The sequence below is a fragment of the Triturus cristatus genome, chromosome 4_2, assembly GCF_964204655.1.
Source record: "Triturus cristatus chromosome 4_2, aTriCri1.1, whole genome shotgun sequence".
Classification (NCBI taxonomy): Eukaryota; Metazoa; Chordata; class Amphibia; order Caudata; family Salamandridae; genus Triturus; species Triturus cristatus.
Genome location: NC_140586.1, coordinates 90,962,552 through 91,106,730, shown reverse-complemented (window position 1 = coordinate 91,106,730; position 144,179 = coordinate 90,962,552). Strand labels below are relative to the sequence as shown.

The following is a 144,179-nucleotide window of genomic DNA, read 5'->3' as shown; positions in this document are numbered from 1 at the left end:
CTCAGGACAATGTCATTATGGTCACATTGACCTCATTGTAGATGCAGATTGGTTTAGGTTATCTCTCTTATATTCAGTGTGGATAGAGTAATAGTATGAATTTAGTGTGATGGGCCCTAGTGTATGATGAGTGTATGTGCGTGTGACTGTGGATTTACTCTGTCCGTGAAAGTAGGGAGAATTTATATGCGCCGATCTGCAGCACCCACACTACCATAAAAGAGAGTGTTAGTATTCTCTACTTTTGTGTCTGTAAACCTATTGGGGTCACACTGGACTCTGTGCCCAGTGTACATCTTTTTAATACACTTTATAGAGAGCCAGCTTCCTACACCCACCTTCTGGTGGAACTCTTGTTACACTGAAAATTAGGTTTGCTCCACTGTCTAATGCCCCACTGAAAGAGAAAGACTTGTCTAAGGTGGGAAAGGCGGGTGCTAGTGCAGCTTTTGAGGCAGATAGAGTGGTCGTACTGATAATAAGATAGAGTGGTCGCACCGATAATAATTGCTCAGTCTGTAGTTCAGTTATGGCGGACTCTATGGGGGTTTAGTGACACATCAGAGAAAATTGTTTCTTTTGAGCATTTGAACTGCGTCTGGAGAAATAAAACAGCTTCATTAAGTTAAAATATGTCCAGCCTTACAAAGTAACCCTCTCTACATTTCATCTCCATCTTTGAAATTCGCAAAGATATTTGAATATTCTGGGTACAGAATTTTGTGATTTCTTATTCCCAAGAGTGTTCAAAGGTAATAGTGTTAAAGAGGCTGCTGCAGATAACAGAAGAATGTGATAGGTAGATTCATAGATTCTGTTTTGTAAGTCAATGGCTAGCTGCCAGGAGCATCTTTGCTTGCTGATAAGTCGATCTAAGACTTCATTGTTGTAAGTCTCTTTTCTCGCTTAACTGCAGGAGGTTTCATCGACACAGTAGAAGAGGTGGCACCATGGTTAACTAAAGTCATAAGAGTAATCTGTCAAACGAAGAGGGGTGCTCCTTCTGAGTTTATGGTCAAAGACAGGATAAAAATGCTGTGATGTCGATGGATGAACAAGTCAGACTCTTTGGTTTTCTGACTAATACCTCAAACTCCCATGAAATGCTAAATATCTTCTGTTGTGCAACCACACCAAAAGTGATTATCAGATCAAAAATGAATATGGCATCACTTTGTTGGCAGGAAATTGGAAGGCTTATGCCAATAGCCTACATACCCAGTTAAACTCTGTCATACAAGCAGTTTTTGATGTCCCAACACCACACATATCTCTGAGTGTAGATGTTATTTACACTGGCTGTCCTTGGCTTCTAAGATTACATTTAAAATGCTTGAATGGATGCACCCTTCTTTATCTGGGCATGCTGTAGTCTATTTGAAACAGTCTCTCACTCACTTCTGTCTCAAGAGAGCCCGGGATCTACTGGGAAACAACTTTTATTATCAAACAGGAACATTAGGAAGAATGCAGGAGAAAAATTGTTTCCACCCGTTGCAAGTACAATGTGGAGCCAGATGGCCTTAGACATATCCAACAGCTCCTGAAGACGCGCCTGTTTAAATAATTCATATAGCATAAACTTATGTTAGTGTCCAGGTGCCCTTTTAGGGTTTTTGTGCTTTATAAAGCATGATTTGATTTGGGTTTTGATGCTTTACAAACCATGAATTTATTTTATTTCACAAACTAATCAGAGCGATTATATCATGTATTATATCATGATTTGATTTGATTTGATTTATCTATTTGTATAGCGCGCGATTGCCCAAGGGCGTCTTGGCGCTGAGATATACCACTGGGTCTGATGATGATGACTAAGGCTGTGTGGAGAAAAGCCATGTTTTGACTTCCTTTCTGAAGGATATCAGGGATGGGCTGGTTTTTATGTCTAGTGGTAGTTTGTTCCATATTCTTGCTGCGTGTAACAAGAAGCTTCTTCCACCCCAGTTGGTTTTCCGAACTCTAGGGACCCTGATGCATTTCATTTGGCTGGATCGAAGTAATCTGTTTGGCTCATATAGTTGCAGATGTGATTTTAGAAATTGTGATCCAGTTCCGTTTAGTGCCTTATATGCCAAGCATAATGATTTAAAATGTATCCTACTTGCAATTGGTAGCCAGTGCAGGCTTTTTAGTTTATGGCTTACTTGTTCGAACTTTGGTATTCCTAATATCAGCCTGGCTGCTGCGTTCTGCAGGCGTTGCAGCTTAAGTAGAATTTTCTTCCTTGCTCCGGCATATAAGCCGTTCCCGTAATCCAATCTGGACAAGGCTAGTGCTGTTATCACTGTCTTGCGTGAATCATACGGTAAGTATGGTAGAATTTTTTTAATCATTTTTAGAATGTACCATAGTGACGAAGCTAGTTTGCTGGCTTGAGCGTCGAAAGAAAGGTTATTGTCTAACAAGACCCCTAGGTTTTTTACCTTTTCTGACGACTCTGGGCATCTTCCCATATCTTTAGGCCACCATAAGGGGGACCAAATGTTTGTGTCTCTTCCCAGTATCATGACCTCACTCTTGTCCCCGTTTAGCTTCAAGCAGTTCATTCTCATCCATTGACTGATTTTTGTCATGCAGATTTGAAATTTTTCTGCTGTGTCCTGTACCTCCTTGCTTATTGACACCACAATTTGGGTGTCATCGGCGTAAGATATAGGAGTGAAGCCGTTGTTCCTTATTATTTGTGCCAGTGGGGCTACATATAAATTAAAGAGGGTAGGGCTCATCGATGAGCCCTGCGGGACTCCGCATGGTAGCTTGAACAGCTTGGATTTCGCTTCTCCTAATTCTACTGAGAAAGTTCTGTTCTCTAGGTAGGAGGCTGTGAGAGCGCATGCTGTGTCATGTATGTGTGCTGTTTTTAACCGTGTAATGAGGATTTCGTGGCTGACCGCGTCGAAGGCCGCCGATAGGTCGAGTAATATCAAGGCGGCCTTCGATCCATTGTCCATTATTTGCCTAAGCTCTTCCACTGCTGTAATCAGGGCTGTCTCCGTCCCGTGTTCTGCCCGGAAACCGAACTGGGAGTGATCCAGCCAATCTCCGTCCGTCAGATGTTGCGATAGCTGTTTATTTAACAGTTTCTCCAAGATTTTTGCGGCAAAAGGGATCCTGGCTATGGGTCTATAATTGCTGGGATCTTCGTAATCTAGGTTGGGTTTTTTCAGCAGTGGCCTGATAGATATCATCTTCCAGTCATCTGGGAAGATATTGGTATTAATAATTTTGGCGAATAATTTTTCCAATACTAGGCTTAGTTGTATGGAACATACCTGCATTATTTTGGGTGGACAGGGGTCCATTGGGCTGCCCGAGTTGGTAGTGTGGATCTCTTTCTCAATCTGTTCAGCTGTAGGTGGTGTAAATCTAAAAACTGATTGATTTTGTTGAGTTAGTGGCTGTGATGTGTCCCCTTCTATTGTCTCAGTGTTCTGATTTTTGAAGGATTCGTATACTGATGAGACTTTATTCACGAAGAAATCTCCTAGTATATTACAGAAGTCTGATGACAGTGCTTCTGGGTTGTTGTTTTCGAACTTTGATAGTTTTTTGACGGTGTCAAAAAGGGTTTTGCTGGAGTTTTTTGACTCGTTGATCTTTTTAACGAAGTATTTACTTTTTTCTACTATTATTAGTTTTTTGTAGCTGTTTAGGGTATCTTTGTATTCTTGTCTGAGTTGCGTATCATAATTATTTCTCCATTTTTTCTCGGCTCTTCTACATGTTTGTTTTTGTGTTTTTAGGGCTTCTGAGAACCATGGTTGTGAGGGGGTTTTTCTTTTAAGAGTAGCCTTTTTTTGTGGGACTGTCAGATTGACTGCCTTGTCTATCCATTCATTAAATTGTTTGCAGGCTAAATTACTGTTATCGTCAAATGTGGGTTGGGATATTTGAAGTTTTTCTATGAATGCTTGGTTGTCAATTTTAGACCAGTCACGGTAGGTTACTTGTTTAATATGTTCCACCGGTCTTCCAGTGTCTTCTTTAACTTCCAGAGTAAATCTTACTTCATGTACATTGTTAGTCGATATTTAGCCTTACACTGCTAAGCTTTGAAGACAATTACAGTCTGCTTGGATCAGACGTGAAACATCATTATAAACCCAATGTTCGCGATAAAGCTTAAATATTTGGGGGCATATTATCAAGACAGGCGCTAAAACGGCGATAATGGGCTTGATAATATGCTCTATGGAATTCCAATTGAAGCTCAGATTAGATGTCCTTCACATCTAACATGGGCTTCAATTGGAATTCCATAGAGCATATTATCAAGCCCATTATCGCCGTTTTAGCGGCAGTTTTCTGCCACTAAAGCGGCGATAATTTTATCGCCTGTCTTGATAATATGCCCCTTAATAAGAAAGACTTACCCTGCATCGGTGCAATGGTGTTCTGCAAGAGTCGAAGCCACCATGTCACATCTTTGTAGCTTTATGGTCCACTAAACTTAATCAAGGGTAAGACTGCATATCATGGGGCTAAACCTCCTGTAAGAGAAACATGGACCTGTATGGCGTCCTTCATTCTCCTGAAGTCTTGCACCAGAGTATAATAAAGGTCACTCTCACACACACACACACACAAACACATGCACACAATACCTAACTATGAAGAGAAGAAGCGCCACCTTTATCAATTTGTGTACCAATCAATTATTGAAGTCCTTCAAAATAATAAGTCCTCAGGTGTCTGAAGTCTAATGCTTACTATGACCATGAATGGCCTAGTCGGAATCTTCATATTTATGCACTAATTGATTAGTCTGGCAAAACATGGAACTCGTAATAGGTCAGGCGCGCAACACCCATTGGACTCAAAGGGCTTCAGCCACTCCCCCCCCCCTCCCCCGTCATGTGTGGCAGCCCGGGATGAGACAGCTTCCCGGGCACACACACGGGCACACACACAGCCGCACCCGAGCACTTCACAGGTCTTTAAAGGACCATTTGCATGTTAATGAGGCCTCGCTGTTGTTTCACCCCTTCTAAGAGCCCCTACAGCTCAACTCTGCCTATTGCTTAAAGATTCAGCCCCCCCCCAAATTTTTTCTTTGCCCCTCCCCGAAATTTGGCTCTAGTTGCGCCTCTGTAATAGGTCAATGTGTCATGGCTAAAATATACGTTCTTTGTAAGGAAAAAGGAACGTCGGCGATAATTGAAGTTCGACGATGGGAGGGGTTTTATATTAAGTCGGAGGCCGAGGCCAACCGTGTATTGACGGAATAAAAAGTGGCCAGTAGTGACTGACAGTTTAAGGTATCGGACCAGAGAGGAGACTTGGATGAGGAATTAATTGAAAGGTATTCGGGGTTGCTGATTGGCTGAGAACAGTTCAGAGTTAAAGCTTAGTGTTTTATTTTTATTGGCCGAGACAGAATGGTACTGCTCAAAGTTAAAGTACAGTATCTCAATTTCCAGTGAGACAGTTGATGGACCACAGAGGGAACGCTTAATGCAAATGAGCAGACTTGTAATTGTAGTTGGTGATTGGTTCAAGAAGGAATGGGACGAGGTCAGTGATTGGTTGAAGACTCGTTCGTAAAGAATGGACAATGAAGCGTTGAATATCAGCGTGATCTATCGGACCGCACTGAGGAAGTACACATCGAGAAGTTGTGACTCGTGATGGTGAGTGTCAGTGCTTTAAGTGGGAAAAAAAAAAACTGGGGGTGCTCTAAAAGGGGCGTGGTTAATGTATTGAAGGGGCGTGGCCTATCCGAGTAGGGGCGTGGTCTAAATCAAAATAACTAGCACTGTGTGCTTAAGAAAATCATGAAGTCGCATCCAGCAAAGGATAATAAAATAGGCAAAAAGGTATATTTATTAAGTATAACCCATAAAAATACCAAACACTTAAAAAAACACGTGTTGGGGTGTTGCTTTCACCAGCCCCACATAAAAACCATAAACAAAAACACCCAAGAGTAGCTTTGACCTCGCTGGCCTTTTAATGTTTGCACACATGGTGCCCAACTCTAAGAATCTAGGATTTTCCAACAAGGCAGAGCTGGCGAGAATCACCGCGGCCTGCGCATATTTTGTGTTTTATCGCCCACTGTATATTATGCGCGATGCAACGTTTTGAAAAAAAAACCAGAAAAATACATTAAAATAATAATAATGATAGTAAGAAATATATATATATTTTATTAGCACGGGGTATTATAGTTACAGTCATTGTAATGACGTCACGCCCATTCCCTTTTCCAAAACGCATCCCGGGCACAGCAGGGCCCAACTGAAACTGTAAAAGCCGCCGCGTCGCTGTTCCAAACCCCCCGAGACCGGAAGTCTGTCCATTCGCTACTTCGACTGCATTTGACTAAATGTGTATATTTTTCAAAAGTCGGAGAAATAAACTCCACCGTTACGGTCGCGTTTCTCTCGACCAAGTTGTACTGCTAATGTTTTTTTATTCTTACCCAAAGCCTCTTTCGCAGCCGGTATACGTCTTGCGCAAATACGAGGTTCCTCGGACCCCGGCAGGCTATTTGTACTTTACTCTGCAGATACATGTTATATACACTGTATACTGTAAATTAACACGCATATATTAATTAATGAATAGCCAAAAGACACTCTCCCTTAAATGGTAGCAGGTAAGTAAGAGTAAACCATCTCGAGGGGGCTACTTCTGGCTGTTATTCTTCGAAAACGTTGCTAACAACGCTTGTCACTTTAACGTCCTGTATCCCATTAAACGTACAAGTTACCAACCGACCTACAAAAAATGTGCTCGTTCAAGCCTCCTTTTGACTTCAGAAGTTTAAGGAGGATGCGCCAATGGGGGAGGGTGGCCACCCTCGAGGCTGCCCCTGGGGCGAGTGGGGTGTACGGAAGGCTACAGACGGGTTTTAGCCCAGGGCGGAACATTACAGGTAGGGCGAAGAAAAGCAATCTAGAAGCGTGTTGTTTTCATGGAACTATGAGCTGAAAGCTGCAAGCCACGAGGGGCCGTGTGCGAGACTCGTACAGTAACGTGGGCATGGAATGACAACCATGACAGTGCCAGGCTCCTACTTGCCTGGTGGCGCTGTGCCTACTTTTAAAAGAGTTTAAGAACCGGGCTGAAGAATGTACCTTGGCAGCAGCATGCACGAGAGAGGTTCACACTGTGCAACCTTCGCTCCAGTGCAAGACCCTTCGGGACAGAGACGCACCACAGCACATTGAAATTAGGTTCAGAAACACGTTCCTCATACCAACCTTCTTGCACCACGGCATTTAAGTGCGGGGGAAGGCACTCGTGCAAGGCACCTCGGAGAGTCGGAGCCTCGTGTGTTTATCTGTGTTGCAGGAGGGGAGACTCATTCAAGGCAGCTAGGTGCACGTCGAGGGGCCTTCTGTAGTGACGTCAGGCCGTGACCACTGAGCTGATAGGTTCCCAACAAGTTCAGCAAAGTGGAGGATGGCGAAGGGAGACGGGGTCAGGTTACCTAACAGTGCAGCAACAGTGGGCAGAGTTTGAGCACCGGCAGGTTTTTTTTGGGCCCTCAAAATGGGGCCGAAAAAAAAAAAATAAAGAACGGACTACCTTTAGTAGCCACGAAAATAGAGCCCGATAGAGACCCGTTTCGAGGGCCCCAAAAAAAACTGCCGGTGCTCAGACCCGGACAGACCCGGCCCACTTAAAGCCCTGGTGAGTGTCATTAACAAACCAGCTTTACATAGCAGAGTAACATTTGGAGCGGGATTTAGGGAGTAATTGTGTGTTTTATTCTTATTTGTAGCATAGAAATTAATGGGGGATAATTGTGAAATTTACAAATAGAAGAGGAATCGGAAAAACGGTGTTGGCAGGTTATTTACCCGAAATTGGGAATAAAGCCTTGAATGGGACATAGGGAATAACACTTTGTCTTAAATCTTGTTTTCAGTTTAGAAGCGACTTGAAGGATAACTAACCAGTGGACTTAAATAGGATAAATTAAGATGAATTTGAATATCGGTGAGTGGCACATTATATCTTGCTCCATAATGGTGATGTGGCTTGGAAGGGGACATAGGAAGTAATACTTTGTTTAAATTCTGCTTTTAGTATAGAATTAACTGGAAGGATAATAAATGAGTGGACTGAAATCGGATGCATTACAGATTTGCCATGAAATCTTAGTAGGTAAGGTATATTTTTGTCACCAAGATGTTTTCAAATGTAGCCAAAAAAAGTGGAGGAGAACTTGGGTGCCATGATGCAATAAATGTACACATGCTCTTTAACTTGCAGATTATTTATTCAAAATGTTAGTGAAGACAAGTAGGAACAGTGCTTGCCAGAACTTTAAGGGTGCATTTGAAAATTATCACGACAGGATGTCTTTATAATACTGGAGGTTTGTAGTTAGGGAAGTTTATTTATAATAATAATAAAAAAAACTTTCCACCCCTGGGGTCAGAATTAAGAAGGACACTTAACTGCTTTACCAATGAATAATTGGGCATGGGTTAAGGTGCGATGCATTTACAGAATATTTTCTCCTTTAATATTGCTGTATAGCCAAGAATCATGGTACATTATTCTATGATATGAAGACGAAGATACTTACTAAATGAATAGTGTGAAAACAAGTTTCACTCATTTTTTTTTTTTTGTGTGTGTGAATTAGGATATATGTAGAAAATGATTTTCTTTTCCATCTTGATATAGGAATACATCAGAATGGATATAGGCAAGTTATGTTTTTTCCAAGATGTGTGTGTATAATGAAAAGGACATTTTGGATTTCTTGTGATGATGAAGATGCACTGGAATCACCGGTTGATATGTTTTCTTTTTTTATTTTATAATTTCAGCCCTGATGTCCTTTTAGGACGAAGCGCGTTGGCTTATTTAAATTGTGGACCTCAGCTGCAAGTTCAACTGTCAGAAATGAAATTAACTTTTGTTCTGTAATGAAGAACTTTATACTGAATCATCTGCCTGAGGACTTATTATTTTAAAGGACTTCAATAATTGATTGGCACACGAATTGATAAATGTGGCGCTCCTTCTCTTCATAGTTTCATTTTCTGTAAGTGTGGTTGACGTGCGGTGGACCACGAGGAGCGAGCACCAAAATTTATTGAATATATCTTTTTCTAAAGCAATCAACTAGTGCGCTTATGTGCGAAGCCCTCACTGCTGGTGCTGTTTGAATTGTGACATGCACACAATACACTAAGTTGAAGGATCAAGGCCTAACCTATGGGACACAGTGATAAGATTGAGTCCGATTCAGTAGAGCAAAGGTGATTCTCTTTCTCTTTCTAGCCCCCACACACACACTCACTCTCTATAAATATTCATTTATTTATTTTTTATTTATTTTGTGTTTTATAAAACGCTAACTTGACCCGTTAGGGTATCAGAGCGCTTTACAGGAAAACAAAGCATTGCATAGACAGGCTTAGCATCACCAGATAAAGAATCGTGTGGGGTGGGGGGCAGGATACATCTGAGAGAGAGGGCACGTATTTACAGATTACATTCACGGTTATCAAAAGCGAGACAATAAATTTACAGGTTACATTTACAATTACTTGAGATAAGTTCCCAGAGTTCTTGTGGGGGGGGGGTGATTAGGTAATCCGAAGGGAGGCAGTAGGCAGACAAAGATCAGGGCCATAGTGGTGGATGAGGCTGAGGTTAAGCGAGAAATTTACCCATCAGGAAGGTTTTGGCATCCTCTTTGAAGCGACCCAGAGAGGGGATTCTTCTGATGGCAGGTGGGCGAGAGTTCCATATTCTTGAAGCAGCCCCAGAGAAGGCCCAATTGTAAGTTTTCTTTTTTTTTTTTCCCCCCCAAAAGCGTGCAGGTTGGAGCAAGAGGTCTCTGGCCGACCAGGAGTTTCTGATTCCTCCAGAGATCACAAGATTCTGTGCAAGGTATGCAGGGGAGTGAGAGTATAAAGCCTTGTGCGTGATGCATGCTAGTTTGAGCTGTATTCTTGCTTCAAGGGGAAGCCAGTTCAGAGCTTTTAGGTGTGGAGAAATATGGTCGAATTTCCTTGTGCCGGTAAGTAGTCTGGCAAATGCATTGTGGCAGGCTTTTAAAAGTGCAAGGGAGATCTTGGGTAGACTCAAGAGGGTAGAACAGCCGTATTCCAGTGTAGAGATGACAAGTGCTTGGACTACCATTTTTAGGTTGGGAGCATCGAGGAAGGGTTTCAATTTCCTAAGGTAGCTCAGGTGGAATCTGGCTTATTTGGCCATCGAATTGATGTTGTTTGGCATGTTCAGGTTGTTCTTGAGGATAATTCCCAGGGATTTGGCCAAATCTACAATTGTCGGTGGGCAATTTAAGGCTGTGATAGCTTCAATCCATGATTGAAACTCAGGGTTGGTGTTGGGAGGAGAGATAAGGAGAAATTCTGTTTCTTTGCGTTGAGTTTGAGTTGATTGGATGTGAGCCATTGGACAGTGAGTTTCAGAGCTTCATTCAGAGAGAGAATCTCTTCAAGAGATGAGGTTTTGATGTATATCTGAGTGTCGTCAACGTACATATGGTAGGAGATGTTAGCCTGCGGAATACTTCGGTGTGCGGTCCTAGGTAAAGGTTGAACAGGGTGGGGGAAAGGGTTGATCCTTGAGGGACTCTGACCGGGGATGGTGCCGATAGGTTGCCGTTGATTAGGAATCTCTGTGATCGGTTTTGGAGGAAGGATCTGAACCATTCAAGAACTGTGCCCTCCAATTCCATCCTGAGTTTGAGGCGTTAGAGTCGTTTTTCATGGTTGACCTTGTCGAAGGCAGAGGAAAGGTCCAGGAGGTTTAGGAGACAGGTTTTGCCTTGGTCAAGGGCTTGGATGGCATCATCAACGATGTGGAACATGGTGGTTTCAGTGCTGTGCCCAGGTCGAAATCTGGATTGGAAGTCATCGAGTAGGTGGACCAGGTACCAGGGAACTCACTGGGGGACCCTCCAGTGAAGAGGACAGCTTTCTAGCAAAGCTGGCCAAAAGATTAAACCTAGAGTTCAGACTCCTGGCTCTAGAGAAAGAAAGGAGATGGGTTGAGCACCCATCAATGGTGGCAGCAGTAATAAAAATAAGGATAGGGAGGAAACCTGATCCTAAAATCACCAAAGGGATTGTCCCTAAATTTGAGAAGGGTGATGACATCACCAAATGGTTCACAGCCTTTGAGAGGGCTTGTGAAATAAGAAGAGTAAAGAAACCTCTCTGGGGGGCACTCCTGTGGGAACTGTTCTCTGGTAACTGCAGAGACAGGCTTCTGACCCTCTCTGGGCCAGATGCAGGGTCCTATAACCTCATGAGGAAGACTCTCATTGAGGGATTTGGATTCACCCCTGAGGAGTATAGAATTAGATTCAGGGGGGCACACAAAACCCAGACCCAGTCATGGATTGACTTCATAGACTTCTCAGTAAAAACACTGGATGGTTGGTTAGCTGGACATAATGTGCTTATTTTTCTGGACTTTACAATTTGTTAATGAAGGAACATATACGAAGTAATTGCACAAATGAAGTTGCATCAGTATCTGGTAGACCTGGGTCCACTTTCTCCCCAAGAACGGGAAAGAAAGCAGACCACTGGTTCAGAACAAGGGTAACTAGAACATCCACTATGGGTGACCAAAAGAAAGGGGTCCCAAAGCCTCCCCTGAAGAAAGAGTGAACCCCTTAAGGATAAAAGTAAGGAGTCCCAGGTAGCCCCCCGAAAACCTGTCCAGGAGGGTGGGCCCAAAGACACCTCACAAACTAAACCAGGGTACCAAGGTAAGAATTGGGATCCCAACAGAATATGGTGTTACAACTGTCAGAAGTCTGGACACCACACCAAGGACTCTAGCTGTCCTAAAAACAAGAACCATAGTACAGCTCCAGGGGTGACTAGTATAGCCCCAGGGGTTGCCAGTGTAGCTTGGGAGGAAGGGTCCTCAGATGAGGAAGTCCTCCTAGCTTTCAACTGGGTACTGGGCCCAAGAGGCAAGCTGGAGATCCCAGAGGGGAGTAGACACTTCCACCACCTACTGGTGAATGGAATCCCAGCCACTGCCCTGAGAGATACCTGTGCCAGTCACACTGTGGTACATGACAGGTTGGTATTCCCACACCAGTATGTCCCAGGGGAAACAAGAAGAGTAAGGACTGTCCCAGGGGGAGTCACTGTTAGGCCTGTGGCTATAGTGCCCCTAGCCACAGCTGGGTCCCTTAGATGGAGAAAAGTGGTAGTCAGTAAAGACCTCCCCCTTGATTGTCTCTTGTGGAATGATCACTCAGAGGTGGATCTGAGCCAAAGAGAGGTGCTGGCCCAGTGCCAGGCCTCGCCCAAGAAACCTGTGGGTGCTCAACCTGCAGTCAGTGCAGCTGAGCCCCAAACGTGTAAGCAGAAACAGGGTAGGACAGGTGGGCAACTGTTAGCCACAGTTCCAGAGGACCAGGGAGATTCTATCCCAGTCAGCGAGAACTCCAAAAATGGCACTGGTGAAGCCCTCCTCTAACCAACAACCAGACCTGACTAGTCAGGCAACTGTCCAGCCTGAGTTGGTGGCTCCTCAGCTGGCAGAACAAAGGGTGGAGGAAGGGTGTTCCCTACAAAAAGTAGTGACCCCCCCCCCCCCCATCCTAAAACAACAGACCAACAGCCAGGACCCAAAGAGACCTATAAGATAGCCCCTTCAGTTGCCAGTCAGGAGCTAAAGGTGTGGCTCTGGGCACTGACAGCTGTCAGCAGCCTCTGCTGGGTGTTAGCCTTCATGGCAGCCCTATCCTTGGCATGGTGGCCTAAACCCCTGCCAAATAGCAAGCTAGGCCCCCTGACCTTACTGGTCATGGTGGGGTTGCTCAAGCTGTGGGTAACCTCTGTGGGTAAGCTGGGCCTAGCCCTGGCAAGTTAGAATTTGCAGAGGTATGCACCTCTGAACCCAAAATAAAAAGATGGGGCAAGGACACTACAGGACAAGGAGAGGAGCTTTGGGGGTTAGGTCCTGAAACTGATACGGTAGGTTAGCTCCCCAAAGGGACTGACCTGGACAGAAGGATATAAGGCAGAGTAGGCCCTGCAACTTTCAAACCACTTCCTCCAACTCTTCCTCGCCTGAAAGACTAGGAAGACTCTCCCAGCATTGGCAGAAGTCTCCTGGCCTTTGGGCTGGGGGGGGGGCTTGTGTAAGAAAGTGGATTTCTGTTGTCTTAGAGATGCCCCCTGAACCTAACCTACAATCCACATCTTGTCTGAGGGGCTGCCTAGGCTGCCACACAGCAGACAGGTTGCTGGACCCCTGGGTAGAGAGCCATCTGCTCTCCTGGGCCTGCAACAATGCACATCCTGGGTGAGGTGCAAAGTCACCTCCCACAGGATGGGCAGGGTTAGCTTCAAAGGCATTCCGCCTTTGCGAGCTTCTCCAGCCCACTTTCTGTACCCAGCAACTGGCCCCTACCGGTTCTCAACCCCCTCTCTGGTGGGAAGACTGCCCGGAAACCCCAAGGAAGGACAGGGTGTGTGCCAGGCTCTGCCAACCCCACCCCTCAGGTGGGGGAGGCGAGGTGAAGCACGACCCCGGGCTCTCGCCAGCTTGAAGATGGGGAGCCCTGCCCAATCAGGACTAGGCCACTGCCCCACCTCCCACAGGAGAGTGGCAGGATAGGGGGTGTACCCACCCATGGGCAGGGACCCAGTGGTCCCTGCCCCTTACCTACCTGTAACGCCCCTAAATTTAGTATTTAGGGGCACCCTGAACCTTCCTTCTGGGGATCCCGATTCAACAACAAGCAAGAAGATCAAGAAACCAGAAGACCCGCCGCACAGCTGCTAACAAAAGGACGACATCAACTGCCTTGGCCCCAGCCCTACCGGCCTGTTGATCCTTGAACCTGCTCCTGTGGAACTCCGGCGCCTTCAGTGGTCAGCAACCTCAAAAACCCCGGAGGACCTGACCACCTTGAGACTCTACAATGACTGGGACTCCCAGGAGCAGTGGCTCTGCCTAAAGCAAATTGCTAACCCCTGCACACTCTGCACCCCCAAGCCTGGCCTGTGCCGGAGTGAAAAAAGACCCCCAAGGACGTTCCCCTGGCGACTGTGACCCCGAATCCGGCACCCAAGGACTCACCTCGACGCTCCTGACGCCTGCAGCCTCAGAACCAGGTGCCCCCCCCCCCCGCGATCAACAGAGGGTAAGATTTCCCGACATCAAAAGGCACCCCTGCACCCGGTGCCCTGCGGCACCCTGTGCCCAACTCCTGGGTACCTACCTATCCTCCAACTACCCAACTTGCCTCTCGAAGAGGCGGTGGCACCTGAAGAATCTTCGTCCCGAGCTTGCAGCCTTTGTTCGACCAGGAGCTTTCCCATTGAGCGCCCGAAGGCTCAAAAGCACCCTGCACCCAGCCGCCAGAGTGCCCCTGGGAGTGCAACCTCTGTCCTGATCTACTTCCCCATTTGCCCTGAGCAAGTGATCAGGAGCCCAGCTCCCACAGCCGCGTGGCTTGCCAGTCAGCAGCCACCAACCAAGGCCCCCCTATCCCTCATAGGAAAACATTGGGCCTAACTCTCTCTGCACCTGGCTGCCCCTGTGCCGCTGAGGTTGTAACAACTGTACCTACCTGACCCTGGGAGACCCCTGAGTCTGTGCCCAGAACCTTAACTCTGCCAGTCGAGTACTTACCCAGAAGCCGATAACCCAATTTTTCTCCATCGGGTAACATGGACTGGTTTCTTCTGAAATTTCTTCTAAGTGTGGAGTTTCTAAAACTTAAAATATTCACCAAAAATCAACCGGGTAACGAAAACGAAAATACTCACCTGCTATTAGGAGAGATCCCAGTGCTGGATCTTGGTGCCCAGCACTGACCCTGAAAAATATTCACAACCGTACTTACCAGTTGTGAGAAGTTGGCCTGGCATATACTGTCTCCTAGTCATAGGGGACACCTTGCACCAGTCCAATTCGACTCTTATTGATGATAGGTTTAAGACAACCTTTAAAGAAAGCTATCCTAGTGGTAGCTGTGGAGAGCAGCCTTCAGGCTAAATCTTGAAGGAGTGTTAAGCTTATTGTTTTACCATAATAACCAAATGAAAGAGTAGCCCACACAGGTATATATATAAAATATATGTATTTATTCTAGACAGAATCCCACAGTCTCTTTATGAGGCTGTGGCAAAGTTACAATTCAAACAAGCATTTATAAACACAATAAATAGCACTGGAATCACAGGGCCCCAGGGGGGGACCAAACCATATATTAAAAAAGAGGTATAAGAACCACGACAATTCTACAGACAATGCCTAGGGCATTTAGGATCGCTGGCCCCTTAAGAATCCACCCCAGGTTATGAGGAAGGGGACCCACGGGAGGTGCGTGCAGTGGAAATAGCTGCTATCGGGATCTCTATTAAAGCCTATGGAGAATGTCGCGGTTAGATTTACACAGATTAAAGACACTTCTAGCAGGAGTTCAAAGTTAAAACTTTGGAGGTAAGCTTTTGAGGAGCCCACTACCACGAGAGTACCGAGGTACCACTGTTACCTGCCCCAGGGAAGCCGGGTGCATAGGTTGTTTTTGATGTCGGGTCGCGGGCTGATTTTCAATGGGAAAATGTTCAAAAGTGCTGCTAGCCAAAAGCGTCGATGATGCCGTGAAGATAGAAGTTGTAGAGAAGAACCTGAAGGCAGAGGGGACAGAGTCTGGGTCATGGCACAGTGACCAGGGAGCTCAAAGCAAAGAGCCCTTCAATGTCGGGTGCTTCAAGTGGAAAGAGGTGTAGCTTGGATCTGCAGCCACGGGCTCCGGGAGGCTTCAAGGAAGGCCAGCTTCTGGAGGGCGACTGTCCCACGTTGGATGAGGGTTGCTGCCGTGTTAGTGTCCGGATTGGATCCACTAAGTCTTGGCAACCGCAACCCACACAAGATGAACAAATCAGCTACTGGTGCAGACCCACGAGGTCTGTGAGAGGTCTCCTTTGGAGAGACTGTAGAGCAGGCCTGGAGCAACCAGGGGAACTCTTAGATGTCGAGATTGTCCGCCGCTCGGGCCCACAAGTCGAGAGAGAAGAGACCACGGAAGGCAGCAAAATGGAGTGCGTAAAAGGGAGCCCACGGGCCACTGGAGGGGGCTGGAGTGCTGATCTTTGGCACAAATGCTGCTTGGTGGTTGGCTCAATAATGGGCCAAAGCACAACTTCCCCACTGGTCAGGGTCATGTGCTACGCAAGAGGTGGCCGGTGTCCTGGGGTATTGGGAATCTCGGCACCCACGCGGTCCACGGTACTCAGGATTGCTGAGCACACTCACTGGCCTCTGCGATGCTTAGGAAACCCACCTCAAGGGTGCTGGAAGCCGTCAAAGTCCGTGGGAGCAGCGAGGTTCCAAACCGGGTCACTTGCAGTGTTTCAGGTGCCTGCCAAGCAGGGGGATATCTCCTTTATCCCAAGGGAGATTTCTTCCATCAGCTGGGCAGCAGCAAGTCGAAGGTCAAGACTGTAAAGTTCAAGATTAATCTGAGGCTCTGGGGCCACGTTATTCACCTTTATCCCCAAGATTAGGGGAGTGTCCAGAGTAGTGTCCACCAATGAGTGGTGAGGCGGGAAAGGGTGGCTACACCCTCTCCCCTTTGTGTGTTTCCCGCCTGGGCGAGGGGCAGGATGCCCCTGAACTGGTTCCAAGCGGTGTATGCAAAATGCAGGCGCTGTAGCTGCCTACGTGCAACTCTGAAAGGACATTTGGTGCACCCACCCTGTTCCAATCCACATATCCTGTCTGGGGAGATGCTAGCACCTCCCTGCCACAGGAGCCCTATTGTCCAGCTGGCGAGGCTGGGGTTTTCCCCAGCAACAGCCAGCCAGAGTTGTGTGGGTGGCGGGTAGTAGCCATTTTGTACTACATGTGCACTTTTAAATTGGTGTCTAAATTCTGCCGCTTTTCCCATATCGCCCCTCTAGCAGGGGGGGAATCGTACCCTCATGCCCATGGCTGGACTGGGGGTATGATTCCTACATGTTTGACACCAAACACGATATGGTTCTGTGTAGCCATTCTCAAGTTATCGCGATAGACTTATAATGCGGTTAAGAGTATATGGTATGGCTACACTACAAACAAATTGCCATTTTCCAGTTGCTACAACGGTTGATGCTTTGCGACTTGAGCATTGATACAGCATCTGCACATACTTAATACAGTTTTTCTCTTTTATTTTCTCCCCACCTCCCCTTTTTTTTCATTAATATAGGTTCAAATTGAACATATCTGTGGAATAGATTTTCCATTTTTTCACTGGAGACCTGTTAAGATTAGGGTCTACCTTCACTTTGCTAGGTCCTGATGAAAGCCCACTTGACCCTTCGGGCACTATGGAGGGCTGAAACATGTCGACCTTTTTATGGACATTTTTATAGTGCACTAGACCGTAACTAGTCTAATTTGTGCACACAGAGTAATTTTTTAACCATCTCGAACCCAGTCTAATAAAAGTTATATACTGGATTTACGAGTTTTTAAAATATTTTTCACTACACAGCACTTCACTATACACTGACACTCTCTTTTTTCCACGCTCACTACTGAAATAACCAGTGGGATGAAAACCTCCGGGTGGAGGAAGCATTTATTAACCCAATGATGATGCTGTCACGTTGTCAACCACAGAGCGGAGAATCAAAACATACCGCTTCAATCCAACTGCAAAAACGTGAATGAGGGTTTCTTAACAGTATTCTGTACTGATATTACATACCCTGGTTTTTTCAGGACTAGTGATCCACTCTCTACCTGATATTTTTGACATTTGAGAAAAAGAAGCTGAGTGGGTCACGAGCTCTTCTTTCTCCCTCTATTTGATTATTATATATACACTACAAACAACCCAGCAATAATTTTACGAAGGTTGCAGAGAGGCCCTACTCATGTAGGGGTCCCCCCTCACACATACCTCAGCACCCTGCCTTGTAGGATTAGCAAGGCCTGCTATAGGGGTGAACTATGAGAGTATATGTGTTGTAATGGGGTGGGATATAGGGTACCTATATCCCTGTAAGGGGTGCTAGCACCACCTTACCCAGACTACAGTAGTGGTCTGGTGGTGTCAGTTTGTATGGCTGTCCCAGGGTGGCACAATAAGTGCTGCAGCCCTGGTAGGCCTACTGAGGGACCCATGCCCTGGGTACCTAGGGTACCATCTACAAGGGACTGTCAGGGCACCCTCAGCATCCAATTGGTTTGTACCTAGGGTACTTCACATTAGTTTTAGGGAGAAAGCAGATAGGCTGGGGTCCTGGATAGCAGGATCCCAGCCAGACTAGTCAAAAACCACTCAAATACCAGGCAAAAAGTTGGGCGCAACCATTAGTCAGATTCCACCTTCCTACACCAGTAACCCAATTTTCTTCCGTAGGAAATCATTGACTGTTTTTCTGTGAAATTTCTTCTAAGTGTCGATTTTTGCAAACTTCAAATATTCTTAAAAAATCGTACCAACTGTGAAAACGTAATTACTTACCTGTTTCAGATTTTTCAGTACTGAGCCTAGGAGCCCAGAACTGGATTACAGAAGTAACGAGAACATACTTTACCTGTAACTCAAATTTTCTTCCATAGGGAACCATTGACTGTTCTATGAAATTTCTTTTAAGTGTCGATTTTGCAAACTTATAAATATTCCTTAAAAATCGCCTGTATAACTTAAATGCAGTTTCTCAACTGCTTACAGGTGGTACACTAGTGCTGGATCTAGGATCCAACACTGACCTAGAAAAGTAACCATAACCCCACTTACCTGCTAAGTGAATTTCCTTCCATAGGATAACATTGGTAATTTGCTCAGAAAAAGCTTCTAAGTGTCAAGTTTTAAAATAGCAAAATATTGCTTAAAAATCACAACAGTAACTAAAACTAATTTACTCACTTGTTTCCAAGAACTGTCCCAGGACTGAATCTAGGATCCAGTCCTGGAGTTAGAAAAGTAATCAATTGCATATAACTTAAAATTCCCATTGAGCTCAATGTATTATTGTGTTTAAAATGATATTGCCTATTGCAACAAACTGTAACCATTACCTGCACAAGTCAATGGCATATTGCAAAGTATTTAACTAAAGCATCTCATTCTGAGAAAGTATATGTTAATACCTATTGTTGGTTCTAAAATAAAACAAACATATATATGTTTTATATAAACCATTGGCCTAGAGTTCAGTTATTGACCATTTGCGGACTGAGTGTGTACAACAAATGCTTTACACTGTCCTCTGATACTGCCTTACTGCTCGACCAAGCTACTTCTTTAGAGAGCAAGGTTATATCTAACTTTAGCCTCTGGGGACTCTGGACTCTGTACACACTGTACCTATTGGGGAACAGTATATACAGAGCCACTTTCTCACAGGAACTTGTTGATATGTTGACTTAGCTGCTGTTGCACACACTTCTCCAAGCCTTTGGCTAGGAGGGGGATGTTGGATATGGGTCGGAAGTTGTCAGGGGAGGCTGGATCCAGCGATGGCTTTTTCAGAATGGGGAGGACTTGGCTTTTAGCGAGTCAGGTATCATTCCCTGCCGGAGGGAGGGATTGATTATTGTAGTCCAGCTTGGACTAATGGATTGGACGACGGCAGCAAGGCAGTTGGATGGGTGCGGGTCATTAAAATGGTTATTCAGGTTTAGGATAGAAAGGATTTTGGAGACTTTGAAGTCAGTCCAGTCAGCATGATTTTTGGGTGGAGCCTGTGAGGGCGTTGCGGTAGAAGGAGGCGGGTCAGGAAGGGGTTGCAGGTGTGTGATGGAGCTGAGTTCGTTTCCAAGGGCTGAGATTTTGTCAGCGAAGAAAGAGGAGAATTCCTCTGAGGATATAAGAGGGTTGGGGGTTTCTTTTGATGATTTGGCCAGTTTATTGGATTGGTGTTTGACCAGTTCGAAGAGCTTGTGGGGTCTGTTCTTGGCATTCTCTAGTTCAGTTCTGAAGAATTCTTTTTTTAGAATTGAGTATGTTCCTGTTGTAGACATTTCTGGCCTGGCGTAGGAGTTTTAGATGAGCGGCAGAGGGGTGCTGCCTCCAGGTTCTTTCAGCTTGCCGAAGGGCTCTCCTCTCATTGTTGAGGGATCCCGTGAACCAGGGGTTTCTGTCTCTGATTTGGGTTCTTTTCAGTTTTAGTGCGGCTAGATCATCTAGGATGTTCAGTATAGTCGCAGAGTAGTGATCGTTTAGGCCGTTGACTGTTGTGATATGCAGGGTGGGGGGGAGGTCGGATTTGCAATGAGTCTCGAGCTCCCTGCAGTCCAGGTTCTAGATGTCTCTGATCCAGCGTTTGGGACTCACCGGTTGCGGTGCCCTTGTCTTGTGGGTGCCAGGTAGAAGGAAGGTGATGGCGTGGTGGTCAGACCAGTCACATGGGTCTATGGAGGTAAGTTTGACTGATTCTTTGGAGATGATCCAGTCAAGAGTGGCCCCTTTTGAATGGGTCGGGAGAGAGCAGGCTTGGGTCAAGGCTTGATCAGCCAAGAGGTCTTTGATGGTGTTGACATGTGGATCTTTGGGATCGTTCCAGTGCAGATTAAAATCGCCAAGGAAAACATTAGCGTTGGTGGAAGTCTTACCTGTGATGATTTCCTTGAGGTGGTCGGTGAAGGAGTCGATCATGCCTGGGGGGTCGATAAAAGATGTGCTGGTTGCACAGTTGGGTGGAGTTGCTGCAGATAGCGAGGGCAAGGTAATCGCAGGAATCTGAGGTATCCGCCAGGAGTTCCGTGACAAGAAGGTTAGAGCGGTAGAGGCAGGCGATGCCTCCTCCTTTCTTGTTGGATTGCCTGTCCAGCCTTGCAATGTTGTAGTTGGAAGGGACTAGGAGGTCCAGACATGGAGATGCGGATTCATTGAGCCAAGATTCTGTTAGGATTACTAGGTCAAGATTTTTGTAATGGATGAGCTCAGCAATGTCAGCGGCATGCTTAGCTGCCGATCGGCAGTTGATTAAGAGGCCAGACAGAGTAGAGCTGGAGGGTGTTTCGGGAGTCTGGGCGGACATGTTAACAGGCGCTAGTTTTTTTTTTTACCACAATTCTGTTGCAGAAGGTGGCTGGTCTGTTGGGGTTGATAGTGACCATGCAGATGGCCTGTTCGGCGTTCAAGTCAGGAGGACAAGGGGTAGCTGGGGCAGAGTGGTAGTCCCGGAGGATGGCCAGTATTTCCGTTTCAGTGAGGTCTAGTGGACTTGGAGTGGTAAGGGTAGAGTTGTAGGAGAGGACAAGAGCAAGGGGTTCTTCCTCTGAGAAGAGATGTGGTTGCTTGCAGGGGCGAAGATGTCTTCAGGATAGTGGAAGAGGCTGTTTAGGGAACTTTGTGAAAATTGGGGGTGTGGAGTTTGGCAGGGGCATGAGGTTGGCGAAAGAGTTAAGCGAGGTGAAGGAGGTTCATAAGATCCAGGATAGAAATATGAAGGCTCTGGGTTAGTTTGGCAGCTCTGGAGTGCAGAGATATGATTTCCATGTCAGATGGAGGCTCTAGAGGGCAGTGGTTCAGGAGCAATTCTATTGGCATGTATAGGTGAGATGGTGGGGATGGCTAGATCGACCTGTGTAGTGGGTCATTGGAGACGTATCAGTCTCACAGTAGAGGTGGGGAGCTAGTGGGGGGGGGTGTGTGCTAAGGGTCTCGAGGCGTTGCAAGGCTGGGGGAAGTGGTAGAGGGGTTAGGGTGAACTATGAGGGAACCCTTTTGCGGGTTGGCAAGAGGGCAGGACGGGCAAGCACTACCTGTATCATAGGTCTTTGGGGCGTACCAGTGCCAAGGTCGAGTTGGGGGGGGGGGGTGCTAGTAGGGAGGCGAACAAAGGTCAAGGGTGATCCTGGTGGCGAGGTCAGGAGATATGCTGGAGTGGTTGGGATGGTCTGTATTGGAGGATCTTAGAGGGGTTAGTAAGTGTGAGAGTGGTTAGACACGCTGGATGGGCTAGGCGAAGGCTCATCGGGGCGGGAGTTAGTTATGCTGCCATTGTTGTGCACCTGGTTTCTGAGGTTCTTCTAGAGTAGAAAATGAAGTCGTTACGGACTGTGCCATTGTCTGCACTGTAACGCAGGTCAGAGATCAGTGTCTCAGGGTGACGTTTCAGGGTGAGGTGCTTGAAAGTTTTTGCGGCAGTTTTGGGGAGGTTGTGGGGATAAACCAGAGTGTAAGAGTTTTCCCCAGTGGCGGACAGGCCAGGACTTGCCATGCTGGCTCGGGTGGGGTCACAATGAGCGATGAGGGACAGTTACGCAGCAGCATGGCCTGCCCACCTTGCGAGAACCAGAATTGTAGAGTGGCAGTACCCTCAGGGAGCACACTATTTGAGTAAGAGACTGGTTGGCAACTCGCAGGAGGATAGCTGGTGGGGATAGCTGGTGGGGATTAAGATAATTGGTTGGCAGCTCTCGAGCAATAGCTAGTGAGGATGAGGAACATCAGGTTGTCTTAGGAGCTTTGCCATTTTAAGGTCAGGCTATGTAAGGCGATCGTGATGTCTTCATATCGCCGCCATTTTAGAATCGGGTAATGATCAGTCTGCTGGTTAAATGGCTGCTGTGAGAAACCAATAGTGAAGCACAATTGGTGGCAGATAGTAGCAGTGTGGCTTTCCAAAGCACTAGCTAAGCATCTGTAGGAAGATGCTCCCATAAGCGATCAGGAAGGAGAAAGAAAAAGTTTCCCAGCATTACCGAGGCTCTGCCATTTTAGGTCCAGGCAGCCGTCGGCCCCTGCACTTGTTAATATTTAAGAGTCAACGTGGCGCGCGATAATCAAGCGCCGGTGTGTTTCCCACTCACTGAGGCGGCAGGGCACCCCGATCAGCTCCAAGGAGGATCCTGAGGTCGGATGGCAGTGGCATCGGCGAGACGAGATTCACGCCCCTCTACGGGAGCAAGGCGGGCACGGCAGCAGAAGCCCAACTCAAGGCCTCGGTACAGGTCAGCAGTTAACACAGGACAAGGGTCTCCGGCAGCAGGGGATCACTGCTCAGCTCTTTGAGCCCACAGGAGAGCTCCACCCAATGGCGTCCGCACACCGGGCAAGACTCCCAGTCCTGGGGAATCTCGACTCACCGGAGGCAGGCACGGGGGTCCACAACGCCGACACCGTCCGTTCAAGGACTCAACGCATTGGCATCCGTCCTCCTGCAGCGATCGAATCGCGAACTGGGCACCAGGTGAGCAGCGTGCAGATGAGTCCAGGAGCTGGACACCAGTTGAGCAGCGCTGGGGTCCGGGCAGCGTGGGCGCCGACCTGAGCTGCAGAGGTCGCCAATCGGGGCGAGTTGGTGAATCCTTTTTCGTGGGATGGTCGGGACCAGGGTGCAGGCAGGTGGAAGGCTGGTGAGGTGGTTTATACGGGGATAATTACCAGTTGGTAATCCCCAAACCAGGAGCTCTTAGGGAGGCTCCTACTCAGGTGGCCATTTTAGAATCATCTGCCCCTCACACTGAGTTCTTGTCCAGGTGTGCCTTCAACTGGTTCTTTCCCTCTGCTGTCCATGATGTCTTTCTTTCCACTACTGGGCCAGGTGACCACGTATGTGCCCTTTCTCTACCTGCACACACACTGAACTGTGGACGACATATGATCTCAAGTGGGAGTCAGTTCCAATTAAGGCACCTGTAAAAAGTGAACTATTCAATATGAAATAAGTCTTCAATCACACTTTTTTTTTACATTAAAATTTAAGAGTTGTGTTAGACCTGGCACCTTGGCGTGAGTTTCCCTTCCACTTTTTGATGGTGTGCCTCGACTGTTTTGCTGGTGTTGTCCGCTCAGGGCACTGCGCCACGGCTAATCCGTGCCGCAGTGCAAGTGCTCCCTAGGTAAAGTGTACCTGTAATTGATGTCCATGATTGGTTTATTGGATTCACTGTCAGTCCCCAGTAAAGTGCACCAGGGGTGCCAGGGCTTGTGAATGCCAATGCTGCTGGTGGGCTTGCAGCGCTGGTTGCGCCACCCACGGAAGCGGCCTTGTAAAGTGTGTCTAGGGTCTGCCACCGCAGACCCTGTGCGCGGTCCGGGACCGTCGCGCTGACTGCGCAAGTGCCCCCACTTGCCAGTCCCTGAACCTTCCCTTACCTACATATTAGCCACCCCTCTGGTAGGCCCACGGGCAGGGTGCATTGTAGGCATAAGGTAGGACCTGCCCTGATGTGTGTGGCATGTCTTAGTAGTGAATTACAGCCATTTCCGTTCTTCACTATTGAAGGCTACCTGCTCTCCATAGGCCAGAATGGGCTGCCGGGATCACGCCAACGCTGTGACCCCAGTGGACTCAGAGAGCATGGTAGAGTGTCAAGTTTAGTATGCCTGAACTCAGAATAATAAAATACTTCTTGTAGTCAAGTTTATTTTAATATCCTGGGTTTGTAAATACTACTTTTAGAAAGTTAGTATTTACTGACCTGACCATCTCAGTCCGCCTCTGCTGTGTGTATGTGTTCTGCCTGGCAACAGTAAGGAGCAGGGTTGGGGAATCCCCAGAGACAGGTTGGCTGCCAGGTGGTGGGTAGAGAGGTGACACCTGGATGGGTGGGAGGAGTACACCTTGACTCTTGAATAGACCTGTGCTCTGCCACCACAAAGCCGGCGCCACCCCCCGTGGGGGGGCTGATGTCTCTGCCCTGCTGCTGAAAGGAAAGAGCAGAGTCACCATAACAAAGTGCTCCAGAACTGGACTGAGCCAGGCCTAGGCCCCCTGGCGCTAAAGAACAAAAGAATCATGGTATAAAAGTAGGAGCCTGGCTCCTAAGAAATCAGAATCCTGTTTACCACAAAGAACCTCTGCCCGACTAGAAGGAGAAGAAGACGCCGGAGGAGCTGGCCTGCTGCTTGCCTTGCTGAGAAAGGAGAGGAAGAGACTTACTGAAAAGACTTTGCTACTTTGTGCTTGAACATTCTCCAAGGGCTTGATCTGAGCTTGCCCCCTGAACTGAACCCCAGGAACAGTGGGTTCTCTGTGCTTCTTGCTCATCCTCCAATTCGAGCCGTGTGGGCATCCCGCTGGAAAAGAGACTGCGCCCCTCATCGCCCCTCCTAGGGCCGTGACACTCAGAAGCTCGCCCGCCTCAAACCCATGAGAGCCCCGCTCCGTCCCGAGCCGCTCTCTGTCCCCGGGCCAGGCCGCCTGCATCCCTGTCACCGCCTGCTACTGGAGCGCGCTGACCGCGCTATCACCCCTCCCGCCGGAAGCCGTCCGACGACTGTGATCTACGCCGGGTCAGCCAGCTGCACTAACCGTGCCCTGTGACCCCGCTTCGCTATCCCCGGACATCTCAGGCCGCGCCGCCCCCGCTGTGGAGACCCTCCTGCACCGCCGTGCTAAAGGGTCGCTGGCCGCGCCTGCCTACGTGCCCACACCTGCTGATTGAGGACCCAAGAACACTTCCCAAGCTGAGAGTCGCACCGACCTGTGCCGGCTCTCCACATCACGAAAGAAGTTCCAGTATCGGGCTCGGGGCCCGCAACGCCTTATTTCCCCGTTCGCAGGAGCCGATCTCTGTGAGTACTGGAACCACAAGTAACATTTGCAAGAGAACTACAAAGTATCCATTTGAAGCTACGAACAACGAACATTTGCCCGTTTTACAACCTGGTGGCATAGCGAAAACGTTATTGGTCTTGTGATAAGTCTGCTGAGATATATATACCTTATTTTTACATAAAGAATCGTATTTTTATATATATCCAAGTCTGGTGTCCGTTTCTGGGGGGATTGATGTATTTACTGTGTGTACGATTGTAAGTGCTTAACCACCAACGCCTGAGGAATCGCCTTGGCTGCTCACGCCACGCACCTAGAGGGTGAGCAAGGGTCATTCGCGAGGGGTTATCCTGCGCCCTGACGTGGAGGAGAGGGTTCCTGCTTGACACAAGGGCAACCTTGCGCCAACCAGAGATCCCCGACTCTAACAAGTTGTATTAATCACACATCTATACTTTAAACAGTACATATAATAAGAAAATCATCTTGAGAGTGGAACCCTGTTTTGTGATTTACAGTTCAGCTCCGTTGGTGGACAGATTGACCTGGACAGTCTCGTTATGAGGGTGTGGGGTGCTCTGAGTGCTTAATTTGAGCCGGTGCTCAGCACCGGCACTTAATCACCAACACCGGTGCTTGAGCACCAGTTAAGGACACTTTATTTTTCTGTAGGCACAGGGAGATAAAGTGATTCGCCGAGAATCACAAAATGTTGTCGACGACAAGACATGGTCCCCGAAATGGAAAAGATTGTACAAAAAATGATATCCTATGGTGCCACACACAGCTTCCTTGGAGAAATTCGAAATCCCACAGAACATTCGCCTGTGCGCTGAGAAATGAACACCTGAAACGGGTTTGGTAACAGACGCCTTCAAATTGAAACCCAAGGAACTTACAACCCATTATCAGGCCAACATTGAGCGAAGGTACGGAGGAAAATAAGGGAATGCTTCCGATGTCTGAACAATATTTTGCTGCCCCAACCGGGAAATACTTGAATTTAATCTCTCAATATTTGAGACAGTAAAATATACCCATTCGAAGACCATTCCTCTCCTCTTCAAAGCAAAAGGTCCACAGCATCGTTCACTGACCCCCGTCAGTAAAACGTTAAAACGGGTAATCTCGAGTCTCTGTTCTTAGCATTCGCTGTGCATTTAATCCCCTCCTGAGGCGGAAGCCGGGAGGTTGCTGCTTTACTTGTTTGATTATAATTTCGTTTTGCACCTTTTTAAAACCTCGCCGTATTTTTAGCTTTTAACTCCACTGCACTTGGCTTGAAAAACGAAGCTTAGCTGCACTGTTTAGTAATTGTGACTGATTTACTCTGTTTGATGTAAAAGTGGCAGAAATTATCCCCCTGCCCCCCGCTTGTTTAATTTAGCACTCACCCTGATACTCGGATCACCCTCAGCCGATTTGGATGCTGAGATAGCCGAGCCTCGGCCAGGTAGAATCGACTTTGGCGGCCATCTTGGTTTGGGGCAGCGTTTCCACGCTCTCTATTGGCCACTATAAAAGGACATCCCCTATCAAGCACTCCTATTCGCTGTGCATTTAATCCCCTCCTGAGGCGGAAGCCGGGAGGTTGCTGCTTTACTTGTTTGATTATAATTTCGTTTTGCACCTTTTTAAAACCTCGCCGTATTTTTAGCTTTTAACTCCACTGCACTTGGCTTGAAAAACGAAGCTTAGCTGCACTGTTTAGTAATTGTGACTGATTTACTCTGTTTGATGTAAAAGTGGCAGAAATTATCCCCCTGCCCCCCGCTTGTTTAATTTAGCACTCACCCTGATACTCGGATCACCCTCAGCCGATTTGGATGCTGAGATAGCCGAGCCTCGGCCAGGTAGAATCGACTTTGGCGGCCATCTTGGTTTGGGGCAGCGTTTCCACGCTCTCTATTGGCCACTATAAAAACGGAAGGCAATGCCTCCGCGCAGCGGACGCGTTCAGCGGACGCGCCGAACCTGCGCCGGAGTCGTGCCTGAGTCCTGCCCGTCTGCGCTCGTCCGCGCTGAGGACGGGCTGGACGGCTGGACCACTGGCCATTACAAGGCAGGTGCCCCTGTCCTGAAATACTCTTTAAGGGAAATGCTGCGGCTTAAGCCCGCCCCTGCCCCTTGCTCACATCGCTACAGACCTGAGCATTATTTGACATGTCCTAGCTGTGCGTGCTTTCCGATTGATGCAGATGAGCCTCTGCTTTCTCTTTCCTCTGCTCCTCCGGAGCCTCGCTCTTTATCAACACCTAAAAATCCCAGCGAGTCCTGTCTTCTTCTCAATGCTCGCTCGCTTATTAAAAATAACATTGTATTCAAGGAACTGGTCTTAGATAAAACACCTTCTTGGGTTTTTATTACGGAGACCTGGGCCAAAGACTCCTCGGGTCCTGATCTGGTTGAAGCGGTCCCTGAGGGTTACTGCCTAACTCGATTTGACAGATTAGGCCGTGTTGGCGGTGGTCTGGCTATTCTATATCAGGACAAATTTCACTGCCACACTATACCCCTTTCTGACCCCAAGGACACATTCCAGGTCCTATATTTTTCCCTCTCCGATTCTGCTAATCCAGCATTTAATGGAATCTTGGTCTACCGCCCCCCTGGCCCAAGAGCAGGATTTGGGCTGAAATTGATGCAGGTTCTGGAACCCTATTTTGGCCGACAAAATCTGACCATTCTAGGTGATTTCAATTTCCACCTTGAGCTATTGGAGGCTCACGACACTATTTCCCTGGTAGAAATAATGTCAGCCTGCGGACTCACCCAGCTGGTGACCGGTCCCACCCACCGAGCGGGGCACACGCTCGATGGCATCTTCTCTAACGACCCTAGGCTGACAGCTGCCAGCCCCTTCCATCTCTCCTGGTCGGACCATCTGGCCGTTCCCTTTAATATGATGTATCCCTCACGGGGCTATATTAGAAGGGCCTCGAGCACCATGGAAGTGCGAAGGAACCTCAAAAAGATCAGGGAAGATTCCCTCCATCCATGGACAACCAGTCTGTCCATTCCTCAGGAGGCAGATACCTCCACTGCGGTCTCTATATTTGAAAATACCATTGCTGAGGCCTTAGAGGAACTTGCTCCTGCAAGGTCTTGCTATTCTGCTAGGAAAAGACCTTCAGCTCCCTGGTTCTCCGAACAGCTCCGGCTCCGGAGACAGGAAGTAAGAAGGCAGGAACGCTTATGGCACTCTAGTTGGGCCCCTAAGGATAGAGAAGCCCATAGGGTCCTGCTTAAAAATTACAAACTGGAAGTTATTAAGATCAAGCAGGAATACTTCACGGCACTCACCTCCTCATTGTCATCTCCTAGAGAACTCTTTAGGATTGTCGATTCCCTTACGACCCTTCAGACACCGGATCCTGTGGTTGCCTCTCAGGACCTGTGCAACAAGATAGCCGCCTTTTTCCAGTCAAAAATCGCCGACATCTATGCTGCTCTGGAGGTCCAAAAATCCCTGACCGCCGTTCCTTTGCTGCCTGCTCTCCCTGAGTCCAGTGTTGCTGAATCCTCTCAACATCAGGATTTGATTTCCTTTCCTCCCCTTTCCTGTCAGGATCTTGAAATCCTGCTTGATAAAACCAAATCTGGTTCCCCGTTGGATGTCTGCCCGCTAAAGATCCTCAAGCAGTGCAGAGAATCTCTCCTTCCTCCTCTGGTTGACATCATGAACAGAGCGATGAAGGAAGGCATTTTTCCCCAGCAGTGGAAGAATGCTGTTGTAAAACCTTTGCTTAAAAAGCCTTCTCTGGACCCTGGGGTGTTAAAGAACTTTCGCCCCATTTCACTGCTCCCGGCTCCCGCAAAGATGCTCGAAGCCCATCTAAATAAACATCTGGCTGCATTTGTGGAGAGCTCGGGCTGTTTGGATCTCTCCCAGCATGGTTTCAGGAGGGAACACAGCACTGAGTCTGCCCTCACCATAGTGCTGGATACCATCCGCACTAGAGTTGATGAGGGTCAGACCTCCCTCCTGATCCTTCTAGACCTCACAGCGGCCTTCGATACCCTGTCTCCTGTGGTGTTAACATCTCGCCTGAGGGAGATTGGGGTCCGCGGGCCTGCTCTGGGACTCCTTTCCTCTTTTCTCGACCATAGAGAACAAAGGATAATGCTGGGATCGTTTCTATCTCCATCCCTGTCTGTGCAATGTGGGGTCCCTCAAGGGTCAGCGCTCAGTCCTACCCTTTTTAATATCTATGTGACCCCCCTTGCCAGACTCATTAGATCTTTTGGGATGGAGGTAGTTTCTTACGCGGACGACACCCAGATTTTAGTCTCTCTCTCCCAGCCAGCTACATCAACTGCCGCCAATTTTAGATCTTGCATGGAGGCAGTTGGCCAGTGGATGATCCACAATTCACTAAAACTGAATGGGGAGAAGACGGAGGTGATGGTCTTTGGAGGAAAGGAACCGATCTGGTCGGCGGAGTGGTGGCCGAACTCGCTGGGCGTATGTCCTGAGCCCACCTTGTCAGCAAAAAACCTGGGAGTTATGATCGACCCCAACCTTAGTATGTGCCAACAGGTCAACAGGACTGTTTCGACCTGCTGGGGGATTATCCACATTCTGAGGAAAATCAGGCACTTTTTGTCTCCCCAGGCAAGAAAGCAACTTGCTGTCGCCCTTTTGGGTTCGCGACTGGATTACTGCAATGCGCTGTATGCAGGGCTGAACAAGAGTCTTCTACAGCGCTTGCAGGTGGTCCAGAACGCGGCAGCGAGATTTGCTCTTGACCTACCAAAACGTGCCTCTGCCACCGAAGCCCGAAAACAACTGCATTGGCTCCCCGTTGAATACCGGATCCTTTTCAAATCCATGTGCCTGGTGTATAAAGCCTTAGCTAAACCCAGCCCTACAAGCATGGGATCCATTCTTTCTCGGCATAACCCCAGTAGAAATCTTCGCTCCAGTCACAAACTTCTCCTCTCTGTACCCCGTGTCAGAAAAGCAAGATGGGGAGGTAAGGCCTTTTCCTTCCTGGCACCTAAGTGGTGGAATGCCCTCCCTTTGGAAGTAAGATCCAGTTCCTCTCTGCAAACTTTTAGATCCGCGCTTAAGACTCACCTTTTTACACGTGCATTCCCGTAGTGGTGCTTTGTATATTCTGTTTATTGTTTATTGATTTTGATAGGCGCCTTGATACCTTCGGGTTTAGTCTGCGCGTTATAAGTTGCATAATAAATAGCAGACGTTGTGGCGTCTCTAACCCTACTGAATGCCCCAGTCTCAGCACTGGTGGCCAGATGCTGATTTGGAAACGCATTTTTTAAACCCGATGTATACATCTTGTGGTGTTTCTCTGTTTGTAAGTTTATAACAATACTGTACATATGAAACGGTGACTTTTAGGGGAGACTTTTAAACTTCTGATATTTAAAACAAGTGTTGATGTTGTGAATTTGTGTACATTGGAACCGGTTTACAAATGAAACCTTTCTTAGGGTGTGATCAAAGTTTTTTAATGCTGAATAGTCGTGTTGTGTTGGTCGAGAATTAACCTGAACACTGCCACTGCCTTCTGTGACGCATCCACGAAAAAAAAAAGCCTGGTGCCCCAGTTCTGGCCATTACACCACACACTCTCCCCACTAGTAGGGTTTCATGGCGTCTGTTTTAGGCGGCGCAACAGGAGAAATGGTCTGGTAGAAGCGGTCTCCTGACGAGAGCCCCAGCACTTATTATTTTACAAATTAACCCTTGAGGGATCATTCTCTGATCGCCATGGCTGACAGTGTGGACTGTCTCCACAGAGGAATGAAAGAGTAGAGCAGTAGTACTTTGGGCACAGTTCAGGCTAGGATTGAAGGATGCGGGAACGGGCAGCGTGCAGCTTTCAAGGCCCAGGAATCACCTACAGCCCATTGAGAACAGTTCAATGTACACCTTCCAAGTGCTGGAGTCCAGCTCTTACTTGAATGCATAGTTGTGGCAGTTTGGGGCAGAAGCCTATTGCCAATCAAAAGGAATGCACCCTTAAATGCTACAGAATCACCCGTTGTGGGTGTCTTTCTCTCTGCAGGCATCATTGCAAAGTAAACGTTCACTTGGGAGAATTTGTTTTCCTTGTCATGAGAAGAACACGTTCAGGTTTTTTTTCCTACACTTTCTTGGGGACGATGAGTTGAAAGCTTTATGGAGGAGTGGTTTGTATAAAAGAGCAACCTAAAACAGCTTATATCCGAGCAAAGGGCTACATGGGCCACAACTAAAACCCATATGGAGAGAGACCATGCAAAGGGGAAAGCTGCCTTCTCTCACATCCACGTCCACTATGTTTCATGTCTACCGTGATGGCTTTGTGTACACTGTTCATTGAAACAAATGGCTAAACCTGTCACACACTCAAAGTGAAGAGGAAACATTACCCAATCAATTAGGCTGTTGGACGTGGGGGGGGGGGGGAAGGGAGGGGGGGTCACGTCTCACCTCTGGGTACAGCCACAATGTACTCCAAATAAGAATCAGTTAGGATGATGTGTCCTTCCGGGTCACTGGTGGGAGTCTTCATGTTCTCTGTAGCAGCAAACAGCTCTGTAGTGGATTAGAATGGATGTAGGGATAGTTCCTTAGATTAGTGTCCACTTGGGTTTGCCATAGCAAATATTTAGGGGCACTCCAGGAGGAAGAATGTACTCGTGCAAACAGCTGTGGACCTGTGCCCCTACAGCCCCTATTAAGCATAAGGGGAGCCTTGTACTTATGGCATCCTGATGATGCGCAAAAGCACTGCACAAAGACTTCAGGTCCAGGGCTTTCAAAAGGGGGCAGCGCAGACCCCCCATTATTCCTTTTGTCTTGACCATCATGCCAACCTGTTGTATGCACAAACGCTGTGGGAATGAATACACACCATTAATGTATACAATTTAACCGAATGCTGTGTTCTGTTATTTTGCAACCCAACATCAATAAAATTCAACAAGAGGTTGAAAACCACCTGAATTATTTTCTTGCTGAAATATCTACAATTTTCCTCTATCTCTGCAAAAATATCCAGGCATCTGTTAATCCTTTATTGGACAGAACAGAGCTGTCAGTTTCTATACTTAGTACAGATTGAACCCAATAGTCATGTTTTCCAAAGTGTGTGCAGGTGCAGATCCCCAGAATCGTGACACAACACGATGCAACGCGGGGCATGATGGCACAATTACCCAACATCTGTAGGGAACACAGAGATCCCTCTTTCGGTTCCCGGTCCTGTGACCTGGGTGGAGCAAACGTTGTTGTTTAGAGATTCTGTACCAAAATAGACTCCGATTCAAATTTTCCCGAGAGTCTATGGCGCTCGAGGGCGCAGATTTCGCCACATTTGCATAATTTGAAACTATCAAAAGAGCTGTGTTTCAGTGACAGCAGAATGTACTCAGGATGATAACATTTTGGCGGAAATGTTTAACTCAGTTCCCTTACATTTTGTTACGTTACATCATAGTATCTCCCATCTCCTCTTGTTTTCTTGTGCATGTTTTCTTTCCATTCTTCTATGTCTATATCTCCTACTTCTCTTTCTCTTATTTCCTTCTCCTTTCGTTTCACAATTTCTCTTTTTATTCTATTTTGTAATTTTCTTCTTTGTATACATACACACCCTAATCTTAAGATCAGTATCAGTATTACCACACAAGTTACTGGTATTAATATGTTACCTACAAATGAACTAACCCTCCAGCTGTGCTTGTCGATAAGCGATCCACAACTGTAGACAATTTTCTAATTTTATGTGCATTCAGAGATGTTCCAACGGCTGGTATCAGTGCTCCAAAAATATCCCCTACAATTTCTGACCAACTCTCCCTCCTTCCACGTGTTAGTTGTCTACCTATTTCGTGCAAACCGTCCTCTCGCCTTCCCATATGAAATATTTTTGGGAAGACCAGGCCTAGGTAGCATGTACCATACCAGTGGTCCGGTACCCTGTAATAATCCCTGTTCCCACAGATGTAATATATTCCAGGGAATACCGGATCATTTCCTCCTTTAAATCCTCATCCTCCCATGATTTTATATAAATCGTGACATTCAATTGCACCTACAAAGTAATGATCATATACAGTGTTCTCTACTGATGCACAATTTCCCTTTCTGAGGCCAATCCAAAGCCATTGCAGGATTTGTTTCTCCCTTTAAATGGTTTTCCTTTTCAGCATCCCAAAATGTTTCTATCTTTTCCCCAGACACTTTTCTTTGCATCTTAATTATACTCTCTTCTACCATGTTCAAGAAAGTTTTCTCTTCTTTTCTCAGACTACAAGTAAGATTGTTCTAAAACACTTCTTCTAAAGTTAATTCTCTAGTTTCTAAGAAAAATTCACCTAAAATTCTACCAGGAATCACCTTATTTAGTTCAGGGACTACAGGTATCTGTGAACACATTATCTACATCGGTATAATAATATTCTAATTTCCCTGTTCTATAAAACAAGCTTGCTAATACACTACAAGTTATCCCATATGTCAAAGGAAGGTGATGATAGGCGACACCTTCTGAACACCGATGCAGGTAACTGCATACAAACATAGCAATCTCTAACTTCCATAGTCTTTACATATTTGTACAGCAACTTAGAAAAAACATTATTAGAAAAATCATTTATAGACCTATCCTTGTGGAAATCTGTTCTATCTACCAGTTTAGTAACATGAGTATCATAAACTTCTTTGTTAGTCCTGTTCTCAGTGTGGTTTTCTACCCTTTCAAATGTCACCTTAAATGAAATAGTTATTGCTAATATGATCCATAGAAGCATTAGTAATCCTGTACAACAAAAACACATTTTACACCATCTTCGGAGAAACCCACATGTAGGTTTTCTACCTTCTGTGTTTGTCATTGCGGAAATGATCAGTGTCTTTTGACTAAGCCTCTTTTCATTAACAACGTAATTTTGTCTAAACCTATGGCTTTGGGTGCCTACTTGGTTCTTTCAGTTACGTGTCTTGTCCACTGTTTTAAATTCTCTCGTCACTTCAATCCGTGCATGGATCGTCTTTGTCTCCATTTTCACAATCTTGGTTCAGAACTTCCTGATCATCCGTCTCTTCTCTGATATCAGATAAGATAACTCTCAGGATTTCCGAATCTTCATCTTCTTCAACCACTTCCGGTACAGTCACTCCTAGACTTCCTTGGCTGTCTGCTTCCTCGTGTATATCAGGAAGTGCCACATATGTCCACTCTGGTGACTTGTACTTCTGGTTGTTTTTCTTTATTCTCTTTACTCTTTTCAAGTGTGCCTGATCAGTGTCTTCTGATTTCTCTTGACTAGACACTTCATTCACTTGTGCAGCGTTAGAAGATTTTACTCTTGTTAGTCGGTATCTCAATCTTTTAAGTTTATTAGGCCAATTTTCCTCTTTCGACGGTCTATTCAACCTGTTCCCCTGCTCACCTCGCTCCGTTTTCCAAGCTCTTTTCCTCAAGATTCGTCCTCCTTGGTCTTCTCCTTCACTTTCTTCAGATTCCGTTATCGGTTTGATCTTCACTTTATTTGGATTTTATTCTCAGGACTTCAGGTTCACTATCTACGTTTTTCCCTCCTCGTGTTTCTTTCACGCAATATTCCTGCTGACTAACTGTCCCTTCTACCTGAATGTGTGTTGTCCCTACACCTCCTCGGAGATCTTCTGCAATAATCTTACCCTCAATCTCTGTATCTAATTCCTCACCTTCTATTTCTATGATTTCAGCGGAATTTCTCTTGTGCTTGCACTTGGTGTTTCTTTATCAAGAATTTCTTGTACAGTTTCTTCAATATTCTCTTTTATCCTTAATCCCACCTGTTCAGTCTCTGATTCGAAGCTAGTGTCAGAAATTTCCAGTCGTCTCCTTAGTGGTATGTTCTCCGGCTCCGCAATTTGGCTCAACTCCGCTTCTCCCGTTCTTGTTGTTTGTTTTGTTCTTAGTTCTTCGGATTCTGACTCGGAACTGGTATCAGACTCTTCCAAATACTCTTCCTCAGGTCGATGTATAGGACTAGGGATTCGAAGAGCAGGACTAGCATGAATCCAATTCTTTACCTTGGCACACTTCACAGCAGTCGTCGTGGTCAGAATCACTTGACGTGGTTTCCCCCAGTGTGGGACCAGGCAATTTCTCCTTCTATGCACTTTGATTCGTACCCAGTCTCCAGGACTCAAATCATGAGCTGGCTTCTTTTCAAGGGTGGTTGCATCCGGTCCAACCTGATGAAACACAGAATGAACGGAATCAGCCAATCCCTTGCAATAATCCAAAACGAAGTCATCAGATATAGGCAGTAGTTTGTTGACAGGAATGAAAACATGTCTCATTGCTCTACCCATAATAATTTTGTGGGGGCTCAGGCCAGTGTTCCTATCAGGAATCGACCTAATCGTCATGAGCACCAGAGGCAAGACATCTGGCCATTTTAGACCTGTGGCCAAACACATTTTTCCCAATCTGTTTTTAATGGTGCCATTCATTTGTTCCACCACTCCAGAAGCCTCTGGGCGATAGGCACAATGTAGTTTCTGTTGTACATTCAATGCTTCACAAATCAATTGTATAATTTCGTTCTGAAAATGCTTTCCTCTATCTGAGTCAATCATTACTGGGAAACCAAATCTAGGAATGAACTCTCTCAATAGAAGTTTCGCTACAGTAACTCCATCGCGCCTAGTCGAGTAAGCTTCCACCCAACGTGAGAACAGGCAGACAGCTACTAGGACATATCTTAGCCGATTACATGGGGGCATTTCAATGAAATCAATCTGCATTCTGGTGAAAGGACCTCCCTCCCGTCCTATAGTTCCCAAACTCACCACTGTTTTCCTTGATTATATTTCTGACATATAAGGCATCTTTGACAAAGGCTCTCAGCTACAAGCCAGAACTTGGCGTTATACCTGGTCTGTTTGAAAAGTCTGATCATGGCATCCCTACCTATGTGTGCCTGTCCATGGTACATCCGTGCCATGGTAGAGATCATGCTATCAGGCATTACTGGTCTTCCATCACGATAAACCCAGACCTTGTCTATCTCACGTGGTGCACATCCTGACTTTATCCACTGTTTCTTTTCTTCCTCTCCTGCCTCTTCCTGTAACTGCCTCACCTCATCCCAGGTACTCACAGTGTTAGTAAAAAGCAATGGACATGAGTTAATTTACTTTTCCCAATTCCGATTCAAGGAGTTTTGGTTTTGCGCACAATACTGCGCATGTCATTTGCAAATTTGTTGCCCGCTGACACATAGTCTGTACCCTTTGAATGGGCTGCACATTTTACAACTGCAATTTGCTTAGGCAGCTGTATCGCCTCAAGCAATTTTCCAACCACTTTAGCATTCCTGATCAGAGTTCCACTCGACGTCAAGAACCCTCTTTGTGACCAAATCTTTCCAAAATCATGGACCACTCCAAACCCGTACTGACTATCGGTAACCACAGTGACTCGCAGGTTCTTTCCCCAACTTGCATGCTCGGGTCAGTGCAAACAATTCAGCAACCTGAGCTGGTTTTACTCCTTTCAGGCAAGACGCTTCCAACACAGCCGCTACAGTACATACTGATATGCAGCACTCAGAATTCCCTCTTCAGTTCTCAGACATGACCCATCCACAAACATCACATAGTCACTTTCTTTCAGAGGCACATCTTTTATGTCTGGGCGCGGCTTGGTGCAAAAATCAAGCACTTCCAAACAGTCACGATCCACATCATCCTTCACTTCCACATTCACAGCATCAGGTAGCAATGTTGATGGATTTACATTAAGGCACCTCACAAGGCTCACATTTGTAGCACCCAGAATGACCTTCTCATATTTAGTTAGACGACTATGCGTCATAAATTGTGTGCGGCATCTTGTCAAAAGGATTGCAACATCATGGGGGACAAACACTCTCTCAGGATATCCCATCACAATTCCTTCACTCTGCTCCAAACTCTTACAGATAGCAGCCACTGCTTTCAAGCAACCAGGCAAAGCTACGGCTACAGGATCTAGTACAGCTGAAAAGTATGCAACCGGTCGTCTTAATTTTCCATACCTCTGTACTAACACAGAGAGTGCACATCCATCTCTCCCACTGCAATAAATCTTGAATTCCTTTTCGTAATCAGGCATTCCAAGAGCCGGTGCTTCACACAAGCTGTCTCTCAGTTGTCTAAAAGCCTTCATCTCCTCTTTATTAAGTTGCTGATCCACTGGTGACAATATCCCACCATTCCAAGAAACATTCTCACTTCTCTCTGAGTCATTGGTGCTCTCATTCCTTTTATTATTCTGATCCTGTCTGCAGTCACTTTCCTCAGACCTTTCTCAATCTTATGACCTAAGTATTGTACTTCTTTCTTACAAAATTGTAATTTTGATAGGGATACCTTAAGTCCTCCATCTGCCAAATGATTCAGCAATGCAACTGTGTCCACCACACATGCCTCTCGCGTCTTCGATGCCACAAATGGGTCATCGATGTATTGCACGAGTACTGAACTTTCGGGCATTTTCAAATCTTCTAAGGACTTCTTTAGAATCTTATTAAATATCGATGGACTTTCTGTATACCCCTGTGGGATACGGCACCATGCCAAAGTACGTTCGCCGAACCGGAACGCAAAAATTTGTTCATTATCGGGGTGCAATGGGATAGAAAAGAAAGCATGACGCAAGTCGATGACTGTGTACCATTCCGCACCATGGGGAATCTGATATAGGATTACCGAAGGGTTCGGTACAATGGGACAGCAGAGCACAACAATTTTATTCACTTTTCTCAAATCTTGTACTATCGTGAAAGTTCTGTTAGGCTTCTTTAAACCCATGATCGGAGAATTACATGGACTACTCATTATTTCTCTCAAAATTCCCTGTTCAATCATCTTGTCTATTACAGGCGTCACTCCTGCAATTATTTCTGGTGTCAATTTATACTGGGGAATATTCGGGTAGCTTACTCCTTCTGTTAGTTATTTTCACAGGATCTACTCTATTCATCAATCCCATATCTTCTCCTGTGAAATCCCATACCTCGGGTTTCACTGTTTTCTTCAATTCCTGAGGCAATTCCTCCGGATCAAATACAACAAATGCCTCCGTAGTTTCAGCTTCCAAATTTGCCATTGTCATTCTATACAGTACATCCTCATCAGGAGTTTCAAAAGCTATGCCATCGGGGGTACAGAAGATCGTGCAATTCATTTTGCACAACAAATCTCTCCCTAACCAATTCACGGGGCTAGTGTCACACACGACAAATCGATGCATGTCGTTGAATTTCCCTATTTTAACTTTACCAGGATCAGTAAGATAAGTTTTTATCTGTCTATTTGAGACTCCAACTACTTGGATTGTCTCACCAGAGAGAGGAAGAGTTTTAACGTCAGCTGATCTGACAGTTGAACGAGTAGCACCAGTATCTACTAGGAAAGTAATATTTTCATCATTTACCTTTCCATCCACAAAGGGTCCTGTCTGGTCTACCTCTAGAGTTGTGCCAAGTACGCACTCCTCTTCCTTTCCTAGGCACCGTCAATAACTCTCTTCTGACTCACTCTCATTGTGCTGCAGCCAATACTGCAAAACAGCACTAGCGCGCGGTAGCTTCGTTACCTGTTCCTTGTTGTGGAATCCTGTCTCATTACTGTATCTCTGAGGATTTACACTCTGTGGAAAAGGTGGCTTTGGCACCTGACACTGTTGGGTGACAACCTGCTGCTGTCGCGGCGGTTGACAACTCATCTCATTCTGCACCTGTGGATTCAATGATGCATTTTCACCATTAGCACTCTGGGGCAATTTACACTTGGATTTCCAATGCCCTAATTTTACGCAAATTTGACATGGCCATTTCTTTTTTGCCTCCTCTAAGCTCCTCCTCTAAGCTGATTTGCCCCTTTCCTTTTCCAATATTAGGTTTTTGTCTAACTTGGCCCATGCCATTAGCTTGCTCAATCAGCTGGGCTTCTTGTCTCTCCGCTACCTTAACTTGTGCCCACATCGCCTTCTCTGTCAGTTTGCGTTGTTTGGCCTCAATTTTGTCACTAAAATATTTAGCATGTCGTAACACTTCTTCTATCTTTTTATTCTGCCAATCGACTGTATGCTGTTTGATCATTTTGCTTACCTCAGGTCTCAAACCATAAACAAATCGATATACAAAATGACTTAAATCCTTCTCGCTTAATTTCTCATCACCACTGTATTGCTTAAAAGCTAACGGCAACCTTTCATAATAAGTATGGACAGATTCTTTAACCTCTTGGTGAGTTCTATCAATTTTTACCCAATCAGTTTCCTTTGGTGTCACCTTGTTTTTCAAAAAGGTAATTACCTGTTCATATTTCCTCATTACCTCCGGATCAGGGGCTCCTGTCTTAGGATCCCTAGGGTACTCTTGAGTTGGCCAACCTATTGTAATTTTACATTCTGCCCATAAATCTGCCGGTACAATTATATCAAAAAGACCATTTAGATCTATCCACAACACTTTCAATAATTTAAAAAACCTTTCCACCTGTCGGTACCACTCAACTGGTTTTTCTCTTAACCTCAAGAAATCATTGGTAAATGACAAAATATCCTGCCTAGTCCATGGAACATGTACATAACCCCCCTCCTGGGATCTCCCTCATGGGACATTCAGTGACTACTGGCTCCTTTTCCCTTACCGGAAATGCCGAAAAAGTCTTATCTGTCGTATCCTCTCTCTTTCGAAACCATCTACTTTTCCTTCTATCTACTTCACCCCATTTCCTTAACAAGGCAATTAGTTGAGTCAATCTCCCTGCAGTATTCAGATTTTCAATATCCTTCTCAGAAAAAACAAATCTATATGGTTTCTGCAATGATCTTATTTTCTCAAAGTCAATGCCCATTTTACTCGCTGTGTCTTCCAATTTCTCATGCAAACTCCTCGCTCTCCAAATTATACTTTTGCAGAGAAACATTAGCTCCTCGTCCTGATGTGCTTTTAATTTTTCAGTTGGGATAGTCCCTACTATTAATTCTTCCAAGGTTACTTTTAATTTTTCCACATCTAAAGGTTGAGTTTCTGTATCTTTCCGCTGTAAACTCCTTAACCAATCACTTAATTCCTCAGAAGTAGGACCTACAGGGATTGTTTCACTTCTTATTCTCTCCATATTTCTCTCTGGGGTTTCTGTTGCTTATTCTGTTGTCATCCATGTCTTACTTGCTGGACTTTGATTTACAGTCAGATTTTTAGGAGCACTTAAACCTGATATTTCTGCCATATTTTTCCATGCATTTCCTCTAGATCCACTTCTTTCTGTCTCAATTCGTTTACTACTATTGTAGGAAACTGTTAAACAATGCTCACTATCTTTCTATCAAAGACGGGCATCACCGGCCCTATTGTTACAGGTACGGTTACTGCTTCCATATTTTTGGTTCATGCTCTAATTTTCTCAGTTAATTCCAGAGTAGTCCTAGCTAGTACAACCGAATTTTCATTTCCAGTCCTAACAGGTTGTGAAATTTCAGAGCCTCTAAATGGATTATTTTTCCCTAAATCAGGTGGCGTTTGCTCAAGATTTTTATTTAGCGTGGTTTCTTTTACCGGCGAACTCGGAGTCAGCAACGTAGAATTTGGTGATACGGGGGAGGATTTTTATTAAACATGTCTTCTAGCACTTCATCCTCCGATTCATTCACACCATACTTATAACCTTCTGACCCTGTATTGTTTCTCTTTTCTGTACACTTTCTGCCACTTGTCTCTTCAACATTTCTCAAAGGAAACATACCATCAGTCATGCTTGCATTCCGCCATGTTCTCATTCGATCCTCATGACTTTCCTGACCACAATGTATACCAAATATGTAATTATTCCTTCTTCCACTCCGATGCCGTTCTCTTTCATACATCTCCTCTTCCCACTCCGTCAAACCCTCGAACTGAGTAGGTCTAGGTCTCGGTTCTAACCTCTTCATTCTTTCTCTTGTTTCTTAATACAGCTAAACTGAATGAACCACTGTCTGGAAACCCTAGGACTCCATCCTCTTTTGTATACTTTGCTCAATTCTCTAGCCAAATACATGTTTGGTACCCATATTTTGCTCCCATAAAAGATGCCGGCGATTTCGGTGGAGGAAGTATCTGTCCTTCCCTAGTCACAATCGGCTTATCCTTTTAAAATAGGCTTTTAATTTTCCCAAACCATGATTTTTTCTCTTTCTCAGGTGGATCGTAATACATCATTTTTATTTTCCCTAGTTCTGAATCACTGGACCTTTCAAATCGCTTCTCTTGCGACTATTCCGTATTTCTCTCCAATCCCAGCTCGACTCACACTAACGCACCAATCCTGTGCGTCTAAGTCACTCCTGAAGTTCTCCAATTCCAGCGTGACTCACACTAACGCACCAATCCGGGGCGTCTACGTCACACTGGCAAATTCTCCACTCCTAGCGCGGCTCACACAAACGCACCAATCCGCGAAAGCTTCGTCCCTCTATGGCTGGCCAATCCCAGTGCGGTCTTTCTGAAGTCAGCCAGTCTCGCTACTCCTACTTCTGCAGACCCCTCCTTTACAAATTTTATCAGCAAACTTTTCTTACGTTTTCTTTAATCAAATCTGTTAGTAACAACATAAAAACACCACCATTGCCTGTTTCGCTAAACCAAAGAGATAGTTTTATTAATTTACCCAAGAATTCTGTATTTCCAGTAGGCAGCGCTTACCTCTACCCTACCACAGAATTATTCTGTTTCGCCGATAAAGTAGCACTTCCCTCTACCTTACCCTTCTAACAAGCAAAAAGCTAACCGTTTCTCTGCGGATAAAACACATGTGGAGACTACACTGCTCCGGAGAATTAAGGCCACCTGTTGCTATTTCACTCACACACGTTCACACAGAAATGTCCCTACCGATAACACACGACGATGCTATCAACTCGAAACCAGTCAATGCGTTGTGCGACTTCACTTGCCACACATTTCCCCGTCTACATACAGGGCAACCAACTTCCTACGTCCCGGAAGTCTTCAAACCAATTAACAACATAAAACGCGATACAACTCAACATATAGTGTTAGAACATAAATCAATAATCACCAAACCAATGCAATAAAACCCATTACTAGTCACCAAACTAGCCAAAAATAACCATAACTCTGCTACCAGAAAACTGCTCCAGCGGAAAAGGACAAATTTACATATTCTCCCTATGTCACAGACTCGTCACCACCCTAACTCATTCATACATTCATTCATTGGTGGGGCCTATAACACCAACACTCATACGTCTCACCCGAATCTGCGCACAGGAGAAAATGAAGAGCTGGACATGTGAGGGTACCTTGTTACCTATCGGGGGGAAATTTCTTTACATTATATACATCAGTACCTACAGAATCCTAACTTTGACATCAAGGCACTCCACCACTTGGTCGATGGACCAATTAGTTGGACTGGTTGATGGTGATTTAGAACCAGCTAAAACACATTTAAAGCTTCGGAACCTTTCGGTTAAGTTTCTTTACCTTATTAAAGAATCACAAACTTGTTTCTTATTAATCAAAGTCTATTTTATCTAATTTTAGTTCACTCTGTGTTGGCATATTCAGGCTTACAGATCAAATAAATTCTCTATTGAGCGATTTCCAATCTTTGATCTTTAACATAAATTGACATGACGTTCATATTTACCTAAATTTGAACATTGGCGACCACTTCCAGAAGAACCCGTCAACCCACAGCAATAATCAAATCCCTTCAGATGGACTCGTCCTTTTATAATCAAAGAAACTCAGGTAAGTCCAGGAAATCTCCTTCAGCTCGACACAGTCTCCACACTTCAGTCAAAGGACCGGGCGAACGAACCAACGAACCAACAACCCAGCAAATCACCCTTTGCACCAACAGCGAAAAGGATAATACCACACCCTCTTCCAAATCCCCTTCTTTTATACTCTTTTTCTCCTTACTTTTAGGACAATGCGCAACAATTTAGGGGTAGAAAGTGTTCCGATTAGCTAAATCCTCTGAAATTTGTAATTCTCCTAAATGTTCCCAGGTTTGCCTGTTTCCCATGAGACCGGGCATGACATTTCTCAATTGTATTCTTTTTGGTAGTTTCACAGGCAAACGTTCCGAAGTAACAACATGTAAGTTTCCTTGTACAGGTCTTTCATTGTCCCCTCGGCCATTCACACTAGTCTTTGTCTTGGCAGTCCTCCATGTTCCTATCCTTGACAAGGAACATCTTGATTCTCCTCGGAGGTCGCTTGGAGATCTTCAGAGCCATCCGAGTCTGCCCAGTAGACATCGCGCTCACATGACGGTGGCCACTTCCGAACTCCATTTTAAGTACTGCGGCCTAGTAGGCCCGAATGCCAACTTAAGCAAAAACAAACATAACAGTAATTAATATGTAGAAATGAAGATTCTAATGTTAAACCCGCACTAATCCCTATATATATTTATATTTTCATAGCTTGTAGCAACATTTAAAGCAATAACACTCACCATTCTGCAGCACTGGAAGCACAAACCATCACAAGAGCAACAAGAATCATGCAATTCTCTATTTCAACACATCCTAAAGGTAGTTTGCGTACCACAGTTAATCATTTAATTAGTTGCCATGCAATTAGCATTTTAGTCCCACGTGTATCTCGTGTTTATTAAGGTGCATTTGTTGATTAATTATACCACTTCACACAATTAGTACAAGTTAATATTTAGAATGATTACGTAGTTAATATTTCATGCAAAAATAGAGGAGGTATACAAATGTTTGCTTTACCTGCTCCATCACTAACTTTCCAATTTCCGCATCATGAGATGTGTGATATTTGTTGTACACAGGCTGTTTAGGTCGAGCCTAGCGCAGTGCGCATAAGCTGCTTTATGGGAGGCTTCTTGTGAGTGCTCAAAACTTCTTCATGTGGGTCTAACTCCTCCCACACATTCTTTTGGCCTTTGCGTCTGTCTTTCAATAATGAAAGCACGCAAATGGCCAAAGGCGGGTGCATGTCCTACCTCTCTTCCAAAAGTTAACTCCCACAGTGTTTTGCTCTCGGGAGCGAGCAGTGGCGCGCAGGCTGGTAGCTGCATTCCTCCCTCGTCGTGGATCATGTTACTAATTGAACACAGCGCGGTCGCTTTCACTTTAGCAGCTGCGCTTGTTTTGTTTGTGATATCTTGTTCATTGGTGGCCACTGGCGCCAAGCACATGCCATTGTTAATTCGATCCCTGTGTGGGTTTCCCCACACCTCACTACGTGACATGTGCCCGTTGGGACTGCGGTCTTCATTTAGACACCTTGTGTGTACGTATTCTCTCCTGAAGCAAATTCTCGGCTTGTGGACAGCGCTTCATGGAGTTTTAATTTGCTTCCTTTGTGGACTTCCACATGCAACACCCCCTGTCTTCTTTTCAGGTACCCCGTAGGTCTCCCCTTGAAGCCGCTGCTACATGCATCGGTCGATGGCTTACATTAGCTTGCCTACGTCACTTGGTCGGACACAGGACACAGTGCTCCATTCAGCAGTCTAGTTCTTGCCCCCTGCTGCTTTAGAGTACGTGACCCGCACAGGCACAGCTGCCTTTAACTTCCTGCTACACTCATCAGCATGCAAAGATTTATGCCGGCGCTTCCGATTGTGGATCTCTTCCGCCACCGTTTCACTCTGTGCCTCAGCCCGCTGGTATTAATCCCCAGGTGAGCAAGCGACTCTCCTATTTCGCGCTTGTTCAGATATTCCCTTTTCTTGCTGCTTGTATGTAAATATGCAGCAGTTGTGTCCAAACAATGCACTGCAACTCTTGTTCTTATTTGTTAAGCATGAGTAGTTGAAGTAATTTGCCATGAATCACAAGCTGTATATGAATCCAGGCCCGATGTCAGAAGGGCATGGTTCAAACATTGGGCAAGTGAGTGGCAAACTTGATCTCATCCCCCAGATCATCCATCTACCTCTGTACCCGGATTGCCCGTCTCCTGTTCATCGCTCCCCATGACATCCAGCCACATTGCCAAGCACTTCGATGCCTTGTCTGGGTAGTAAGCACTATATAAATGCAATTGCAATACAATAGCCCTGTGCATGCCCCCCATATCATCCCTTGGTCAACCCTTTCATTTGACTGCTCTCTGTGTCCTGTGCCTCTTACCTGATTCTCCCCCAGGCAATGCTGTGGATTGTATCTTAATGCCCGGCAGGGCACGTGAGGTGCCTCTTCTCACAGCCTGGCAGCTGAAAGGGTCCAAGGAATGCCAAATATTCAGAGCACCCAAAGTCTGACCCTTGGCGGTATTAGCGCTGCCATCATGTTAGTGGAGTTAACTCAGCCAGTTGGCATTCTGGTGGGAGATTTAACACTGGTATCAGGTGATTTGTTTTTATCGATAACGATCTATAAACCAGTTGCTAGCCATTTGCAATCGTTGAATATGAAAGCAGAGCCTGGCTTCTTGTAGCACCATTACCAACTACGACCTTGACACGTAGATTTATTGTATAAAACAGCACCACATGGAAACACGTCCGCTAACAGCTCTCACCAGGTTCGCAACTGTCTCCCAAGAACTCTCCCCGGCACGGACCCAGACTCTACAACATCTATAGAGTCTAACCAGGGTCCGTGCCCAAACAAGTTTATATTTAAAAACACTCCGCACTTGCGCTGCGCGCTACGATAAACACAACAGACCTTTATCTGCTCTAACAGATACACAGGGTGAGAGAGAACAGGGACGTGAAGGTTAGTAGGGAGATTTCTGATGGAATCTTAAAGCACAAGGGCACCTTCTGAAGTTTAACCAAAACCTGGCAACTGTGCTAGAAAGCGCACACTACGGCCACCAGAAGTGCAGTCTGGGGAAAACCTGTGTGGAGCACAGCTCTGCCGGTCTCAGCCTGGTCTCCAAGAAAAGAAAGAAACCAAAGAAAGTCGGAAAACGTGGCCCAGAACAGTCCCAGATAGAGGAATATCATGCAGCTAATTTCATAGAAACAAACTGCATTGACAACATTTACAACTAAATATAGTTACAGCTTTACCCATCACAAATATTTTTGTAAACAGCATTGCTATATAAGGTCTGATGTGCTGTCAAACAGTACACCGATAATCTGACAGCCGTAGCCCATGCAGGTAAAAGCTGTGGGGCGGTGGGATCGGGTGAGGGGGCATTTCGATGGACGATGACAAGGGGAAATTAATTATTTAATTTTCTCTCATCATCGTCTGTCGAAATACCACACCCCCGCCAGCCTTACTGCTGTTACCTGCACGGGCCGCGGCTGGAATCCGATGACAAATTACATGTTTGCTGATGGTTACCATTTCACTTCTTACCTAACCCTTTAGTTAGAAAACCACCTGCCATGCTTCATTTTGCAATTTGTTTGAAAGGCCTGTTACTAAATCGCTAGGCAACATAATTTGTTCCATTAGTACACCTTCATATGTTTTTGCATGGAACTTTAACCACCAATAGTAAGGTAGATCTAGATGCTTTTGACGCCCATCAATTTGATATTGTAAAAAAAAGTGCTACGAATTTAGTTTACTCAAACTATCTTATAAATCGATGGCGAATGAACTCCCGTTTATTCCAAAGATCACACATACCTCAGTGAGCACATTTGTGCATCAATTCACATAAGGCCAGCTGCATGGTTCAAGTCGCCACCTCTCGCTCGATGGACTAGCTTCCCGCCTTGGCTGGCACCCCTTGCCTTGCTGCCTTCCATGTCCCCTCCGCACCCACCACGGCTCGGTTGTTAATGCTCTTGCTTAATCCTGCGCAGAGGGTATGCAGGGCAGAACTATTCGGTTGCTGCCGTTGTTACATGAAATGTGCTCAGCTGCTCTATCTACTTTCTGATGTTTGTAAACTCGCAGCTTGTGTGCTGCTTGGCTAAACACTTATAAGGTCCCAAGGGCGAGACCTATTGGCTATGCCAATGCTTGTTTTGAACAAATCTCTGACCCAGTGAGGATGCTGGTTTCTCGTTGGATGGAGGACAGTGCGGTTGCTTTAAGATAAAACAACTAATTTGCCCGTAGCACAGCGGCCGGCCGGCCAGTAAAGTGGGGAGAGAATGTCTTTAAAAGAGAAAGCTCAGCATCTATTATTGGCGCTGGGCTTTAGTCTCGAAAATAGGGTGGGTGGGTAAGCGGGAGGGTTGTTATGGCTGCGAATAAAACAAAAGAAAAGCGTGTGGTAGGACGGATTTGGTAAAAGGGAGGGTTGTAGAAGCTGCAAATGGAAAAAAAAAAGTAAAGCGCTCATCGCCATGTTTTGTCAAAGGCGCCGATCGTTTAAAGCAAGTAATGTAAAAGAATGAAGGGAGAGTGTTGGATAGCAGGCAGGAGCAATGCATTTAACAAAATAGTGCTCAGAGACAGTAATTAAAAGGGCCCGAGTAACAACACATGTAACAGGGTGTGTCCTCATGGGAGGGTACAAGAAGAGACAGGGCGGTACTAAGGAGGGACTACTAAGCCTATTGATCTATGAAAAGCCACAATTTACATAGGACAGTGACAGGACCCAATTGAAAAGATGGGCGGAAAGTGGGTGGAGCTTCATGCACCTATACTGAATACAGCATGACTCGAAGAGACGGCGCAAGCGCTGCCTATGCAGGACCTAAAGACAAATACCATTCTATCCCTTTTCATATTTCTGAAATATTTACCGAATAGTTAACAGTCGCTTACTCCGATTCCATTCCTCAACAATCTTACATGTACTATAATCAGAAATGTTATTTTTCCAGTGGCGGCTGGTCCATTAGGGGCGTTGGGGCAGCACCCCACAAAAGAATCGGGCAACAGGGGAACAGGAATGTAAACAGACGACTTGACAGCTTACAATTCGTCTGTTTACATTTCCGGACCCGCCTGTGCGCTCTATTGGTGAAAGTGCGCTGTGCGCATGTCACGCACAGTGCACGCAGGCAGAGACGAGCAGGAGTTCAAAAGATGGTCTGCGCATGTGAGAGAGGAGCAAAGCCACTCACTCACATTCACAAACCATTAGGTTTGCTGCGCATGCCCTGTGTAGAGCAGGAGTTTGAAGATAGGCTCCTGCTCGGGCGGTGATGTGTTTTGCGCAAAGTCGCCCCATGCCCTATCAAATACCAGGACAGAGTAAACCAGGTTCAGCCGCCCGGCCCCCCAGTCTCCTAATTGGCAAAAGAAAAGAGCGGGGAGAAGTTACTTCCACCACGTTGCAGAGCAGACGTGATGCGACGCGGGACCGGAGAAGATGCCTGGTAAGTTCTTTTATTAATTAAATTAACCCCCGTACCCTCTTCAGTCATGCCGGCCGCGCCTGTATGAGATGCTTAAGCCTTATGAAAATGACGAATGCCTACAATGTGCCACTAAATTGCTGGTTAGATTGCTCTAACAGCACAGAATCATTACCACCTGTAATGTGAAAATGGCGACCATTTAACACGCTGGAATGTTTACCATGTAATTTACTGCATTATAGCACTAGAATCCATTATAGAGCGTGCAGCGGGTCTGTTGCCCTGTATTTATAGAGACACTGCTTGTGTGAATGGCTGTCTATGCCATGTAATGGCTGACCTGTACAGCATGAGCTGCATTCTGCTATTATTATAGCTGCTGGCTCTTATCAGTCTTGGCAATGAACAGTGAGTAATGCCGGTCACCTTTCAATTTGCTGTCAGAGCAGCTGGAGGGAGTGCGAACTATGAAAAGAAAGCACTTCCACTCACGCGCTGGTTAGTGTTTTGTTCCTGGAGGCCAATACCACACACGTCGAGAACTTCGCATGAGTTACAGTTGGCTTCTTGGTTTCCCATAAATGATATAGAAACCTCAAATTAGTTTATTATTATCGTTTGGTGCTTGCCTGAGGGAATAATAGTGACGTAAATCCTACATCCTCCTTGTACTTTGGTCTGGGATGTTGACACAGCATACTGTAGGAGTTGGCTGCTGAACTGCAGATGAATGAATAGCATTGTTGCCATCTGGCTTCCTATTACAGGGGTCACATTCAGTCTGTACTGCGTTTTATTCAGTCGCACTTTGCATACAGTGACTTGTAGGCGTATAAATAAAATGGAAAACAATCTCCGGCTTTTTGCATCATATATCAGCAAATAACCCGTAAACGTGTGTCACAATTGAGGGTATTTGCAAATTCTCAGTAACCTGTTTTTCATAATGTAATGTCTACCATCAACCAAATATAGGTGCCTCAAAACTTTAAATATGTTATTGGATTTTCTTTCTGTTCCCTAATCTTCTACAAATAGATGGTCATGGAAATTCTTTATTTTCAAAGTAAGGTTTCAAAGACCTCATGTCATGTGGATAAAGTAGGCTGTGTATTGTGTAACCATCGAAGTACTTGGTTGTGTGTGTGTCCGTCAATAAAGACACACCGTTGAGCAGCAGAAATGTAAACTGGAGGATTTTTTATGACCGAGGATGTGGTAAATAAATGAGGGACTGTGTATTACAAGAGGCTGATTCTTGATGCATGCTCGATAATTAGTAAGTCATTTACCCAGGCCTTTAAGTGACAATGTATTTCTCCTCTCTAGTGTATTTTTGATAGGAATTATAAAAATATTTATAGAATGAAAGCATGTTACAGCATTTGATGATTTAAATGTTCATTAGTCATTCGCAGTAATGTTTTATGCATCCCAGTTATATTCTGTGCATTCAAACCACGTACAAAACTTTCTTTGCCCTTAAAGTATTCTGCAACCCTGTCGTATGCTATGCATTCAAGATACTTACAGCGCTTTGATTCTGCACCCTTGTCATAACATTTGTATCCAAGTCATTTACAGCGCTTGCTAGTAAAGTATTGTGCATTTCTGTCACATGCGATGCATCCAAGTCATTTATACTCTGAAGCTACAGACCCTGCCACGCGTGATGCACCTCTGAGAAGCATACACACTGAGTGCCAGCACTGGGCCTAGCTTAAAAAACATAAAAACAGAAGTTTGACGCTAGGCCCTGCTGGTACACAGCATGTATATTGCTCAGAGGTGCGTGGCACTGGCAGGGTCTAGCTTCAGAAACATTTCTATCTACATGTTGTTATGACGTCCCTTTATTAATGTAATAACTGCACTTTCACAATTGCTTTATTAACCTTCTTGCTTCTCAAATTTCCTTGAAAATGCACCATTTACCCACTCTTTTTTCAAAATTTTCCCGAACCCCCCTTAAGATGTTCAGGCTCGCTCGCTCGCCATGATGCACTCTGACAGAGTTTACGCCCTACCATTTTCAAAAGTCACCAGATGCCACTGTATTTTTCTTATGCGAGTATATCTCCAGCTACAAAATATGTAATGCCTTGATAAATACATTTAATTCCAGAGGCTCCTGTGTCCTCATTTCAGTGTCTCCTGATTTTCTGCCGTCCTCTAATGTTGTATGTCCCAGTGCGTTTATTACAAGAGGGGCCATCTATCCAGCGCACAACAGGCAGGCGAGCACAGAAGTTACAGCATGGAAGAGATGGAGTGATGCTTCACCTCCTCAAGAGGGTTTTTCATCAGGGGACAGATAGTGCACCCCTTTTAAAAACTATGGGCTGGAGTATACCACTGTACATTATCAATCAATCAGGGGGTTTATAAAGCGCGCTACTCACCCGTGAGGGTCTCCAGGCGATGCGTACAAGAAGAAACATTTGCATGATGTGCGCACCACGTATAGCTCTACTTATCCCCATGTATTTTGAATATAAGCATTACTATTAATTATTCTTAAGCCTTTTAATGTGGAAAAGAATTAAAGACACATTGGTACCGTTGATGTAAAACTGAGGAAAGAAAGAGATACCTATCTAGTAGCTAAATTACACAACATGAAAGTAGGATAACGGGGATTAATCTTACCTCCCCCACTTGAGCCAATAATTTATTTCTCTGTCTCATATTCCCTTATCATCACATTGAGAGCACCTTGAAATAGAAAAGTTCAGAGTAAACTGTAAAAAAAAAAACCTTTCTCGTAATAAACTTTTTAATATTGCTCCATCCACACCAACAACTTAGGCTGCATATTAGGCCGCATACGAGGGTCTCGGTTCACTAGTGGCATCCTCAACATGGCTGCAGGGAAAGAAACATGATGTTTTCTAATTTCAAATTGCACGTTTGTTGATCATTCTGTGCCCATTGATCTTCCCATTATATCACACATATATCAAAGTGCAGTTGTGCTGAGCATTCCCATGCCCATTGACCTTCCCCTTATACAACACATTTATTTGATATTGGGTGATTTGGCTAATTTTCTATTGTACACTATTTAAAAGCTTCTTACCTGATGCTCCATTATTCCAGCCCACTATTTTAAGAAATTGTTCTGTACTGACACTGTATGGGAGAGCATTTCCAATAGGATTTGAAAAAAGTATGTTCATGTACAGATTATTTTTTTAGTTTCTGCTAGAGTTTCCTAATGGTTTGTGTGACATAACTAACCAAAGTTCAGCTATGTCACTGCCAGTGATGGCATCAGAGTAAAGGTCATGTGATGCCTCTTCCTGGGATGTCATTGGGGGTAGTGTCAAAGGGCGCATGATGGCATTTCCTTTGATGTCAATCAATCAATCACTGCATTTGTAAAGCGCGCTACATACCCGAGAGGGTCTCAAGGCGCTGGGGGGGGGGGGGGGGGTTCTACTGGTCGAAGAGCCAGGTCTTGAGGAGTCTTCTGAAGGCCAGCAGGTCCTGGGTCTGTCGTAGGATGGTGGGGAGAGTGTTCCAGGTCTTGGCGGCGAGGTAGGAGAAGGATCTGCCGCCGGCGGTGGTTTTTCGGATGCGGGGGACTGTGGCGAGGGCGAGGTTGACTGAGCGGAGGCTTCGGGTGGGGGGTGTGGAAGCTGAGTCGGTTGTTGAGGTAGGTGGGTCCGGTGTTGTGCAGTGCTTTGTGTGCGTGGATCAGGAGCTTGAAGGTGATCCTTTTGTTGACGGGGAGCCAGTGCAGGCCTCTCAGGTGGAATGTGATGTGGCTGCGGCGGGGGACGTCGAGGATGAGTCGGGCCGAGGCGTTCTGGATGCGTTGGAGTTGTCTCAGGAGCTTGTTTGTAGCTCCTGAGTAGAGGGCGTTCCCGTAGTCGTGTCTGTTGGTGATGAGGCCCTGGGTAACGGTTTTTCTCGTGTTGGGGGGGATCCATTTGAAGATCCTGCGGAGCATACAGAGGGTGTTGAAACAGGACGCGGAGACGGCGTTGACTTGCCTCGTCATGGAGAGAGTGGAGTCGAGGATGACCCCCAGGTTGCGTGCGTGGTCCGTGGGTTCCGGGGCTGTGCCAAGTGACTTGGGCCACCAAGAGTCGTCCCAGGCTGATGGGGTGGGTCCGAGAATGAGGACCTCCGTCTTGTCTGAGTTCAGCTTCAGTCTGCTGTCCTTCATCCAGTCGGCTACGGCCTTCATTCCTCTGTGGAGGTTAGCTTTGGCGGTGTGGGGATCTTCGGTGAGGGATATGATCAGCTGGGTGTCGTCTGCGTAGGAGATGATGTTGAGGTTGTGTTGTCGTGCGACGTGGGTGAGGGGGTCCATGTAGATATTGAACAGCGTCAGGCTGAGGGTGGATCCCTGTGGGACGCCGCAGATGATCTTGGTGGTTTTGGAGCGGTAGGGTGGGAGGCAGACGCTCTGGGTTCTGCAGAAGAGGAAGGATGTGGTCCAGGCCAGGGCCTTCTCTTGGATACCGGCGTCATGGAGGCGTGCTGATAGGGTGCGGTGGCAGACCGTGTCAAAGGCTGCTGATAGGTCCAGGAGGATGAGGGCGGCTGTTTCTCCTTTGTCCATCAGGGTCCGGATGTCGTCAGTGGCGGCAATGAGGGCGGTCTCGGTGCTGTGGTTGCTGCGAAAACCGGATTGGGAAGGGTCCAGGATGTTGTTAACTTCGAGGTAGCGGGTAAGCTGTTTGTTGACAATCTTCTCAGTCACTTTTGCCGGGAAAGGGAGCAGAGAGATGGGCCGGAAGTTCTGGAGGTCCTTGGGGTCCGCCTTGGGCTTCTTCAGAAGGGCGTTGATCTCGGCGTGCTTCCAGCTTTCTGGGAAGGTTGCTGTCTCGAAGGAACAGTTGATTGTTTTCCGGAGGTGGGGCGCGATGGTTGCGCTGGCTTTGTTGAAGACGTGGTGAGGGCAGGGGTCCGATGGGGATCCGGAGTGGATGGAGTTCATGGTTTTGATGGTGACTTTGTCGCTGACGCTGGACCAGACGGTCAGGCGACTGGTGCGAGTGGTAGTTGCAGGGGTGGTGGACTCGGTGGTGGGTGCGGGGGGTCGGAGTTGAAGCTGTCGTGGATGTCGGTGATCTTGCGGTGGAAGAAGGTGGCCAGGGAGTCGCACAGGTCTTGAGATGGCGGGATGTCGTTGGTGTTGGAGCTGGAGAGTTCTTTCACGATGCTGAAGAGCTCTTTGGTGTTGTGTGCGTTGTTGTCTAGGCGGTCCTTGAAGGCGGTCTTCTTGGCGGTCCTGATGAGCTGGTGGTGTCTGCGGGTGGCGCTCGAGGGCTGTGTGGTTGTCTGGTGTTCTGTCATGGAGCCATTTCTTCTCCAGCTTCCAACAGGTGTGCTTGGAGATCCAGAGGTCCTCGGTGAACCAGGCGGCTTTCTTGTTGGTGTGGTTGGTTGTAGAGGTCTTGAGAGGGGCGAGGGTGTTGGCGCAGTCGTTGATCCACTGTGTGAGGTTGGTTGCGGCGGTGTCTGGGTCGGTGGGTGGTCTCAGGGCGAGGGCGGTAGTCAGTTGGTCCTTGGTGACCTTGCCCCAGCAGTGGCGTGGTAGCTGTTGGGTGCGGTGGTGTGTGGTGGGTTTTCTGTAGGTGAAGTGGACGCATCTGTGGTCGGTCCAGTGTGGTTCGGTGGTGTGGTTGAAGGAGATGTGGGGGCTTGCGGAGAAGATGGGGTCGAGCGTGTGTCCCGCGGCGGGAGTAGGTGTCGTTACGAGCTGTTTGAGTCCGAGGTTGGCGAGGTTGTCGATCAGGGCGGTGGAGTTGGCGTCGTTGTTGTTATCGAGGTGGAAGTTCAGGTCCCCGAGGAGGATGTAGTCCGTGGAGGCGAGGGCGTGGGTGCTGACGAGGTCGGCGATTGAGTCACTGAACTGTGGGTGGGGTCCGGGAGGTCTGTAGATGAGAGTTCCTGTGAGGGTGGTGTTGGGGTCGGTGTGGATCTGGAAGTGCATGTGCTCGGCGGTGGTGAGGGTGTCATCGGTGTTCGTTGAGATTTTGATGGAGTCTTTGTGGATGATGGCGATTCCGCCTCCCACTCCGTTGGTGCGGTCTCTGCAGGAGATCTTGTAGCCCTGTGGAATGACTATGGCGATGTCTGGTGCGGAGGTGGCGTTCAGCCTGGTCTCCGTCAGTAAGGCGACGTCGGGGGAGGTGGAGTCTAGGAGGTCCCAGAGTTCGATGGCGTGCTTGCGAGCGGAGCGGGTGTTGAGGAGGATGCAGCGGAGGTGGTTGGGTTCTCTGGCTGGTGGTGTGGAGGGTTGGATGCTGGTGAATCTGCAGTTCCGGCAGGTGAAAGGCCCCTGGGTGCGTTTCGGGGTGGCCCGGTAGCAGGGGTGGTCTCGTCTGGTGTTGAGTGCGTGGAGGGTGCTTGCGTCGTAGTGCAGTCTGGCGTTGTGGGGGGTGCAGGGTCCAGGGGTTCTGGCGCTGGGTGCGGTCCAGGCGCAGACGGGCGCAGACTGGCTTGCCTTAGGCGCGCCCTCTGCGCGCCCGCTTCGTGGCCTCCATATGAGGGCAGAGGGAGGGAGGAGCAGGTGGGAGTGGGCGGCCAATGGGAGTGAAGGGGGCGGGGCCGCAGGAGCTCAGCGGCCGGAGATAACCCAGGGAAAAAACAGCGGGAAAAGACGGCGGGAGAGGGACAACAGAGCACAGGGGTACAGAAAGCAAAACACAGGGGTACAGAATAAAAAAGGGAGCGAGCAGTCAGGCGGCAAAAGCAGCAACGGAGGTTCAACCCACAGGGGGCTGCGTGGCGGATGGGGGAGCGACCTGCCTGGTGACACAAGGTTATAGGTCCAGCTATGCCACCTCCTTTGACATCAACTGCGAGTCAAAGGGCATGTGACATCACTTCCGCTGCCCCTGTCATTCTGGTGGTGAATCGACGTCCATGGCTTTCTCCAGTATTGGCTTCTCAGTCCTATAATATTCCAGCAGTGTGAGCTTGCTCCAGTAGGTGTCCTGACAGCACTTTAGTACAACAGCAGTGAGGACTTTTTCTAGCAGTTCCAGTGGAAGTAAATAGCCTTACTCAAGAAACCAACTGAGATGAATGTTGGCACCTACACAGTCAGGCTCTGTAAAGAGCATATAACTCACCAGCCCATAGATTTGATGGTCCCTCTTTAGGTCTGGCTAAAAAGTGCAGTTGTTCTAGACTCTGTCATCACCATAAAAAAGAGCTTTAAGAAGCAGTACTCAGAGAAGGGCTTATGTTCCGTTTTTTCTCCCTCTCTACAAGTTTTGGTTAAACAAGAGGTATTGGCTTCCACTGAAAAAGAGTCCTTGTACTGCACCTTTTGGGAACACTTATTTTTCAAAACAGTTCGCCTAAATTAGTTACAATGACAAGCCAAATATTGTTGCCGATTTGTGTATCATGAAATGTTAAGACAAAATGAAGTAGACCTCTTTTAATGCGACAGAATTGTTGTTACATGGTGCTAAAGCCCACAGATACAACACATTATACACAATGGTAATGTGGAGGAATGGATATCTAACTACAAGCCATAGGGTACATCCAATTGCCCTATGAATGGTACAATGTCCCGTCTCCAATTGTTAGTGCATCAAAAACCACATACCACTATAACTTCCTTGTTGGAATAATTCTTCATTGCATTCCCTACACCTCCTCAAACATTTTATACATGTGCATCTCCACTTAAATACAATTATTAATCTTGATTTTTGGTGGATTCCTCTAAGCGTAAACTGTTGGACAGTTTACACTTGGAGGAATCCACCAAAATCAGGATTAATGATAGTATTTAAGTGGAGATGCACATGAATAAAATGTTTGAGGAGGTGTAGGGAGACCTCATGTGTATACAGGATTACCTTGCAGTGTATTGCCATTAATGAGGGTGCAAACACTGGTACTAAAAAACTGGGGTTTAGGTAATAATATATATATTATCTACTGGCGGTCGCCAGTAGATAATTATAGTTAGGACCGTGTTTCCATAGGAAATCTGAAAATTCTATTTTGAATAACTTTGGCGCCCGTTGACGAATCCTCGCAAAATTTTCAAAACTAATAGGGCGCTCTGCTCAGCTCCTACCCTGAAAGTCTTGGGGTGATTCGTCATGCGGGGGCCGAGAAAAAATGGGGGTCCCAAAACACGTTTTCCCCATGCATTTTCCCATTGGACCTTTAGTCGAAGGTACAGCCCGAACGGCTGAACAGAATTACTTGAAATTTGGCAAAGAGGTAGTCCTCAGGTTAGGGAAGTGCCTTTTGCATATATGGAGTCAATCTGTTCAGTATTTCCTGAGAAAATTGCATTTAAAAGTACATAAATATCTATAGGCGCGCACGGTGCCGTGCGCGAGCGTAATTCTGATTGGTTGTTAGATGTCAGTCAACATTCGAATCGGTCGAAATCAGGAAGTGTTAGACGCCATTTTGTCTGTTGCACTGAAAAGGGAAGGTGGAGAACGTGAAAAGGGGGCATGGTAGAGAGTTCCTGACCCCCTAGCCTTTATCAGGGGGTCACAGAAGGACCCCGAAGAGTAAAAAAAACATTTTATTTTTTCTTTAAAAATCGGAGGGTGCGCGCACGGTGAATTAAATTTTTTTTTTTTATATAAGATATTAACTATGCTGTTCAACTTTATCCAAATTCAAAAAAAAAGCTGAGCCATTCCAAATTACAAGATACACTAACTATATACATAGGTAGTTTATTATAAAATAAATATATGAAGAAAAAAAAATACATATATAAATTAGCATTTAAAAAACCGTACAAATTCACAAAAAAACCATAGGTTTCACACACGTTATAGTTAGGAATTAGCATTTAAAAAACCTTGCAAATTCACTTAAAAAACCATAGGTTTCACACATGTTATAGTTAGCTGGACATTTCACTCGAAAAAACCAATGAAATTCCCCCGTTATAGTTAGTTCAGGTAACTATAACTCACGCGATCGCAATCCACTGCTGATGACGTCAGATATTACATCACTGATGACATCATCTAGTGAATATGTGTCTTTCTGTAAAATAAATATTTTTTATATATGTATATCTAAAGATTAATGGAAGAATAAATGGGCAAATAAGTGTCTAAATACAGTGACGTAATATCTGACGTCATCAGCAGTGGATTGCGGTCGCGTGAGTTATAGTTACCTGAACTAACTATAATGGGGGAATTTCATTGGTTTTTACGAGTGAAATGTCCAGCTAACTATAACATGTGTGAAACCTATGGTTTTTTTAAGTGAATTTGCAAGGTTTTTTAAATGCTAATTCCTAACTATAACGTGTGTGAAACCTATGGTTTTTTTAGTGAATATATATATATATATATATATATATATATATAAAATTGTATGTACATTTATGTGTAAAATATATTTTGTCATTGCTTTTGTCTATGTTTAATTTTTTTTTACAAAATGCAATGAAGAATTATTCCAACAAGGAAGTTATAGTGGTTGTGTTTTTTGATACACTAAACATTGGAGACCGGACGATGTACCATTATAAGGGCAACTTGATGTACCCTATGACTAGTAGTTAGATATCCATTCCCCCACATTACCATTGTGTTGTTTCTTAGCCCAGTTGGTGGAGGTTGATTTGGGCAAACCCCTTTGATTCCGTAATTTTAAAAGCCCACAGATATACAATTCTTTCCATGGAAGCTCAGTTTACTACATCACACAAGGGTTTCGGTGTTGGTTACCCCCTGCAACAAACCCTTGGGGTCGAAGATTTACACTGAGATTATCTTTGTTAACATATCTTCCTTTCCCAAATATCATTTTGTTCACAAATGTTACAGTATGAATGAAGGCTCTCATGGATGCCTTGTGCTCAGTACAGTAGACCCGAGGTGGGTATGGTGACCAGTCAATTACAGACAGAAATTAGATGTATGGAAAGTTATCAAAGGGACTCGTTCTTCAGTAACCTAATGACAACAGCTGTCCTATGATGTGACTACAAAAGTGCACAAGATTAGAACAAATGGCCTTGATGAGTTTCCAACCAATAGAGTGTGCCTTCCTGATAGACGCGCAAAATGTTACTGCAAGTTGTGCACTCGTTAATATGCATTTAAGGCAAGGTATTTTAATTAGCAAGTGCACAATTGCACCTGAATCGAAGTGTGATGTCGTAAAATGGGGAATAACATACTAATATCCCAGGGTACTACAAGGGGCGCATGTGAACGATATGCTCTTGGGATTGGCGGTAGGCTTTACCTGCTCCAAATTGGAGAAGCAAACACTTATGATTGGCACACAATTTGTTTGTCCCATATTAGGCGCAAAGGGGAGCCAAAACAGGTTAACCGGTCTAGTGTGAGTAGGGCCAAATTGTAAATTGTGCTTTGAAAAATCTTGCAGGAGGACTGAATAGCAAACATCTACTTGAGGCTTGAGATTTGTAAAGTATTTTGTTACATAAAAAAGTACCACTACTTCATCCTCCAACATTGCTGCAATCAAATCAAGAGGCCACCGTGGCTCTTATGTAGCAAATTTTGACCCAAATAAAAGCCGCTCTATCTTTTCCCATTACCGAGAAGGATGTTTCCGGCATGTCCTTGGCACCCAATGGCCTGCCTACTTTTTTTGAGGGTCCTGACTTTAAAAAACTACATTTTCAGAAAAGAACTTAAGGCCACACAAACCGGTGTTTATTAATTTATCAACAATAATAATAATATATATTAAACAAAGCATGGGTGATGAGGTGAGTTTTTGGATGCTACCTTCATGCCCTTGGGTCCCCATATCCATCTATGGGCCCAAGGGAGTCAGGTGGTATAACGTTATCAGCCGACAAGATGATGGTTCCTACTGGATCCCTCCTTCCTTTGAAGGGCAATTTTCATTCTGTAGCTTGATGCAATTCAGATGGAAAAGTCAGAATTTGTACAGTTTGCAATAATGTGCTGAATCAATATTTACTATTCAGCAACACTGGCTTCAGCAGGATTCCCTGTACATGCTGAAAATTTAGCATTTTACAAAGAAATTTCCCAAAACGCCTTCAAAAGGGCAGAAGTGCATACTCCGATCAGAAGTGGAATTCAGTTCTCAGAGCACCCAGATATTGCAGTTACCACACTAATAAAATTTAAAGTTATTTTTTTATTTCTCATAATGGTTAACGGGCTACCAAATTCCTACAAAATGACTATCTATCTGATAGACACCCGGCTAGGATAACCACCTGTACAACCCAACACCTTTTAATTAAATAAAGCAATTTAAATAAAACAGCAAGTATTTTCTGATTTAGAGAATATTTAGCCCTGTAGAATACAAAAAATGAACACTAAATTAGCCATCGAGCCTAACATCTTTAAAAATTGGCTAAATAAAACAACTAAAAACATTATATAACTCGCTAGTATGGACATAGGTTTGTTTGCATTATATCCTGAGGATGCTAAAATATTTCCTAGATAGTTCAGCACTTACGACTTCTACATATTTTATTGCTGTTCCTCAATATATGCTTTTACTGCAGGCATTATGTGGCTTGGAGGGTGGAAATAATCCAGTAATTACAAGTTTTTCCCCAAAATCCGTTGCTACTTAAAATGGAGGTTTAACATTCTGCCATATTTAATAATCAAAACACGTTTCAATCGATCTCAGTCATATTTGTATAAGTATTTTTAATAAATAGGCTGTCCTCTAATTTGTGAAGTGCCTGAGAGGAGGGCAAGAAGTGCAGTCTGTACATGAGTTAGCGCATCAACATTCCAAAGCAATAAGGTGCTATTTTCCATCAACAAGAAACAGTTTCCTTCACACCTTCTGCTACTGTTATGGATTTTCAGACTGAACTTCCTTCCCTGATCTTATGTCACTTCCGTTTCAGTGGTTTGGGAAGTTCAGCAATGCAGAAGAGGTTAAATTAGAAAAATACTTGCAATAAATGTAAGAGATGAATAGAATGCAGAGATGTAGCAGAAGAGCAAATATTACTAGTAATAATCAATGGATTTTTTTTAATATTAAAAAGGACGTCTCCTTTCTGAGAAGGGTCAAAGAACCTGACAATTGTTTACATAAAAAAAAAAAGACTTGAGGAATTAAATAGATTAATAGAGATTACATGGCCGCTGTTTCCGTTTCAACCATGCCGAAGTCCTCGGAACTTCGAGTTAATGCCCGCTTCGCTTCTCGGTATGAGGCGTACAGAAGGAAGGAGGAGCTGCAGCGGCGTGAGTCCTTGGGGCAGCTGGGTGGGGGAATGTGTTGTGGTAGACGACGCCTGGCGTGAGTCCCCTAATTGATTGAGACCCTCACCACATGGGTTTGACATTAGTCCAGTGGTGGACGACTTGGGGTTGGATGTAGTTTACAGTTTCCACCCCCTTGGGTGGAGTTTGCTAGCCTTCTTTCTGGTGGAATTTTAGACATATTCATTATCCTTACTCTTTGTCACAGTGTATTACTCGTGAGGTGGAGCCACTTAGTTGTCAGAGGACCAAATCAGGTAGGAGTGGACTTCACCTAATTCCACACCCCTATTAGCGTGGTATAAGATATGTCCTACTTCACACTAAACCATATAAGGCAAGAAGCTCCTGGGAGGGCCATTATGATTGTGACAAGGGCTAATGGTAATGAACATTACCGATAAGTAACCAGAACATTATCCCTTCCTCCTCTGTTCTCGTCCCAGTCAATTACTCATGAGGAATACCAAAGCGTACACGGGCTGAAGAATCACTTCAATCATTACTGCACTTAAATGCTTCCTTTAATAATAAAAGGAAAGACAGAAAAATCAAAGCAGTATGAACCTTCAATGAGTATGGCTGATTCCAAAACTTTATGCCAAAAATGTCTTTCTCCACTCCCAAACTCTGAATTTTATTTTGGTTCTAAAAGGTCCGAGGAGTAACTCCTGTACCCTATTGGCAGACCTCTGCCAAAGAAACTACTTGCTGAAGAAGCAGACACCTCTCTTGTCAACTACCCTCCGATACTTTCGGTGGAGAGATACTGGCAGACTCATAGGATGAAGAAATGGTCTCTCAAATCCATCGACTTATAGAAATAATAGATGCTTTACCCAGCATCGGATTGGGAAGTCGGGCATTGGCTGATGGGCCGGTGCCTAAGGGTCACCAGTGGGCCGGTTTTGTCAACCGGCCTCCAGAGCCACTCAGTACCGATCGTTTTCTGGCAACGCTCCCAGGATGTGGACCGCTCTCCCTAGAGTCCTCAGATGCAACCCCTCCTTCTCCTGTTTCAAAAGGGACCTGACACTCCATCTCCTCAACAAATACTTTGCTGACCAACGTCAACAAACCTAGACTTCAAGATCCGACTTGACTCCACTCTCTCTTGACATTCAAGGATAGTTGGTGACCGGACTGTGTTAGCCACCTTAGTTTGTTTTATCTCCCTCCCTTGCACTGTGTACCTATTTTTCATGTTGTATTTTTTTTCTCTGTTTTGCTTCCTTACCGCCTTCCTACTATGTAATGCAACTTTCTTCTGTTTTTACTGTGTGTATGTAAAGCGCTCTGATACCCACGGGTCAAGCTGGCGCTATAACAAACTTTTAAAATAAAATAAATACATTCCTAAATAAAGCACACATGACACACACTGCCTTCCAACATATTAAGCGAACGTTGCAGCTATCTTAGATGGTAAGCCGACGCAGCATATTTTCCTTTGTAAGCTCTATTATTCGTTAATTAGGCATTTCTCCTTTTTTTTTTTTAAATATTCTGGCTGTTACAGGGATCGAATATGTCACCTTGCACTATTACCAGTGGGCTTTAACCAAAATGAGAAAATATGTATTTCTGGATGACAGAGGGGACCAACAGGATGTCAGACAGAGAAATTGTTAATAAACTTTATTAATTTAGAATTGATTGCAGCCAAGAGAGGAAGAACAGTGACCTACAAGTGGACAAATTCAAAATGATGGACTGATGCTTGGCTATACCCCAACTGCCCTTTGGGAGAGGGGGACACTTACATCACATTTTCCCCACAGGGATTTTTGAGGTACAAAAATAGCTACTTTGGTTACCTTGTTCTTCCTGTTCAATGGAAGTGCCTTTTTTGTAAAGTAAATTGAATGCCGAGAGGCTAATGTTTCATCCAGGATAAGAGAAATAGATGACGGGGAAAAACACGTTTAAAAAAAATAAAAATCTCTGCAGACAGTGCCCCACTGCCATGAGATGCTCCTTTTTGTAGGTTTAGGTACAGTTGTATCTGTGTGTGGGAAGCAAGAGATTTTAGAATAGGCAGACATGATATCTGAAAGCACCAGGACCCAATTTAAATTCATAGTGGGCCCAAGGGAGAGGACCATACCTCATCATTGCCCTCTTGTGGCAGGGTTGCAAAGCACCACGCCATTGTTAAAACAAATGCCCTACCCTTTTTGGGAATTAACTTGCTGACAGCATTGAAAACTGGCATCTCTCGCCAAGAGGACAGATCCTACTTTATTTGTGTCCATAAAAGTGAGATGAATGGTTACACTCTATACGGTTTTCATAAAAGTGGAAATCAGGACTCGGTCTTAATGAGGTCAGTATTTCAAGGGATAGACTGGCTCAGAGAGTCCTGCAAACATGCAATGTAGGAAGACAGAAGAAGCTAAAATTCAGTCAACTAGAAACATTCACACCCCGGGAAATCATCATGAAGAAAACCACTGATGGCTCTATTCTATGGATTATCTGCGTCCAGCGTGGTCCTGCAGGTGACAATAGTGGGCTAGGAGTGTGCACTCCGGCTCAGTTTGCATGGACAAATCAGTGCCTTCTGAAAAGAGGTTCCCACATTTTCCCTAGGTTTATGTTTTGTAATAAAAAATTGGGAAACATCTATTACAACACAAGCTTTACATGGTAGTACCTTCACAACACAGTCAGTACCATGACTGCGACGTTACTACGAGTTCCATTACAACGCAAGTCATTACAACAACTTGCTACAGGGAATGTGGTGTTGGACTGGTGTCGGATTAGAAGTTCAACTCCTTCCTTACGAATACACCGACTGGAGTTGGAAAAGTAATTTACACTATTCCGAAGTCCAGCGCTTCTCAAAAGCAAGTCGTTTTATGGATTTGCATTGTAATGGACCTCGTGCTAAAGACAGTCGTGGTATTGACTGCATTGTTAAGTCATGAGTAGTTTTGGCATGCGTGGTAACAGATGCTATTATTAAAAATGACAACGGCCTACAATTCCAATCAGTAAGTTTCTGGTGTACTTTTAATAAAGTAGGCTCTTTTGTAACTCTTTTGAAAAAGGTTTAAGCCTTGGGGTGATGTGTGGAAAAAAGAGGTGGCTAACACCCACACTCACAGGACTTTCCTATGTTCCCTTCCGTTGTTTCCTCCGTTGATTTGTAGAATGGGCAACAGCATTACAGGCACAGCTGGCTTCTTAAAATTGGAAAGCTACCTTGCAAATCCAAATGCTGAGAAACTATGGTCTCTATTAATGGTGAGAAATCCAGCCAATGGGAGAGTGTATAAGTGAATACAATACACTAATGGGGCAGGGGGGGGTGGGGAAAAGTCCAATTGAGATGGGGTGTGTAGGAGAAAATGCCTTACACCCTGCGAAGCTTGGCTGGACTCTGCTTGTTTGATCCAACAGCTTCTCTCCCTGAATCACAAACAGATGGGTTTTTTTTTCCAAGTATGGAATATGTTACCTTTACAGGTATTCTTGTTGAACACCTGACAAGAGAAAAGGGTATTCAGAAGTTAATGAACATGACACGAGCTAGGCGGGTATTATTCCAACTTCTGGATGCTCCCAACAGGCCGGTCTGTCTTTCTGCTGAGAAGTTTCCCACAGCGTAGATGCCAATCAACAAGAGTGTGAAAGAAGCTGGACCTGAGACCACTCAGACTGCATGATTCTACCAGCAGTGTGTGGTGGCAATGGGGGAGCAAGACAGTCAAGGTAGAGCTGATCTAGCTGGTGCAGGAGTCGACTGGCTGTCAGACACGTATGGCGCACACAGCGGTACAAAAGGGGGTGGTGATGGACGGAGCATCAGAACCAATCAAACACTCACACCCAGTCAACAGATCTGGGTTTGATCCATCACCTTCTTTAGCCCACTCTGCCACCCCAGTTCAGACGTATGGCGCACACCCCACACAGATATGGTGTGGATAGAAGGAGCAGGGCATTTACAAAAATGAGTGCCTAACGTATATTCAGAAAAGCCAGAATTTTATCTAAAATTGTTACAATCTGAATATAAACAATAATCATCTTTATACTTCGTAAATCTGAAATTCGCATTGCATCAGGCCTTCCTATTGCTCATTTACACCTGAGGAGCTGCATAGCAGCTCACATACAACACTAACATTCAATAACATACTGAAACACAAGGAATAATTAAAGATTTATCTCAGGTTATGTTAAGATCCATCTTCCAAAGTCGGATCCGGTCTCAGGGGCGCTGGAAAAGAAGGCCCCACTGCAATAAACTGACCGCGCTAATGCCCAGGACTGGCCACCGAGAAGTTTCTTGTCGTTATATACAGTAAAGACATGAAAAGAGCCAGGAGAAGGCTAGTAGATTGCAACCAGGCCCTACCATGTGAAGGATCTAGGTCCAGGTTTAATAAAGTGAGAGTGCAGAGGGGGGGCAAGCTCTGGGCACCTAGGAGTTAGATCTCCACACCCATGAGTACCAACGGGCACAGACTCTGACTCCTACATCAAGAGAGCCTGAAGCACCCCTCAAGAAGGCACCTTGCCCCCGGGCAACTCTTCAAGCACCCTCACATGCAAGCTCAAAACTACTTCTAAAAAAAGGATTTCCCTCCTGCCCACTTGTTGCAGTACCACATCACACAGAGGGGACATACCAAGACGAGACTAAATACAAAAACTCACCCCGTGTCCCAAACCCACCACACAGTGCTTTTCTGTTGCTATCCTCTGGAAGTCTTCCAGGCAGGCTTCTCATACCATTTAGCCCACGAAATGTGTCCAGAATGGAAGGTTGCTTAGATGTTTCACATTCAAGACGCAATAAAGGCAACAACTTGGTGGAGAAAGTGGGCATGGGACACGGGCAAACCTGCCGCCTGTTTGTGCAATGCAAATTTGGTTCATATGTGAAAAGGGCAAACCACTGCATTACCACTGCATTACCTGTACTGTTTGAGCGCTGGATTAGCACAAAACTAACTGTGTCTGGTACTGAATTCCTATAATCCAAGCATCCACCCAACACACAAAGATGCACAGCCGAGGAATAGGCCTGGGATGACACCAATATCCTGTAGAAAAAGAACAACAAGCTCCTAGAAATGTGCATTATATACACAGATTTCTCTGGGTTGACAGTTCGTATGTAAATTCTAGACTGTAGAAGAGAAGTCGCCCCCTGGTAGAGACTGTGCCACATTAGTTTGTTCGTAGCTGGTAATCTAGAAGAAACAAGAGAGTTTGGGTTAGCCACAGCATCGGTCAATGACCCACCAACAGCGCTCAATGTGCTACAGTGCGGAGCAGAGTGATGGGGGCGCGGAGCAGAGTGATGGGGGCGCGGAGCAGAGTGATGGGGGCGCGGAGCAGAGTGATGGGGGCGCGGAGCAGAGTGATGGGGGCGCGGAGCAGAGTGATGGGGGCGCGGAGCAGAGTGATGGGGGCGCGGAGCAGAGTGATGGGGGCGCGGAGCAGAGTGATGGGGCGCGGAGCAGAGTGATGGGGCGCGGAGCAGAGTGATGGGGCGTGGAGCAGAGTGATGGGGTGATGGGGCGCGGAGCAGAGTGATGGGGCGTGGAGCAGAGTGATGGGGCGTGGAGCAGAGTGATGGGGCGTGGAGGGGTGGAGGGGCACAGTGTGTCACAGAGCAGAGAGTCACAGAGCAGAGTGTCACAGAGCAGAGTGTCAGAGTGAAAGCACAAATTGAATTTTTTCAATCATACTGTAAACACGCAGCCAACCCATTTCACCTTACAAAGGCTTCATCAGGGCAAAAAAGTGCATGTCAACCGGTGCAGAGAGAGATCACACAGTCTAGGTAACAGCAAGTCACCACGGTAAATTGCCAATCTATTTCAATTAGAACGCCCCATTAAAGCGTTTCTAAGACATCTCAGAGTTCAACAAGGTACCGCACCACAATCCGCGGTCAATTCTCACAAATGCCATGTACGCCTACAATAGAGTTGTCTCCCACAGTCTTCTACCGCGAAGATTATTCAAAGAATAACCTACCACATTGATGATAAACTAGGAGTTTGGATTCATGTTAATTGCTTTTCCATGCTCAACTGTATTTGCGACCTCTTTTTTGTATAAATAGTTTTTAGGTCTTGCCTACTGGACAGCGCTTTCGCTGTCTGTTGCAAGACTCATTGTGGGCTTACCAAGATGTATAGAGGCTCAGAGCCTGTCAATTGCTTGCCAGTGGTTGGGTTTCCGGTCACTCGTTTGCGTGCTTCTTGTTCTTGTCCAAGCTTGTCAATCTTGTGTTTATCCCTCACATGGAGTGTAACTTCTTCACCATCTCTTTTAGTTGGCTGGCTTCTATGCTTTCATTGCTTGCTTTTCAAGACCGACATTTGTTTTGATTAAGCATTCCACAAGAGTGCATGTGTTTTTCAGCCGTCTCCCTTGTGTACTTCTCTCGCCCTGCACTTCATGTCGCTTGTGAGCTTCTCCCTGCCCCCTCTATGTTGCACTCAATGTAGTGTCCTGCCCTTATTGCTTTCTTGACAGTGTGATTTTCCCCCGTTCCCTCCAGGTTGCCCTCTTGCCTGTTGCTCATCCTCCCCTCCCTCCGTATTCCTTCCATCCGCCCATGTTGCTTCCCCCATCTATGCTCAATTTAGGTCTTTCTCCCTCATTAATCCCCTCCACCCATGCCCCATCCACACACAGCGTGCCCCCCCCCCCATGTTGCTCTCCTACACGTGCTTAAAAATAAAAAAGCATTCACACACTTGGATCAGCCAAAGAAATTTTTAAAAAGCGTGGCCGCTCAAAATGAGACATGGGCTTTATTTATTATTAAGCCTTGCTGTACAGCATGACTGAAACCTATTGGCTTTGTCAATGGTTTTTAAAGGGGAGACCCGTTTGCTTTGCCATTGCTGGTTCTTTTTTTTGCTAAAAAAAATAATAATAATGCAGAATTGGATGTACAAGGCCAGGCCCAAGCGACACAGACAGCAAGAAGCCACAGTCCGTTTTCATGCCTTCGAGGTGACCGTTGCTAGCGGTCACTCTGGTAAAGGAAGGAACTAGTAACAACTGTTTAATGAGTTGGAAGTGCAGGTAATCTGGATGCAATGCAGTGTTTGCTTAGACAGGACATTTGCCAGCCTAAAAAGCAGATTGGAATTGAAATAGAGAAACTATTGAAGTCATGGTGCCGCTGGCCCCCAGAGGTAGCATTCTCTTGTTTTTTTCAATACATCTTTCGGCCCTCTGGGAAATGGAGAGGCAGAGGTTTTTTTTTATGTTCCTTTTTAATTGGGCAACATCAGAGTGGATGACCAATGGCCACCGTTGAATCCAGGATGCAGTGGTGCTGGAACAGTTTTTAGAGTAGGGATGCTGGCCAATAATGTCACCTTACTAACAGCATAGTAGATAAGTTAATCTGTTTTTGAAAACACAAGAAATGCTGTCAACATCAAAACACTGGCAGGGGTCCTTTAGTATTTATTCTCCATCTAAACTATTTCAGGTTTTATGGGAGTTCTCTAGCACCTTCCGCTCCCCTACTTTCAGAGCCACTGCAATGAGGAGTGTTGATAAAGGGCTGACCCCCGATCAGCCCTTTGACACATTCCTAAAGAGGTCCCCTTGTTTTCTTCTAGACATAGAATTGTTTAGTTCAAAATATCTGCCACTCACTGCAGGGACCGCCTTAGCACCTCTCACCTTTGTACATTGTTTATTTGGTATGGACTTTGCCTGGAGGCGAAGCAGGTGTGTCTTGGACCCTAATGTAAGGTACAAAACTGGACCACGTACCCCCAGTTTGAAAGTACAAGCAGCTATAGTTTGAGGGCAGTGGACCACGGTGCCACTGCACCTCCTGCACTATTTGTAGCTACGTCCCTTACTTTGTTACGTAAAGCTCTGTAAATGTGAATACACAGTGCTGCAAGGCAATCTCTCCATTCCTCGGTATCTAGTCCACCCTGGCCCTCCCCAGCTTGGTCCCTCTGGTCACCGGTGGCTTTGGCCCTTTCCCTCAATGTGTTGTCAGACTCTCCCTCAATGTGTTGTCAGACTCACCTCCACTCTGCGTGATGTATCGCACCCAGGGCAAGGCTTGGTACCCGCTCTTTTCAATGATCTTCATGTACCGCACCTGGAACAGAGTCAGGGTATCAACAGTGGGCCCGTTCCTTTTAGGCAAGCCTGTCCAAAGGCAAGCACGACTGTGCCTGGACTGTGTCCAGCGCCACAAACCATGGACTGATTGTCCCCCCCCCCAGTAATACTCTACAGCGCTCCTTCGTTCGTCGACCCAGGATGCCTCTCCTCCCCCCCACTGCCACCTGCGCCACACTAGGAACCTTCACCTGTACTCACTTCCACTTCACCTGCAACAGCCTACCCATACATCCCATGCAAGCTCTAGCAACACCATAAACACACCCACCTAACAATACATACTACAGCAAACCCGCACCCAAACACTCACTCACATGCATGCTACTCAACACACGATCTCTCAGCAAACAAGTAACAGAGATCTGGGAGCTTCTGAGCAGCAACGCATCAGACCTACTCTGCCTCACAGAAACCTGGCTCGACTCCACACCGGCAACCAACATAGCTGCAGCAATCCCAGGGCGTTACAAGATTGCATGACAGGATTGCTTTCACAAGCCGGCAGGAGGACTTGCAGTCATCTACAAAAACTCCATCAAGTGCTTAACATCAACTGGAAATGCCACCCCTTTTATGGAACATCTGCACTTCAAGCTGCAAATATCCGAAAACTTCACCTAAATGGAACCCTCATCTACCTATCAGCTGGACCACGATTTACCTTCACCAGCCTAATCACAGCCCTAATCACAGAGTGGTGTGGCTCACTGGTTGTGGAGTGGTGTGGCTCACTGGTTAGAGGCGGAAGACCCGGGAGCAGAAGTCGGCCCGGGACCAGGGTTCGATTCCCGACGCGGCATGGTCTTGGGCCAAGGTCAGCGGACTCGACAATTCTCGCCTCGGTGCCTACTCTAACCATGGATCCCACTCAGCAACTCTGGGCAACAGCTCGCTTAATCTCCACTTACGGCCCCATCAGCGCCGGGGATGCTTGTCTTCACCTTGGAGATGCCCAGTAGGGACCATCTCACAGGGAAAGCCAGGATGGGTTCCCCAGCGGTTTACAGCGCCGGGACGCCCCGTTGCTGGGGCAGCTGTGCGCTTTACAAGTCTACAACATTTACATTTACTTCACCGCCCCTCTCACCATCATATCCAGAGACTTCATACCCCTATGTGGCCTCAACTTTCACCTAGTAGACAGTACCGACCCCTGCTCCACAGCACTCCTTGAAAGCCTGAAAAACTTTGGACTAACCCATCTTGTTACTGAGCCAACACACATCGCAGGACACACACTGGACCCCCATCTTTACCACCACTGACAGCATTAAGTACATCTCTACTTCACAATCCACGTGGACCGACCACTCCATCATCCACCTTAAAATCAACACATCGCAAGCCAATGCACCTACCAGCATCAGCCTACCCAGCTGGGGCAAAATCTCACAAGCAGACTTGCTAAAAGCCCTCAGCTCTGATCAACCTAACCCCACGTGCAACCTCAACGAGGACATCAACAACTGGATTGAGAACAGTGCAGACTCCCTCGCTCCCAACAAACCCAAAAAGCAAAGAAGAACCAACTAGCAGGCAAGCTGGTACACAGAGGACCTCAGAGACTCCAAACAACACTGCAAACAGCTAGAGAGAAAATGGACAGCCAGCCACGAAACCACTGATGGTTGCTGGTGGTAACGTCTTAGTGAAGCCTCGTAGTTGGTTCTAAGAGAAACCAAGAAAAGAGCACTAGCTGAATGCATGGAAGGCAGTTCCAACAGCTGCAAGAAGATCTCTATCATCACGGAAGTCACCACATCCTTGGCCTTCGTCAACAACATCACCCCCAGCCAAGAACTCTGCAATGACTGATAAGACTTCTTCCACAGCAAAATTCCAAAACTCTACAGCAACTTCACACATCCGCTAGAATCTAGCTATCGCATCGGCAATCTGCCCTTCACCAACTAAGACGACCACCTTACCATATAGATAACTCCCGCCAGAGAAGATACAGCGACAATCATGCAGACCATTCGCTCTGGTGCCCCAACAGATCCTTGCTCCCACCCATGTCTACAACCCTGTAGTATCACCGGTTAGCAATGCCCCCACCCACATCATCAACACCTCCATAACATCCGCCACATTCCCAGAAGACTGGAGGCATGAAGCGGTCGATGCCCTCCTCAAAAAGCAGTTAGCCAACTGAGCAATTTCTGACCAATCTCCCAGCTCCCCTACCCAGCCAAAGTGATTGGGAAGGCCATCAATAAGCAACTCACAATTCACCTAGCATTACGCTACCTACAGGGCAACACTCAAGAACTTTTCAGAAAAAAAATCACAGCACAGAAAGAGCACTCATCACAGCCACCGATGACATCCAGACCATCCTGGACAGAGGAGAAACAGCGGCCCTCATCCTGCTCGACCTCTCCGCAGCATTCAACAGTCCCCAGCAATACTCATCAGAAGACTCTATGAGACCAGCATCCAAAGACCAACACTCGACTGGATCTGCTCCTTCCTCATAGGAACACAAGGAGTCTGACTGCCAACCCATCACAACGAAGACCAAGAACCTGATTTGCAGAGTCACCCAGGAATTGTCCCTCAGCCCGACCCTGTTCAACGAATACAGGACACCGCTCGCCAATAACATCTGATCCCAAGGCATCACCATCATCTCATATGCCGACAACACCAACTCATCTTCTCAGTGACGGGCAAGACAACCTCCACCAGATCCAACTTCACCATCTTCATGACCATGGTAGTAGAATGGTTAAGAACCAACTGCTTGAAGCTCAACTCCAACAAGATTGAAGTACAGGTCTTCGAGAAAAAGATCTCCTAATGGGACGAGACCTGGTGACCGGCAAAGCTAGGACCAACAACTACCAATCCCGCTAGAAAACTGGGGATCATTATGGGTCAAAAACCTCAACATGACAGCACAAGTCAACACAGTGAGAGCTGACTGCTTTCACATCCTACATATGCTACGAAAGATCATCAAGTGGCTGCCACAGAACATCAGACAAACCCTTTATGTTAGCACTCATCACAAGCAGACTCAACTATGGCTACAGGCTCTCGCACAGAATCTCCAAGCAGCTCCTGCACAGACTTCAGACCATCAAGAACACCACTGCAAGACTCATTTTCAACCTCCCATGCTGCAAACACATCTCACCCCACCTCAGAAAGCTACACTGCTCCCCATCTACAAATGCAGCCAATTCAAACTCCTTACGCACACATGTAAAGCCTTGCACAACATTGGAGCAGCATACCTGAAAGCCACATACGCTTTCATCGGCCTACCAGACACTTGCGCTCAGCCTCACTCTTACTTGCACACACCCACTGCATTCACAAAGGCAGAGCAGGAAGTTGCTCACTCTCCTACATGGCAACCAGAACATGGATCGAACTCCCACAACATATTAGAGCCTCCTCTTCACTTCTAGAGTTCTGCAAGAAGCTGACGACCTGGCTCTTCAAATAACTCTGCGGCGACCATACGCCTACACACGCGCTCAGTTCCCTCGTTACCCTCACGGGTGATTAGCGCGCTATATACATAGACATAACATACTATAACGCACTCCATTCTTAAGCCCCTTTTCCTAGATCACATCTTTCTGTCCTACACTACACTTTGCCCATATGCCAGTCCCTTTCCTAGGTCACGCTCTTTGCCACCACACCACACACTACTCCATTGTCACACCTAGAGTATACTTGAACAGTACATTTTGACTGCTGGCATGCTCTTGTAAAACTTCTTGTGTCCTTCATATTAACCCCTTCACATCTGCTTACTCACCTGAATTCCAGAGACGGTGAAGTAAGGGATTTCAAACTTCACAGAAATGGGGGGTTTCCCTTCTAGTTCCTCCTTCTCCACGCTGGGGAGGCAGAAGTGTGCTCTCATTAGATACTCCTTCCCGCCCTGTAGTGGAAACAAATCACACATCTCAAAAAGAAGCAGGACGGCCGGTGCCCACCAATCACTTCTTTTAGCATGACTGGACTGGAGAGATGGACAAGGGCGGATGACATGAGAGACAGGGGCGCATAGAGAAGGGAGTGCCGAAATGGGAGTGAAAGCACTAAGCGAGACGAAGAGAGCGAAAGAAAGCAATGGAAAGAAGAGAAGGAACGATAACAAAAGAAAGAAGGGGAGAGTGAGAGCCTATAGACTGACAAAGAGAGAGAAGTGAGGAAACAGAAAAAGAAAGCCAGACAGAAGGTTGGGTTTAGAGAGAAGGTTAGAAAGAAAAGACTGAAACGAGGAAATAACTGTTAGAATATAGTTATGTAGCTACAGCCACAGATACTTAAGGGGATGTTTGATGCAGTGGTGCAATCCAGGCCCATGTGACACAGGGGTGGCCTACCCCTTCAGGAATCCCCCAACCAACTCGAGGCCAATAAATATCCTTAGGATATGGGAGAATGGGGGCCCTCTCTTCACACTTTGAAAGGGCGGAAGGGAGAAGCATTATTTTGCGTTAAACCACTGATGGGATAGGTTGCCTACTTTTCTAGAAGACAAAAGGTGTATTTTTCACATTAGGAAGTTCAATCTAATTCCCTCCGAGGAAAGTTACACCTTGCAGCCCCAAAACTCTATCCCCGTGGTTCCTTTTTCTAACAAGCATGGGTAAATCTTACAGTTTTCACCGATGGGCGAGCAATTCATTTTGCAAATCAGATAGGGATAACAACAGGAGGGGATAACAGAGCTGGGGCGGCTCTTCCGTAATGGCCTAGGGGCATTGCCCCACTGGTTACAGTCATTCACAGAAAAATAAAATGATATTAAAACAAAATAATTGTATTCTTCTGTGACGGGCTTCGGCTGACGGTGCATGCATGAAGGGCCGGACCATGACAGGCAGGAGTGGTGGGCACTTAGAAGTGCACATTTAGGTTTGGCCGACCGTCTTAGGCTGGTCAAACAGACATGAGCACTTCTGTTTTTCCAACCCAGCTGTGTTCACAACAAGGTTGGACAAAAGCTGCAGGCTCCCAGGCAGTGTCTGAGCGGCAGAACAGGCCGCTCAGACTAATCCTGGCACTGCTCCAATAGCATGAGAACAGCGTCTGCACCTGTGCGCCAGGGAGAGGTACAGAGACCTGAGAGGATTGTGGCAGCTTTCTCAGCAAACCCCAGAAGAATTTCGTTTTATCTCTACTGAAGAAGGATGAAATCCAGAAACACATGTGTATAGAGATTAACAGCACTAACCTGCACCAACTTTGGTGAGACACTGCAAAATTTCAAGTAAGCATTTAAATTGAACTGCATGTACCAGGATGCAAAGGGGCGAACTGTGCTGGGAGGTAGCAGTGTGCTCCCATCCCCCTTCAGCGTCTGGATTGAGTGGGGAGCCTGTGCCTTCCCAGAGACTGCTGGGAGTGAAGCGCTGAAGCGGCCATCGGGGTAGTGAGAGGTCAGTTAAAAAAAAAAATACATTATTTTTATCCTCAATTCCCTGTCCTCCTCCCCACCCCCCAACTTTCATTGTGCAGTGGATGTCACTGCAAGGGAGGGTAGAGAATGGGGAGGCAGGTATTAGTTAACAGGGATAGTTAATAGTGGATGGGACAAAAAAAGCAAACGAGAAAAATACGCTTTTCTGTGTTTTTCTCCAGTTGTGGCTCTAAAGTTCTCTGAAGCAATGCAGCAAGTTATTTGCCCCCGCCAGTCCTGTACATTGTTACAGAATCGTGTAACACTTACTTTAAACTTCTCACTGTAGATCTTGCATTACTGGTACGTACTGTTTACAACCTCCACCATGATGCGACACACACAACGTGTTACATTAGCACACGTGGTCTACTGCACGTGTGATTCTATTAAAGTCTCCAGGACAGCACGAATCCTTTTCCAGTCTGAATCATGACGCAAATCAAAATGTAATTTTGTGCTCCGATGAAGAATGCATTTAGCGATCAGTTCCAGAGGTATGAGCTCGATGCACCCAGTAGAAACTAATACACAAACCACACATTTTAGAACTGCCTCCCTGTACCCCTTAAAGCTTCCTACACCGCCTGCTAAACGCACTGGGGGCTTGTGTTGCATCAGTCTCCATGAGCGAGCTCTGCCGGGGTTGTTTTGGGGGGGGGGGGGTCGGTTTTCTCAGAGTCTGGCACACCGCAGGTTGTATTTCAATGCCGCCATACAGTAAGTAGAACCACTGTTCAGAAGCAGTAGAGGAACGGTCACTAAGCCGTTAGCTGAAGGCATGCAACCTCAAAAAGAAGACAAGCAGCAATGATGGGAGTTGGGGCAATGACAACAGAGGAAACAACAATAACCAGCATTAGCAAAGCCAATAAATAGGTCTTCGCAATGCCTAAACTATTGGCCTTGGCAATGTGAATGTCTTTTAGCTATGTTGTCCAGCAGCACATCAGCTGTTCAGCATGGCTGACGAGAGAGGTAGTGGGGGGCTGGGTCAATCAGGGAAGCAGGAGGGTATGGGGAGGTGGGCAAGCAACGATCAGAGAGTGCGTGACGAAGCAACAATGAAGAGGTAAAAAAAAATATATATACCTTAAAGCAGGATCAACGACAAAACCGAATGTGTCATTGTGGAATGTAACTTGTGAGCACTTGAATCACTCAAAACACCATCAGCTCGTGTTCGCGCTCTGTCAAGACGGAGGATGGAGCGAGCATTCCAATACCATCAGATCGTGCAAAAAATATAATTACTAAACAAGTGCTGTTCATGCTTTAAGAAATGCATTTGCTTAAGTACATGCGCATGCATTCAAGTAGTATGTGTGTATGTGTACAAGGGAGATGGCCTGATTACACAAGAACTCCTATGGAGTGCTTGAAAACAAAGAACAAAATAGCTCTGAAAACCAGGAGCAGTGTTCGGAAACATGTACTTGATCTATGAGCTATGGGAGAGCCAAACCCAAGAAGACGCCATGACGCCTGCATGCCATGACGAAGGGCATAAAATAAAATGAGAACGACGCTGAAGTTTACCAATGGTAGGAGATGGGCGGCTTGAAAGCCCACAGATAGAACACAACATGCCTCTTCGAGACAGCGTATGCTCTGTCTAGCCGAGCAGCGTATGCGTTGCCTAAGCCAAGACCTAAAAATATGGGGGAAAAGGTGGGTGTGTGTGGATGTGCAACAGCAACTCAGAGAAGTGATGGCACCGCTCGCCCACGTCGCCCCACTGCACGACCTCAACATCATCTTACGCCGATGACACCCAGCTGATCCTCTCCCTCACCAAAGACCCCCACACTGCCAAAACCAACATCCACGAGGGAATGAAGGTCGTCGCCGACTGGATGAGAATCAGCCGACTGAAGTTGAAACTTGGATAAGGCGGAGGTCCTCATCCTCGGATCCACCCCCTTGGCCTGGGGCGACTCCTAGTGGCCGACCGCACTAGGAACAGCTCCAACGCCCACCAACCACGCACGCAACCTAGGGGTCATCCTCGACTCCACCCTCTACATGACGAAGCAGGTCAACATCGTCTCTTCCTCCTGCTTCAACACCCTCCATATGCTCCACAGGATCTACAAGTGGATCCCCACCGCAACGAGAAGGACGGTCACCCAGGCCCTCGTCAGCAGCAGACTGGACTACGGAAACGCCCTCGGCCAAACTCCTGAAATGACTCCAACGCATCCAGAACATCTCCGCACGCCTGATCCTTGACATCCCACACCGCAGCCACATCATACCCCACCTGAGAGACCTGCACTGGCTCCCCGTCAACAAAAGGGTAACCTTCAAGCTCTTCACCCACACACACAAAGCACTCCACAAAACCAGACCAGCGTACCTCAACAGCCGACTCAGCTTCTACACCCCCACCTGTCAGCTCCGCTCCGCCGACCACGCGCTCGCCACTGTCCCCCGCATCTGAAGAGTGACCACCGGCGGCAGATCATTCTCCCACCTCGCCGCCAAGACATGGAACACCCTCCCCTTCCGCCTACGGCAGACCCAAGACCTACTGACCTTCAGAAGACTCCTCAAGACCTGGCTCTTCGAACAGAAGCAGCATTCCCCCACCCCTTAGCGCCTTGAGACCCTCACGTTTAAGTAGTGCACTTTACAAATGCTTTGATTGATTGATTGGGTGGGAGGGAGGTAAAAGAAGCTACACGGGCAAAATAGTAAAAAACAAAGTACCACAATCACAATGTGAACAGTGAAGAGACACTAATTAAGAAGAGTGAATCTGTGCTTGGTCCATGCACCAGAGAAGAAGCCGGAAGTGACACTTGGCCAGCATTGTCAATAAGGAGGCAGCAAAGAAGAGTGACACTGAAGCCAACTAATGGTGAGCAATGGGAGGACTTTAAGCCCTTTTTCTAAATAACAGTGTTGTGCAAGTGTGAGCACATGCACTCGCGACAGGGAGGGTTGGGGATAGGTGGCAGCAACTCTAATAAGTAGTGGGTGGGAGGAGAAAGAAGCAACACGGGCAGAAAAGTAAAAAATTAAAAAGCAATGCTGGGCTCCAAGCCCTTTTTGTAAACAATAGTGTCTTGCAAGCCAGAGTGCATTCAGAGGGGAGGGGTGGTGAATGAGGGGAAAGGACAGCAACACAGAGAAGTGGTGGGTGGGACAGGAAAGAAGCAACACGGGCAAAATGTTTTTTTAAAGTACCTTAATTATAGAGCAAACTGCGGGGAGGCACTAATCAAGAATCAGTCTGCTTAGTCCATGCACCACAGAAGAAACAGGTAGTGGCGCCTGACATGCTCTGTCTAATTAGGAGGCAGCAAAGTAGAGTGACACTGAAGCCAATGAATGGTTAGCAATGGGTGGGTTCCAAGCCCTTTTCATAAATAATAGTGTCTCGCAAGCTAGAGTGTATCCCCTGGCGCATGCTGCTCATGCAAGCTCGACCCTAAAAATGGACCTTACAAAAAAAAGGTACTCAGTTCAAAGTAAAAATACCCAAGAAATAAATAAAGAATATTATAAACAAAGAGAAAGTTTAGGCCCAATAACACATCTTCGAACAGCTTTAAACCAATATGACAAAATAATCTCTCTAAAAACAATCTGTCAAAATTCAGACACTTAAATACTATGAACAGATTACAGAAGTTGCATAGCATATCTCTCAACTCAAACCAGAGAGTAAAACTTTTGTCAGCATTCATCGTGAACTTACCTTAAATGAGCTTAGAACTCTCCACCCTACAAATTTAAGGAAATAACTCTAAACAATGTTTAAAAAAAGCATTGCCAGGTGTCTGGCTTATAGCTGAACAAGCCTCTTCAGTCACTAATGAGTTTAGGACCTCAATAAGTCTCACTTGCACTCTTTCACTCATCCTTGCACTCACACAGCCATTCGTTCCACACACTAACTCATTTTAGCTTTCACCCGCTTACCCTTCCACAATAAAAACACACACTCAAGAATCCTATGGAAGATAAATGAAAAGAATAAAAGTTGAGAAAAGAAAACATGCCACCACCTACCCTGGGCAGGCATATGCTTTCAATACAAAAATAAAATGGAAAGAGCAGTAGGTGGGTGTCTTGCTATAGTATTGAACATAGTGTATTGTTGTTTCAAAGTTCCAATTGCACATCTTGGAGTGAGAAAACAAGGATACAACTTGCACAATACCATTCCAAGATGACCACTCAGAAAACATGAAGCTACGCAGTGATCTTTGAATGCTAAATTGTATAATGTATAATTAATTCAAGGTGGGTAGAGTAATGCTTCCAAACAAGGCGGATATGTTGAAACAGTAAAACACTGCTACACTATGGCCAATACATTTCCCTAAGCTAGCTTGGTGCTCAAGGGCCTAATCTGAAGGAATGGCAAAAAAAAGATTCTTGAAGCCACTGTAAAAAAAAACAACAGCAAAAAAAATAAAAAATAGAAGAATGGAAAGTGTCAGGCTTTAAGCATTTTTCTGAATTTCATTAGAGAGCCTTCAGAGTGCAGAAAAGAGGCAAAGAGTTTCAGTGCCTGGCAGCAGCCACATAAACAGCTCTGCATCTCAAAAGTAACTCAGTGGAACTAAGGAACTTTTAACTAAAAGGACTTTACTGATCTAATCATATGCCGCAGAATCTAATGAGGAAATTTCAGCGAAAGGGGATTTTGACGCTGTTTGAAGATAACTTTATGGACCAAATGGAGAGATTTGAATATAACTCGGTTTCACCAGGAGCCATGGCATGGAGGCTAGAGCAGCAGAAATGAAGCCCTCTCTTTAAGGTGAAAGCAAGCCCAGTTGCCGTATTTTGGACAAGCAAAAGTTTTTTTAACCATCTTATTTGAAAGATTGTGATAAATGGGAATAGGACACGTTACAAGGCAAACTTTTACAATGCATGCCTTTACAACACTCCATTGTGAGGTCCGAGGCTGCGACGATCAATTCGTCCCAGAACTACAAAGGGTATTATCGCTAACCCTGGAAATATTCCTCCTTACCACGTGTTTGGAACATACCAATAGTTTCACATTAATGCTGTTCCTGAATCTGCCATCCATATCTGGCCTCCACCCATTACTCCAAGATATTCCAAAATATTGCTATCCGTGTATCTAACCACTATATCCGGCATCCCTCCATCTTTCCAAGACACAGATGCCATATGCTGTATTGTCCCCAGAAACGTTGTCCTGAAGAGATGCTGTATCTAGAGAGGGTCGAAACGCCGTCGACATTAATAAAGGAGAGAGCCTGAATCAATCATCTTCCATTTCTTACAGCTCGCCTTTTGGATATATACTAATAACCTGTTCTCCCGTTTTTTTAATATATTTTCACTTAGCACTCACTAAAATAGGTTATGGTCATTTCAATGGGGCTCACATTTCACTTGTAAAGTGCCACTAATGGAAATGTTGCAATTTCGCTCATATATAAGGAAATACATGTGTGGTAAAATTGTGATTGCAGAATAAAATTTCACTTACTTCGGCTGAAGTAGGCGCTAACTGTTTTGTTGGGCTTTTTTTTTTAAATCTACGTTAAGTATTGTGTACAGTTGTTCTTAGGTATTTTTTACAATAAACCCACTAAGAGGTCGTAATTGGAAATTTATGATTAGGATTAAATATATACAAGTAAACTTCAGCTTGTATATAGTAGATTGATTTAAACTAAATGAGTTCCTTGTGAACATTGCTCCCTTGCATATTTACAACACAGCTTTTACAATGCATGCCATCACAACACATTTTTAGAAATTACACTCAACGCATTCCATTACATTGCATACCATTACAACGCATTCAATTACAATACATAATACTTCAGGGCAACAGCACTGCAAGTGTTGGATAGTGTAGGGTTAAACATGACTATTCCCACTCCAGTGAGTGCAACAGTAGGGTAAGTGTTGGATAGTGTAGGGGTAAAAATTACTGTTTCTCATTACTTACCTTATAATGCATTGTAATGGCAAGCGTTGTAGTGGCATGCCTTGTAGTGGCATGCCTTGTAGTGGCATGCGATGTAAAGGATGTTGCATTGTAATGACTACATTGTAAAGGTAGTGCGTTGTAATGGTTGTTTCCCGAGAAATGGGGATCCAGTAGGCCATTCTAGTTTCAATAAATGCATTAAAAATGTGGATTTTGTAGGAAAACAAATGTGTCTAAAATCTTGAGTGTTTGAAGTTTGGATAGACAGAAGCATTACTAGGATCTGGCAAGATCAAACGGGAGTCGGTTTTAACCATTAGGTTCTTTCCACATTGCATTGCAGGTGGTTTTATCAGGATGGCCAAAATGAAAGCTTCAAAACTGGTGAAGCTTTAAAGAGGGTCAGAATTTCTATTATTCCCCCAATTCAGTGTGAGTTTGTTCCAGCACGTCCACAATTTCATGCTTTGTAGACAGTCATGAAGAGCATCAGCTCTCTCCATCAAGTAGCCCACAATCTTAAGATCATTAGGGTGTCATCGGCATACATAAACAAAGACAGGCCAAATGATTGGTTCAGAAAAGCCAGGGAGACCATCTAAAGATTAAATTATCTTAAAGCTAGCATGTGACCCTGTGAGATCCCACAAGTCAGGGTTTTGCTGTCAGACAAAGATGGATCAAGATGAACCTGCACAACAAAAGGTTCTGAAACTAGGAGAGCTCAGCCTTTGATTTCGAATCCTTCGAAGCGCATTAATAACAACCGATGGTCCAGCATGTCGATTATTGTCTAAACATTTAATAGGACCAAAGTAGCCGGCACTTCCTGATCAGCACGACACGAAAGCATCATCCACGTTGCCCGTCTCAATACTACATCCAGAGTGAAAGCCTGCTTGCAAAGGCTGGCATATATTTTGAGACTTAATAAATTGAGGAATTTGGTTTGCACAAGGTGTTCGAGCAGCATGGTAGTTGAGAAACAAACCTGCAATTGTCCAAGTACTGAGGATCAACTTTGAGCTTCTTCCACAACAGACAATACAGTTTTAATTCTTCTAGGATTCAGCAGGAACTAAGAGAAGCAATGATGATATGTTGCACCAGTGGCGGCCCGTAATGCGGAGAAGAAGTGGAGCAGACACAGAAGTGCATGTTCACCCATACGCTTGCAATTGCACACCCATACTCGCTCTCAACAGTCAACATGCACATTCACATCTATCGATTCACAAGCTCAAATGCAGCCATTCACAGCACGCATGCACAAATACATATACATTTTTACATACATGTATACACAAACACATGCATGCATGCACCCAACAAACTCTTACCAGGCTGTCCTAGTGGGAAGGAAAATGGCTTCGGAGATGCTGGATGTTTTGTACTGGTGCGGCTGCATTAATGACCCTGCCTCCTGCTCTCATTGGCAGACCTTGTCATGCCCTCCTCTCATGCCCGACCTTTTCACGGACCTTCCCTAGCTCCTCACAGTGTTGCATGTTGATAGTGAGACTTGCTGACCCCACCACCCTCTGTGACAAGGCGCCAATGATAGCCAGCCAGCCCTGGACACTTCTGGGGTTAAACCTGAAGTGCCCAAGTCTGATTCCATCAGGGGAGCTCCTCCTCGCCATGAGAGAGGAGACTTCACAGAGCTTTTCTGGGCTGATGAGGTGACACCCTCAGGCCAGTGATATCTTCAGTCTGGCAAAGCTTGGTTCAAGCGGCCAGGTGCTGCACATTGGTGCATTTAAAGCGCCTTGCTGCCGGACATTGACAGGATGACTTTTGCTCAGCCTGAAAGACATTCATCATGCTTTGGAAAAAGGAGAGTGGCAGATCCCCTGCACCTTTAATCACCGTCTGCGACTGTCTTTCACATGGCAATGTATGCTCAAAAACAGGTTCTTGTGAAGTTTTGCTGAAAGTTCATTGGCTCCAGAGCCAGATGGCTAGCTATTCTTGTATGATGTAGCAACGCCGGCATCATTCAGCGGGATGAATCGAGAAAGGCTGTGAAGCAACTGGACAGGAAAATCCATTTCAGTCCAGGAGCAGCCAGCCATTAAGGGTGCAGGGGCTCCACCCCTCCCTTTTCTATATCATGACGAGTGTCTGTCAGGCCGAGCAAAGATCTGCCTGACAGACTCATCTCTTCAGGGTCAAGCAGCCAGGCCCTTTAAATGACCAGAAGCGTCACCCCACTGCTCTCGGGGCCGGAAAAAGAAAATGATAACGTTGTTATCATCATTATATTTTTCGTAGGTTCGGGCTGGGTTAGGGCGGGGAGGGGGTGGTGGCACAGTGGTTTGCACACTCCAAGAGTGCATGACTTTTTAGCCGGCTGTCTTGGACCGGACAGTCATGCGCACTTTGCATGTTCCCCACCAAGCTGCGTTACATAGCCTGGTGGGGAAAAGGCCTAGGCTCCCTGTCCAAGTCGGAGCACCGAACCATGGCACTCAGACCAATCACAATGCTGCATTGAAGTGTTGTAATTGGCTTAGGGGAGCTTGTGTGCTTCCTGCTTCCAGGACTCGCCAGAGAAGGAGACACGGAGGTGGAGAGACGGTCACGGCGGCTGTAGGAAGTAAGTGCTTTTTTTGTATTTTATTACTTTTTTTGCGCACAATGTGTACCTAGATAAGTCATAAATGGTTCCACACTCTAGCATACTTAAAGTGTTTGGTTAAATAATATTTTTTCTTCCAAGATATTATTATATTGGATCATTTTATCAATGTTTGAGTCAAATTTTTCTTTCTTCAGTACACTCTTGTTCCCCCACCACCTCACCACAAGAGAAAGACAGAATTCAGCATACTCGAGGCATGTGAACTGCAATGATTGAATACATGGCTTATGTTAATTTTCCGAATTCACATATCCAGAAGCGTGTGCAGTCATGCCCAAAAGAACACTGAAACTCTACTTTGTTCCCACAAGCTTCCTTACTACACCCTAAACACGGGGTATTTATTCAGATTTTCACAGAAACACGTGATTTCGGAGATATTTTGATTTTTCTAGCAAAACTAAAGACACCAACCTCTCTAACATGTTCCATGTTTAGGTCTGGCTTGACAGAGTAGCTTTGACTCTCCCCCCCTCACCCCCTTTACATTACATAACACTAAGATACCCTCTTAGATCTCTAGTTCAGGCGGCTAGAGAGATCCAGTCTTCATTATGTGGGCATGTAAAGGTATATTTATTTGTGTGTGAATTAAAGTAAAGGCATAAGCTTACCATCGATGTATTAAGAGTTATCATGTGCTTTGCATAATTCTGAGTTTCCAGTACGCACGACCCAACTGAGAAAGCCTTGGACCACTGTACCTTCCTACCCGGGGTGTCAAGTGCTAAAGGGGGGTACTAGCTGCTCTGTTCGGGCCCAGAGTAAGGTGAACCCAAATCTTTGGCTACTTGCAGCTAACAAAACAACAACAGATCTGCAACCTCTATGGTCAGGCAGGGGAGGTCACTCGGGACTCTGTTCATCGGTGTAACTGACAATTGGTGATTGATGCTAGTAAACACAGCTGGGTTTACACATGATGGGGCGGGTCAGTGAACCATGAATGGAGGTTGGTGGGTGAGGGCAGTCTGTGGAGGTCACTCGGCAATGATCGTAAAAAGTAGACAAATAGACAGCCTGGGTCATTGCGCCACCAACTAAATCTTTGGACAACTTCATAGGGTAAAGCAGATGGCCAAAACTCACAAGCAGAGAAAGATGAATGGGCTCAGGAATAAGGGAAACAGACTTTACAACGAGGTTTTTACCACGTATTTTTTTACAACGCACGGTTTCAGAGCGCATATGCTTTTACAGCGTATGCCTTTACCATGCATTACAAGGTTGGTTCAGAGGTGCATGTGTGTGGGGGGAAGGGGTGTCTCCCTTCACAAATCCAAATATATATATATAAAAAACCAATACTCACTCACATCAGAATGAGTCCGCCACGCCAGGAATTTGACAACTGGATTTATTTCAAAAATTCATTACAGCGCGTGGCATGCAAGTATGTAGAAACGCCGTGGCAGACGCGTTTCAGCATAGGCTTTCCTCAGTGCCTCGTTTCTACGCCAGTTCTTACACCAGGGGCTGTTTATAATCACAAGGTGGTGCTGTAGCCACTCCCAAGGTCATAATGGTAACAGGTGCGCTGCACTGATCCTCGCGCTGGCCTGAGGCTCGTTGCATGCTGGTAATCGTAGTGCGATGTGGTAACCCATTCAGTGAGGGGTCTCTCCATACACCAAGTGGCGTCCCAAAATCGGTTGGCATCACAACTTCTCTCAACTCCAGCCTCGAATCCCAGGAGAACAGATTAAAACTTGAGACCAGTTGTTTCCCCAGTAGTGCAATCTACTGCCTCATTCCCCGTGCAGAAAGTAAAGCACAGTGGCAATATCTCCGCTTGGGGGGGGGGGTGACACGTTGTACAAACATACCAAAGTCCAAAGTTGCTGGCTTCACATGTCACTCCAGACCGTGAGGGGGTGTCGGAGACCAGTGCCTGCGTGCTGGTCAAAACATAAAACCAATACTCACTCACATCTGAATGAGTCCGACACGCCAGGAATTTGACAACTGGATTTATTTCAAAAATTAATTACAGCGCGTGGCATGAATGTATGTAGAAACGCCGTGGCAGAAGCGTTTCAGCATAGGCTTTCCTCAGTGCCTTGTTTCTACGCCAGTTCTTACACCAGGGGCTGTTTATAATCACAAGGTGGTGCTGTAGCCACCAGTGGCGGCTGGTGACATTTGAAAGTGGTAGGGCGTAAAAGTTGAAGATGTGTGTTGCATCGTGAGCAAGCGAAGCATGTCAGCGAGACTGTCATCAGGGATTCAGAGGGGTTCTTCCCCTGAAAAGATTTGAAAAAAACTGTGGGAAAAGCATGCATTCTAATGCAAATCTGATGAAGCAAGATGTTTTATAAAGCAATAGGGATAGTGTAGACTTGAAATATTTAAAAACACACGAAAACTACTCCATATTTTACAGAATAAAAATTGTTAGTTCCTGTAGTGTGCAAATGGCACAGTGCAACAAGCAAGGTTTGTAATTATTTTACCTGCACACACTTTGTCTGGTCTTTCTGCCGTCTGCAGTGCAGCTTCCTGTCTGACATGTTCTTCTTGCAGAATCTTCAGGATGTTATAAATTGGCCGTAAAAAAACGAACACATTCTACAGACCTGGTCTTCTATGACTGATTGTGTGCTGCAGATCAAGTTGCAGATCTTAATTGCTAACCCCCCGGTCACACAACAGCACGAGCAGACTGACTCTGGTGCCTTCGCTTGAAGTTAGTTACTGTCTGTCGTTAGTTACAACTTGTATAGACCGGTCTCCGGATCACTTGAATCATTAGAATAGCACTTGCCTCATGTGAGCTAAATCATTTGAATCCACCGGGTTAGAAGGTTAGTCTCCTCGCCAGTTGCAAGGGTCTGCGGCACTTTAAATCGCCCGGAGCATGTATCCAGGTCCTTTTGAACTTGGTGCCATATTTCTATATGTGGGTAACTCAAATTATGTGACAGTCGCCCTTCTCGTGATCCTTATACCCTGGTTAACCTTGACATTCGGTCACTTGCACCATAAATTAAACATGTGCATGTAATAATGTCTTGGGTGTATTTGCAAAGGGTGATATACCTGTTTTGGTAATTGTTTCTGACTGAGGGTTATCTTGCTCGTACTCAAGTGGTGGGATCCTTGACTTCGAAGTACTCGCATGCAGGGTAGTTTATCAGGAGTCTTCTATGCACATAGGAGTCCAGTTTAGGATGTAATATTGCATGTAGGGGTTTCCTTCACCCTACCCGCGCTTGTAAGTTCTCACCTGGGTGCACTGACGTGTGTACAATAATTGCAGATGTACTGGCATAAGAACCTAGACTGCCATGTTTCTATCGGTTTTGGGGGACAGAAATCACCATCAGTGTAGTCTCTTCCCCTGCCTCTTCCATTGGCTCAAGTAGACAGTCCAATACATTGCATGTTCTTTTAAAAACAATTGTTCAACATTTTAAGTAAGGCTTAAGTATGATGTATCTAATAAGTGAGGATGACTATGCTCTGAGTAGTTAACTTTTGCGAAACTTGAATTACTTGTTCATGCAGTGGCCCATTCTTTTGAGTCATCCACTTAAATATAGTTTACTGTGATCCTCGACTGAAAATGCGTGATTGGTCGGGCATGACTTGGTTAAGATCAAGCGCAAATATATAAGTCCGCCTTTTGTATACCAGTACTGTTTTGTAAAAAAAATGTGAAGTAACTAGGCATTATAGAGAGAGGCTGATGGGTAGCAGCTGATAAATAATTAAAATCTCTGGAAAAAAGATCTTTCCCAATAATGACATCATAGTAGTTGAAAGAAACTACCCCGGAGTTGGTGTGTTGCCGTTCAGAGGACACAGACACAAACGTTTTTGTTAGTAAAATAGACTACTTTTTAAGCGGTGCACAGATTATTAAAACATCTTTCGTGATAGTTTTACGGACACTAGTTCGATATGTTGCATGAATACTGCTAAATGTTTTAAAAATCGTTGCTATTCGCAACCACATATAGCTTGAAGAGTTTTGTTTTTGCTATACCATCTTATTAAATGTGGATTTTTAAATGTTGCAAAACGCAAGCAGACAAAGTACGTTGGTATGGTTGTGTCACTAAATTACATTGGCTGCTTGTGGCAGTGCACTTGAAAACCTTCTGCCTAAGAGCAGCACTCTGGCAATAGACTCGTATGTTCGGCCAACTGTACGTTAAAAAAAAAAAAATACAAAAAAAATCCCTGCTGACATTTATAATGGTCTGCCCTCAAACAGTGGCCGTATTGTAAACCCATTGGTAAAAGTTCGTCGACCACAGCTATTCCTTAACAGGTTGCTGCATTAGATAATCAAACCAGGCGAGGTTTTTCTGTGGTGATTTTGTGGGCAGTCGCGGCTCGGGGCAGTCGGGGGGGGGGGGGGGGCAGAAGTAACGGACCCGCCTCGGGTCCATTACTTCTGGCGCCTACACACTCACTCACTGGAACAGCCCATCAGTGCTGGACCCCTCAGTCTCAGCCAATCCTGGTGCTGGAGCAGCACCAGGATTGGCTTAGAGCAGGCTTACGCTTCGCCCGCCTACCCATTAGGAGACCGAGGTTTGAGCCTTGGCTCAACCTTCGCTCTCCTAATGGGCATGCGCCAGCCTTAGGAAACACTAGTGCGCATGACTGGGCACGGTGCAAAAATCGCCCTCCGTCCCCACTCATGCGTACTTGTGTGCTGCTGGCTGCCTGTCAGTCAACATGACGCCAGACCGCCCACCCCCTTCAGACCCTGAAGGGGGTGGGCGGTCCAACGTCATACTGACTGACAGTTCTCCCTCGGCCTCAGCGTCTCTGAACTTAAGTACTTAAGTTCAGAGACGCCGAGGAAGCTGCGGGCGAGATGCGCGGGCGGGGGGGGGGCAACGCCCCAACGCCCCCAATGGACGGACCGCCACTGGTAGCCACTACCAAGGTCAGAATGTTAACAGGTGCGCTGCACTGATCCTCGCGCTGGCCTGAGGCTCGTTGCATGCTGGTAATCGTAGTGCGATGTGATAACCCATTCAGTGAGGGGTCTCTCCATACACCAAGTGGCATCCCAAAATCGGTTGGCATCACAACTTCTCTCACCTCCAGCCTCGAATCCCAGGAGAACATATTAAAACTGGAGACCAGTTGTTTCCCCTGTGGTGCAATATATAAATTGGCCGGTATATATATACACACACACACACACACACACACACACACACATATATATATATACACGATGTGTGGTAAAGGCATACGTTGTAAAAGCATATGTGTTCTAAAAAAAAACGCGTGGTGAAAAATGCGTGGTAAAAGCATGCAAAGTATTTCCTTGCGTTGTTCTGTCATACATCCTAGGAATCATTGCTGCAGCAGTACTCCATAAGCAAGATTGTGCATCATTGCATAGGTACACAGTATGTTGTCAGCTGTGGCCTCAATTAAAACGTGAGAGGAACTGGAGACACAAAGCATCCTAAATGCGGACAGCACTCTCACAGCTTTACAGTCAGACACCTCTAGAAATACTCATACACGCCTCAAGAAAGAGTCAAATGCTACTAGTAGCATTGCTACACCCTCACATGCTACCAGTCTTGCTCTACGGGCAGCATTGCCACGGCCATCAGAGTGGATTTAAAACACTAACAGAAGCCCTCTCACACCTCTTCACAGACTAGTTAGCTAGCCAGACCTAAAGCGCTTGTGAAGTATAACCCCAAGCAGGCCGGGCAGGTCTCTCTACGGTTAGGCAGTAGTCATAGCCCACAGAAGAGGCAGGCACTGCCCAAGCCAATAGGCCTAGCTTGCATTTTCAGTCATAAGCAAGGTCTATTGGCATTGCCAATGTTTGTTTTTATATTGCACTTTGTGATGTCTTGGTAACTCCCAACAAAAACACAGAAACTTAGATTTTTAACATCAACTCTTTTTCACTGATTGTGCTTATATTTGGTTCAAACAATGACATATGCTTGGTAATGCATTGTATTTTGATTGTACTTTTCACTCGATAGTCTGATGTTTCTAAGGTTCATTTCTGTTAAGGGTCCGGACTTTATTTAGAATAAGGACAAACCTTTGGTTTCCTCGCCACATTTAATGGTGGGGGAACCGCTAGGCTACTGTCTGCTGAACCTCCGCTGGATCTGCCCATCATAGCCTTTTACCCAGTGGTCCATCCACCAAAGGACAGCGGTGTCATCCTGGTGGTCCCTCTGTGCTATTAAGAGCGAGGTGACGGTCAATCATTTTTTCGGTCTGTGAAAGACCTGCAATGCATGGCAAAAACTAGCTAACTGTTTGTCAGGGCCATTTATTTTTTGTTTAGAGAAAACACATTTGTGCTTTTGAAGTCTATTGTCACTGAACAAAATGTTTGCAGAGCAAGGCCTTTAAATCTACTGAGCACTTGGCAAGCCTTTAGAGCTAGTAAGGGAGCCAGGGGTGGCTGCTGCCAAAATAAAGTGGTGGGGTGGGCAAACAATAATAATATATAATTTTTGTTAAAGGACTTACCTACCGCTCCCACTGCCTCAGTGCTCCGCTCTTCCCGAAGTCCACGGGCCAGCACAGGCTCCCGGAGTCCCCACCCAATCCAGACACTACTCTCATGCTATTACCCAGCATGAGAGCAGCACCAGGATTGGTCTGAGTGGCGTAGTTAGGCGCACACTAAAGACCTGAGAATCTGTGCCTTTTTTGCACCCGGCTGTACAATACCGCTGGGTTGGAAAAATCAAAGTGTGCATGTCGGTTTGGCTGTCCTAAGACGGTCGGCCAAACCGACATGCGCACTTACAGTGCTGCTGTCTGTCCATAGAGGATAGCTCGGCTGCGCCCTAGACCCGGCACCAGTGTAAAATAAAACTATAATAAAATTTTTTATTATGGTTTTATTTTTAATCTGCAGTGGGGCGACGCTCCTCTGCCATTATGGAGGTGTCGCAGCTGAAGGGAGCCATGGCAGCTTCCATGCTAGCACAGATATCTCCCAATGTAGTCAAGATCTCAAAATAGAGAGGACGGGAGGCCAGAGTGGCAAAGGGCATGGCCTCCTCACGCCTAGTGGATCCACTGACAATATGGTGGGGGGGGGGGGGGGAGGGGGGGAGAAAGTAAAAGAAAGTAAAAGAGTGAGAGAAAGAGAGAGAAAGAGAGAGAAAGAGAGAGAAAGAGAGAGAAAGAGAGAAAGAGAGAAAGAGAGAGAAAGAGAGAAAGAGAGAAAGAGAGAGAGAGAGAGAGAGAGAGAAAATTACACACACACACACATTAGACTTGACGCAAGGCCACGGCTGACAGAAGGGAGAAAGAAAGATGAAGCACTGAGAATATGATAATCTTTGAAGTGGCCTTTGCTCCAAAACAGGACAAGCTTCTGCCCACGGTGAAAGAATCCCCATATCACTCACTGGGAAGGACTTGACAGTCCACACCACCATGTTCTTCTCTGGTAGGTATTTGGCGCTTCCAACGCTGGTCTTAAACTTAGGCGAGTCGGCATCACTGGGAACGGGGACAAAGATCTCCACATTGTTGGCCACCGACTGCTTCTTAAATTGTCCTTTTGCCTAGAAAATGGAAGAGAGCCAGGAGGTGAGAAGCAGCCATGCATGCTCCAGTCAGGAGACATGATTTAAGGCATCATGGCAAATGCTGGGCTGCAGATGTGGAACTGATCAGGAACGGTACCCAACAATCTTTCTCACACTGAACATGCCTGGCTGATGGTTCCTACTCAACATGCCTGGTGACTGCTGGTCTTTGGAAAGAATATGGCCGGTCAATTGATATTCTACGTACATATCTAGTCAGTGATCATTTGGAACATGCCTTCTCAAAATTTAGCCAGAAGAAATATACTGAGGACAACTGGAATGTGCTATTCTGAAGAAGTGATGTTTTACACATAATTACCATTTGCCACATAATCCACTATCTTGTGCAAACTTTGCAGACTTCAAGGATAGTTTTTAGTTTGAACACAGAAAGCGTCACATGGATAATTAGATTTCGGTGGGAAAGACAATGATCTGCATCGACCCCAGGTTGAGAGATATTTGGTGAGCAGGAATGAAATGTATGAAAACACTGACAAAAGCTGCCCATTGTGAGGAAACACCAAACAGAGCAACATGCAAACCACTCACTTTGATGTGTCCTACCTTGCGGACTCTTAGTTAGTGCCAGAATAATTCATTGGACTTTGAACTGTTGCTTCTATATCGTTTTATTGATTGGTTTTGTTCTCCTTAAGGTTTCTGAAAATATTTTTGTTTAATAAATAAATAAATAAATTAATAAAGCACCACACTTCGGCCATGGAGTGGTAGACCCTTTGCAACTATTAATTGATCATCTGCTAGTTGCAGATGGCTGTAGGCATGTGTTAAACTGGAACTAAAGAGGTCAAACCGTTGCCTAGACAGTATTGTTGTATGTTAAAATGACAAAACTGGGAAATATTGCCACATAATGTGCCAAATTTTGCCGCACGATCTGCATTTCATTGCCACGTAATTTGGTCAACCATGCGGCATCATTTATTCTTCCTTTACCGCCCAATTGTAGTGGCCCTGAACATAGCTGATCATTTATTCTACAGAGTAGTAACTAAGCTCTGCAGTTGTGCTGAGATTCAGAAGAACATCGTCCAGAAAGCTGCCTTATGTAAATTCTCATCCTAAACATACCAGTTCCATCTCTAGGCTTATCAAGAACACACCATTTTGAGGTTACACTAAGAAAGTGTCTGGCCTGCAGTTAGTTCTTCGCAAGCCCTGCGTGGAGCAGAGATGGTCGCCTTTTAGGTGCCACTGGCTGTGTGGCAGTAGTGGCAAAATGCCAGCCAATCAGGAACCAGGCACAAATGGGACACTGCACTGGCACACGCACAAAACACTAAATCGAACCTGTACCTTCACTGCTTTTTCCTCCTGCAAATGTAATGCTGCTTCTTCCGGAGACGGCTTCAATTTCTCTTCTTCTGTTTAGCTCTCCTCTTTCCCAAACCCTTTGTGTTTACAACATAGTCCGTAAGGAGCGCATTTCTTTGAGATAGTGCCTTCAGGAAGGGGTCCAGAGGCGGCGTTATTCCCACAGCCCCGCGTTAATGCTGCGCTGTTTGTTAATGACGAGTTGGCCAACATGGCTAATGCCACTAGATGGCACCATTTGCAGGATCTGCCTAGTTTTAACCTGGAGTACATTTTTTCACAATCCTGGTCCCCATTCTGAGGGGAACCCTTGTAAAGTTGTTGCCAGAGGACCCGCAAAGACCTCAGACATATCTGCTTCGAAGACAAAGGGCCTAATTACGAGTTTGGTGGTCCACTGGACGGCCAAACTTGCGGTGGAGATGCGATGGTGGTCGGGGACCACCACACCAGTGGTCCAACCGTCGTCTCACAACTACGAAGGTCGGACTGCATAAGGACTGCCGCAACTGCCAGTGATCCGCGATCCCTGGTGCAGTGGTCGGAGGCCGCAATATGCTTGGCGGTGGCTCTGCGGCACCGCCGAGCACATTACAAGTTGGCTGGCAGCCACCCTTTTCATGGCAGTGAGACCGTCATTAAAAGGGTGGCGGAGAGTTAACAAAGGGGGCCCTACATGTCCCACTGTTGCCTTAGGGCCTTTGGGATGCATGCAGGGGGGCACATGGTGTGCCCCCCTGTCTGCATGCACCCCCAGTTCCAGCACTGCATGGACTTAACAATACATGGATGCTATGTGGCTGTCCCAAGGCGCTGCCTTTCTAAGGCTCTCCTATGAGCCTTTGAAAGGCAGCGCCGCGGGCGAGTCGCCACAGGACCACCCGCCCGGATTACAATTTGTAATCCAGCATGCGAGTGGTGGTGAAGTTTGAGGCTGTGGGAACGGGACGGTGGTGTGCCGCCCCACTCCCACGCCACCAAACTCATAATCAGCCCCTTAGAATCTGTGTCTTGGGTACCAGTCCCGATTACACAGTCTTTCGTCCTTCCCTTGGGTACATTGGGCCCAGTGTGCTAGGCTTTAAGCCCTCTGAGGCCCAGAGGAGAGAGGCTGAAATGCTAGCACCTGGTCTGTGGATCAGCCGCGCCAGAACATGTTCGATCAGTGGTTCTGGTCCCACTGACTCACCTTGACCATGATCTCCACCCGACTGTGGGAAAACTTCTCAATGACGGATTCTATCCAGATGAGCGGTTTCACCTGCAGGGGGAGACAGAGAGCACTCATCAGGTCCCACAGCAGGAGGGAGGGTAACAGGAGGCATGAGGGGCGGTAGGCAATGAGAAACAAAGAGGGGACGATGGTAGAAGGAGAGGTGATGGGAATCAGACGTAGGGAGATTGGAGAGATGTGAGGAATATGGGCGGAGGAATGGGTGGCAGGTAGTGATGATGGGTGGCACAGAGGGGTGATGGTTTGCAGGGTAGGGCTGATTGGAAGGTGGGGGAATGGGTGCCAGGCAAGAAATGAATGGGCAGGAGGGGAAATGGGAGTCAGGTGACTGTGGCAAGGAGTGGGGTGTCATTGGGAAGAGGATGGCAAGAATGGTAGATCAGGTGACTGGAGAAGTGCAGGGCTGGGAGACCAGGAATGAATGGGATATGGTGGTGCAAGAAGGACACCAATGCTCCAGTCAGGTTTACATCCCCTCTGGTTTGCAGAAGGCCAGATGTCCGCAGCCCAGGCCTCCTGGTAGTCAGCGGATAGGATATGCATCCAAATGCACCTCTGGTGGGATGAAGGTGAGGTGAGGAGCGGAGAGTCAGAGTAGGTGTGGAATTTGGTGGTGTATCAAGGGCATCCGTGCACCCGGGATTGTTGGGCCCCACCCTCCTGGAATTGTTGGACCCCACACTCCCAACACTGTCAGAGGCTGAGTGGTCAGTGGGTGAGGCCTACCTGCGTGTTTAGCCGGTACGACATGAGCTCGAAGTCTCCATCAGGCGGGATGAAGGAGATGGTCCGGTCGTTTTCGAAACGCGAGAGGCGTACACACTGGTGGAACTTTACGTCCTCCAGCTCTACAGACTTGTTCTTGTTCCCTGAGAAAAAGAGAGAAAAAAAAGAGTCAGAACCTGTCAGAGAACCCCTATCCCAACAGAAGACCATGACCACTACAGCATGACCCGTCTACGGAGACCTAAACATAAGCGTGTAAAGCAGAGAGCTGTGTTTCCAACGAAGAGGTACTCAAGACTATAAATGATATGAATACAGGCTGTGCACAGATTCTGGGGTGCATTCTGCACCAACAAAGCAGAGGCTGAGGCGCCTCCCTCCCTCCAATGGAAGCACAGGCAAACCATAACAAACTCTCTGGTGAGGGCTGAACACGTCTGCAACATAAGGAACTAGAACAACTGGCTGTACATGGACTCTGGATTAAGGGGATTGGCATCAATTCACCTAAATCAGAGGATTGTGGAAGTGACATCACACACCATTTAGGCTTATGATAGCTCCACAGGGTTGAACTACTGACACGTACTTACCACAATCAGATTAAAATAGGGTTTTCAAGTGGCCCTGTCCCCTTACAGATTTCAGATCTACCATGAGTTGAGTGTAATTTCGATCATTATGCCAATGTTAGTCATTTAAAAATACATACTGCATAAGGCAATGTTGTAGTCTTTTCTAAAGTACAGGTACTGGTAAAATCCAGATGGTGGCTGAATAGTCTTCAGTTCTGATTAGTGAAACATAGCAAAAAAGTGGGCCTATTTGCTGGAAATCTTTCTTGGAAAGAAGAACGTCAGAAAAAAATGGCAAGTACATTTCAATCTTTTTATTTTTTTTAAATGTTTGTATTGGTAGTATGTATATGAGAATCAATGTACAGACAACATCTCAATCTTGGTAACATTACCAGTCTCAATTGGTAGTAGAAATATCCAGTCTCTAGTGATATGCGATGCAGAAATATCTCCCTCTGATGCTATGTGGCGTTGAATGAGTTTACTGCGCAATATTTTCTCAATTTTACATTTAATAAAGTAGAAGAGCTTATAAACCATGCCGCTGAGCATCCACCATGAGCTGGACTTTCCAAATATTAGCAGTAGAGAGCCTGCCCAAATGTTAACAATGTTATCAATTGTTGTGGGACTCCACAGATCCTCTGTGCCATTTGCGGTTTGTGATACTAGACCAGGACAAGAAGGACTTGCTTGACTTTAGACGTTTGGTAAGCATTGTGTGGACAAAGCTAAAAACTCACCCAGCTAGAGTTGTAAGGTTGGGTCTCACTAACTCACCTAAAAACCTCTGAACAGACCTTCACGGTTGGTCTGGCCCATTGTGGATAAAGAAAACCCACGTGACCTGTGGGAGGCACACTGTGGCCATTCAGCTATGTGTACATTTAAATTTAGTTAATATTTGGAGTTTAAGTACATCAGTTCCAGCAGTATGAAAGGTGAGTCTGATAGGCATAAATGTGCTTCGTGAGCGGATAAGAGAATCCAGAAGCACAGAATCTGAACACAAGGCCTTCATGTGGAAGGGCATTGGTAGTTGGAGGTGGTTTCAGCATGCATTCCAGGCAGACACTATCACTGACGATTTTTAAAGCTCCTTTAGAAGAACATGCAAGTACACAGGCCAACCCTTATTTAAAAGAAAGCTGCCTCTCTCTTGGGAAAACCTACAATTGCCCTTGCACCAGATTGAACTTTCAGCTGGCACTATGGATAATGCAATGTTTCCCACTCACTACTAGTAATCTATGGACCTGGGGAATAGGCATGGTTCTAAACTCAAAACTGCCAATCAGAAAAGGGTACATCCTAAGTTTAAATCAGAACGGACGCACCTTCTTGGCAGTACGCAATGGACTCTTCTAATAAGGTGGGGGGGGGGTCAATATCTACCTAGCCATATATGATCATTCTCAGCAGGAGCTGACCTTGTTGGGAGTCAATCGTTTTGGGATCTCTTATCACTAGCAGACATAAAGGGCTGATAGACCTGGTGCCTCACCAAAGGCTTTTAAAGTATACCATAGTGAATGCTCTGAGAAATGTCTCCCACCCCTCCACTGACTCATTCATAACCTTGTCGTCTATAGGCAAAGACTTTGTTTCACTCCAACACATTCTTCCCTACAACTACACAGTATTCTAGCATGTTGAGTGCTAATGTACAACAAATCAGGCTACTATGTAACAAACAAGGATTCATTGGGATGGTGGGTAGTCCTGCTAATGGCATTCCCAAGTCAATTTAACATATCTGTAACAAATGTCTAATAAGTATAGATTAATATCAAACTACCACCAGTAGCTTACTGAAAATGTAACAGAAAGGCTGATTTACATAACCAATGAATCAAGATATTATTTGTTCCTTTAGCAACAGCCACTGAGAAGAAGTTAGACGCAGCACATTAGTCAGTAACCATAAAAATGCTGGGTGGCTGTTCAGTGACCTACGCTCCGTCCGAAACATGGTACAAAACAAAGTTTGTGGTAACTCAACAGTGGTCTTCTTGACTTCTTACAGAGCATACAAAATTATGTATGCAGGGTGGCATAGTCTAGCGATGAACAATGCATATCATCCAGTGGATAATTGACTTACAGAGAGGTTCAGTGACATACGTAAAAGATTCTACGTCTTTGATGAAGAAGTGTATGTGGACGCAATTATCTTAATCTTTGGAGGATCATCTAAAAATAAATGGGCGGCTGTGATCCCTCATCCATAGAAGTTCCTGTGTACGTTCATATTGCCACAGCTTTTGCAGGAGTCCTGCCTTTCTCCACCCAACAACTTCCTAAGGAGTGTTCTAGAGGATATGAAGATAATGCACTCCTTACTAAAATGCTACTGTGAACTAAGGCAGGCCCCAAAAAGGTTTAATACCGGGATAGGCATTAGGCCAAGTGACTGGGTTGCCACATCACAAAGTGCTTTTAGTGGTAAAGCCGCTGATACTTCTTTTCATGGTCAATAAGACGTAGAACACTGATACGCTAGAATCAGTTTGCTAATGAGGACTACAGTGTCATCAAAGATCTAGAAACAGGGTGAGACGCACTAGAACATGGAGTCTATAAATACAACATACTTATAATTACTTCTGTTGTGATGAGGTAGATGGAGGTCTGTGTCATACTCACGTCCAGTCAACTCAAAGAGGACCTTCTCATTGAGTCCAAGCCTCAGTTCTGGCATCCCAGAGAGGAAGACTTTAAGCTTCACGCTGCCAACGATCTCGCTCAGGAGGACACTTCCATTGGCATTCACCTAGAAGATGGTGGAGAAGAGAACAACATTATTGAGATGAGACCAAGGGAGGAACGATGGTAACCCATCCCTAATTAAACCCTTTTTACAACAGCCTGGTCAGGTATAACAGTCAACTGATACCCATTTCTCACGATATGGCCTAGGAGGACAGGCCGTTGGCTTGTTTTAGAAGCTATGAGCTTGAGGGTTATATTCTTTTTCACTTTATAAAGGCTCTAGGCATCGGCTAGCATAAATCGAGGAAATGGTTTACGAAGACACTGGGTCAACAAGGATAGTATTCATACACAACCTGCATGCTTGAGGTAGATGAGAGAAAAATAAAAGATATTTTCTTAAAAAATAGCGCCTGATAAAGGGAGTTTTGGTGTCCTGGAGCACTAAAGAATGATCCCTCCCTGTTGACCCTCGCTCACCAGCAGGTTGACAGACTCTATGACGTCGATGAAGACCTCGTTCTTTTTGTACTTGAGGCCCTCGGACCTCCAAGATACGGCATTGGTGACCGTGGTGGGAACACGGGACTTGGCTGTCTCCAGCTTGTTCCCCTGTTGCGTGATGTACCTATTGATGGAACAGATGGAAAATTAACTACACTGATGGGGAATACCAGCCAATAGGTGGAAAATTGTGGCAACACCCTCCCATTCCCCTGATTGAGGTCAGCAGAAGGAACATATTCTCGCTGCTTTGGAATTCTTACACCGGCTCTAACATTGGGAGCTCAACATAACCACTGTTTATTAGGACACTCACTCTTGCAGGATTTTGCTTTCAGTGGTCTGTGGGAAGCCAAAGTCCATCAACTCATCCAGTAGCTCGTACACAATGACAAAGTTATCCCGGATGCTTTCTTCCTCCACTTCTTTGAAGTATTCAGTGAAGACCTAGAAGAAGCGTCATACCTTTGTGTCACTCATCCTCATCGAGGTGTGCCCCAACAGAATCCATCTACACTTCCCTGCCTGAGAATGCTCCAATTGATTTTTTTTTTTAAACTAAAAAAAACACAAGAATCGTGAACAGGCCACTGTAAGACACTACCATTAACCGCTTCTCAGAATTTCCTACAGCTAATACTTCGGTACCCAGTGCCACCCCAAAAACGGTGACCCACCCCAAAAGACGATCAATTTATGAAAAGTTACTAAAAACCTTGAATTTTTGCAAGGGTACTATCTTTCATCAATGGGCTCCTGAAAAATTGTGAGTTACTGAACAATACTCTCAATCCATCAAATTTCTTCAGAAATTGTGAACATGATAAATGCTAACAAAATTCGAAATTCTTCCCAAAAATCAAGAATTGTCAGAGGATCGCTTCAAGAAATTTACTTACAACTTTCGAGCCCCATCCAAAATTCAATGCGAAGAAAATTCTAGGGAGGCAGCGAAATGCCAAATAGCTGCAAAAGTGTCCATATAACATGATTCAATTCTCAATGACGTTTTTACCAAATGTGCCCAAAAGTCAATTAATGCCCCCCACAGCCTAACATTTCAATGCTGGCCTCCATACAGCGGCTCATTCAGAGAGATGAATAGGCCCCATTAATACCCCTGTCCCCAGTATTTTTACTTCAAGCCTCCAAGGAGACGCAGCCAAGCTGGGGGCTGTCCCCATCAACCTAGGGCTCCAGCAGTGGCTCTCCACGTGGAGGTTGGACACACAGGCGCCTACTTACCTCAACCAACTTGTACAGGAAAGAGTACACCATGGATGCATTGGCATTCTTGTTGGTGGTCGCCACAACTGGCAGCGGGTCAAGGAAAATGCAACTGGGAGGTCGGTGCAGTAAACAGGGGAGAGACTAGCACTGGAAGTGAACTCAGGATCTCAAAGCTGAAATGCAAGAGTTGTGCTATAACTACCACAACAAATCCAGCACCACCACAACATCTGCGGCTTGAGGGCGATCACATCATGTAGGTGAGGTGGCGGCTTTGACATCAGAAAGAGAACGCTTCCCGATAATCCAGCAGATGGGTGGAGCAGTGTCACTTTGAGAATGTGGGACCACTGCTCATGAAGTGGGATTAGGTGAGCAGCAGCCGTGTCTCTGTAGCACTACGATAAGGGTATTACCACACACACAGTCTCTAAAGGAGCATTTACCCTACCAACAACGTACTGCTCCCAAATAGACAATCTTACACAGGACGTACAATAGTGTGTAAGATTGACTACGCGAAGGATAACATGAACATCAAATTCTGCTTCTCTCCTGCAGGGGCTCCTCTGATATCATCTGCTGCCTTCGTCTCATCTTCTGCATTATTGGCTACTTCTTTGTGGGTATCTATCGGGGTAGTGCAGAGCCTGTAGGAAGAGGGAGGCCAGAGGCTGGGTGCAAGGTAAGGGTAGTAACTAGGGACATTCTTGTAAAGTCTGGGATTCAGTATAGGCGGCACTCTTTGGAAGGATCTGCTGTGGGGGTTGCGTCACAATGTGAGGTCTCAGGCTGGAACCGGTGATCTTACAATGAATGCCTGCAGTGTCCTCAAGTGCACCAATGAATGCCTGCAGTGTCCTCAAGTGCACCAATTAACGCCTGCAGTGTCCTCAAGTGCACCAATGAACGTCTGCAGTGTCCTCAAGTGCACCAATGAACGTCTGCAGTGTCCTCATTGCCTGCAGTGTCCTCAAGTGCACCAATGAACGCCTGCAGTGTCCTCAAGTGCACCAATGAACGCCTGCAGTGTCCTCAAGTGCACCAATGAACGCCTGCAGTGTCCTCAAGTGCACCAATTAACGCCTGCAGTGTCCTCAAGTGCACCAATGAACGCCTGCAGTGTCCTCAAGTGCACCAATGAACGCCTGCAGTGTCCTCAAGTGCACCAATTAACGCCTGCAGTGTCCTCAAGTGCACCAATGAACGCCTGCAGTGTCCTCAAGTGCACCAATGAACGTCTGCAGTGTCCTCATTGCCTGCAGTGTCCTCAAGTGCACCAATGAACGCCTGAAGTGTCCTCAAGTGCACCAATGAACGCCTGCAGTGTCCTCAAGTGCACCAATGAACGCCTGCAGTGTCCTCAAGTGCACCAATGAACGTCTGCAGTGTCCTCAAGTGCACCAATGAATGCCTGCAGTGTCCTCAAGTATGCCTGCAATGTCCTCAAGTGCACCAATGAATGCCTGCAGTGTCCTCAAGTGCACCAATAAATGCCTACAGTGTCTTCAAGTGCACCAGTCACAGAAGCTCCAGGTGCATACTTTCTTCTAGAACCACCAGCTTTCAAGAAAGAACGCACTGTTTGGGCGAGTCCTTGTCTGGGACAGCAGCGTAGGTTTGGAACTCCACCCTCCCGAATTGACACACCACTACATCTCTGGCACTGCTTCTATTCTACCGGAATGTAATCTTACGTCTTCATCCTTCTAACTCCACCTTTGCCTAGCTGTTACGTTCCCTTATGACCTTTGTCTGCAGTCATATTTCTACCTCTGGACATATATGATTTTTTTCGCTTTTACTGTATGTAAGATTCCACTTTACTTTCTTTTTCTGGACATTTTTTCTATGCTTTTATTCCCTTTTACAGTATATAGTATTGCAAATTGAACAACAAATGAATGAATGAATTAATGTCAAGCAATGGTGTTTGTAACCTCCTAATTTTCTCCGTAACCTTTCGATATTGTCTGTGTAAAGGGCTCTAGCTCCTCTGAGTGATGCTTGTGCAATACAGTCTGGTAGCACATAAAAGGATACAGTAGAGGTTGCTGTGCTTGATCCACAGGAAGTGAACCTTGCCGTGGGTCAGCAGCGGGGTCATTGCGCCTTCCTCTTCCTTCTGCATCATGAGTGGCATGAAGTGGTCAATCTCCGCCATGTTGACGTCCCCTTTGTAATTCCGGGAAATCAGGGGCTGTAAGGAAGGGACAACTCACATGTGAACTTCTAGCTATCATATCCTTCCCCATCTTCTATGTTTCTACAAGCTGGTCCTCTCGATAAAAAACTGTTTTGGTAACAGCCAGAGAAAGCAAGCATTCCTTAAAAACTAGTAGAGAGAGCACAAAGTACACATAAAACAAAAAGTATTATCAGAACTCCTCACTTTCCAGGAATACTCAACAAAATGCCCCAGCTAGGGTCTGGGAGCCTACAATCTCAGATTACAAGTTTGGCAAAAAGGAAGAGAATACATGAGGTTCATTTTGCCAAACGATATACACGGAACTAAATATTCTAAAATCTCTACTCTAGGTTGTGAAATGTATGGTATAAAGGACAGTGTAGAGGAATGAAAACAAAGGAAACACATAGGTAAGCTTTCAAAGGTGCAACAAGCCAATGAGTTTGGCTCCTAAAGGAAAGTGACTTCTCAGTCTATGATGGGTTTAGACATCCAGTTAGCCGCCATACATCAACACTGTCACTGTTGAGGGAGCATGTGCAGCCACAGCTGAACATTCTTCCTTGGTTCACCATAACCTTTTGTACTAGAATGCAAGTGATTTTTTGATTTTGAGATGGACTTGAATTTTCACCAAGAACGCTATGCTAAACTACGGTCCCAACAACCTCAAACAGCCGAACACAAGTCAACAGATGAACTTCGCAACTTCTGTATTGAAATTGCATTTGTACAGCACTTACTTCCTAACAGTGCTTAATTTGAGCCAGGGGTTTCAGGTGCTCAGCACAGGCACTTAATCATCTCCACTGGCACTTTTCATGAGCACCAGTTAAGGACACATTAATTTATGTGGAAATTAAGTGATTTCCTCAGAATCACAGGATGTTGAGCCGACACCGAGACTCCAACATGGTTCCCAAGCTCCGAAGTCGGCAGCTCTGGCCATTACACCACATCCTCCCCCCCCCCCCAACTTTCATTTAGTTGTTGGTTGTATTTTAGGCGGCGCTAACAAGAGAAAAAGGCTTGTGCAGGCTGCCTCCTGATGAGAGCCCCAGCACTTATTGTAGGAAGGTGGAATCTGACTGCATGGTTGCCCCCACTTTTATCCTGGTGTTTTGCTGGTTTTCGACTTAGTTCGGCTGGGATCTTGCTATTCAGGACCCCAGCCTATCTGCTTTCCCCTTTAAATTGAGTCCATGTACTTTAGGTACACTCCAGATTGGATTCTGGGGTACCCTTATAAGTCCTTAGTATAAGGTATACTATGTACCCAGAACATAGGTACCCCAGAGGCCTACAAGGGGCTGCAGCATGTATTATGCCACCCCTGGGAAGCCATCCAAAATGACACAACAGGTCTGCTACAGCAGCCTGTGTAAGGTGGTGTATGCACCCCTTACTGAGATATAGGTTACCTATATCTCTCCATATCACTGCACATGTAAACCTATCAGTCACCCCTATGGCAGGCCTTAACAATCCTGAAGGCAGGGTGCTGGGTTTCATGTGAGAGGGTGCACATGCATGAGCAGAGCCCCTCTGCAGCTTTCAGAACCTTTATTCCGGGGTTTTTTGTGATGCAGCCAAACCATATACTCTTAAGTGCATTATAACCTCGCGGTAAATGCTAACTTTGGAATGGCTGCATGGAAACATGTTGTGTTTGGTGTCAAACACCTTGGAATCATATGAGGTATGATTCCACCCTACTAGAGGGAGAAACATGGCACCACTGGTACACCAGGTACCAGCTTAACAGAACCCTGGCATCACAAAATGGATGCTTCCAGCCACAGACACAAGTCTGCCCTCCTGCTGCTGGACGAAACTCCAGCAGGGGAGGCCTGGACAATAGGTTTCCTGTCACAGGGAGGTGTGACCACCTCCCAGACAGGCTTTAGTGTATTGGGGCTGGATGGGTGCACTCCAAGAGTGCTTTGATGTCTGCACTGGGGGAACATTTGGTGTCCCTGTGCATAGTCCAACTCGGTTGCAGGGGCACTCAGCCCCTGCTCTGGCGCGAAACTGGACAAAGGACATGGGTGTAGCCACCCCTCTGTCCTGACCCTCCCATAGGTGGGTCCCCAGAGTTTGTCCCACCCCTTCCTTGGGTATAAAGTAGGAACCCCTGGCTACAGGACTTTAGATTTACCTGGACTAAACTCTGATACATAATCCTGGAACTTCGACGATCTACAAGGTGCTAGATGACTGAAGAATCTCGCTTGAAGTAAAGGAGTTACTCCCCTGCAAGGCAGGCACCTAAGACGCATCTGACCGGTTTGCATCTCCGAAGCTCCCGCTGGACTCCGAAGAATTTGCAACACAAGGAGGTGGGCTCCCAGACTTCCGAGAGGCCGACCCGTGCTCTCAGCAACTCTGTGATCCGTAGCCCTCGTGGGGACCGTGGAACCGGAACTCCTGGACACCGTGCACATGTGCAGCAGCATATGCTTTTTGGCAATCCTGGAGGCTGTGCTTTGGGCTACTTGTAGTCCAAGCCCCGAGCAGTGTTTCCACCAAAGATTACTGGCCTACACTCACCGAGTGTCCCGTGGGCTGGTATTGTGTGATTCCTCTCGAGGTCCCTTCGCGATCCCTGGCTCGTCGACTGGTGGGTCCCTGTGAAGGCAAGTAACTTTGATTGGGCCTACCTGGTTGCTCCAGACGTGCACCGACTCTCCATTGCTTGGGGAGTCCCCGGACCTTGCTGGTCCTCACAGAAGCATCTTTTCTCTGACCGTGTGGGTTGCAGTTGCCAAGGCTTTTTGGTGTTCAATCTGGACACTGACCCCCCCCCCCCCCAGCACTCGACATCCTTTGTGGGACAGCTCACCCCTGGACTTTGGTTGTCCTCGACGTCTCCTGTTCCCAGTGGCTTCAGAGTCAAGTTTCACTTCTTCGCACCTGAAGCACTCGACATCGGTGGGCATTCGTCTATCGTGCCCCTGGTCACTGGCACGTGACCAGACTCTGTCCCCTCTGCTTTCAGGTTCTTCACATCTTCGATCCAGGCTTGGATCACACCGGACACTTTTCTTCTTCACTGCAGCAGCACTTTGCAGCAACGAAGATTCCCGACACAATTTGACACCTATGCACCCGACTTCCCTGGGTGAGGTAACACGAGTACTCCAGTGCTCCCGTGGGTGCTGGCCTTAGAACCTTCTAAGTCTAGAAGGGTTTGCTCAAAGTCCTCTCCTAAGTGTCCTTAAACTCTAGAATTCCAACCGCGACTTTTCCATATGATTGTACGGAGCGTGCGGCTGTCTTCTCACACTGCACACGTCCCCCGTGGGTCCCCTGTGTCACTGCCTTGGGTGGTTCCTTGGGGTCCCAGCCATTCTACGTGCTCTAGGCACTGTGTTTAGTCAAGTTGTGGTTCTTATACCACTTTCTTAATATATGGTTTGGTCTCCCCCTGGGGCCCTGTGAGGATGACAGCACCGGGGCAGACCGGAAGTGAGGAGAGACCGAGCCGACCCAATCCAGACCGGAAGCAGACAGCGGTCTAGCGTTGGCCCAAGTGAGCGGGGAGGAGTTTCTGGACAAAGCGGAAGAGAGTGACTCAAAAGGCGGCGAAGGTTGGGAAGGAGAGAGCGAGTACGGTGGAAGGCGGACAGAGTGTACGGAGAGAAGCAGCGAGGCGTAGGAAAGCGGGAGCAGAGGAGACGGAGCCAGAAGAGAGTATCGTATACGGCAACCAAACCCGGTGGGCTGCAGGAGGGAGAAACCACCCCGGGTCCCGATGCCACAGTCCTGGAGACGGGCCGTGGCCTAAGGCGAGTACCCCTCCGGGGATCGTTCTGGTGGGGATGGTGGGGATGGTGGGGAGGTAGGGCACTCGGGTGAAGGTGGTTCGTGCTGTAGAATCCTGCACAACCCTTCCCACACATACGAATTGGTGACGGTAGCACTGACCAGATATAAACTAGCAAGACTAGTTCTTGACCCGACCTATTCTTTCTTTTCCCTCCCTGGCCCATCGAGAATGCCCGAGAGTGAAAGAATCCCGGAGACCCCGACCTGTCCCGACCCGGACGGCCCGGAACCAGGAATCCTGGAGAGGAGCCACCTCTTCCACCTTTGTGTTGCCTCTCAGTTGTAACATTTATATTTGCGATTCTGACTATTCACATCCATTAAGAGAGCCCTAATAAATCACGTACTCCATATTACGGCTTCTTGCGTTCCCTCACGCCCTTCCGGCGGTCCTATCCCTACAAAGTGGTGTCAGAAGTGGGATTCTCTCCCAAAGTGTCTAATCAGGACACAGCCCATGCCCGTAACCGTGGAAAGTATTATCAATCAGCTCGCGGAAGGACAACGACACCTACAATTGGTGTTCGAACAGCAGGTCCAAACTGCCCAGAAGGATAGGGAAGCATTGCAAGTTGCCCTGAGAGAACAAGCCGCCCTGCTCACCACAAACCAGCAGGTTCAAGACACGCAATACTCCGGCTTACGGATGCCATAGTGAGCACCAGAGTGCGCCCCAAAGTCCCTGGTTCCGTTCTCCAAAAGTTTCAGGAGGGGGATGACCCCGACTATTTTTTTTGCCAATTTTGAGAGGGTCGCAACCACCGCGGCCTGGCCCCAGGAACGGTGGAGCCAGTACATCGCCCCTCTCTTATCCGGAGAACTCCAAGCGGCCTACGAGGCCGCCAACCCCGCCGGTACAACAGCCTATGAGAATGTGAAGAAAACCATACTCGAGCGATTGGGGTGCGACCAGGAGTATTTTACAGCAAAATTTAGGAAGGAAAAATGGACAGCTGGGGACAACCCGCGTGCCCTTTACCATAGGATCAAGGACCTGGGCAATCGTTGGCTGGCACCCCACATGTCTAGTATGGAAGAAGTCACAGAAAAAGTATTCATGGAACAATTCCTGGACGCCCTACCAACAACCAACCGTTCATGGCTAAAAAAACATCCCAACCTAACATCTACAACAGCAGTGGAGTTAGCATGTGCTTTCCAGAGATCCCCAGAGTTCAAGGCTGGTATACCACAAATCCCCTTTTTGGCCACAAGAAATACACCCAGACCCGATGGAAAACCCCAGGCTGTACCACGCATACCCCCTAGACCTATACACCCCGCACCTGGTCCAAGTGGGCAAGGACCACAATGCTACCACTGTGCCGAGTGGGGGCACATGGCCCGACAGTATCCCCATCGTACTCCGGCAGCGGAACCTATGGAGGTGGGGTACTCCAGGGGGCGTATCTATGTAACTGGTAAAGGTGCCCATCAGTACAGGAAGGATGTTCTTTTGAATGGGAAGAAGCAACAAGCTCTTTTAGACGTGGGGTGTCACATGACTAGTTGACAGAGCCCTGGTACCACGAACACAGATCAAAGAGAGCAAAAAAGTTCATGTTACCTGCGTTCATGGGGATACTAAAACGTATCCCGTAGCTGAGGTCCTGTTGGAGGTATCTAATGACCCACACCTGAGAAAAGTGGGGGTCATTTCTTCCCTGCCTGAGGCAGTCATTATTGGCACCGACCACCCCAGATTCAAACTGTATTTGGACGAGACTAAAGGGGAGGACTCGAATTGGTTACGTGAGGCCCCTTTCAGCAACGGTGACTTGGAAGGAAAAGCAGGAAAGGATAGGAAGAGCAAGAACGAAAGAAGGAGAGAAAAGAAGCAATACGTACAGACATCACACCACGCCTTTCCTCTCTCCCTTACAGATCAAATAGAGACCGCCCCAGTCAGCTTCCGCTCAGCTCAGAGGGAAGACAACACCCTTATACATGCCTGGGAAAAGGTGCTGGAACTAGAACCAGACCAGGTAGGACCATATTTCGTTGAAAAAAAGGTTTACTGTACCGGTCTGTAAAAGGGGGGGGGGGGGTAACACTCCAACACACAGTTAATCGTACCCCTTCCGTTTCGTGAGCACGTTTTTAAACCTGGCCCACAACCAAACAGGGGGCGGACACTATGGGAAAGAAAATACTCTCAAGTATCTCCTCAATAGGTTCTACTGGCCAGGGGTATACAGGGATGTGGCAAAAACTGTGCGGCCTGTGTAAGATGTCAATACACGAACCCTAAAGGGATAAGAAGGGCCCCATGTTTCCCTTGCCTATCATAGAGGTCCCATTCAAATGAGTCGGTATGGACCTGGTAGGCCCACTATGTCCCTCAGCCAGAGGTCATAAGTATATCCTGATCATTGTGGATTATGCAAGCAGGTGTCCAGAGGCCTTTCCTTTATCAACAATGACCACCCCTGCCATTGCTCGAGCCATGATTCATTTGTTCTCCCGGGTGGGGTTTCCATCAAAAATACTCACCGACCAAGGGACCCCTTTTATGTCCCGCTTAATGGCACAGGTTTGTGAGATCCTAGGTATTCAGCAAATTCGGACTTCTGTCTATCATCCCCAATCGGATGGTTTTGTGGAGCGTTATAATAAGACCATAAAACAAATGCTACGCATGGTCATCTCAGAAAAGGGGAAGGACTGGGATCAGAAATTACCCCTAATCCTCTTTGCCATAAGAACCCATGAGCAAAGATCAACAGGCTATTCCCAGTTTGAACTATTGTTCGGGAGAAAACCCTGAACACTACTAGACATGGCAGCAGAGCAGTGGGGTTGGTACATGAGAACATGGAAAAGCCCAAAGTATCCAGAAACACTATTATGATCGGAACAGCCAGTTGAGAGAATTCACCCCAGGAGAGAAGGTACTACTCTTACTCCCTTTCACAGACAATAATTATTGACACAATGGCAAGGCCCCTATATCATGGAGAAGAAAATAACCCCAGTCACCTATATCGTTCTGCAACCCCTGCGGGCTGGGGGTAAACAGATTTACCACGTAAATCTTTTAAAGAAAAATGGGAAGAACCCGCTCCACTTACCGGCACAAGACAGTCGGTGCTTTTTAGTAAGCACCAATAGACCCCTTGAGATCTCCACAGCAGACACTCAGAAAATCCCGAACGAGAGAGCCCCCACTGGGGACACATGGTCCCCAGAGCAACAGACTCAGTTGCTGGATATGCTGGAACAGTTCCCTGGCCTTCCTTCCTCCACACCCGGGTTGACCTCCATGGTTCAGCATGACATCGTCTCTTTAGATCAGACCGTCATAAAACAGAAACAGTGCCGAATTCCAGCAGCAAGAAGGGAGGCTGTAGAGAAAGAAATAACAGCTATGCTACAGGCAGGTATCATAGAACCGTTCACAAGCAATTGGTGCTCCCCGATCGTGATCGTGCCGAAACTGGACGGTAGTCTGCGTTTCTGTATTGACTTCCGTCAGGTAAACAACATCACCAAGTTCGATTCATATCCAATGCCTAGAATTGATGAACTGATTGAACGACTAGGGAACGCCAAATACATGTCAACCCTTGACCTTACTAAAGGGTATTGGCAATACCCCTGACTCCTCAGGCTGGAGAAAAAAAAACGCCTTTTCAACCCCCTCGGGTCTTTACCAGTTTAAAGTACTCCCTTTCGGCCTCCATGGGGCACCAGCGACTTTTCAGCGGTTAATGGACCGCTTGCTGAGATCCCATACAGACTATGCCACCGCCTACTTAGACAACAGTCATCTTCAGCCCAACCTCGACGGACCATTTGAGGCACTTGACTGCCCTATTCTCAGCCATCCAAGATGCCGGTCTCAAAATAAATCCAAAGAAATCACTTTTGGTCACTGATTCCATACAGTATCTCGGGTACACAATCCAGAGGGGACAGTTTAAACCTCAGATAAACAAAGTCGAAGCCATCAAAACACTCCCTACTCCCAAAACGAAACGTGACATACGTTCCTTCCTTGGGTTCATTGGCTACTACAGAAGGTTTATCCCGAATTTCTCTTCCCTAGCCAGCCCCCTGACCGATCTCTTGACCAAGACCTACCCATCTCGAGTAACCACCTGGACTGACACACACGAAAGCAGTTTTCAGGCTCTAAAGAAAGCCATCTGTACAGCACCAGTTCTACACTGCCCTGATTTCCACAGACAGTTCATCCTCCAAACTGATGCTTCTGGTCTTGTACTGAGTGTCGTACTATATCAGCCTGACTCAATGGGTGATCTTCGACCTCTTCTTTACACCAGTCGGACGTTGTTTCCCCGGGAGGTGCACTACTCAACTATAGAGAAAGAATGTTTAGCGATTAAATGGGCAGTTGAGGCGCTTCAGTATTATTTGTTGGGACGCCCATTTATTGTACTCACTGACCATGCCCACCTTACCTAGCTTGTGCAGCACAAAGACACTAATCAGCGTATCCTCAGGTGGTTTTTAGGATTGCAACTTTTTTCCTTCCAGACGATGCATATCCCAGGCACCCGTCAAGTCTGTGCGGACTACCTGTCCAGGAATCCCTCCACTGAATGGCCCAAACGTACATTCCTAGGGGTGGGGGGGGGGGGGGCCGGAAGAGATCTGTGAGGATGACAGCACCGGGGCGGACCGGAAGTGGGGAGAGACCAGGGTGACCCAATCCGGACCGGAAGCAGGCAGTGGCCTAACGTTGGCCCAAGTGAGCGGGGAGGAGTTTCTGGACAAAGCAGAAGAGAGTGACTCAAAAGGCGCGGAAGGTCAGGAAGAAGAGAGCGAGTATGGAGGAAGGCGGACGGAGTGTACGGAGAGAAGCAGCTAGGCGGAGGAAAGCGGGAGCGGAGAGGAGCAGAGGAGACGGAGCCAGAACAGAGTATTGTATATGGCAACCAAACCCGGTGGGCTACAGGAGGGAGATCATTCTCGTGGGGGTGGTGGGGAGGTATGGGGAGTCAAGGCACTCGGGTGAAGGTGTTTCGTGTTGTAGAATCCTGCACAACCCTTCCCACACTTACGAATCGGTGACGGTAGCACTGATCAGATATAAACTAGCAAGACTAGTTATTGACCCAACCTATTTTTTCTGCCCAAGAGAATCCCGGAGACCCCGACCTGTCCCGACCCTGACGGCCCGGAACCAGGAATCCTGGAGAAAAGCCACCTCCTCCACCTTTGTGTTGCCTCTCAGTTGGAACATTTATATTTGCGGTCCTCACTATTCACATCCATTAAGAAAGCCCTAATAAATCACGTACTCCATATTACGGCTTCTTGTGTTCCCTCACGCCCTTCTGGGCGGTCCTATCCCTACAGGCCCATTGTATATTGTGCTATTTACTGTTGTTTTTGAACTGTAGTATTGTGCATGTTGGACTCTAATCTCATAAAGAGATTAGTAGTGAGTGTTTAGAAACAAATACATATATTTTATATATACCTTGTGTGGTTCTCCTTTTATTTGGTCATTCAAGAGGTTATAATCTGGTAAACCAAGTTGCTTTACACTCCTTCAAGACTTAGCCTGTAGGCTGCTCTCCATAGCTACCACTAGGACAGCTTTCAATAAAGGTGGTCTTTAAACCTATTCATCAATAAAGGTTGTTTGGACTGGTACAAGGTGCCCACTATAACTAGTGGACAGCATATACCAGGCCAACTTCTCACACTTATTTTTTGCACCAATTAACCACTGCCTAACAAGAAGCAAACTGCGAGAAGAATTATACCACAGCAGAAACATTGAAGACAAAAATGAATCTCAATGTTGTGCACTTGTTTTGTGTATTGTATTGTATTTGCACTTATATAGCGCTTACTTCCCCTGACGAGGCGTCAAAGCGCTTTTTCAGCGAGTAGCACGCTACTCCAGAACCCATAAAGGATTAGTGGTGAATTAGTTGAGTGAAAATATGAAAGTAGTTAAACTAAAGTTTAGGGCCAGGTATTCTCCACTTCGGGCAAGGCGAATACTGGAGAGTCCCCCAAGGTTCGTCCCTCAGCCCGACCCTTTTCAACGTCTACATGGCACCGCTCGCCAACATCATCCGATCACACGACCTCAACATCATCTCTTACGCCGATGACACCCAGCTGATCCTCTCCCTCACCAAAAACCCCGCCACCCCCAAAACCAACCTCCACGAAGGAATGAAGGCCGTCGCCGAATGGATGAAGAACAGTCGACTGAAGCTGAACTCCGACAAGACGGAGGTCCTCATACTTGGCTCCACCCCTCCGCCTGGGACGACTCCTGGTGGCCGGCCACCCTGGGAGATGCACTCTCCAACCAACCACGCTCGCAACCTAGGGTTCGTCCTGGACTCATCGCTATCTATGACCCAGCAAGTCAACGCCGTCTCCTCCTCCAACACCCTCTGCATGCTTCGCAAGATCTACAGATGGATCCCCACCGGAACCAGAAAGACGGTCACCCATGCCCTCGTCAGCAGCAGGCTGGACTACTGCAACGCCCTCTACGCAGGAACCACGGCCAAACTCCAGAAAAGACTTCAATGCATACAGAACGCCTCCACACACCTCATCCTCGACATCCCCCGCCACAGCCACATCACTGCCCACCTGAGAGACCTGCACTGGCTCCCTGTTACCAAGAGGATCACCTTCAAGCTCCTCACCCACAAAGCACTCCACAACGCCAGACCAACATACCTCAACAAACGACTCACCTTCTAAACCCCGAACCGCCAGCTTCGCTCCGCCGACCTTGCCCTCGTTCCATGCATCCACCGAATGACCTCCAGCAGCAGATCATTCTCCCACCTCGCAGCCAAGACATGGAACACCCTCCCCATCCACCTGCAACAGACCCAGGACCTGCTGACCCTCAGGAGACTTCTCAAGACCTGGCTGTTCGAGCAGTAGCAGCCCCCTCCCCCTCCCCCCCAGCGCCTTGAGACCCTCACGGGTGAGTAGTGCACTTTACAAATGATTGATTGATTGATTGAGTCATGATGTGACCAGTAGACGCGTTCATGCTTTGGACCGTGGTGTCGTGTCTGTGACGCCTGGGGCTCGTCAGGGGGTGGTGCAATGGGCAGCTCTTCCCCACTGCCTTCCACACTGAGTAATGAGTGGGTCATATAAACTATGCACTGAATTTACTAATTGATTGCTGCAACAGGTTTATCCATTTCCTTGTTATACAGTTAGGTTTAAGTTATGTGCTGTTATACGTTTGTTTACATTGCATGTTTATGTGTGTAATTTGTACGGAGTAAAATGATTTGCAGGCATAAAGTGTAGTAATACTTCATAGTATTTAATGTACTGTTGTAATAGGTACACACAGGTGCGCTTTCTGGGTTTGCAAGTATTTGACTACACAAAACAAGTGCACAACATTGGCATTCGTTCTGGACTCGAGCCTTTCTGACATGGTGCAGTTATACTCAGAGTTTGCTCCTCGCACGCAGATGTTAAGCTAATCTGTGAATTTCTTCATTTTCTTAGAAACTGAACAGACACCTGAACTTAGAGGAGTCATCATTCTGGGGCGACTTATGTGTAATGTGCCTCGGCTGTTGTGCGGCTTACCAACAACTAGGATTTAACCAAGCTGACTGTCGTTTTCCTTTTTTTTTAATAAGTGCATATCCAGGTTTTGCTAATTATGGTGTATGAGCATGAGGCACCCCTTTCTAAGAAAGATCTTTAAACATACACATTTGCCTGTCTTCAGAGCCAGTTGTTGTGAGATCACCCCCTAGGACGTTATTGGAGTCATAACGCATGTGACATCACTTTCTATGGTGTTACTGAGGTGAAGGGTCATGTCACGTCCTTTAGAGTCAGGGGTGCAACTAAATCTGAACTTTGAGAGGGGTGTGGGGTTTAACAGGTCAACCAATGGAGGCAGGGCTAACATTTCAAGCTATGGGCCAGAGCGATCCTTAGATCCAGTACAAGATAATAGAGGGATAACTTGTGATTTTCAAACGTGTTATTCAATCCAATAGAATTACAACAAACATGTTTTAGTGGATTTGACAATGTTTATAGTCTACGGTCAAACCTTAATAAGCATTGGCAATACCGATAGGTCTTGCCTATGTATGAAACTGTCTTTCATGTCACTGAAGGGTTTAGGCGCTCCATAATTCATTATATTGCATTATATAGTAATTGTATTTATATAGCGCCTACTTCTGACTAGACGTTGAACTGCTTTAAACTGGGGGCATGCTGCCCTGGAACCCAAGGTTAGTTCAGAGTTATATGGTACTGGGATTTGGCTTGTGCACTCAAGCAAACCATCCACACATTCATTCCTTCCAGCTTCTTTGTGCTAGATTAAATTAAGAGGAGTTTGCTGAGATCATTAGTGGAAAAGTGGTATGTGAATCATGCAGATCTTTCATGGGGTTAATAGATGAGCTAGAGGAGATTAGATATTTTTAGGTTGCAGAGGTGTGACTTGAAGAGAAGCAGTGGTTGTGATCTTTAAAAGGAGTTGTAGGCAATTTGCAGAAATACATTAATAGACGTTAAGCCGAAGATGCATGTGACCTAGGGATGCTGAACTCCGAGAGAGAAGGCATAGGCCAGAGACAGAAGGGAAGGAGAAGGGCATTTGAAAGGGAGAAGGAGAAGAAGAAGAAGGAGAAGGGCATTTGAAAGGGAGGAGAAGGAGAAGGGCATTTGAAAGGGAGGAGAAGGGCAGAAGAAGGAGAAGGGCATTTGAAAGGGAGAAGAAGGAGGAGAAGGGCATTTGAAAGGGAGAAGAAGGAGGAGAAGGGCATTTGAAAGGGAGAAGAAGGAGGAGAAGGGCATTTGAAAGGGAAAAGAAGGAGGAGAAGGGCATTTGAAAGGGAAAAGAAGGAGAAGGAGAAGAAGGAGAAGGAGAAGGGCATTTGAGAAGGAGAAGAAGAAGGAGAAGGGCATTTGAAAGGGAGAAGGAGAAGGAGAAGGAGAAGGAGAAGGAGAAGGAGAAGGAGAAGGAGAAGGAGAAGGAGAAGAAGGAGAAGGAGAAGAAGGAGAAGGGCATTTGAAAGGGAGAAGGAGAAGGGGAAGAAGAAGGGGAAGGGCATTTGAAAGGGAGAAGGAGAAGAAGAAGGAGAAGGGCATTTGAAAAGGAGAAGGAGAAGAAGAAGGAGAAGGGCATTTGAAAAGGAGAAGGAGAAGAAGAAGAAGAAGGAGAAGGGCATTTGAAAAGGAGAAGGAGAAGGGCATTTGAAAGGGAGAAGAAGAAGGGCATTTGAAAGCGAGAAGAAGGAGAAGGAGAAGAAGAAGGTAATTTGAAAGGGAGAAGGAGAAGAAGGAGAAGGGAATTTGAAAGGGAGAAGGAGAAGAAGAAGGAGAAGGGCATTTGAAAGGGAGAAGGAGAAGGGCATTTGAAAGGGAGAAGAAAGGGAGAAGGAGAAGGGCATTTGAAAGGGAGAAGAAGAAGGAGAAGAAGGAGAAGGGCATTTGAAAGGGAGAAGAAGGAGAAGGAGAAGAAGGAGAAGGGCATTTGAAAGGGAGAAGAAGGAGAAGGAGAAGAAGGAGAATGGCATTTGAAAGGGAGAAGAAGGAGAAGAAGGAGAAGGGCATTTGAAAGGGAGAAGAAGAAGGAGAAGGGCATTTGAAAGGGAGAAGAAGAAGGAGAAGAAGAAGGAGAAGGGCATTTGAAAGGGAGAAGGAGAAGAAGAAGGAGAAGGGCATTTGAAAGGGAGAAGGAGAAGAAGAAGGAGAAGGGCATTTGAAAGGGAGAAGAAAGGGAGAAGGAGAAGAAGAAGGAGAAGGGCATTTGAAAGGGAGAAGAAGAAGGAGAAGGAGAAGGGCATTTGAAAGGGAGAAGAAGAAGGAGAAGGGCATTTGAAAGGGAGAAGAAGAAGGAGAAGGGCATTTGAAAGGGAGAAGAAGAAGGAGAAGGGCATTTGAAAGGGAGAAGGAGAAGGGCATTTGAAAGGGAGAAGGAGAAGAAGGAGAAGGGCATTTGAAAGGGAGAAGAAGAAGGGCATTTGAAAGGGAGAAGAAGAAGGAGAAGAAGGGCATTTGAAAGGGAGAAGGAGAAGGAGAAGAAGGCGAAGGGCATTTGAAAGGGAGAAGAAGAAGGAGAAGAAGGAGAAGGGCATTTGAAAGGGAGAAGAAGAAGGAGAAGAAGAAGGGCATTTGAAAGGGAGAAGAAGAAGGAGAAGAAGAAGGGCATTTGAAAGGGAGAGGAAGAAGGAGAAGGAGAAGAAGGCGAAGGGCATTTGAAAGGGAGAAGAAGAAGGAGAAGAAGGAGAAGGGCATTTGAAAGGGAGAAGAAGAAGGAGAAGAAGAAGGGCATTTGAAAGGGAGAAGAAGGAGAAGAAGAAGGGCATTTGAAAGGGAGAAGAAGAAGAAGGGCATTTGAAAGGGAGAAGAAGAAGGAGAAGAAGAAGGGCATTTGAAAGGGAGAAGAAGAAGGAGAAGAAGAAGGGCATTTGAAAGGGAGAAGAAGGAGAAGAAGAAGGGCATTTGAAAGGGAGAAGAAGAAGGAGAAGGAGAAGAAGAAGGGCATTTGAAAGGGAGAAGGAGAAGAAGGGCATTTGAAAGGGAGGAGAAGGAGAAGAAGAAGGGCATTTGAAAGGGAGAAGGAGAAGGAGAAGGTGAAGAAGAAGGGCATTTGAAAGGGAGAAGGAGAAGGAGAAACAAATCAGAAGTATTAATTAAAGGTCAGTTTTTCATGCAGCTTTTAGTAATATACAAGATGCTCTTTTGAAATAGCACGCAACTTGAGGACTAAAGACTTTAGAAAGAAACAGTATAGTTTGCACATGAAGATAGTGATGTATTTGGTTCTTTTCATAGGCATTACGAATCAGGTGAAGTTTTTCCACTGCAAGGCTACCTTTAGACCATCGCTGCAGCAAGGTCAGGTGATCAGCTCAGGGGTTAGAAGCATTAAGTAATGGCTAGATGCATACAATGGGAAATATAAAGAGTTGTGGGCTGTGCTTGAAGGACCCAGTAATCTAAAAACAATCATAGCAATGTGAGATCATTGATGGCTTACTAATGGAAATATTAAGAAAGAGCGCCTGCAAATACTGGTGTGGATGTCTTGTGACATTCATCCTTGTTTGTCTCACAGTATTAATTACAAAAGCAAAATGGGATCCCTTTCAATGCCATGGTTTGTGGCACACGTGGAAAGATCAGTGGTTTCTTCTGGATATATTCTTTAAAAAACCTAAAGGGCAAATATTTATTTGGTGTTTTATATAGCGCGAACATGACCCTAAAATAGGGTATCAGAGAGCTTTACAATTACATATATTTAAACTTAGAATAACACTTACGACATGTGAGTTTAGTAAATAAACAGTGAGCAGCGAGTTGCAAGAAACAGTTATACTACCAGGTCCTGAGTAACTATACATTGATTTGTGGGAAAAACATTTGTGCTTAAACACACATATATTCAAGTCCAAACATAATAACATAATGGTTAGGGGACAATGTGAGTTAGCATGTGTGTGAGCAAAAGGCCCCTCTGATAATAACAAGTCTGCTGACATTATGGAAAGAATTTGCTCCTAAAAAAGGATTTGGCTTCATTTTTTAAAGCAGAAATGGACGATATTTTTCTAATGTTCCGTGGGAGCGCATTCCAAATTCTTGGTGCTGCACCAGAGAAGGCTTGGTTGCAAGTTCTTTTCTTTCGGAAAAGGGCCGTTTTCAGAAAAAAATCTCCTCGACTCTGGGAAACTCTACATCCTCCTGATAATGTGATTTTCTGGGTAAGGTACATTGGTGTTTTGGGGTGTATCGCTTTGTGAGTGATACATGCGATTTTTTTGTTGTATTCTTTCTTCGTAAGGCAGCCAGTTAAGCGCTTTCAAATGAGGGGTGATGTGGTCTAATTTTCTGAAGCCCATTATGAGTCTTGTGGCCGAGTTGAGACAAGCTTTTAGAGGTGCTGTTGAGATCTTGAGAATTCCGGCTAGAGTTGAGCAGCCGTACTCTATCCTCGATATGACTAATGCCTGTACTGCTGTTTTAAGGAATGAGTTATTTATGAAAAGTTTCAATTTTCTGAGGTAGCTTAAAAGGAAACTGGCGTTTTTTGCCATCATATTAATGTGTGTTAGCATGTTTAGGTTTTTGTCTAGCATAATTCCAAGGGACTTGGTTGAGTCTACAAGCCTCGGAGTACAGTTTAGCACCGTGATCAGCTTGGTCCACTCACAGATATTCGTAGTGCTTTTCTTCGGGGAGATCAGAAGGAATTTCGTTTTGTGTGGGTTAAGCTTGAGGTGATTACGAGTTAGCCAATGGATGGTTCTCTTAAGTGCCTGGTTCATGGTAACGATCTCTTCTATTGACGTGATCTTGATATAAAGCTGTGTATCGTCTGAATACATGTGGAAGGAGATGCATGCCTGTTGTAAGATTTCTGTTAGTGGTTCTACATAACGATTGAATAGAGCAGGGATAGAGTTGAGCCCTGTGGTACTCTAATAAGATTTCTAGATGAAGCAGATAAAGATTGGTTCACTATGAAGTTTTGTGATCTGTTTTCTAAGAACAAACTAAACCACTTTAGGACTGTACCTTCAAGGCCCATCCTTTATTTCAGGCGTTCCAGTATTTTGGCATGATTTACAGTGTTGAATGCCGATGAGAGGTCGAGCAGGATTAGGAGACAGGTTTCGTTGCGGTCAAGGGCAAGCAGAGCGTCATCCACAATGTGCAGAATTGCGGTTTCGGTGCTGTGGTTTGGTCTAAATTCTGATTGGAAGTCATTCAGCAGTTTGATTCCAGAGATATGTTGGCTCAGTTGTTGATGTACACATTTCTCCAAAACTTTGGCTAGCATGGGAATGTTTGTTACTGGTCTGAAATTGTTGAAGTCTGAAGGATTATCAGTTGTTTTTTTTAGGATACGAGTGACTTGGCCTGTTTTTAGGCAGTCCGGTAGTGAACCTTGCGATAGCGAGGCTTTGATAATCTTTGTCCATGAAGGGATGAGCAGCTGGTTTATTGTAGACCAACAATTTGCCGGTAGAGGATCATTGAAGTGATTGTTTGGTTTTATTGTTGAGATAATTTTTGCAATGTCTGTTAACGTAAGGCTTGAATTCTGACCATGAAGCATTATTTTTAGGCATTTTCTAGAGCTGGTTGATATTGCGCCTTATTTCGGGTGCTCTTTCTGATCAAGCGGCACTCCGCTGCCTTTTGTGTTGTCATAAACTTATTTAATGTCATAAAATAATTTGGTATCCAACTAATGTTTGCAGGCTTGTATAGAAGATACATAAATTAAAAAACAGCACTGCATCTCGCTTTAGATATAGTCATTAATTCAATCATACATTAAATGTATGGCTATCAAGACATCTCTGACAACACAAGGTACTACAGTGCAAGATAAAGTGAACGGCATAGTGGTTAGTGTGGTGGATAGCGTAAAGAACAGTTCAGTACAAGTGTCTGTCACACTGTAATGAGACTTAATCTTATTGCGCTTAATATATTTGTAGAACGGTTCAATCAGTGGGAGAAGCGGAAATCCAATTCTAGAAATTGGCATCAACATTTCGACCCCTTTGGCAGTCTTGGCTGAGGACATCCCTAGGGCGATGTGTGAAAAGCTTCTATGGTCGCAATCTTGGGAAGCAAATACATAGCAATTGTTTAAAGAGAGAGCTGCAACTCAGTGTATGGATCCTGAATGTAAGCAGCTTAAAAACTGCTTAGCTAGTGAGGAATGGGCACAGGACCCAGACAAAACTCCAACCACGTGCACAAGCGTGGTATGAGTAACCTTACATATTCTAAAGTGAAAAGAGAAGAGTCCTGTGGATATTTTATAGATTAGTTAAGTAATCTAAGGAAAATGTAAGACCTGATAATTGCTTATCTTTTGTTGGCATATTAGGCTTCCATTGATGCACCCGTGAGAAGAAAGCGCAAGTGACAAGAGTTGCTGGAGAGAATAGCTGCATCCCTGAAGTTAAACAAAGGACAGGGAGAACGCTTACCTTGCATAAACAAGCCCCTACACTGACTTTAGTAGCAGCAGATGGCAATGGTAAGGCTCCTCGTATCCCACCCCAAAGGATTCTGTATCCAGAGAACCATGAAGACTACTGCATTAGGCCCATCAAGGCCAGCAGTGAAGTGGAGACACAATTGTCAGAAACAGGTAATCTGCATCTAGGGGAGGTTTTACCAGCCCAGCAGAACCGGTGATAACTAATGTTCTTTGAAGTCCTGATTGATGCGCTCAGAGTCTCTAGAGTATGAAGATTATGAAAGGGGGTAATGGACAAGTGCGACACATTCCGTGTTTACTGTGAGTGGTCTCAACAAAATCTGCTACTACTATTTTGGGCCGTTTAGGTTCATATAACCACCATATCTTGGAAATGAAAATATCTTCTAGAGCAAACAGTTCAAGTATGTTGACAAGGTAATTTCACTTGATGCAATCAAACGCCTTAACGGTCATTTGGGAGGTAGCTAGTACATCCTCGGAGATAACTTTGGAATTCCATAATAGGTGAGCCTGTAATCTCATATGGTTATGAGAGGATTGTCTGGGCACAAACCCTACCTGTGAGTGGAGTACCAGGAAAGGGATGACCTTCTGGAGCCTGTTGGCTTGGTTCTTTGCTATTTTTTTTAAGATCAATGTTGATTAGGGAGTTGGTGTAGTAGCATCCACAGTAACATGGGTCCTTCTATTCTTTTGGGGTGTAAGAGATGATAGATGTATATAGGGCGTAGGAAGCCAGTGTCTTCAGCTTCCTTCAATACTGTGTGTAGGACAGGAGAAACCACATTGTTGTTTATATTATAGAATTCACCAAGGTGGCCATCTACACAAGAAAAAATAGATATCAGGAAATATTATATAGTTTCTGCTAAATCTTCTATAGCACTCAAGCCCAGCAAGTGGGCCTAACTCACTGGTGATGGAACAAATTCAAAAACTCTATGAAGTGATCTTCGGTTAGGGAGTAGCTAGTGCCTCAGAATGGTGTAATTGTTCATAGTAAGCGGCATTTAGTGAGGGACAACAGTTACTAGTCTGCATCATCTCTTCTACACATTCCTAATGGCCCAGATAGAATTTTAACAATGTTTCTTGCCTTTAGCAGTATAGAGTGAACTAAATGAGGACTTCTCAGGGTATAATCATTTTCATTGGGCGTGGAAGATTGTTATTTTCAGTAATACATGCAAACAATAACGAAACTACACATTGCAGCGGGTCATCTTGCACTGGTGCTTCATATAGTCTATTGTTATTTTACAATTCCAGCATGGTCGCCATGTTTATAACCAATGGTTTGGCAATCTTAGAATGGTAAAACAATGATGCACTATTGGCAACAGCATTCCATAATGGTCGCCTGGTTTAGAGGAAGTGGTAATGTGAGACGCAGCGCGCTGCAGATGAGATGAGCGCAAGAAAGTGGCCAGTTAAAAAGAGAATGGTAAATAGTATAATAAAAACAAATTAATGTAAGGGGACGTATAATACAGGGAAATTGAAAACTAAAGAACTGGCCAACCAACTCCGACACTGATGCACACTCCTTTTCTGGTTGATTTGCACACGTGATCAGAAAATTCAGTTCCTCATAGGGCAAGAGAGCCAGTGACTGATAAGTGAATCGTTACCCTATGCAGTACGCTGTTTGGGATAGAAGCAGAGTGCAAATGATACTCCGACAGCCCAATGGCAGAAAAGGGCTGACCCAAACGCCCTGTATTTATCTATATGGGTATATATTTATATGGCTGTATGTATTATTTAATGATTTATGTATTACTAGATCCTGGCACACAGCTAAGGAAAGATTTTAGCAATAATTCTTACAGTGCAAATGGTCTACTCCTAGGGTCTGTCAAAAGGGGTAACCAACACCAAATTCCTGCTCTACAAAGGTAGGCTATGAGATTTCATGTGACAAACTAGGGGACGCAGGTTTAACACAGTGCAAAAACCATACACCCTTAAAGGCCTATTAACTTTAACATATGTGCTACCAAGTAAATAAAATCAAGCCTACTGCCTTTGCAGCAACTTTCCATAATACGAATGTCATGCCCATGGCTGTTATCATTGGCTTGCCTCCATAACCAACTCAGGCCTGCTGTAGTGAGCTTAAACATTTCCTCCAGGCAACCATCAGGCATACAGTTACAAAAGTATACACAATTATGGTTGGCAAAGCAGAATGCTGTCTTTCCTTGAAGGTCTAACAAGGACAGTTCAAATCTATTAATACATGCTTTTCACAAAACAGAAATCAGGCTTACTGGCTTTGTCATAATATTAAATAACAAACAGATGAAACCTATGGAATCTGGTAGATTTTGTCAATGAACCAATAAGGATATAGGCCTGGCTTGGCACCAAAGCCAACACAGGTCTATTCAAGTGCATATAAATTGGCAAAATTCAGGGTGCTGGGACTAGAAAACATGACTATCCTCCTCCCATCCGTGCTGCTGCCAGAGAAAAAGAAACATAATAAATTATCCACTTATCTAAGACACTTGAACATGGCATTAAAGTGCTGTGTGCTCCTGAAAGGATGTCAGCTCACTCCCATGTAAGTGTGATACTTCATGAGTGTTTGTGGGTTTTCTGTGGGAGTCATACTGCTAGCAGCAGGTTCAAATCAACCCATCAGGTGTTTATAGAGCGCACTACACACCCGTAAGGGTCTCAAGGCGCTGGAAGGGAGGGGGGGGGGGGGGGAGGGGGAGTGCACAGCTCAGATCAGATGGGGTAATTCGAAGAGCCAGGTCTTGAGGTCTTTCCTGGATTGGTTCAGTGTCGGGCTTCGCAAGAGGGAAAGGTGGAGATCGTTCCAGGTCTTGCCTGCGATGTAGGAGAAGGACATTCCGCCCGCTGGGTTCCTGTAGAAGTGTGGGACCATGGCTAGGGAGAGGTCACTTGAGCTGAAGTTTCTCCTGGCGGTGTGGAAGGAGAGGCGGTTGTTGCGGTATTGTGGTCTGATGTTGTGGAGGGCCTTGTATGCGTGTGTGAGTAGCTTGAAAGTTATTCTTCTTTCGACGGGGAGCCAGTGCAGGTTGGGTGATGTGGTTGTGCGGTGCGATATTGAGGATTTGTTTGGTTGCGGCGTTCTGGCCTGTCTGGAGTTTGTGGAAGAGGTTTTTGTTAATTCCACCATAGAGGGCGTTGCAGTTGTCCAGTCTGCTGGTGATGAGGGCGTGAGTGACCGTTTTCCTGGAGTCGGAGGGTATCCACTTGAATGTTTTACTTCGTATGCGGAGGGTGTTGAAGCATGCAGAGGAGACGGTGTTGATCTGGAGATTCATAGTGAGCGATGAGTCAAATATGATGCCGAGGTTACGTGCATGGTCTGTCGGGGTAGGCGGGTTTCCGAGGGCGGGAGGCCACCAGGTATCTTCCCATGTGGCGGGGGTTTAGCCAAGGATGAGGACTTCAGTTTTCTCTGAGTTGAGTTTCAGGCAGCTATTCTTCATCCAGGTTGCGACAGCTTCCCTCCCCTCTTGGAAGTTGTGTCTGGTGATGTTGGTTTCCTTGGTGAGGGAGAGGAGGAGTTGGGTGTCATTGGTGTAGGAGATGATGTTGAGCCCATGGTTTCTGACGATGGTTGCGAGGGGGGCCATGTAAACGTTGAAGAGGGTGGGGCTGAGGGAGGGTCCTTGAGGTACTCCGCATCTGTATCTCAGTGTTCTGCCCGTGAGGAATGAGCGTATCCAGTCAAGGGCCTTTCCTTGGTTGCCGGCGTCTTGGAGTCTGATGGCTAGTGTGCTGTGGAAGACGGTGTTGAAGGCTGCTGATAGGTCTAGGAGGATGAGGGCTGCCGTTTGGCCTTGGTCGAGGAGTGCGCAGATCTGGCGGCGAGGAGGGTGGTCTCAGTGCTATGGTTGCTGCGAATCCGGATTGGGAAGTGTCCAGGATGTTGTTGGCTTCAATGAAGTGGGCTAGCTGTGTGTTGACGGCCTTTTTCTGATGACCTTGGCTGCAAAAGGAAGCAGCGAGATGGGTCTGAAGTTCTTTAGGCCCGTTGGGTCTGCAGTGAGTTTCTTTAGGAGGGGGTTGATATCTGTGTGCTTCCAGTTGTCGGGTAATGTGGTGGTCTCGATGGAGCAGTTGATGGTTCGGTGAAGCTCAGGTGTGATGGCTGTGGCGGTTTTGTGAAGATGTGTGGTGGGCAGAGGACTGAAGGTGCTCCGGAGTGGATGCTCTTCATGGTCTTAAGGATATCTAAACAAACAATCACATCGGCATAAAAGGGAAGTACTATTTCTGTGGAAGCACGCAACTTCTGCACCATCAAAACATACTCCTGGCCACCAATATGTGGGCAGAGCCAAAGCACATCTCTGTAGTACTCCTGAAACCTCTTTTTAAGGTTCATCAAATAAGGTCTTGTGACAACTGTGCTGTTAACCAGACTTAAAAAAGGAAAAGGAATGATTTGACAAATAAAAAGCAGGTTCTACAGATTTCAATACCAGACACTTTAGAGCCAGTTTTTTAGAGTTATTTCAAGAGGACAACCCTTTTTGGCAATACTTCCAAAACTCTGTCTTGAAGTGACCATGAGCTCATTAAATATTTTTCATTCCATCTTCAGGAAATGTACCAGACTGTGGACGAAAGGTACGTTTTTCGTCTGCTCATTTGGACGTTGAACCAATTCAGGAAAGGCCTCAAGAACTGGTTCTTCGAATTACCCCATCTGATCGGAGCTAACTAATCCTCGATATCCCACGGCACAACCACATCTCCCAACACCTCCGTGACTTCCACTGACTCCCCATCGAAAGAAGAATAACTTTCATGCTGCTCATGCACGCCTACAAGGCCCTCCACAACATCGGACCACAATACCTCAACAACCGCCTCTCCTTCCACGCTGCCAAGAGAAACCTCTGCTCAAGCGACCTCTCCCTAGCCATTGTCCCACACTTCTACAGGAACAAAACGGGCAGAATGTCCTTCTTCTACCTCGCAGCCAAGACCTGTAATGATCTTCCCCTTCACCTCCTGCAAAGCCCGACACTGAACCAATTCAGGAAAGCCCTTAAGACCTGGCTCTTCGAATGACCCCATCTGCACTTCTTCCCCCCCCCCCCCCCACCTCCCACCCCCTCGCAGCGCCTTGAGACCCTAATGTGTACAGGTTCTAGAATTGTGACCTTAACGGGTTCATGTACCTGATTTTGGGATGTGTGGCACAGCACAGAAATCCAGCCAGGCAGGGATCTCTAACTACCGCTGACAGTCCTCTGAGTGGGCAGATCACGAGCTTATCCCCCCAGGCAGATCAGCTGACTCTCCACCAGGGTCCAAATGACCCCTGAAGCTCCTCTCACTCCTTCCGCCACCAACACACATTTGCTCCCCACTCCAGCCCTCCTCTATTTATATGTAATTGTATTGTCAGGGCAAGAACAACGGTGGAGTATTATTAAAGGCTGTGAGGTTAAAGCAGGTAGAACATTGGGCAAAGTAGGTGGGATTGGTGACCCCAGAATGAGACTAATATAGTTCCTTTACTGATATCATCAAAATAGAAGCACAAAGAAAGATTTGGTCCTTGGGTTCCAGTAATGATTTAATGGGGCGTCCACAGAAATCCAATGGTTAAGAACCACTGATGTAGACTATATAGTGAATCATACGCTTAACGAGGTGCCTTCGCTCAGTTGCTACAGAAGGAACAGTGTGCATCTGTCATGCGTCCTGTATAGAGAGTCTTTTGATGTCACGCATCAGAGCCAGACTTATGCTCATATTAGGTTTTGCTGTTATGCCACTGTGGGAATTTGAAGAGAAAACAAGTGATAGATATGTTGGTTAATCAGTCAGTTGTAAAATGATGGACAGAAGTGTGTGAGTGCAGTCTGGCCTGTATTTGAGGTGTTTTGGTGTGTACATGTGGCTTAAACTCCTTAAAATTTATCATCAACAAGATTACTGCTGTGCTAACTCATGGGTGTAGGCCACAAGTGTGTGGATAGATGTGGCTACACAAGCCAATGGCTATCATCTATTAAGTGGTCTATGTATAAACAGTTCAAACCACACAGAACACGGGGCTAAAGGTGCATAGAGATGATGGGAACTAGCCTTGGGAGGCGCACACTCAGAGATTCAGACCCAAGAGTGCATCCAATCAATATCAAAACAGCCACAGCAGAAAGAAACAAGCATTTACAATGCAATGGTCTCGGCATTGTTAAAGTTAGAGCTATTGGCATTGCTCATGACATTATTTTTGTTTAGGTTTTTGTTTTTAAAACATTTAACCTCTTCTGTGCCCATGACGAGATAGTCTCGTCATGGAGCACGGTCACGCTGTGCCCATGACGAGACTATCTCGTCATGAAACCCACCCGCGTGGGAAACGCCCGGCACAGGAGGGGGAAAGGGCGTGGCACCGAAGGGGTTAAAGAAACGGCATTGTTATTTACAATGTCAATAGCTTAATCACTCTCAAATGCGCGACCTATTGCATTTGCACCCACACACAGAGCCACACACAGAGCCACTCACATAGAGCAACCCACACACAAATAGAGCCACCCACAGAGTCACCTACACACACACACGCAGTAGCCCACTGACCTATTTACATTATGTGCACTTTGTGATCTGCATGGTACATGTTCTTTGCTGCAGGCACATTAACCCTGTGTGCTACCTTTCCAGGAGTCAAAACTTTCCCTAGACAAAACTCCGATCTCTCTCTAGGAAGAATATTAAACACCAGAGTCATCATGACATTTTTATTGATGCCGAAAATTGATGGAGGCCAGGAAGGAGGCAGCAAGCGCTTTTAAAACCTTAATTTACTTGCAAACATAATGTCTCCACCCAAAGTCAGCGCCCGGTCACACCGGTTGCACTGCCCTAGAGCTGGCCCTTCAAGGGTCCTGTGACCTCAGTGACAGAGTCACTGTTGTTCTTGGCTGTGCTGCTTCATAGGCCTGCTAGCAAGACTGGAGGTGAACTTCAGTATGGATTGTGGTGGACAAACCTTGAAGGTTAACCCAGACTTGCCAGTGCTAGGGTCCACCTGCTGGTGCTAAAACACCAGCGCTTCTAAGGTCTTGCGAAGCCTTCTAAGGTCTAGCATGGGATTGTGCTCTCTCAGGAGAGTCGTCTGGTGGACTGGTTATTAAGGCTGAACCTGGTTCCCCAGTTCAAAAATTCAGCAGCTCTGGCCATAGTGCCACATCATCTCCCCCACTGAACACCATACTGTCCCACTGAGAAAAACTCACAATGCCTTCAACTACAACCCAATTTCTGCCGGCTATAAACACCTGGAAGAGGCTCAATTTAAATGACGCAATAGACAAGAGCAATATGCGGCCAAAAAAAAAAAAAGTAACATCATCTGGAAAAAGCAAACACTCATAGGGGAATGCAAAATTTAGCAAACCATGTGAAATGCAAGCAGGAACAACATTGTTACCTTAACACTTTTACACTCACTATTCAGAAATCAGTAAGTGCTTTTGCCTGAAAGGGGCCTTGAATGGTCCCATTTCAATGTCCATTGCTGATATCCTTACAAAACGTTAGCAGTATGGTAAAAAGACCACATCCCTGGACGCAGAGCCGCAGTACACATTTTGTTTTCCCAATACACACTGCAGTACCTCCAGGATTGGTGCACTAGTTGCAAGCCCAGGGAAAACAAAGACAAGAAGAAAAAAAATAGCGCTTCACTGGCAAACTCTGTAAAAGTGGCGCTAATGTGTTTGGGTGTGAATAAAATCAATCTGACCAGTTTGCTACCATTGTCTTACTTTATTTAATTATTTTACATATTTTTAACCTTTTATTCCAGATGCTGCACCTTAGAATTAAAATACGACATTTCCAGCAAAAATTATTTTCTTTTTTGGATCCATTTCACAGGGGAGCAAATAAAAGAAAGTAGAGGAAAGAGAATGAGAACCCCATCTTGAAGTCAAGGTTTTCAGTAAGAGAAGAACTGCTAGACAGAAAGAGAGGGAAGAATGAAAGAGTGGGGGGGGGGGCCAGCTGAAGCATTGTCGAACAGGGCGCCACAGGCACTGGCGCTGGGCAGCGACAGCATCTTAATCTGGAGGTTTTGCAAGACTGCCCGCAGATGGCAGTGATTATCTTTCTGCAACATAAACTCAAGCTCCCTCATAAAATAGGACAGCTGAAGAGATGTAACCTTTAATGAAATGGCTTAGCGCTGGTTATTCCGTAAAGTGTTTGCCAAGTAGTTTGATCTGTAGGCTACAAGTAACGCGGCTTCCCACGTTTTATATTCCAGTAGGACTGGAATAGCGCAACCTATGTGTTTAGTCTTTAGTGCCACGAAGAAACAGTAACGCTAGAATGTGCCCGATATGCAAATGCAGATAACACAACATGCATCAACTTAAATTTACAAAGTTGGCAAGTGGGCTGTAGTTAAAATATAACATGTTTGCACTTTAGCATCGCCCAAATATCAAATAAAATAGCGTGTCGGAGCCAGCCAGTCGTGTCGGAGAGTCCGGTTACTTATCTGCCGCACGTCTTCGAGCGCCAGGAAACGCCGAGCGCCAGGAAACGCCGAGATCACCCTTGCAGCAAGGAAGAGGCGACCCCACTTCCCGCTCCGTTCCGACCGCGCACAAAATGGCCGATCCTTCCGATGGTAAACAAATAGAAAATAAAACACGCCCACCACGCGTAAAAGGGGCAGGGAGTAAAGAAAGAGAAAGACGCGAAAAAACACCCCCCCGAATCCGAAAAAGACGGGGCTTGTTTTGAGAGACAAAGCTCTTCTCCAATGGCTGACCAGCATTTAAGAGGACAGCCAATGGAGAAGAGGGGCGGGTTCAAGCCCCACTTCTGAAAAACGTTAAATCTCGGGAGCGAGACTGCGCAAGCGCAGCCTTCGCTAGCCGAGACCTAAAAAGGCATATGATCTTCACAGTACATAAGTGCAACACCCAGAATACACTTTGCTCAAGACATCAATTACCTGGGATCAGGAAAGCAGATAATCTTAAAAGGGCTGGGACATTAATAAGAATTATTTTGAAACAGCTAATGACCGAATATTTAGTTTTTTCATTTTGTTTAAATGGTGCTCTGTGTTATGAATGGGTGCAATCCATTAAGTAAATAAAATAAAGCAATGTTTCTCCAATATCTGCGTTTTGTGCCTCTCAATGGTTAGGAAAGTGCTACACAAATGAGAACACAGCCTCTCTTTTACATTCGGATGGAATCTTACACTGTCTTTTGTTGAAGTTAAAGTGAGGGGAATTAAGAGTTCAAACCCACAGAATTGATATTTACAATCTGGTAAAGGTATGCAAATGGCTGCGTTAACATTGTGCAGGGAGCTGTTTTAATTCCGGGGTAAAGGGCGGAGGTGAAGAGGGTGAAAGAAGGAGTGTAGAAAGTTGGCTGGCAGGTGGGAGCATGCAACGCTCCCCCCACTTTACCTGAGGTCTGCCAATAGTCATGCACGGGGTCCGGCCTACAATGCAGACTTTTCCCACAGTGATTTTACCTGCTGCATTTTCCAGCTGTTAACACTGAATTAAGTGTTCCCACACCAATTAAACCCAGGTGCAGAAACATAGGACCTTTGGGAACTGTGTGGAGCACAAATCCTATGTGGAATTCAGTTCCGCAAAAGTATCAAAATAGGGCCCATGTTCTTTAAGGGCACCTTGCAAGTGGGCTGATTGGGCACAGAGAGTGTGACATCATGAGACAAGAAGCATTGAAACGTCAACAAAGTCTCCTTCACCTGTAAATAGCTGTTGGATGACCTCGGTGTTTGAAGTGAGCGGGGGGGGGGGGGGTGGTAGGAGATCGATCGAGATGACATTACCAGTCTTTTGTAATTTTACAGTAACTATTCCCCCACTTTTGTTAGGAAAACAACTGTTCTAGGATGGCTAATGCAGGCCTTTAGTTGATTCTGGCTGAAAGGGGAGAGGGGGCTCATCCTGCTGAAGCAAAGGCAGAGTTAGACAAAAAGAAGAAACAAGCCTTCTTGTCATGATACCTGCTACCACCAAGTAAACGAAATGTGGGCAGTTGGTTACTTAGCGAATCTAAAGGCTGCTTGGCAGCCACTACATTTCTTTAATTGGCAGAATCATTTGAAGCTTCATGGCGATAAAGATCTATTCTTTTTGAGCTGCCCTGTGAAGGGGTAATCAGCTGAGTACTGGAGTGTGTCCTTCCAATGGAAACATATAACAAGCATTGGCATAGCCAATAGGTCTCGCCTATGGGACCTTATAAGTGTTTAGCCATGCAACAGTTGCATAGCTAAATACTTATAAGGTCCCAAAAGCTAGACCTATTGGCTATGCCAAGCGGCATGCGGCCACGAAAGTGATCGCCATCAAACAGAGCAGCCGTGCGGCCGCGAAAGTGAACGTAATCGTGGTAAAACGCGGCGCGTGCGGCCGCGCACATGCATTGTAGCTCTAGGCTGGCCTGGTAGCACTTTTTGGAGCCCTCTCAAAAAGTCTCGCCAGAGCAGCGCATGCGCTGGGTCAGGCAAGACCTAAAAAAAGAGTGCAGGCAATTCATACAAGCATTCGCAAAGCCAATAGGTCTCGCCTTTGGGACCTTATAAGTATTTAATTATGCAGCACAATATCCTTGGTACAACATCAATCAATCAATCAATCACTGCATTTGTAAAGCGCGCTACATACCCGAGAGGGTCTCAAGGCGCTGGGGGGGGGGGGGGGGGGGTGCTACTGGTCGAAGAGCCAGGTCTTGAGGAGTCTTCTGAAGGCCAGCAGGTCCTGGGTCTGTCGTAGGATGGTGGGGAGAGTGTTCCAGGTCTTGGCAGCGAGGTAGGAGAAGGATCTGCCGCCGCCGGCGGTTTTTCGGATGTGAGGGACTGTGGCGAGGGCGAGGTTGGCTGAGCGGAGGCTTCGGGTGGGGGTGTGGAAGCTGAGTCGGTTGTTGAGGTAGGTGGGTCCTGTGTTGTGCAGTGCTTTGTGTGCGTGGATCAGGAGCTTGAAGGTGATCCTTTTGTTGATGGGGAGCCAGTGCAGGCCTCTCAGGTGGAGTGTGATGTGGCTGGGGCGGGGGACGTCGAGGAAAAGTCGGACCGAGGCGTTCTGGATGCGTTGGAGTCGTCTCAGGAGCTTGTTTGTAGTTCCTGAGTAGAGGGCGTTCCCGTAGTCGAGTCTGTTGGTGATGAGGGCCTGGGTAACGGTTTTTCTCGTGTCGAGGGGGATCCATTTGAAGATCCTGCGGAGCATATGGAGGGTGTTGAAGCAGGACGCGGAGACGGCGTTGACTTGCCTGGTCATGGAGAGAGTGGAGTCGAGGATGACCCCCAGGTTGCGTGCGTGGTCCGTGGGTTCCGGGGCTGTGCTTAGTGACGTGGGCCACCAAGAGTCGTCCCAGGCTGATGGGGTGGGTCCGAGAATGAGGACCTCCGTCTTGTCTGAGTTCAGCTTCAGTCTGCTGTCCTTCATCCAGTCTGCTACGGCCTTCATTCCTCTGGGAAGGTTAGCTTTGGCGGTGTGGGGATCTTCGGTGAGGGATATGATCAGCTGGGTGTCGTCGGCGTAGGAGATGATGTTGAGGTTGTGTTGTCGTGCGACGTGGGCGAGGGGGGCCATGTAGATATTGAACAGCGTCGGGCTGAGGGAGGATCCCTGTAGGACGCCGCAGATGATCTCGGTGGTTTTGGAGCAGAAGGGTGGGAGGCGGACGCTCTGGGTTCTGCCGGAGAGGAAGGATGTGGTCCAGGCCAGGGCCTTCTCTTGGACACCGGCGTCATAGAGGCGTGCTGATAGGGTGCGGTGGCAGACCGTGTCAAAGGAGGATGAGGGCGGCTGTTTCTCCTTTGTCCTTCAGGGTCCGGATGTCGTCAGTGGCGGCGATGAGGGCGGTCTCGGTGCTGTGGTTGCTGCTAAAACCCGATTGGGAAGGGTCCAGGATGTTGTTAACTTCGAGGTAGCGGGTCAGCTGTTTGTTGACAATCTTCTCGGTCACTTTTGCCGGGAAAGGGAGCAAGGAGATGGGCTGCAAGTTCTTGAGGTCCGCCTTGGGCTTCTTCAGAAGGGCGTTGATCTCGGCGTGCTTCCAGCTTTCTGGGAAGGTTGCTGTCTCGAAGGAACAGTTGATTGTTTTCCGGAGGTGGGGCCCGATGGTTGCGCTGGCTTTGTTGAAGACATGGTGAGGGCAGGGGTCCGATGGGGATCCGGAGTGGATGGTGTCTTCGTCGCTGACGCTGGACCAGACGGTCAGGCCCGATGGTTGCGCTGGCTTTGTTGAAGACATGGTGAGGGCAGGGGTCCGATGGGGATCCGGAGTGGATGGTGTCTTCGTCGCTGACGCTGGACCAGACGGGCAGGCGACTGGTGCGAGTGGTAGTCGCAGGGGTGGTGGACTCTGTGGTGGGTGCGGGGGGGGGTCGGAGTTGAAGCTGTTGTGGATGTCGGTGATCTTGCGGTGGAAGAAGGTGGCCAGGGAGTCGCACAGGTCTTGAGATGGCGGGATGTCGTTGGTGTTGGAGCTGGGGTTGGAGAGTTCCTTCACGATGCTGAAGAGCTCTTTGGTGTTGTGTGCGTTGTTGTCTAGGTGGTCCTTGAAGGCGGTCTTCTTGGCGGTCCTGATGAGTTGGTGGTGTCTGCGGGTGGTGCTCTTGAGGGCTGTGTGGTTGTCTGGTGTTCGGTCGTGGAGCCATTTCTTCTCCAGCTTCCGACAGGTGTTCTTGGAGATCCGGAGGTCCTCGGTGAACCAGGCGGCTTTCTTGTTGGTGTGGTTGGTTGTAGAGGTCTTGAGAGGGGCGAGGGTGTTGGCGCAGTCATTGATCCACTGTGTGAGGTTCGTCGCGGCGGTGTCGGGGTCGGTGGGTGGTCTCAGGGCGAGGGCAGTAGTCAGTTGGTCCTCGGTGACCTTGCCCCAACAGCGGTGTGGTAGCTGTTGGGTGCGGTGGGTGTCATGCCCCACGGTCATGCCCCGAGATGCGGAGGGTATTTAAAGAGAGCCGATCGTTCTAACGCTGCTTAGCGTTCTAGCGGATAGCCTGTTTCCGTCCTTTAGTTACGTGCCTGACTTCCTGTTTGTGCGTATTTCCTGTTTCCGGTTTTCCGACGCCGTGAATCGAACGAGTGCTGGTGAACTTGCTGTTCCTTGTTTTGGCGTGGCGTTTGGTATTGCAGGGAAATGCTGTGGCCGCAACAGAAGATGTGCGATTGTCCTTTTGTTTGCGGGATTCGTCTACCTGCTTGAAGCCCCCGTTTCCAAGTAAGGTCTTGGAGTCTGCATCTTTGTGTTACCGAAGGTTCCGTTTCCACATACAGTTCTCTATTGTGGACTTATTGAGTTAAACACTGTGTTCGGTGTTTAGGTATCGTTCGTTGTGGAGCCTGCAGTTAAGGCGTCTCTCTGTCTGTTCCTAGCCAGAGTGATATTGTTTTCATTTATGCTTCAGTTGATCCTATGTATCATGCACCCCTATCCCCTACACGAATATTAGGTGGGGTTAACTAGCGTGGACCATCGAGTTCTATATTAGGTTACAGCAGTACGACACAGAAAGACACGGTACTCTTTAGTCATCACACGGGAGATAAAGTGGGGGTTACTTATGTTTATCTTTTAAGTACTTTCAAACTCATGTCTACTTGGTTCCCTTCAGCCCTTACGTGAATAACTAACTCCCCTCAGAAGATTGGTAGAAGCAGAAGAAGTTAGTTGTTCCTCCAGCTCAGTTCACTTGGAGATCTAAGGGGTGAGCTAGACAACTTCATTTAGATAATTACCATCTCAGAGGGATTGTTGGTAATAAAACTTGTGTATTACTATAGGGTTCCTAGCATCTGAAACAACAATAGCGTGCTGAGAGTTCCCTGAAACAAGATAGCTTGGTAGGTGTTTTCCCACTCATACAAGTGAGGTCATTTGGTATTTGATGCACATTAATTAAGACTTTTGTTTTACAGCTGTGAAGTCCTGCCTTTTACCCGGATGTAGTCCACAACACGACCTGCCTTTTTCCCCGCCTATCCTTGTTTTGTTTCCCTGTTTTCCCTCGGGTTCCTCCGTGCTCTAGAGTCTGATAGAGTCAGAGGGACGTGGGGGACGACTGAGGACTTCTCTTCAGGATTCCTGGCGCTCCTGCGGAACAGAACCAGTGATCTTTACAGTGGGTTTTCTGAAGGTGATGTGGACGCATCTGTGGTCGGTCCAGTGTGGTTGAAGGAGACGTGGGGGCTTGCGGAGAAGATGGGGGTCGAGCGTGTGTCCAGCAGCGTGAGTAGGTGTCGTTACGAGCTGTTTGAGTCCGAGGTTGGCGAGGTTGGCGATCAGGGCAATGGAGTTGGAGTCGTTGTTGTTCTCGAGGTGGAAGTTCAGGTCCCCGAGGAGGATGTAGTCCGTGGAAGCGAGGGCGTGGGTGCTGATGAGGTCGGCGATGGTGTCACTGAACTGTGGGCGGGGTGTCACTGAACTGTGGGCGGGGTCCGGGAGGTCTGTAGATGAGAGTTCCTCTGAGGGTGGTGTTGGGGTCGGTGTGGATCTGGAAGTGCATGTGCTCGGCGGTGGTGAGGGTGTCATCGGTGTTCGTTGAGATTTTGATGGAGTCTTTGTGGATGATGGAGATTCCTCCGCCCACTCCGTTGGTGCGGTCTCTGCGGGAGATCTTGTAGCCCTGTGGGATGGCTATGGCGATGTCTGGTGCTGAGGTGGCGTTCAGCCAGGTCTCGGTCAGGAAGGCGACGTCGGGGGCAGTGGAGTCTAGGAGGTCCCAGAGTTCGATGGCGTGCTTGCGAGCGGAGCGGGTGTTGAGGAGGATGCAGCGGAGGTGGTTGGGTTCTCTGGCTGGTGGTGTGGAGGGTTGGATGCTGGTGAATCTGCAGTTCCGGCAGGTGAAAGGCCCCTGGGTGCGTTTCGGGGTGGCCCGGTAGCAGGGGTGGTCTCGTTTGGTGTTGAGTGCGTGGAGGGTGCTTGCGTCGTAGTGCAGTCTGGCATTGCGGGGGTTGCGGGGTCCAGGGGTTCTGGCGCTGGGTGCGGTCCAGGCGCGGACAGGCGCAGACGGGCTTGCCTTAGGCGCGCCTGCGGCGCGCCCGCTGCGCGGCCGCTTCGTGGCCTCCATATGAGGGAAGAGGGAGGGAGGAGCAGCTGGGAGCGTGGCAGCCAATGGGAGTGAAGGAGCGGGGCCGCAGGGGCTCAGCGGCGGGGGAAAACCCGGGGAAAAAACGGCAGGAAAAGACGGCGGGAGAGGGACAACAGAGCACAGGGGTACAGAAAGCAAAACACAGGGGCACAGAATGAAAAAACAAAGTGGCACAGAAAGCCAAGCGCAGGGGTACAGTTTAAAAAAGGGAGCGAGCAGTCAGGCGGCAAAAGCGGCAACGGAGGTTCAACCCACAGGGGGCTGCGTGGCGGATGGGGGGAGCGACCTGCCTGGTGACATCAACTGTTGCATGGCTACACACTTATAATGTCCCAAAGGCAAGACCTTTTGGCTATGCCAATGCTTGTTTATTTTGACCCATTGTGGCAGGCCTTTATTCAGACTTACGATCGGATTTGTCTACAAGAAACATGGAGTAGGGATCCGGTCCATATAAATGGTTTTAAGACCTTTCACACACCAGCCGTGGATGTTACCCACGGTAAAGCTAAGGGTGGACTGATTATTTATTTGTCAAATAAGTTAAACATCTTAAAAGTAACAGAGCCTGTCAAAGAAACTTATTTCCAATTTTTGATACTCGTTTTGGACTCGGACACTCAGATTGCCCTGATTAATTTGTATAATAACATTCCCCCTGGTGATGTACTTAATGTTTTTAAAAAGTTGGCTAATGCACTCTTTCTACAAGGTAAAGTTTGTGGATATAATATGATGACCCTTCTCCTCGGTGATTTTACTTGTACTTTGTGCACCATGAGGGGAGACAATAGGTCCGGAACCACCCAGAAAGATGGTTTGTGTCAGTCACATTTTAATCATTCCCTTTTGGGTGAACAATTTAACTAACTAATAGGCAAACTTTATTTGGGATTTGTAAATGAAGTTTGTGCAACCCCTTTCATCTTACCTCCTACATTTACTGGGAGGGGTTGTACTTCCACAATTGATTTTGCTCTAGTAACTATTAAGCATGCTGGTAGCATATATTCTTTCAAGGTCTCAGATATTGCGTTAAGTGACCACTTTCCTCTTTGTGTAACCATTCTGATTCCAGGGAATTCTGTCCCAAAAGATAACATAGATGCGGACAGATTGCGTGAAAATTTGAGCATTGGTAGTATGAATGGCTACACGCTAAGATGGGATATGGTGGATCAAGTAGAAACACTTAAAACAGTAATTGTTAAAAGTATGTCCGAGGTAGTGACTTGTTTGAGGGAGGAGTCTACATCTGAAGAGATTATTGCATCCCTCCTATCTATTTGTAATGAAATCAGGTCCTCCCTTATTAGGCAATATAAAACTAAAAACAAACAAAATGGAGGCTGGTTTAATTCTAGGTGCACAAGAGCTTATTCTCTCTTAAAGAAAGAACTGCATAAATCACCTAGGTGTGCAAAGGAAGTGAGTAGACTTAGGATTGAGTATAAGCTCGCCATAAAAGATAGAAAAAAACGAGCTAAAAATAGAATCTTGGGAAGCATTGCACGACGCTGCGGTAAGGAAGGATAGTGTGGGCTTCTGGAAGATCATTAGAACTCCTTTCCTTAGCGATGCTACTGGCCCAACTCTAGAGGTAGCAATTGCTGAAACAGATTGGATTAATCATTTTACTAAAGTATACGAAGGACTAGGTAAGTCTAGCCCTCTTTTGAATCCCTCTCCTTATCCCATCTCAAGAAACTTAATGTTCACCATGGAAGAGGTTGAACTAGCCTTACGTGTGAGTCAGGGTGGGAAGGCACCAGGTCTGGACGGTGTCCCTATAGATATTTGTAAGGCAATTGTTCCTTTGTGGGGTCCCCTTCTGGTCCAGGTGCATAACGCTAGTGGTATTACAGAATTATTGCCCACTTGGGTGGAGTCCATAATTGTGCCCATCTATAAAAAAGGGGATAAACACAACCCGGGTTGTTACAGACCCATTTCCCTTTTAGATTCCTTTACTAAAATAGTGGGTCGAATAATTTTGGACCGCCTTTTGCTTTGGGCTGAGGATAATTCTATTCTATCTGACTTACAATATGGTTTCCGCTCCGGCTTAGGAACAGTGGAACAGAGCCTAAATCTTTTAATGCTGACCGGGAAGTACACGAGGGCCAGGAAAGGGAGTTTGTTCCTGGCCTTTGTTGACCTCTCGGCCGCATTTGATTGTGTTGACCATTCCACTTTATGGACTGTGCTGGGACAACTTGGGGTTGAATCCAATATTATTTATTTTCTTAAACGATTTTATAGTGACGCTTCAGCTCGCGTCCGTTATAGCCTTAGGGGGCAATGCACGGGCAAAATCCCAATCAGGAGTGGTGTTAGGCAGGGCTGTGTCCTCGCCCCATTCCTTTTTAATTTATATATAAATGGTTTGGAGAAAGCCCTGTGCAATAGTAAACTCGACCCCCCATACGCTGCTGGTCGTCCAATCCCGGCGTTGATGTACGCGGACGATGCTGTGCTAATGTCCCGTACTCAAGTGGGATTACAGCGCGTGGTGGATAGTGTTGCCCTCTTTATGAACGAGTTGGGCCTTAGAGTGAACATCTCGAAAACTTTCATCATGCGCTGTGGTCGAAATCCCAAAGTTAAAAAGGCCATTTTTATAGCAGGACAGAAGCTTGACTCCACTAAACAATTTTCTTGTTTGGGTATCTTGTTCAACCAGAATGACTCTTGGGGTCCGGCTGTGGCAGCGAAAAAACTTGCATTGGTTCGCTCGACTGCCGCCCTTAAATACTTCTCTATGAAACTAGGTACCAGACCGCCGGTAGAATTAATTAAGATTTACAAAGCTAAATGCGTGACTGGTGCAATGTACGGTAGTGGGGTTTGGGGCTTTGCTAACTCTGCTCCCATTCAGGCAGTTGAAAACTCCTTCTTGAAATTTATCCTCGCAGTACCCAAGAGTTCCCCCAACTATAATTGTCATGCAGAATTGGGTCTTCCTTTTATATCTGATCTTATTAAACTTGAACCAGTGCTATTATGGCACAGGATGTGGACTAAAGATGAAACCAAGTTTAATAGAGATATACTGACAGTTATCTTGGAATTGGAAGGAGTGATGAGGATACCATGGCTGAGATATGTACGTAAATTTTTAGCTGACATGGAAAAGCTGGATTATTTTTTAAATCCTCTTACTATCTCAGCCATATCGCGTAAGGACTTGAAGGAGGAGGGCCTTGCTTTTTTGGATTCCGTGAGAATGTCTGTGGAAATCCAAAAACCTACTGTCCTGCAACACCAATTAATTTTAACAACTTTTAATATTCAACCCTATTTGTTATATGTCCCTGGTAACTATGATAGATTCCTACTATCACGTTTCAGATTTGGAATCTTCCACAGATTGGTTAGTTTTCCTATAACAAATGATTGGACGCAGAAATTATTGCCCTGTCCTTGCGATGACGTTTCTCCTCAAAGTACTATCCATGTTGTTTTATTTTGTAAATTTTACAGTTATATTAGGCACACAGTTTTACTGCCAGAGGTGGGTCATCGGCAATGTCGTTTGGCTATGTTAAATATCCTACATTTGGATAATCATTTTTGCGTTGCCACAATTACATTGTTTTTAAAAAAAGTGATTTGCACTAGGAAAAGTTTAATATAATGCACTTTATCAAGTCCTTGAATGATTTGTATTAATAATTCTGGTGTTTAAGCCATTGAGTTATCGCTAAATGAACTGTTGTGACTTTCTTAAACGCAATGATTTTTTAATGTATGCTTTTATGGTTGTTTTTAACAATCGAATAAAGTTATATTTGATTTGATTTGAGACGAGTGTACCGGCACTTCTCAAGAGAAATGCTATACTTTTAATTTGAGATTACGGGCACTTCTCAGAAACAAGCAGGTACTTCGCCTCCCCCCATCCCCCCAGAGGGTTACAGCGTGAGCGGATATTTAGCTGCAGATCTGACCCAGATAAAAGCCGCTGGCTGGGCAGGAAGGACTCGTCTGGTATGCCACTGGGCAGGTTACGCCACTTTGTTTAAGCGTTGTGTTCTAATCTCACCATGAGTGAACACTAACTTTACGAGAAACTGAAGGCAGTTCAGATTTTACACACTGAACACAAACGCTGCGAACCGTGGACAGCTCACGCACTCACGCAGGAGAGGTACTGCTACACATAAGCAAGTTCCTGATACAACCTGGGACCTTTCTTAAATTTCCAGCATTCCTAACCTGGAAAAAAACCTTCACAATCGTCGAAGGTAAATTATTGTGAGAAAGCGTATTGGTGAGAAGGCGATAGATACTCCTTATGCAAACCATTTTTTTACAGCCAAGTAGCTTCACACCTTGCAGTTTGGGCTCTTTCTAGACTCATAATCTCACAGTGTCTTCTCTTTCGAATGGCTTCTTCCTGGATTAAGGGTGAAATTATTGGAAGGTTTGGAATCTGAAGAATAGCAGGGTGCCGGAGATCCGTTGCTATGGGTAAATAATTCCCTTCCACTGACACCTGTTCCTCTGTTTTCTTTGACTTTAGAATAGCTGCCCCCTGACAGGGATACATAAATATACATATATATTTTTTTGCAGAATACCCGAAGGTATTGGGGCGCTCAACAGGAGCACGTGTTATGTTACACAAGGACACAATCATATTTATGATAAGCACGGGGAGATTAAGGGGAATTTAAGTGATTTGCCCAGAATCACAAGATGTGGAGTCGACCCCGAGGCTTGAACCCTGGTTTCCCAGCTCCAAGGTGGGCAGTCTAGCCGTGAGACCCCTACTCTCTCCATATACTTAAAGAAAATCTTGTATGTCTCATACTGAAGACTACTGTTTGAGGTAACAATTACCCACCATAGATCTCTTTAAGTGTCGTAACCTTAGCATAAATTCCCCGCAATGGGGTTGAATGTTTAGCAAGAGGAATTAAGGCGTGCCTGCAGATCTATTTTGCAGCATGAATCTCTTTCTGGATTCACATGCTGTGCATTATGCCGCCATCTAGTGGCTGGGGCTGGAAAAGAAGAATCTCCTGCAGAACTACTGTTACAATCAACCAGTCTCTCCAGCATGTCTCTCTGCTGCGTCATAAGATCCCCTTGGAGGCAAGGGAAACCGAGGAACACATCCCTGCCACAGCAGGTAAGTAACTTACCTCTCTCGTAGGCTATCTGACCCACATTCAAGCACTGCTGCTTGTACACCACTGCTACAGGTAAGTAACTTCCATGTCCAACTGCGGCTTCCACAGACTCATGGCTTGATAATACCTTCCCAGGGATCAGCGTCTACCCCACTGGAGGTGCAGTATTACAATGAATGAATTAATGAATCAGAGAAAGGCACCACTCTGGAGAACTATTATTCTATGTATATAATTATTTTTCTTGGACATATAATCCAAACAGGAGTTTGCTGGTGTTCCCTGATCAATACTGATTTCAGGCAAGATTTTCGAAGTGTGTGATTCTCACAAGGACACACATATTGCAACGGGTAAACACAGTCATTCTGCTGCAAGGGATCGCATTCAAACGCACAACCTAAGGATATATTCCCATGTAGAAGGCATACTCTGCAAAGCGCGAGGAAGTATGCATGCAAGAGGTGTATATCGGCGCAGTACTGGTTCCGGGTAATAACTTTCATCGAAGAGGAACTCTTTTAGAAACTGGGGCTAGGAATGTTTCAAGTACAATATTATTTTAGGATAAAACCTCGAACCCCACTGGTCTGGCTCTTGGACAGACTTCTGAGACAACGCGACCCTTTCGATTCGGAGTCAGCTACCGCCACGTTGAGCAGCAGTTTACTCACTGAACTCTGCAGCCCGCTCACTACCACGCCCCGATTTGAACCCGCGAGCTGCAGGTTCCGACAGATCACAGCAGCATGCGCGTTAGTCCACTAAGATATCTCCACAAAACATGCGATCTGCGTATCGGGTGTCGCGTTACAAGTCCGGCTTTCTTAATGGGTTAACCTATGACTTGATTGCGCTCCGCTATTTGCAACAGGTACATTGACCCACTAGGCTATCCTTATAGCATTCAAACATACGATCAGCAGGCTGCATACGGATTTTAACACCTGATGCATTGAACAATACACCTGGAAACGGTGCCATGCTCGGTGTTTGCTTAACCTCCCTGCACGGGCCCTCTGCTCACCTTGCCTTTGAGGTCCAATATGAAGACGGCCGAGGATGACATGGCCGCGGGTTCAAGTACTGTCTCTGTTTTCGGGTGTCTGTGAACGGGGGGCCCTGGTGAGTTCTAGTAGTGAGACTCGGTCCCAGCCCCCCGAGCTCCCTGTCACTCTTTCTGCCCTTGCTCGGCTTCCTGCTTCCGGGTTGGGCTCTGGTGACGTCACCAGACACAGGTACACTTGCTCCAGGTGGGCCAAGCCCTTAAAGGGGAAGGTGACAGGTTTAATGTCCTCTGACAGGAATAGATCCCCGTGAGCTTAGTTCTTATGGCGTGGGGGCCATGGGGGTGTTAATGCCCTCCAATACAAATATCTACGTGAGTCTAGCAATTAAAGATACATGAAGAGGATTAATGTCCTTTGGCAGGTGGCGATCCAGACGTGCTTAGCTTTTAAAGGCACGGAGCGGTGACCTCTTTGATAGCTTTGGGGGGCGTGGAGACGGGATTGAGATCTTCGGCCTGGACACGTGCTAAGTGAGCACAAGTTTAAAAGTTCTTTAACATTGAGTACCCGTGTAGTGCTTTATTGCACCCCAAAACTAGCGCCATGCGCCGAGGGAGAGGCGGAGAATGAATATCCATGGCTGAGAAGGGACCACATGAGAAGTGTGACACATGCCTTGATTGAAAGCCAACAGCATGCTGCATTCTGGGATTCGTAGTTGCGCCTTTAACTCTGTGAGTAATGGCCACAAATTTCACAATGCAAATTACTGTTCACTGGAAACCCACTAATGGTGGATGATGTCACACATGGTACGAGGCCAGGGAACAGCTACGTGAGTCAAAAGAGAAAAAACAAGATAAAGAAGTATCCAGGACGCCATGCCATTCGGGGCATCATGTTCCACTTCAGTTGTATCTTTTACAGACTATTGCAATAGAGCGCATTAGTACAATTTGATCAATAAATGGGAACTGGACTACAATTCCCAGAATTCACTGGGTACTGGGTTGCTAAATAAATACTTAGCACTAAAACACGGTGTTCATGATGGCAAGAAGACTTCAGGTAACATTACGCAGAGCTCCCAAGGTTTTGTCTTTGCATTCTGGGACTTATTGTCCTGATTTAAGAAGGGATAAACAGGACTAAACTCAGAATACAAAGGGAAAAAATGGATTGACTGAGCTACTCACACATGGAACTGAGACACTTGCAAGGTCTGTTTAGACTGAGGGACAATCCTTGTGGCTGGAACAGACTTCCCAAAAAGTTATGGACCACAGGTAAGAAGCATTTTTGCAGGTGGGAAAAGGCCGACGGGGTCGTCTCCGATCGCAAAACGCTTTTAAATATGTACAAAACACAAATTGTGAGTGGGTAATGCGTTACCCAATCGCAATTTGTTTTTGTGATTTGGTATTTGGAAATGGCATGTTTAGGGCATCCCTTTTAAATACTGAATCTGAATGGGATGTATGAATGTTTTGCGACCGAATTACAGTCGCAAAACATTTGAATTTTACCACCAACTCTAAGTTGGTGGTAACCCATTTTCACATGGGAAACAAATATTTTTAAGAGCAAGCAGTGGTCCCATAAGCCACAGCCTACTTTTAGAAAATGATAAGAAAACTTTTCTTTTTTTTAACCCCTTCTGTGCCCCGCCCTTTCCCCGCCCTGTGCCGGGCTTTCTATTAGCGGGCGGAGTTCATGACGAGATGGTCTCGTCATGGGCACAGCGCAACCGCGGCCCATGACGAGACCATCTCGTCATGGATACTGAAGGGGTTAAAAACGCATCATGTTTTTCTTTAAGAAAAATGGTGTGCATTAAAAAAAATAAAGAGTGCTTTATTTTAAAGCAATTAAAGACATGGTGGTCAGCTGCCCCCAGCAGGCCCCCATCTCTGTGATTTTTGCAATTTCGAATGGGTCGCAAACTGAGACCAACCTCATTAATATTCATGAGGTTGGTCTATTTATGACCCACTAGGAATCGCAAAAAGTGTAAAGCACACTTTAGTACATTAGTGTTTGCGATTACCAAACACCTTATCGTAAAAATTAGCTATTTGGTAATTGCAAGCACTAATGTTAGCACAACTGTCCTTATATTCTTACTGGATGAGCAGTAGTTCATTGCGTGTAATAGGCCGTAGGTATCTGAACGGAGTGCTTTTCAGCCAGCAGTGGTATGGATGGCCTACTAACACTTATCTCTATTTGTTCTCGGCCCATTCATTACTTGTGAGGTGAATCCTGCCTCTGAGACAGGAAGCACCAGGAGTGCTAAAAATGCAAGCCCCACCCACCCTAGTTAGCACCGAGACAGGACCCTCCTGTACCTTCCAAATCTAGTCAAAGACCTAGAGGCAGGCGAGGGTGGGCGGTTCGTAATGTTTGGGAAGAGTATGGGTAACACTGACAATAATAAATATTACTGGTAAATAATTGGCAACTACTTCTGAGGTCCTTGTTCTAATCCCAGTCATTACTTCTGAGGTATACCAAAGCAAAAAGCCTCTGACAAGAAATATGATTAGATTCACTTGAATGCTGAAGAGTGGGAATTTTTAAGTAGAACAGTGAAAATAATCTACCAGTGAACATACAAAGATCAATTGTGAAGAATCATGATAGAGTTACTTCCTTAGAGAGCTAAGAACCTCTGAACAAAATTTCCATCAGTAGCCACAATTGTCTGCACTAAATAATGTTTCACAAAGTTATGTTGCGGCCCATACCGCATTTCTACATATCTGTAGTTCACAGTTTTTTATTAGTAACCATACTGTTTGTTTTTATCATCCATGAATTTGATACTATTGTCTTTGATCTTTATTCTTTTATGGTGATTTTATTTGCCAAATAAAGATTTATATTGATTGATTGATACATATCTCTAGCAGTGCGACCTCATGAAACTGGCCGTGAGGCAGACTCTCCTCTTGTTCATCGTCCTTGAATACCATCCAGAATAGATTTCTCTTGTCCTGCATAAGCCAAAGCACAGGTTGCTTTAATCGATTGACTTGTATTCATTTGAGATGCCTCTTTGCCTCTCCCTTTTAGGCCAAAAGTCACATATGATTTGACCTTCCGAATGCACTAGACCTGGTCAAGAATAATTGAAAAATCTCCTTTAAAATCGCAATAAACCCTCTGTGAGAAAGTGCCCTCTTTCTGAAGGGTTGCCCCACTTTTTGCTGAACTCCTGATGTGCTTTCACTGAGTGTGCCCTGCGCTCCTGCCAATCATTTACCCAGGTTCTATGTTCTTTCCCTAGAACTGCATTGAAAACAAAACCCTATTGGCCTCTCTGGCCACAAGTCAGCCCCAGGTAAATGGTACCACAGGTACCCAGGGCACTGTAACCAGGGAAGACCTCTAAGAGCTGCAGCACTTATTGTGCCACGCTTAGAGGCCCTGTACCATTAAACTCACACACTTCCTTTGCAGGCTGCGTGTCTTGGTGCAGAACAAAGTGAAGAGTCGACATGGCACACATCCCTATGTGCCATGCCTACAACCCACTGCCCTGGCATAGATTAGTCACCCCTCTAGCTGGGTTCCCTATACCAGTGGTGAGGGTACAGGTGCATGAGCCCTGTACCCCTACAGTGTCTAAGTCCATTCTTAGGCATTGTAAGTGAAGTGCTGCTATTAAGAGTATATGGTATGGGAGTTTGTCATTACGAACTCCACAGTACCATAATGGCTTTACTGAAAACTGAGAAGTTTGGTATCAAACTTCTCAGCACATTAAACCCACACTGATGCCAGTGTGAGATTTAATGAAAAATGCGCACAGAGGACATCTTAGAGATGCCCCCTGAAAAACGACCTACCACTAGTGCTCAGGCTCAGTGGCTGCTTTCAGCTGCCACCACCAGACATGTTTCTGGACCCCTGGGTTGAGAGCCTGCTGCTCTCGGGGGCCTGAAGCAATGCATATCTTGGGACGAGGTGCCAAGCCTCCTCCCCAGGATGGGCAGGGTTCACAAAGGG

General features: G+C 46.2%; 1 protein-coding gene across 1 annotated transcript; it reads right to left on the bottom strand.

Moving 5' to 3' along the window:
• Positions 1–59,299: 59,299 nt before the first annotated feature.
• On the bottom strand, positions 59,300–140,587 carry AP1M2 (adaptor related protein complex 1 subunit mu 2). Its single transcript, XM_085600688.1, has 12 exons — positions 140,186–140,587; positions 100,955–101,111; positions 98,927–98,994; positions 97,998–98,128; positions 97,658–97,805; positions 97,112–97,238; positions 93,888–94,030; positions 93,117–93,188; positions 90,404–90,562; positions 72,799–72,924; positions 68,919–68,994; positions 59,300–66,091 (listed from the first exon to the last, which is right to left on the bottom strand). The coding sequence occupies exons 1-12, from the start codon at positions 140,225–140,227 to the stop codon at positions 66,069–66,071; spliced, it is 1,272 nt and encodes a 423-aa protein (XP_085456814.1). The 5' UTR covers positions 140,228–140,587; the 3' UTR covers positions 59,300–66,068.
• Positions 140,588–144,179: the final 3,592 nt, after the last annotated feature.

What these genes read in the sequence shown, in the direction of transcription:
- AP1M2 (XM_085600688.1), bottom strand. Translation starts at nt 140,227, where the DNA reads ATGTCATCCTCGGCCGTCTTCATATTGGACCTCAAAGGCAAG. An exon ending in TAGAGTCTGTCAACCTGCTG is followed by an intron (nt 97,239 to 97,657) that starts GTGAGCGAGGGT and finishes ACCATCTTCTAG; the next exon opens with GTGAATGCCAATGGAAGTGT. An exon ending in CGTACCGGCTAAACACGCAG is followed by an intron (nt 93,189 to 93,887) that starts GTAGGCCTCACC and finishes CTCCCCCTGCAG; the next exon opens with GTGAAACCGCTCATCTGGAT.